At 41.6% G+C, this 133,450-nt stretch overlaps 9 protein-coding genes across 15 annotated transcripts; 5 read left to right on the plus strand and 4 right to left on the minus strand.

The window, feature by feature from the left end:
* Nucleotides 1-1,762: 1,762 nt before the first annotated feature.
* plekha8 (pleckstrin homology domain containing, family A (phosphoinositide binding specific) member 8) lies at nt 1,763-10,160 on the minus strand. 2 transcript variants are annotated; one of them, XM_083990076.1, is made up of 13 exons: nt 10,026-10,160; nt 9,090-9,206; nt 8,817-8,972; nt 8,576-8,697; nt 8,154-8,312; nt 7,998-8,038; nt 7,661-7,779; nt 6,357-6,723; nt 5,477-5,562; nt 4,486-4,544; nt 3,987-4,188; nt 3,844-3,905; nt 1,763-3,545 (listed from the first exon to the last, which is right to left on the minus strand). In XM_083990076.1, exons 1-13 carry the CDS (start codon nt 10,063-10,065, stop codon nt 3,348-3,350), a joined length of 1,728 nt encoding a protein of 575 aa, XP_083846202.1. In that variant the 5' UTR covers nt 10,066-10,160; the 3' UTR covers nt 1,763-3,347. The 2 variants fall into 2 exon arrangements, with proteins under 2 accessions (XP_083846202.1, XP_083846201.1); XM_083990075.1 differs by having other exon boundaries at nt 7,998-8,041.
* A 275-nt stretch (nt 10,161-10,435) lies between these two features.
* fkbp14 (FKBP prolyl isomerase 14) lies at nt 10,436-11,898 on the plus strand. The gene is made up of 4 exons (XM_083990574.1): nt 10,436-10,749; nt 11,020-11,171; nt 11,303-11,430; nt 11,533-11,898. Exons 1-4 carry the CDS (start codon nt 10,553-10,555, stop codon nt 11,689-11,691), a joined length of 636 nt encoding a protein of 211 aa, XP_083846700.1. The 5' UTR covers nt 10,436-10,552; the 3' UTR covers nt 11,692-11,898.
* A 2,502-nt stretch (nt 11,899-14,400) lies between these two features.
* chn2 (chimerin 2) lies at nt 14,401-38,789 on the minus strand. Of its 3 annotated transcripts, none has more exons than XM_083990543.1 (13): nt 38,695-38,789; nt 29,718-29,756; nt 27,893-27,948; nt 26,246-26,277; nt 25,924-26,037; nt 25,497-25,767; nt 20,115-20,198; nt 19,066-19,150; nt 17,651-17,824; nt 17,343-17,420; nt 16,995-17,132; nt 16,804-16,909; nt 14,401-15,139 (listed from the first exon to the last, which is right to left on the minus strand). In XM_083990543.1, the coding sequence occupies exons 4-13, from the start codon at nt 26,275-26,277 to the stop codon at nt 14,968-14,970; spliced, it is 1,254 nt and encodes a 417-aa protein (XP_083846669.1). In that variant the 5' UTR covers nt 27,893-27,948; nt 29,718-29,756; nt 38,695-38,789; the 3' UTR covers nt 14,401-14,967. The 3 variants fall into 3 exon arrangements, with proteins under 3 accessions (XP_083846669.1, XP_083846668.1, XP_083846670.1); XM_083990542.1 differs by lacking the exon at nt 38,695-38,789 and adding an exon at nt 35,780-36,291; XM_083990544.1 differs by lacking the exons at nt 27,893-27,948; nt 38,695-38,789 and adding an exon at nt 35,780-35,838.
* A 128-nt stretch (nt 38,790-38,917) lies between these two features.
* cpvl (carboxypeptidase vitellogenic like) lies at nt 38,918-43,840 on the plus strand. The gene is made up of 13 exons (XM_083988957.1): nt 38,918-39,010; nt 39,163-39,344; nt 39,425-39,546; nt 40,277-40,391; nt 40,491-40,549; nt 40,671-40,750; nt 40,853-40,919; nt 41,171-41,293; nt 41,427-41,558; nt 42,412-42,510; nt 42,602-42,775; nt 42,883-43,065; nt 43,171-43,840. The coding sequence occupies exons 1-13, from the start codon at nt 39,006-39,008 to the stop codon at nt 43,267-43,269; spliced, it is 1,440 nt and encodes a 479-aa protein (XP_083845083.1). The 5' UTR covers nt 38,918-39,005; the 3' UTR covers nt 43,270-43,840.
* A 3,453-nt stretch (nt 43,841-47,293) lies between these two features.
* On the minus strand, nt 47,294-77,636 carry creb5b (cAMP responsive element binding protein 5b; the record flags this gene model as incomplete). Its single annotated transcript, XM_083989146.1, has 10 exons — nt 77,568-77,636; nt 76,877-76,970; nt 74,985-75,106; nt 73,504-73,658; nt 63,281-63,407; nt 61,816-61,926; nt 50,664-50,990; nt 49,159-49,386; nt 48,445-48,553; nt 47,294-47,448 (listed from the first exon to the last, which is right to left on the minus strand). The coding sequence occupies exons 1-10, from the start codon at nt 77,619-77,621 to the stop codon at nt 47,294-47,296; spliced, it is 1,482 nt and encodes a 493-aa protein (XP_083845272.1). The 5' UTR covers nt 77,622-77,636.
* Nucleotides 77,637-89,203: 11,567 nt separating this feature from the next.
* jazf1b (JAZF zinc finger 1b) lies at nt 89,204-102,568 on the plus strand (the record flags this gene model as incomplete). Its single annotated transcript, XM_083989147.1, has 5 exons — nt 89,204-89,318; nt 97,629-97,701; nt 98,407-98,603; nt 99,796-99,965; nt 102,098-102,568. 5 exons carry the CDS (start codon nt 89,204-89,206, stop codon nt 102,272-102,274), a joined length of 732 nt encoding a protein of 243 aa, XP_083845273.1. The 3' UTR covers nt 102,275-102,568.
* A 1,442-nt stretch (nt 102,569-104,010) lies between these two features.
* Nucleotides 104,011-119,503, minus strand: tax1bp1b (Tax1 (human T-cell leukemia virus type I) binding protein 1b). 4 transcript variants are annotated; one of them, XM_083990428.1, is made up of 18 exons: nt 119,383-119,503; nt 116,812-117,005; nt 113,679-113,781; nt 113,054-113,244; nt 112,793-112,951; nt 111,711-111,859; nt 111,403-111,493; nt 110,515-110,700; nt 110,138-110,389; nt 108,089-108,259; nt 107,806-107,878; nt 107,420-107,538; nt 107,175-107,300; nt 106,589-106,675; nt 105,801-105,903; nt 105,542-105,696; nt 105,343-105,428; nt 104,011-105,080 (listed from the first exon to the last, which is right to left on the minus strand). In XM_083990428.1, the coding sequence occupies exons 2-18, from the start codon at nt 116,986-116,988 to the stop codon at nt 104,882-104,884; spliced, it is 2,427 nt and encodes an 808-aa protein (XP_083846554.1). In that variant the 5' UTR covers nt 116,989-117,005; nt 119,383-119,503; the 3' UTR covers nt 104,011-104,881. The 4 variants fall into 4 exon arrangements, with proteins under 4 accessions (XP_083846554.1, XP_083846552.1, XP_083846553.1 ...); XM_083990426.1 differs by having other exon boundaries at nt 105,801-106,005; nt 119,387-119,495; XM_083990427.1 differs by having other exon boundaries at nt 104,012-105,080; nt 105,801-106,005; nt 107,806-107,876; nt 108,138-108,259.
* A 741-nt stretch (nt 119,504-120,244) lies between these two features.
* On the plus strand, nt 120,245-127,463 carry hibadhb (3-hydroxyisobutyrate dehydrogenase b). Its single transcript, XM_083990193.1, has 8 exons — nt 120,245-120,349; nt 121,255-121,415; nt 121,506-121,615; nt 121,709-121,830; nt 125,598-125,731; nt 125,877-125,953; nt 126,037-126,193; nt 126,688-127,463. Exons 1-8 carry the CDS (start codon nt 120,280-120,282, stop codon nt 126,844-126,846), a joined length of 990 nt encoding a protein of 329 aa, XP_083846319.1. The 5' UTR covers nt 120,245-120,279; the 3' UTR covers nt 126,847-127,463.
* Nucleotides 127,464-131,259: 3,796 nt separating this feature from the next.
* Nucleotides 131,260-132,383, plus strand: hoxa13b (homeobox A13b; the record flags this gene model as incomplete). The annotated part of the gene is made up of 2 exons (XM_083989156.1): nt 131,260-131,893; nt 132,145-132,383. The coding sequence occupies 2 exons, from the start codon at nt 131,260-131,262 to the stop codon at nt 132,381-132,383; spliced, it is 873 nt and encodes a 290-aa protein (XP_083845282.1).
* Nucleotides 132,384-133,450: the final 1,067 nt, after the last annotated feature.

Raw genomic sequence — 133,450 nt, forward strand, 5'->3', positions numbered from 1 at the left:
TACCGTGCTATAGATTTGTGCAACACTTCCACTTTGTTAATCACAGAAAGAGTTTTGTTAACCATTGCATTCATCAGCATAGCAGGTGTCTTAAGAAATGTCAAGTCTTGCTCTGGCCAGAGTGTAGTTAAGTACTGTATGTGTGACACACCTTATATGATAGTGATGACCCGTGCCACGCACAAAGCTGAAATACTGTTTTGAAAACTGTGTTGAATGTTGTGGCTGTGGCCTGTGCTGCTGTGCTGTATCCTGTACTGTGTATATGCACAACAATGTTGAAACATAACAATGCATGTGGTAACGTACTGTAAGGCTTTATGAAATATATTATTCACTGTGACTGGGGTAGTTAAGGTTCATTTTGTGTCTTTATTCTGTTATTATTTCTACAGGAGTTGTGGACAGTTTTCAAAAGAACTGACAATAAAAAGGGAAATTGAAATCATCCGCTCCGTCCTCCTCCATGTGTATCTTCACATTCTGCTCAGACGGGTTTGTCAGCAGCTTTGCTTCCTCTCCGCTGTGAGCAAGCGGTGACAGTGATTGGGGAAAAGAAAAGAAAAAAGCCAACAGACAGTGATAGAGATGCTATTGACGTTCCCTCAGAGCAGCTCTCACTGTAAGAAAAAAAAAGCTGATATCCATCAAGTGGTAAAAAGATGCTGTCAGCAGCTCCTTGCAAAGTGCTGTGTTCGACCAAATAGAAAAACAGACCACAGTGAACTCTTGCCGTTCTCTCAGACATGACAATGGGGTTTTCAGCTTTTCATCCTGTCTCGATGAAGCCCCCTCTGTGCCCGGCCTGTGCCCTGGAGATGAGGCACAGCGATAGAGCTTTGGGGACGAACGGGCAGCCAGCCAGCGTTGCAGCAGAGATGTTTGAGGGCTCAATGCGACCGTATAACCCTATTAGCATGCCGTATTTCTTTTCTAAATTACATCAGGACAATTTGTCTTCTGAGATGTCTGAGTAAAAGCTTACCTTGGTGTATTTATCCCATCACATGCATTCCCCCTAACCAGACCAATCAGATTTGTACCACAGATGTCTCAGTACAGCATTAAATGTCACTGGAGATGCAGTGGGCAACCTGCTTTGTAATGAAAAGATCTGCTGTGCACACAAGAGGAAGAATCCCCCACTCCCCGAGTGAAGTTTCTCTGTCTGTGGAGTTAAAACCTTTAAAAAAAGGACAAATTAATTAACTTTATTCTTAGTGTATCATGATCTACTCTCCCACTCTCAAAGACACATGGTCCACATGGTTTAAGTTGTAGGACGCTGGCTCTATTTTGAGCCGCCACAGGCATCAAGTAGATGAAGTGAAATCAAACACTTTTTCCAACAAAGGGGTTATTTTAGTGCAGGTTGACTGGTGTAGCGTTACAGCTGTGGCACAAGAGGGTTGATGCAAAGGAGGCCACAGGGACAGGAGGCAGGCGGCGGGCCAGCTGTTGGCCCGAGCCAAGTGAAAATCCCTGACCTATGGGCAGGAATCACTGGCATGCAGGGTGCTGTGGTCCTGGCAGAGGACACACTACTGCTGCACATGCAAAACAATAATTTTACATACACAGCAAAGGTATGCAAATGTGTTTCATAGTGCACTTCTGCAGATTTACGATATGGCTTAGTCTTGGATTTATATGATGAACAAGATCAACAAGGGCTTAATAAAGAAACCTGGTTATTCTATTATATTTGACTGTAACAGACATGGACACACACTGAGACATCTTAATTATTTATTGAGTAAAAATCAAATAGCATCTTATGTACATCCTTAGAAAAAAAACACAAATGTTTATAATATTACAATAGCATATTCTCAGGATTAACATTGGAACAGGGAATTTGCCTATTACACCTCTGTGCAGGTTTTGCTGTAAGCATTCCTGAAAACACACAAAAAAAGACAATTTTGAATAAAAGTTAGAAAATACTATGTGGCATGTCTCAGTAAAAAAAAGCCCTATGAGGATGTTCCTGCTTTGTTCGAATGGCTCAGTGACTCTACGGCCACACTTGAAGCTGGCCAGGTGGTGTCTTACCACGCATTTATTTATATTTTATTATTATTGTTGTTGAACTGACATCATGAAATATCAAAAGACAGCTGGTAACAAGTAGATGTAGAACAGTGCATGAACGAGATGTTAAAAAAAAAAGCTGAAATCTTTAAGCAGAATTGCTAATTATCAGAAGCGATGTATTTGAACTCTCACAATCTATTCCCTTTACATGATTAATTTAATTCGAGGTCTTGACCTAGATTCAGTTTCCATTGGCACCTATGTTTCCTAATACATAAAACCATGCAATCAAATAAGCATGCTCTATGGATAGCAATGTCCATGCCTTCACACAGAAGCCAGACTGAAACGATCCCCATGACATTAATGTGAACTTTATAACTTAAGACATAATAAATAGTCATTGTGAAAATGCATAGGTTTGTGCAGAAGATGTCCACATAAATATTCAGCAGTTATCTGTATTTTAACAGATAGACTGTGTTATTTCATTCTTGTGTGCTGTGGTGTCATAGGCAGCGGAGGCTAAAGCCGTTCACATGACACTTCCTTCTTTTGGTCCCGTGGAAAGTCTCTTGATGTGTCAGCAATGTAAAACTAATTCATACACTGTTAAACCTCAGGATTTATATTAAAATCACAGGAAAATAAAATAAAAATGAATATTAAATCATAATGTCAACAGTTAGTGCAAAGACAAACTGCTTGCCTAATAGCAAAAACTTGTGACAGTCTGACATTGTTTTTGACAAATTAGTGCTTTGTCTTAATTGCAGAATCACTTTGATTCGTGAATACAAGGAAACCGGGAAATCTTGATTATAGATTTCTTCGCATCACTTCAAGGAGAATCACAAATGTCAAAAGCTGAAAACACCTTGTGGTTAATGTTGTACCTTCAAACACGTACAGTACATAAAAAAGCCACAATACAGTGACAAAATGCACCGGAAACAAATGTCACCATGGATAATTATGGTTTGGATTCTGCATAACGGGGTTCAATTCCCATACACTGCCGACAGTCTTTTGAACAAGACCTGGAATCTACATTTCTTCACACCATAATGTCTTATTGTTACTTCGTCCTTCTAGGCTCCTACAGACATCAACACCTTCTTCAAACCCAGACCACCTATGGTCGTAGAGTTTAAGAGCGTCTGGAAACACCTCACACTGGGCCGGGTCACGCCCACATTATGCTGTACACAAGATGCACGTGGCATCTGGCACCTTCCTTCAGTAGTCAGACACTACTCTGCCCCTGCGCTCAGGTTCTGTCCTTCCTTGAGCTCTAAGTTCGTTCAGTTTCACACCACCTCGTCGGACTCCAGGTTGTATTCTTCATACAGAGCATCCAGCATGGCCAGCTGCTTCTCCATGGCGGGCAGGTAAACGCCCAGGTCCCTGTGCATGCCGCTGGTGAAGCCGCTCTTCAGCTCGTCGCCCTCTCTGGACACTAAGGCAGCGCTGAAGCTTTGATAAGATGGAGCTGCTCTCAGGGCCAACTGTGGGGGGAGAAAAACAGGTCAAAAACAGACGCTATTGTCTCACTCCAAGGCAAGGCAAGGCATCTTTATTTATATAGCACATTTCATACCAAGGCAACTCAATGTGCTTTACATAAAGACAAAACATTAAAAAAAGAAGCATAAAACAGAATAAAAACAAACAAAAAACTATAAAAAGAGTTAAAAGCAAGAGCAAATAAAAGTAAAATAAAAGAAAATAGATAAAGTTTTAAGTTCTTAAAAGAGCTCAGCCAAGCAGGGATGGACATCAGTGAGTGAGTGAACAAAAACTTACAGCGAACACCCCTCGCACAACCCATCCGTGGTACTGCCGCAGAGTCTTCCCGTAGGCGTTATCTGGAAGGACAAAGAGTCAGACAATGAGGACGCCTGACGGTGTACCTTGCATTAAATGCCATGTGTTGATGTGTGGCCTACTTAGCGCTCCGTGGATGTCCTGTTGTCCTGCGTTGACCTCCGACAGAAACTCTTTGAGGAACTTGAGGCCTCGTCTGAGCCACAGCAGAGCTTCGGTGGCCGAGTTGCGCACGCGGGCGACATCTGTGTGGACTTCATGCAGCACGATGGACTGTAGTGTGGGGAACCTGTCAGGGTCTGAAATCATCTTCTGGTGGATTTTCTAGAGAGGAATACAAGACACACAGCCATGTAGTTACACTAATCTGAACTGAAATGATATAAATATTTATTAAACAAATATTACAATGTTTTATCTTTGTCATACATAGTTAAAAGGAAGAGTAAAGAGACTCAGAAGTCTGATGAAAGTCTGTTAAATCAGAGAGAGCCATAATGTTGTCTCACTGTTGTTACACCATAAATAACTAAAAAGTTTCACAAAATTACCTCATCATTTTTCACTGATAAGCTGTTGATCAGTTAATTGATTACTCATTAAACAAACATGTGCACTCACCTTGATATTTCCAACAAAATCCATTTTAACTGGTGCAAAGACTGTGGACCCCAGTTTGTCTGAGAAGAGAGAATCTATGATCATTTCTTTGTCGCTTCTGAAGTACAGATCCTCAAATGTGTGCCCTACTTTGAAAGAGTGTGTGATGTTCTGACCATTAACAGTCAAAAGTTTTTAGATAAATGATAAAAGAGGCAGCAAAATCCTGTTTAACGAGTTGAAGGAGAGAACCGTCTCTCTTTTACTGGAGATTTAAAGTAGCCACAGTGAGAAAGCAATAAGGGAAAGTAATTTGAACATCTGAGGATAAAAGATAAATAATTTGTGTCTTGCTTTGCAGCAATTTAAAAGCTCATAGTACATGAAGATGTAAGTACAGAAGATTAATCGTTATGTAACGTTATGATTAATTCAACCTCTACTACTATTTAGGACCTGTGCTGATGTTGATCTATATAAAGCACAAGGCTAATATCACCCTGGAGATCGAACATGAGTGAAAAGTGAACACTGTTGTTTCTTTATCTGAAAATTGCTTGTACCATTTTGTAAAATTAAATAATTATTGATGACAAACAACCCTGATAACACTCTGAAAAGTGAAGAGACACACAGAGGCAGGCACTGTGTGTGTGTCTCTTCACTTTTTCTGTCAATCACCATAAAATCCTGAGCACAACTGACATAAATACACGGGTTTTTCAATTAAATGACAGACTACAACATTCTGAAAGACATACAGGTGAAGAAGGAGATGACGAGGAAGGGACAGAAAAGTATGATGATGAATCAGAGACACAAAGTAACACTGTAATTACAGATATGTGAATGAACATGCACAAATAATAGGGAAAATAGAAGAGCAAGATTTAGTTTTCCTTAAGAAGATAATAAAAGGGTGAAATAAGCAGCACAGATGTAAAATGAGCATGATGAGGAAGAGGAAGCGTTGCAGATTGAGATGAGGAGAGGCTGAAAGTGACCGGCCTACCTAATACAGGCACTATTGCATAGCATGAGTCCAAAAACTCTTGTGTAGGGATACCATTGTCGTCGTCCAGTCTTATATCACTAAATCTAAAAAAAAAAGTAGAACAGATTCAAAACAGGAGAATATATTAGAGGGATGTATACCATTTCAATTTTTATTTGATCAAATCAAACAGAAAAAAGAAAAAGGGGTACAAACATCAAAACCAAGCCAGAGAGATGATTCACACAGTGTCATGCAGTCCTTTGCCTGACAATACCTGAGACTAGTCTGCTACCTTGTCTACAACTTCACAGAGTCCTTTGTTTTGTTTTTTTAGTGTTAATATCTTAAAACTGTCTCATTCATTTTAAATGCATATACTGTAGTTAGTAGTGGAATACTGGATGAATGAGACAATAATTTCCTTCACTATAATAATATAACAAGTTCACACTAGTCAGTTGTTCAGTAACACTCTTCAAGATATTAAAAAAAGAGAGTTAAATGTTTGAAATACACAGTGAAATGTTGACAACAACAAAAAAACCTTTACAAACCCAAACATCAGACGAGGGCCTCGCTGTGTCATGTGATCAAGAGAGAACACACTAATATAAAACACTTATTATGACATTTTAAAATATTTTTTAAATTAAAATTTTCCAAACCTGCTGTTATTAATTTATTCTGTGAAACACTGTAATACAGTTAATAATATACTTCCATAAATTTGCAGTTTAGTCAAAGGTGCAGTTGCCCCCCTGAGATAAAAAATACTACATATAGCTTAAACTGGTTTTTATCTTAATACTGTAACCGTGAAATATCACAGATGATGATACAGTAACTTTCATACAGTAACTATAGGATGTGACCTTCCTGAGTGGCATTTTCATACCTGTGACTCATTGTGCTGAAGAAAGTCTCCACCTGCTCTGTGTCTTCAGGCTCTGGTGAATCTCTGGAGGTGTGGCCTTCATGCTGAGCTTGGTCTTGGTCTGTGACAGTCTCCTGCTGCTGCTGCTGCTGAGGGCTCTGGGCAGAGCTCACTTCCTTGTTGTTGTTGTCCTGCTCTTCACTTTGGTCCACTTTGTGCTTCTGCTCTAGTGTCGTCTCCTCTTCGCCATCAGCGACTTCATCTTCCTCGTCCCCCTCTGGCGGCTGGTCGTAGTGTTCGGAGGTCTCGGAGGAATCCTGGGTAGTGTGTGGAGGGGGGTCAGCTTGCTCCTCGTGGACTGAGCTGTTGCCATCGCTTGCTTCGAAGTCTGTACGATACAGCAGAGAAACAAATACACATAAAATATGTTACTAGACCAAGTGTGGCAAAGTGTGAGAGCAGCACTTAGCTACCTACCTTACAAACCCATCACATATACTTTTATTCCCTTGGGGACAGTGACGCAAACATCACACTCACCCGCCTTCCTTCTGTTTTTGTAAATATTGTAATAAACTTCAACACTAGCTCCATCCCCAGATTTTCTATAGATTTTGCTGCACTGATCTCTGTCATGAAAAACAACAAACATTACAGGTGAGTGTCGTAAGATGTGACCAGTTTCAGTGGTGACATCAACCTGCGACACAGCATTAGCATTGTGAAATAAAGAGAAGGCAACGGCTGCAGGGTGTCGACAGATATTCAGCCTGGGTGTAGTTAAGAGTGCAATTGTTTTTTACAACCACTGTTTTGGTTACGGGGGTTTTTACCTCCACAAGTTTTGCATCACTGTAAGTCGCAGTGCTAAACCCAACTATGTTATGTAAATGTTACACAATTAAAACTTTCAAACGATCAAAAAGTGTTTTTATGTCTTGTATTAGCTGCTTTAAAGGTTACTGTACATTTGGTGGACTAACTACTTTCTATATAATATCATACTACCACTTAATTCTCAAATACAAGTGTTAAATGATGTATTGGTCTATTTAGAAACAAACCAGAAAACATGGTTCTTATTTGCCATCACCGGTAGTAACTTCCCATGTGTAAAGGCTTTAGTACTGCTGGGGGAAATGCAATAACGTGACTGGGCATCCATCACTGTCTGCTCGCTAAAAGGCAACAATCTATCCACATTAGTTCAGATGATGTACACACAACAATCAGTTGTTCCCTTTGGTGCTTTGTGGTCTTGACTTTATGAAATGCTCAGGGAACTCAGCAGCATGTGAAGTGAGTGGCTGGAGCTCCTGGTTTACCTGACGGGGAGGGGTGATGCTCTGGTCTGTCCGATTCGTCTGGTCCCTCTGCTCCAGAGTCGAGGCTCTGGTTGTCATGTGCAACTGCTTCACCTGTGCTTTCAGTCAAATCCCTCCACCTGGAATGAAATTGAGTGCAATGTGTTAACGCTGCGTTCGTCTTTTGAACTATTAATTGGACTACTGGATCTTTTCCTTAGCCATAGCGCTGCAGAACTACAACATAAATTAATAGCACAAACACAATATTATCCTGTCAATTGAAAAAAGCTGCAAAATTTCAGCATGTGAGGTGGTACATACATACATACATACATTATTACATATAACAACCTACTTTTCTCCGAGGTTCTGGTTTAAATGATTGACTGGTTTAACCTGCTGGGAGAAAACAGACTTTAGAGGATTACAATGACATGAATTATGGAACTTGATCCATGACTGGTTATACTGCATTGCTGGTATGACAGGTTTGGTAAGAAAAAAAAAGTACCTTCTGGGGTTTGATTGCTGCAACTGGGGGAGATCCCGGTGGACTCTGTGTTACCATATCCGCACTAAAGGTACGATTTGCTATCTGCATGCATTCCTCTAGAGTCTTAAGGAAAGTGGTGCATGTTGACTTCACCATGTTTCCAGTATCTATCCCCGCCTGAAAAGAATTATATAAACATGCACGTTAACAAACACTCCCATAAATGTCCTAACAGGTTAAGTATGTTAATTAGTGACACATCAAGATTTTATAAAAACAAATTTTACCGGTTTAGCAACATTTTCTTCCTCTCTGCTATATTAGTCAGCATTGGCAGATGGCAATCTGATATCTAGTTGGAAATGGGCTACCTTATACTGAGTTTTCACACAAACAACATCTTCTCTTATTTCATCGGCTCATCCAAATGTTAACCTCACCTCTGCTGAGTCTTCAACCTCGTCGTTCTCCTTGATCTTGTTTACTTGTTGTAGAAGAAGGTCACAGTACAATCTGAGCTCTGACATCTTTGTTTTCAGTGCCTCTGTGTTCTCCTGGAGCTCTTTAAAAGGAACAGCACACGAGCCAAACCAACCATTTACAACACTCTTACAGCAGCTCTTAAATGTATAAATGCAAACAGCGTTGTGTCCGATTTGAATGTTATGGCAATTCAAGTACCTTTTTCTCTCTTTGTTCGGTTGTCTGTGAGGCAAGCTTTGGCCGTCCCCAACGCCACCAGCCATTTCTGCCTTTCTGCTGCATTGATGGCTCTGAGGTAAAAGTACTGCTCTCCTGGTATGGTCAGGTCAACTCGTGTGGAGTCAGAGGAATGAACTGAAATGCAGCAGCAAAAAAAAAAAGAAGACAGGCTTGTTAGCAAAAACATTTAACAAGCAGTAGAAGTTTCTCAAACACACATACATTTAACTAAAGGGAGCAAGCAATACCAACCTTGGATTTCACAGACTGAAATTTTGATGCTGCCTTTGCATCCTTTCCAGGCATCTTCTTGGGAGTCGTAGTAAGACAAAGTTCCTCCATCGAGAACAAACCAGCGAGGCTGCCAACCTGAGAAAAACGCAGTTTATATGTTTAGGTCGTTGTTGTTGTTGTTGCTGTAAACATTGCTGCTGAGCTGCTGAGATCAGGAAAACGATTTAGGAGGATGATGGCCAAAGAGGAACTTCTTTCCTCAGGCCATTAGACTCAGCCTGACACCCCCACACTCCCCTGGACAGGATGAGTGTGAAAGAGTGTGTGTGAATGAGGATGAATGCTTGTTTTTATCTACCTCGTACTTTGATATATTTTGCACTTCTGGTTATATTACCTTGTTATTTCTCTTATTCATTGTACTTATATGGTCAGTCTAGGAGCAACCAGGAGACATTTCACTGCATGTTACTCTGTGACTGCGTATGAATGTGACAAATAAAGTGATCTGGTAATCTTGTTTAATGAGTAGGCCTATATGTATTTCAGTTTCCAATATTGGAAAGGGCTTGTTAAAAACGGCATCATCTAACGTTAGCTTCACAAACTTGTAACGTTACGCTGTGCTACCAGCAACAACTAATCAGTAGTTAAATGAGATTATAATGACAGATGGTGGAACTACCACATTTAGTCGGCGTTACCTGTTTAGACTTTAAAAATTAGGCTTACTTCTCCTTCGTTCACCAGCTATCTATCTTAGTTAAGCTCGGACATATATAACTAGTTGATTCAAAGTGTTGCATAAGCTCCGACAGTTGCAGACTGACCGTAGCTAACGCCAGCTTCCACTAAAACTCAATACAACTACGCTATGACGTTGTCATGCTAGCTAGCTGCCTTAAAACGAGCTCTACAGCCGAAAAAAACACAAAGATCGTGTAACAAACTCACCACTAATGTAATTGGTCCACTTATACAGCATTCCCTCCATTGTTTAATTATGTATTTCCGCCGTTCATTACTTGTTTATCATGAGGAGAGATGATGTACAGCTGATTGCATCGACTCCATCGGGGCCCACTGTGTTTTTGCGGAGGAACGTCCTCGGCTTTACATCTCAGCTGCGTAGAAAAAACTACGTAAACTTTTTCTTGAATGCGTCTCTCGAGGCGCTAACGACGTTCCTCCCAGCTACGTCAGAGGGATTTAAGTACTGTGGGCGTGGCTTGTGATGACTGACACATAAAAGAACCAATTAAATGGAAGAGTACATTCAGGGGGCGGGGCTTAGGAATGAATTCATTCAATCGTAGAAGGAGGAGGGTTCAAGCTAAGAAGTGGCTGCGTTTGTTGCTGAAGTTAGCTGCCACGTATTTGGCATTCCTACCATGCATTTATTTTAGTGCGGTATTTTATTTAAAGGGTTCAGTTAGACTTTTTCTTACTTTTGTCAGTAAGTCAGCTAATGTCTATCAAAAATGATTCTTTTTTCTGTTCTCTTGATACTCCCCTCGTTGTTGGTGGGTGTCACTGGGGGGAAACTACCCGAGCCAGAGGTGAAAATCGAAGTTATACATAAACCTTTTATGTGTTACCGCAAGTCAAAATATGGAGACATGCTTCTGGTTCATTACGAGGGATTCTTGGAGAGCAATGGCACCATGTTTCACTCCAGGTAGGCTAACACCTATCTATGAATAATAACAGTTATGCTGCATGCAACATCCAGTCCTTATGCAGGAAAAGTCACATTTGGATTGGAATGCTTGTCATAAATGTATAGATAGATAGATAGATAGATAGATAGATAGATAGATAGATAGATAGATAGATAGATAGATAGACTTTAAAAGTAGAATAAAGTGCATTAATATAACGCGTAATGTGTAGGCCAACATTTCTTTCTCAAAAACAACCTTGATGAATCTGTGTGTATTCTTGGCAGCTGGAAACAGGGGGATAACAATCCAGTATGGTTCACCCTTGGGATCCGAGAGGCGATTAAAGGTTGGGATAAAGGCCTGCAGGACATGTGCACAGGAGAGCGAAGGAAGCTGACAGTCCCTCCATCTCTGGCCTATGGCAAGGAAGGAAAAGGTACAGAAACAGAAACTGCTTCATTCTGTTATGTATAGGATATTGTATATGACATCACATTTCCTCATCCATTTGTAGTCCAACATAACCCCATCTGAGTTTTTATTTCTCTTTAATGTTTTTATTCACAGGCAAGATCCCTCCAAGCAGTACCCTTATTTTTGACATCGAGCTCGTTGATATTAGAAATGGTCCAAGGTCTCATGAGTCTTTCCGGGAGATGGATCTCAATGATGACTGGAAGCTCTCCAGACAGGAGGTGTGAAAGTCCTTTCAACCTTTTCTCTTGTATGAACATTGCTGGTGTATGTTATTGATATTAGTGAATGTATTGTGATTTTTTATTTTGTATGCACTTCAGGTGAAGGAGTACCTAAAGAAGGAATTTCAGAAACATGGATACTCGCCTAATGACACGCACCATGAAGTGATGGTGGAGGACATCTTCAAAAACGAGGATGAGGATAAAGATGGTTTTATATCTACGAGAGAATTCACCTATCAACACGATGAGCTCTAAAGGACTTATTTCAACAACATTTTTTTTTGTTTTTTTTTAAATACCACAGTGCCTTTTGTAGGAATTTCTTCCATGTCTGTTACATGAATTGAAATGATTGTGAACTGGTTACTGAACTGTTTTACCTGGACCTCTTCTTGTTATACACGTTGAACAGTATTGCTTTGTTATTTGAATTTAAGGTTGAACTTGAATGCATCTTCTCCATTTCTCTGTCATTTTATGTTCATTTACATCCATATTTGTTTTCAATGTACATGCACTGATAATGCCACCACAGATCTATTCAGGCTACAGTTTTGGATTGTTATAATATTGATTTCATGACTTAAAAAAAAAAAAAATAAACAGAAATTGTTAGTTATTTGAACTATTTATGAGCTGGAAAATTAATTTGTGTGTTTTTGTGCATGTTGGCCCCAGTCACTAGAGGGCACTATTGTTCTTTAGTTTTGTCTGGTGTTGCTGCTTCTTTTATCCCTTGAAAACAGCTTCACTACACTGCCAGTGGTCCCCTGTTCTCAGTTTATAGCCGTTCTGCTTATGGCAGACCAAATTAACAAAATGAGAGCACAGGCACATATACTGTTGCTTTTTATGGAGATTAAATCATGAGGAAGTTGCACAGTATGCTTATATAATGAAGGTTTGGTTAATTACAATGATGGATAGCTATATCAAAATATGATAGCCGTAAGAGTTATGAAGAAGCCCTATTAAAAAGCCCTGATCAAATCAGACTTAGAGAATAGAGATTTTGTTGATATTGAAGTTGTTTTGGTAAGATCTTCAAAAGAGTCTGGGAAAAACCCTGTTTTGACATCATCCAGTGACCTTTGACATGTTCATAATCGTGTCAAATCACGGTCATTATATATCAAACATCATGTGAGTCGACTCAACTGTAGAGGGGATCACTGGTTATTAAATTAGTTATAAGGATTGCAATGGCTGTTTAAAAAGTGCTAGGATTACAGCATTAGACATTAAACAAGTGCCTTTAATGTAGCTAATCACTAGTTATATATGTAAGTCACATCCTCTACAAGCTTTAGAGCAGGCAGAGCATTAGGAAGCTGTTGCTCAGTGGTGTATCAGCTACTCAGCAGCAGGAAGCTCAGTGTCTCAAAGATCAAGGAGGTCTTTGAGACGAGCTATAGCTGTCATGCTGTTCTCAGTCTTGTCTTCTCTTAAAACCAAATTGCAGATTTGTAAGACTTTGGCTGAGTGAATCTTCACAGTAAATGTAAACATCCCATGTTAAAGTGACACATAGTTGTGTTATGGTGTAGCTGGGATAAAAGTGCATGCAATGTCAATAAAAACTATTTATCAGCATCAAATGTACAAAATATTAGAGTATTGAGTATTAAAGTAACTGTGAGATAGTGGTTATATTGCACAGAGATGCATGAAACTCACACCATGAGTATAGAGCAATGCTGTAGTATATAGAGTGTACGGCTGGTGTGCATTTCAGTTTTGTTGCTATCTTAGCTTCTGCCTTACCATCTTTAATTCTCTAAGCGAATAAGAGAGAGGTGTGAGGAATGAAGCTGTCATGTTTTTTGCAGTCTTGTCCTGCTAAAAGTACATTCTGACCGCGGCTGCTGCACACTGGGGATATTCTCAGGAAGCAGCAGCAGATTTCAGAGAAAGCGACTAACATGTGGTGCAAACACTGTGGTGCAACTATTTCTCCTGAAGAGCACAGCTTGCTTTTCTAACTGCAGTTTGTTTGATATCTGGTAAAATTCCACCATCCTGACGCCTACAGGTAATACTGGACAAGTGATGAGGTGATTAACCAGGCAGAAGATGAATAAGAGATAAGATATTAGGGGTGAAACACCTGGCAAGGATATGGCAATAGCTGTCACAAGATACAAAAGAAAAAGAAAGTTAAACACATAACTGTGATTCAATGTTGTGCAGGTTTCAACTAGTCATCACTGGCAAGGGGTTGTATCACCTTTACTGCTGTTTCATTGTGGTGAGATCATGTTACATTTTTGGGAAAGGTGAAAACCAATGTTTAAGAAAATGTTGGACTGTGGTAACATTACTGTTTTTAAGTCACATTATTTTGAACCTAAGATTTACATCCTTTAATTAATAAATCCTTGTGTGATAAATTACATTTTTAACTGCAACTGTCACAAAAATACATTTAGATAAAATGGATTTGTAGAAAGGATTCGATTCATCACATGAAACAACCCGTGAAATAAATATGCTCGGTGCAGCTTTAGTACCACAGCGACCTTCTATAGCACAGTGAGTGAATGGAAACTACTCTGGCACCGAGCCATGTTACTGAAGAAGAAAATGGGTAATAATCTTATTTAAGTTGAAAATATTTCAAATTATAGTGTGTAAACATAAGAAAGAGTTTTGCTCATGTGGTGCAGTCTGTAAAATAAAGTGAATTAATGACCAATATTTAACCCCGTGTGTCTTCCTCGCGTAACACTGGAGACATCAAAAATGAAAACGGTTGATCAATAAACTGTCATTCTTCTGAATATTTTCTCTTGTGAACAGTACAGTTGTATTTAGACATCAATTCAACAAACATCATTCTCAACAGTATATATTATTGTGACAGAACATGATGCAGAGTAAAAGACAAAAATAAACATCTTTACAAAATAAATCTTTACACTTGTTGCAAAAAAGTGCTTCATGAGCGCTTAATTGTCTCATTTCTCATCTTTTTTAATACACACAGTTAAAATATTGATCATTACATGATCCGAATTTTATCTACAATGAAAGGGTCGACATTGTTTCATTTGATTTTTAACCAACGTTCCCACAAAAATCAAAATATGCACACATGTCATGTGGGAGCACAAACTTGGCTGCTGCTGTGAGGCTTGGTTCACAGCATCAGATCCACAATGATTGACAATCTGCCGGGAGCAGATTTCACACAGTGCTGTCATTACGACTGAGCCTACACCAGGTAGTGACAGTCTTCAACATAGAGAGGGGGAGGAACAGCGCTGTAGATAGTTACAAATACTGGATCATTACCTAATATAAAAAATGATGGTCTCTTGGCTGAGTATGGAAACCCAAAACTGACAGATACAAGACGATGTCGACACTAAACCAACTTCAGCTAAAACAGTCATGCGAGAAAGAAGCATCTCAAGTTCAATTTGATTACAAACTATTCTGAAACTTCATTAGAATCAAGGTGGCTTGAATTTCCTCTTTGACAGAATAAATAATAGTCCTTCATGTCTGTTGTTCAGTGTTTCTCTGTCCTTAGAATAAGACGTCTTCATGCTCTATCATCAGCTGCACCACTAGTTTCTGCTGTCGCATGTCATTCAGAGTTGTCAAGGCGTTCTGCTCCGGCGGCTGCATAAGCGTTGGACCAAAGACAATCCCCAGGTTCTCAGAATTCATTAAATTGTCCTTTTCGAATGTTGTCACCCTGTAAAATATAAAAATACATACCAGGGAAATGTGTTAAAATATTTTTTATTTTTAAAAATAGTTTTTCAAAACAAACCAAGCCCATTATATGTTTTGCCCCCACTAATAATACTGGAGAAAATTTTTACAAAAAATCCTTTTGGAAAGGGCATCATTTCTGAATTTTATGATTTACTGAAAGATTTCTCTCCTGATTCTTCTGAGTCTAAATTTAATGCATGGAAAACAGATCTACAGGAGGAACTATCATTGGAACATTGGCGTAACGCACAGGTAATACACGCCTTAGACTCCTACAATATAATCGGTTAATGAGGGTGTATAATACTCCAGCAAAATTAAACAAATTTAATGTGAATATCTCAGACACCTGCAATAGATGTGGGGTAAATAAGGGAACTTTATTTCACTGCCTCTGGCAGTGTCCAATAGTGAGGGAGTTTTGGGAGGAGGTTAGACTGTCTGTACAGGAGATTCTCTCAACTAGATTAGAACTGGAAACTAGGCTCTTTCTGCTAGGTCTTTACTCAGAGAGACATAGAATTAAGCATCATGAAAAAAATGTTTATAAACATGAGCTCTCTACAGGCAAAAAGGACCATAGCCATATCATGGAAAAACTTTGGTAAACCCGCAATCTCTGTGTGGTTTAGGGAACTAACTTCTTGTTTACCTCTAGAAAAAAATTATTACACTCAAACAGGAGGTAATTCAAAATATATGTGGTCGATTCATCAATTATATGAAGGACAATGATTTGTTGTGTCTGATGGACGGGCCTGGAACAGTATCGGTGCACCATCTGCATGACCCAGTCTCTTCTTCTCCTGTTTTCTGGACTATATGATAATGTATCTTCTGTGGACTCATGACTATGTGCCTTCATTGGGAGGCCCCCTGACCGCCATGTTTTTGTTTTGTTTTGTTTGTACAGTTGTATGGAAGTGTGTATAGTAGTATAGTATAGTACAGTGTATGTTTGTACACTTCTGTACCATTTTACACACTTCTCTGTTGTTATTTGTTCTTGTGTGTCCTTTTTTAAAATGAAAATCCAATAAAGATATTGTTTACATTTTTATTTTTTTTTATTTAAGTTTTTCAGGTCCCGTTGTGATTCACCTCAGAAATCTTAAAATCATGGATAAACTCTGGCATTGTTCTGTAATTCTCATGTGTTCAACAAATCCTATGAAAAGCCTAAAATAATAATGCATTAAATTGTCTCCTAATACTTTTTTCACAAATAAATTCTATGGCATTTAGTCCATATGACACAAATCTTTAAAAGCAGGTTTGAAACATATAAATTCAATTCTTAAGTAGAAAGATATAATTTATTCAAACAACCAGGCCATTTCTTGCATTTGCTGGCGACTATCTTCAGTCACAGATTATTACACAGTTGGTGCTCAAGCCAGTATTTCTGGCAGCAAAATGGTGCATGTAGGATTAACTCAAAATAAACGACTTCCAACGTTCACAGTAATGAAGGAACTTGTCACCCAGTGTATCAGCTTGACTCATTTATGCATTTTTAACAGTTGTTGGGCAACATTGCTCAGTGCTGCTCTACGGCACAGAAACATTAGTTGAATTCATTCAGTTTAATGGAAATGATGAACACAATGACAACCATAAATGGTCTGTGCGTGAACTGACCTCTTGAGGTGAGCCATCAGGTATCGCAGCGTCTCATAGTGGGCCGGGGGGAGCTGCAGCAGACCCTCGTGGATGGCCTCAAGTTTGGAGTCGGCGTTTGGAATTTCTACATCACATTAGTGAGACGATGATCAAAAACAGAGCAGAGCGGAGCAGTAATGGTGTGGAGTAGCAGAGAAAGGAGCTCTTACTTGCAGCTTGAATAAATTTGGAGTACAAGTCAAATGTGATGACTGGAATGGGAAGGTCTCTTAAGTAGAGTTTCAAAGCACCAGCAATGATGTTGATGTCTGCATAGGCACTGGCACTGATGTCTGCCTTTTCACCATCTGTTCACGAGGGATGAAAGAAAAAAGGTAGAAGTGTAAATACTGTAAAAGCTAGATGTGAGTGTGTACTGTAGTGTGTGTTACAAAATGACACAGAACTATTTTGTGACGCACTGCGGCTACAACAAGCTTCTTATTCAAAATATGAACCTGTGAACTAAAACCTCAAAAAACTGGATCCCAGGGCAAAGAACTGTGACGTCTACAAACCTCGGTCGAAGGAGAGCCTCACATCTTCTATGTGCTCTGAGAAACCAGACACTCTGTAGAGGCCTTCAGATTTCATACCTGCAGACAGACAATTAGGACATCTGTGAGGTTTTTTTTTTGTCTTTTACAATTACCACTCCACGCCAACCTCACATCTTGCTTCCCAGACATAAAATAAACTCAAAATGTAGCTGTAGAATGACTGAATGTTTGAGTTAACAATTGACACATCAATCCTCATGCTCTACTTTTCTCTTGGTGGAGTAATTGATGGGGTTTAGGGCGATGACTGATTAGTTGCACTCTACCTCTCAGCTCTATCTCTCGAATACACATGTCCACCACCATGGGTCGCGTCGTGTTGTGAGCTTTAACGAGTGTGGTGAGGTCACAGCTGAACACTTTCTTTATCCTGCGCAGGTCCGGCTGGCAGTCGCTTGGAACCAGTTTGGAGCACTGTTTGTGTACATTCAGCCCGCAATCTAGCAGAGCAAGAGGCAGATAAACAGAGAGAGAGAGAGAAGGAGAGATTAGTCTCAGACTGATGATGACACAACCATCACAGCAGGATAAAGACAGCAGTTTGAGAAGGTTTCCCAGAGTCACTGATAAACTGCACTGTCAGCCGGCACAGTCACTGCTAAGCTGTCTCGGTGCATTGCGCCAGAGGTAGATAACGACGAACATGGCAGGATGGGCAGGGGGTTCTTGTTGTAGTTTTAGTCATTCAGAGTGTGCTGGACAGCTGGCAAGAGTGTGTATTTGTGTGTGTGTGTGTGTGTGTGTGTGACAGAAGTACACTTCGTGTGTGTAGTGGCCATGGCTGGAATTTAAGGTTTTTAGAGGGAGCTGCACTTGAAGAGCGAGCTGTCCGACTGAAACCACAAAGGTGTTTTTTACTGCTGGTCTGCTGATTGGGGTCTTCACTCTCAGTGCTCGCAGAGTGAGTGTAGCAGGAGATAAGGAGAAAAATAGAGGCTAGAGAGGGAGTGAGAGAGGACAAAGAGGTCTTTCCTGTTTCCCATAGCACATGAGGTGTCTGATGATACCAGTGTTTGCCTCTGGCTTATCAGCATGGCAAATGCCTCAACAACAAACACTCTGTTTAGGGGGAAAGCAACCGAGTCCAGCTACATGCACATCGGTTTCAGGACTGTGTCTGTGCAATGAACACATCTTGTGACCATAGAAGCTTTGAAAACCCCACTGAGCTCTAATATGTCATCAGTGTTAGTTCTGCTGCTATATTTGGTCAACAATTACAGTATATTCGACCTGCGTTTGACCTGCGTTTGTCATTGTTAGATAACATTGGATGTTTGATTTTGCAACATCTATGCTGATGTAACTACTGTCATCACACTGCATTGCATTACATTTTCACAGACACCAGTGGGAATCAGAAAATGTAAAACCACTTAAAAAAAAGAAAGAAATTGCCCTTCATCGTTGTCAGACAAAGACTGATAGTTACAGCTGCGTGTCTGATCCGCTTTTTCTGAGGAACAGACTTCAATACTTCGAAAAGGAAAGATGCCATAAAATGGGATTAAATCAAATCACTGATCAGATGCAAAAACTTTTTCTGAAAGATTATGCAACTCAAACACACATGACAGCATGTGCAACTGTGCATAATACACTACTTGTGTAATACATGACGTGCATGGTAGTCTTTGTATAATCCATGACATGGAGTTCTGATGTTGGAGTGTATAGTCACCTGAGCAGCGGACACCCTGGGCAATCAGACCCCACATGAAGTTGGCACAGTACTCGCACCAGTGCGGCCCTCGAAAGGTATGTACCTGGAGTTAGAGAGAACATTGTTATCTCACATACAATGTGCTGCAAGTCACTGCTGTGTCCAGTGCAGACTGGAAAAACCTCCCTTTTGATGTACTGGACAGAGATTATGTCGTGATCCCATGCTACAGTGGATGGGACCCCTGGCCAAATGAGAGCATTTGTATATACAAGGCAGATTAAGGGATTTACTATAATGTGTCTGGCATCTGCTCCTGGGCAATCGGATCCATGCAGGCCAGCCTGCAAGTCAAAATAACAGATGCACACCCACTGTGTACCCTAAAACACAAAGATAAGGTGGAAAACCGGCACGCATGTGCACACACATACACGCACATGCACCTTCATTGGTACTTTGAATAGGTAGCAGTAGGCTGATGAGTGAAGAGGGCATATGGCAGGTGGAGAGTAGACGGTTTTTGTTCTTTCTCAAAGAGGAAGCATGGAAAAAGCTGGGGGTCATAATAGCCTGTCTGTTAACCGACACCAAAGATACAATTGCAAGAATGCTGAGGCGCCCAGAGACAAAGAATCCAAAAATTCTCTTTTGTGTATTTAAGGAACCATAACTCTATTGTACATCCCACAAAATACCATGTACCTCCAGTTTTTACTGAGTAGACTGTAGAATATTTTTCAACTCAATGCCTGTTTTTGCAAACTCGGTAGCTTCAAAAATTAATGGATGTAAAAGCTTCAAAGTCAATGCTAATCAATGTGCTCTTCCCTTAATGGGCTGCGGTGCAGTGTATTCATTATTTCCCCTCAGTGCATATGGGTGTCAGCTGCATGTGTTCTCATCAAAACATCAACACACACACTGTGGTCAATGATAGGACAGACAAACACATCTCCTAATGCATCTCTGTTTAACCAATGCAAATCACTGTGAGACCTAACGTGATGAAAATATATCAAGCTAAAGTTGTCATCAAACTTTTCTTAATAAAAAAAGCTGCTCACCTTGAAGTTGTGGATCTTTTCATAAGAGCACTGCTTCTCCGGTGTGTCTTTCAAGGCACTCCGTCGCACCAGAGGTGAGGAGATCTGTGGACAGGAGGCCAACAGTTTAATAGGCTTCCACAGAAGAGTCCCCTTACTCCCCAGTTTGACTCCCAGAGCCAAAGCCAGCAGCTCCTGACGTTTTCGCTCCTGTCTTTTAGACTTGTGGGTTATCAGATCCCCTCCTCTGTTTTCTTCGGCCTCCATGCTTGACTGGTCAGGGTCCCACAGACTCTCTGTCTCCTCTGAGGAAAGATGCGGAGATAAGTGGGTGCTGTGCAGCAGACGCTGCCGGCAACAGCCCAGCGCAGAGGCAGCAGCTACACTCCACTCTTCTCTGACCCAGGAGGGTGACTGATGACAGCCAGTGCGGGGTTGACTCTGCATCTGGTCTGATTCCAGTGGCAGCAGAGAGCAAGAACAGCCAGGGAACAGGACCGGTAGTGGGCGGCCTGAGGGCAGGAGTGTGCCTCACACAATGGCCCTCTTTCACACGCCCAGAAAGGAAAGAGAGAGAGAGAACAGGGTCCTGATGAGGAGGGGCCAGGAGGTTGAGAGCGAGGGCGGTCGGGTGCTGTCAGGACCACTTCACACAGCTCAACAGCTCTGTAAAGCAGAATCAATAGTGTGGACGCCCTCTTTATAGCACAGAACACACTCCCATTAGCAGGCTGCCTTCCGGATACACTCCACTTCACTTAACTGGAGATAACACTCTTCTGCCAGCAGCTCTCAGTCAGCGCTCGGTCTCCTAACCATCTGACTTGCCTGCTCAAAGACAGGCTCTGGATTCTCAGGCCTGACAGATCTGAGGGCTGCGCCTCCGTAATTCAAGCAGATCCTGACCTCCAGTTATGCCATTCGGCTGGTGGAATTCCCCACACTGCCGTCCAGACTGGATCTTCCAGACACTCTGACTGCAGACTACTCACGCCAATCACAATCATTTGTCTCAGAGGACCAGCAGAGCCAGACCATCAACTGGGATTGAGAGGGATTACTGCAATAATCCTTACACAGGGAATAATCCCACAGTGCCCAAATCCAAGTAAAATCCCATAGGAAGCTCATTTGTAGGTCTGCAGCCATATAGTATTTTGCCAGTGGGGGGCTGTTGCTACGTTCATGCTGAATTTGTCTCTATTAGCTCTGCTTGTAAACAACCAGTAAGCAGCACCACAAGGTTTCCTGCTCTTCTAATTAATCAAGAAGCTCAGAAACTAAGCACTGAAACTCTAACTGCACATCATACGACACATCAAGTAACAAATATCTGTGAGGTTTTATATCAAAGAGCTGCTCCACAGAACAACCACCACTGAATATAGGAGGGCAGGCATCACAAAAAAACAGGAGGTTGAACCAATTTGTTAAACAGGCAGGAAAGGTCAAAAAGCTGGTAAGCACTGGATTTGTGATGATAAAGAGCTGGAGCAAAAGCAGAGTGGTGAGTTGAAGAGCAAAAGACCCCAAAGGGCGACTGCAGAGCTGAGATAAAATAAAAGAACGGGCAGTTCACAAACATAGGAGCAAAGCAAAAAACTGCTGTGGGCCCTTTTGTGTAACCATCCTTTTTTTTTTGTCTCTGATGTCTGAAAGCAGCGGTTAACGGGCTGATAGCTGAAGAGTGACAGGACAGGTGAAGATATTTGTCATTGTGGTTGACATTCTTTGAAAAGACCTACACATACCATACCATAGAATTCAGCTCTAAGTCTGAAGGGACAGATGAGGAATAGACCGCTCTAAGATATTTTAGACTTGAGAGGTGGGAGGGAGGGAGACGAGGGCTCCACTCTTTGTCTGCAGGCAGATGGCTTCTTGTCTCTTAAAGAGGAGCTTGGTAGAAAAGACACAAAAGGTGGTCACACAACAAGCTCCGCTTTCTTTTCACTGGCTTTGCCTCTTTTATTCCTGCAAGGCTTTTGTGAGAGCACAGCTGAGTGGACTCTGTTGTGAGTGAGTACTTGGAATCACGGGGAAACAGCACAGCGGGCACTGACACAGTAAAACAGCAAGACACAACTGTCCACATCCCCGAACAAAACAACATCTCTGACACACAGAACTAGGACAGAGCTTATAGAACTAATAGAGTGACAGCACTGAATAATGGCCAGAAGTGTTTTTGTCGACCATTATGTGTCGCAGTGAAATCGAGCTTTGACCATTTAAATAAATGCTATCACTATATCAGTCGATCCCATCTGACATTGTGTAAAATTGTGTCATAGATTGTGCACAAATTTGTCGATTAGGGTTAAAAACGTGTTTTGTGAAGTCACAGTGACCTCGACTTTTGACAACCAAAATCTAATCAGTTCATCCTTGAGTCAATGTGAATGTTTGAAGAAATTCCCTCAAGGTGTTACTGAGACGTTGCCTTCACAGGACGTGGATGGATGGATGTATGGACAGATGGGGGGACAAAAACATAATGCCTCTGGCCCTGGCTGTCACCAGCATGGTGGCATAAAAATAGACGTAGTGTGAAGGATATAGAACTCAAAGATGTCGACAATTATTTAAAAACGGAGGGAATTGCTGCTTGCGTCTGCAATAGAAACACTAATAATAACTGGACTGACAATGCTGTGTGAGGAGCAGTTTTATATTTTACAATTAAAGAACTTAAATCATTTGTTGTTTTTTTCATTCCTTAGAGCATGAAACCCCAGAGAGAGAACTGATAATTATCCTAACAAATAACAGGACAGTTTCTTGGAAATCTTTCCAGGGCGTGCAGGCAGACCAGTCTGTCGAGAGCCCTGCTGAGATTAAACCAGAGTGGTGAGTATCGGGAAAAATGTGGCTGAGGTTTTGGCCACAGAGGAAATTCCTGCACATGCAAAGAGAAGGAAACTCAGGAGGCTGAGCTACAGGTCACGTCAAGGTACCGCCTCTCAGCTTCTGTGAGCATTTCAATTACAGAAGAATTTACATTCATGGGAAATATGGAGGTATCAACCTAACACCCAGTAAATACATGTAAATGCTGCCGATACAGTGAAGCCACTGTGCCTGTATTGCCTCAGGGCGTGGCTGTGCAATTGGTAAACATGAAGTTCAAGAAGCAACCACAGATTCGAGCCATCAAGGCCAGGTCTCTGCTTCCTGGACACGTAATAGTCGGGCAGACTGAAAACTGTTTTCCTTTCAGTCTTTTGGAAGTGACTGACAGGTGGTTTTCAGTCCCTGGCTGACAAAGCCTGCCATCATCGCAGCTGTCACCAATTCAGATCCTCATGTAGAAAAATTTGGCAGGAGGAAATTTCAAGTCAGTTTTCGCCTTGATAACTGACAATCTGACATTTAGGGAACAACATGCTCCAGATTCAGTTGGTAAATGCTAAAGGGGGGGGTTTCTGGATTTGCAGTCCACAAGGCTCGAAACATTATAGCTGCAAATCAAACAAAGAGCAAGACAGTGTTCAATAACGCACTGTGTCTTAAGCAAACATGTGCTAGCCTGTACGTCTCAGAAGGCAGTCCTCTGGCTTCCTACAGGTTGGTAGTGGCATCTGTGGTAGGATTTAAAACAACAATAAGTCATGTCAATGGAGTGACTGGCCGATGGCCATTAGGTCAAGAGTGCTGCATTAATGGCTTGTGTCTCAGGTTACAGAGCCCAAACTGAAGAGCCATGATATTAATACTGCAACTGATGTGCCTGCTGACAGATCTGTCAAGTGTCTGTCACTGACTGACCGTCAAACTGACAAACTCTGGGCTGACATTTTGAAGACAGAAAAAAATTCCTCTGACAATAAATCATATCCCTAAGCTGAAAGATACTTTAAAAGATACAGCTGCTGAAATCTCTAATGCGGAAGAAGAGACTATGAAAATATTAGTTTACGTTAATAAAAAGCGCCCAGTATCAACAGGCCAAACAGGAAAGGAGAGCAGGAAACAAGTTAAGATTGCCATCTAGTGGAGGGATACTTTGAATTTTTCTCCAGATAGAGACAGACTTTCCTCATTCCTAATTGATAAATCATTCACTGACTTCAGTCCAACAACAGCTCATGGGTGCAAATGAATACAATGCCTAATGTGTCTCACCCAAGATCCGTGTGTCTGATATGCACGACAGGCAGAGCAAAGTCCCAGTCCCCTTGGTCATCATTACCTTTAAGATGAGGCAGTGAAGCATGGCAGCAGTGAACACACCCAGGGGCCACAAGGATAATGTATGTCTCACTCACAGGACAAAGTGTCCTCTCTGAGGCATCCTTCTGGAAACCTAGTGGAGATGCTCAGTAGCTTGGAAGTAGATCAAAATCATGGTGCTCTAAATGTCTGTCAAGGGGCCTGAGGATGTGTGCAAGATCATTTGTATGTGTTGAAACAATGAGCTAGACTGTTTTTTTTGTTCCTAAACAAAACGTGTTGGCTAAAGCATAAAATAATTTGGGTGTCTTATTCTCAGCGTTTAAGGTTTCAGATAATAGAAATCTTCAGATAATTAAATTAAAGAACATTTCAATGACAAACTGTGAATGGTTTTTGGTGAACATCAAGTTCACTTTTAAGAGAGTGGCTTTATTAATACACACAACACGTAATTCCTTAGAATAAATCCATTCAAACGAGGATTGAAACTATTGATTATCATAATCTAATGATTTTTTTGTGCTAATTTTCCCTATGAGAACGATGCATAATGGCCTTCACAGTTACCCACAGGTCAAAGTCAAATCCTAAAATGTTTTGTTTTATCTGACCATCAGCCAAAAAACCAGAAACATTCCACTGATCACCAAAACAGATACTTTTGCTGATCAACTACTTGATTAATCAACGGCTGCACTGGAAACGTGATTGGGAGAGTTCTCCTTTTGAAGGTTTCTCTCTTCACCTGAGACATTTTGACTGTTGCCAAAAAAGGAGACTTAGCTTGATTAATCATTGTGTGATTCCTTACCAGAATTGCTTCCGATCAATTTTCTATCAATGCCAGAGCTGATTTATAGACTAACTGCAGCAGCTTTAAAAGAAAGGAGGTCTTTAAAAAACAGCATCTTACTGAACTTAAGCAGAAGTGAGCCTCCTACTCATTATGGCACCACTTAGTACAAAAACAGAAAATTTGAGGTGCCGTGTGGGGCAGTGGGTTCAGCAGACGCCCCATGTGCAGAGGCTATAGTCCTCGCTGCAGTCGGCCCTGGTTCGAATCCCGCATTGGGCGGCCCTTTACTGCATGTCATTTACCCTCTCTCTGCTACCCTGCTACCCTCTCTCTATGCTATCAAATAAAGGCAAAAAATACACTTAAAAAACTAAACAAAAGAGAAAACTCAGTAAAATGAAAACTTGATGTTCCTGGTGACATAAACTCACCCGTTCATCTTTCTGGAAGGTGACCCTGCGTGGTTCTGTGCGTCCACGGCTCAGCCTGTGCACCATCTTGTCCTTGAGTAGTGAGGTGTAACCAAGGTGCTCGTAGATGGGGTTAGTGGTCATTTTGGCGATGTACTCTGCTGCCTTGGTCTCGATGTAGAGTGTGATGAGGGCGTCCGTCACAAGGTCATGGACGGACTCAAACCTCTTCTCCCCAACAAAGTGTTTCCCGTCATAGAATAGTCTGTAGTTGAGGGTCTGGTGCCCAAACCTGGTTTGAGACACATGGATGTGCTTAAATAAAGAGGGACTAGAAATAAGCACGGGTTGAATTGGCGGAGTGGCTGAATAAAAGTGAGCTCTGGGCTGCTGAAGGGGACGACCTTTCAGGGACTCTGTGCTGCATACTGATGTGGTGGTACAGTACCTTAAGGCCAAGGTGTGACTCCCTGGCTGTCTTTGGCTCTCCCTGATGAGGTAAGCACCTTCAACCCCCACCAGAAGCTCATCTGCATATTCTCGGGAGATGACGCCATGAAATCTGAAAAAGAATAAATAGTGGGTATGACTCTTCCTAATGTAATTTCATCCTAAAAGACACACACGCACAAAATACACATCCATCACCACCCACTTAAACCATAACCACTTCTGATGTTAGGCAATAATGATAAATAAAACCAGTCACTGCTCAACAATATTTGGGGGGAAAAAAGGAATAAAAATGAGAGCAATTAAGAAACACTCACTCTCTGCCATAGTATTTGGGTCTGCTCTCCATCTGGAAACCAGAAGAAGAAATATTGGCTGGAGGAATATGATGTGAAAGCTCAATTAAATGGCCTTGCAAATTGTTATTACAGCCTGTGTGAAAGATAGTGGACTCTACACCACAGGACAGATTAGCTCCATCTATGCCCCCTCATCTATTCACAGCTACCAAGCCGTAAAGCCAAATCACAGAGTGTGGAGATGAATAAGAGGCAGTGGTTGAAAACAGCTGGGAATAGATGGCCAGCTGCAAGAATTAATATTTAGTGCGTTGCTGTGTCACACCAAGAGTGTGTAGTGTGTCTGCAGCTTGTGTGGCGAAAAGACATTTTTTCCTTTTGAACATGATTCATAAGAACATTAAACATCAGCTTTAAGATTTGACAGAGAATAATAATTTACAAACAATTTAATTACTGTAACGTCCTTTCTGTACAAAGACAGTGGGTACTGTATGCCCACTGCAGATGTCAGTGTGAAATCTCTTAAAATTCACAGTTATGAAGATAATGGTTTTATGGGAACACTTTGGGAATATGTCAAACGTCATTTTGTACTTTTAATTAATGGGCAGCCACTATCTCACTTAGCCAGCCCATCACTTACACTTTTCCCATCATAGTGTGGCAAGACTCAATATGGGATGAGACATGCATCATTTTTGGTGAGCTATACAATAGAAGACTGACAGTTCTCTCAATGAGGGCAAGTATAGCAACTCGTTCCATTAGCTTTATATTCACAAAGCTGAGGCAATAAAAGTCTGTGCTGCCTGTCCAAAGTGTTCCTCACACTGAGGTACTTTACCTTTTAGTGTTCTTGGTGTGAGTTGTTAATTTGAGTCTGTCTGTTTAAGTCTCAGGTGCCCATATGAATGCCGGAACAGGATTTATGACAGAAAAACTAAATGTTGTCCTATTCCCATATTCAAATCACTCTCCTTAATAAATGTAAGGCACAGACTGAACCATACTGTTGGAGGATTATGTTTACATTTTTTTCTCATTCAAGCGTCCTGATGCGTTAAAATAATTGCTCTTGAGGTGTGGGAGATTTGGGAGGCAGCAAGTCACTCCCCATAGCTGCCAGGCTCATATCATTTCATATCAGAGTGAGCACTGAGTTTGCAAAACGCAGTTTAGCAACTGTGTTTTAAGGCAACTGGGGGGAAAGAAATTAATGAAGCCAATAGGTGGAATAGTTATAGTTATAGTTATAGCTATACTGTCTTTAAGGCTGTTTAAACAGATCCATGATCACAGAGCGTCACTGACTCATAACAGTTTTGTTGTTAGGCTTCAAGTCCAAACAGAACCATTCTTCTTTGTCATTGTTGACATTAGTATCAATGTAATTTCCGGTGTTTAAGCAGTTACTTTTAATCACAGTGCTAACATGAGGTGATCCTTCATAGCTAGTTGACAATAATAACCAGTGGCGAGTGCTGCTTCAAGCTCCTCAGATATGAAGCCTACCAGATTTCCTCTTTTTATATTTTGGACAATGCAAATACACAATTTTTTTCTCATATTTAATAACTATACAGTTAAATCAGATGTAGACTCAATAACTCAGTTTAGCCTAGTACAGTAGCCTATTGTATACAGATTTATGAATGTACTGACCTCTTGAGGACATGTGATCCTCTTTGGTCTTGGGGCTTCCTGCTGTAGCTGGTACACTGTTAGAGAAATATATGTATGTTATTTAAGGCCGTCTGCCCCTCTGAGTTATGCACACAGCTCAGTGTAAGTTGTAATTACATATGTACTGAAGATTTGTTACCAAAATAATCAACCTCAACACTCTTAAAGATGAAGGAAACTAAATGACGCAATGCAGCTTTCATATCATGGGAATATACATAAAACAATATCTCCACTTACACAACTTTGGCTCAGTGCAAAGGTACAGTAATAACAAAAGGAACTATTTGCTTGTGTATGCAAGGCTCAGTGGTTTACATGACAGGAGCCATATATCTGCAATCCTGGTAAGTGAAATCAGAGATGTTGAGGATTTATAACTGTGCACTAGCTCTTTTAGCTCCAAAACAAAACTATGTACACTTACAAACACAAATGTACTTCAAATCAATGGCTTGGTGTATTAGGTCTACTTAAAGTATTGGGGAGAAGTGGGAGTAAATCAGTGAAGCAAAGTGAAAATGGGACTTAGGGGTTTGCGGCAGGCGCGGAGTAATCACCACAAACACCTCAGCAGCTGAGCAAGAACTGGTACATTACAATTAGTGATTAAAAAGTGAGGGAAGCCAAAATGCTGCTGCTGTTTTGCTGTTTCCCAGAACTGGTTGTCTGTCATGGCAGAAAATATTACCACCACAGAGGATTCAGTAGCTGAGTGTGGTTTCTTTCTTCATGTCCAATTTTTAATCCTCTGTGTCTAGAACTGGGCTTTCTCTTGTGCTTGACAGACTGCCACATTTCCACAGCAGAGTCTGTATGAAAACCCCGCATCAATAACAGAAAAGCAGGTTTAACTGTTTTATTCTGTTAGATGCAGTTTGGCAGTCTATGTCTACGCCTTGTGAGACGCAGCTGAGAACTCAAGACTTGCAGCAGTGGCCTCTTTCCTCACAACAGCAAAGAAATCACTGCATGAGGTTGATCTAAGTCCTCACTGCAGCAGATTCTTCAGGCAGGGGAAGGAAGACTCCTGACTGTGAAAATGTCCTGACTCCTGACATTTTCATGTTTTGTCAGGCTGATTCAAGCCGAGCAGAGCAAGATCTGGACATCATCCATTCCAGGGACACAGTCACGTCTAAAAATACCTCAGCAGAGGACCAGACGAGTCAGGAGAAGATGGGCGACTTTGGAAATGAGGCGTTATTATTATGGGAAAATTATACATAAGAGACGTTCACAGTAATTGCAGGAAAAGTGCACGTAAAGGCTATGAACTGCAACTGGTTAAACAAAATGTAATCACACCAAGGATGGACAGAGTTTCCAGCTGAAATGATTTGTGTCTCGGCTTCAACAAATGCATCACATATATTCTGAGGAGTCAACCCATTTCCTCCCACTTGGCAAAAACACTGTATAATGAGGTGGGTGTTCTGAGGACCCCATTTCAGCTGAGACGCTCTGCAGGTAGAAAATCTTGTTTTCCTGGGTGATGGTAACCTATTTTACTCAGGGATCAGGGATGTGCTGCTTTGCATTTGTGCATGTGTGAATGTGTTGTGTGGGCGAACGTGCAGGAGTGTGGGCCTTTTGTGCATGTGTGTGCGTGGCGTTTTGGAAACCCGCAATGTAATCTAATTTAGCACTGTGTACAACGAAACCCAGTTCCTCCATGTATGGAAAAATGTGTTTGTTATTTATATATGACAAATAAATGTGTTGGTATTTAAAGAAACACAGTAAAGGCCAATGTCGGGGTAAAACATTGCTAATCAGCATGCAAAGGTAATTCATTACTCACAGTAGGACTTCCATATGGGCGGTTGGTAATCCTCAGGGTCTGTAAAACACAAAAATAAAGCAGGTTTCTGTTAGAGACTTGCAGGAGTGGTGTTAATAGACTGTGCCCTGTTTTCTCTCATTAAAATCTCCATTTCAATCCCTTTCCCAGTGGATTGAGTGTGAGCCCTTCACCGTGATTATGTCACTGTTGTTTATCTCTCTGTTGTGATTATGCATATGGCTTCACACTGTGCCGCGGCCTTTTGAGACGCACCACTGAATACACTTCTAATCAGTGTCTGTGCTTCAAGGACAATCGATACAGGTGTCGGCTCGTTGCGCTAAACACCGTGTAGGCATACAACTGATCTATACTAGCAGCCGCAGGCACGGTCCTGAAAACAAAACATCTCTATCTGAGACAAGAGGTCAAATTCACCAGAGTTAAAAAAAAAAAAAAAAAAAAAAGGTAAACACAATTTACATCTAAGCACCCACCACTATGGGAAATATGATTTATGATGGTGTGAACATATTCCTGGAATATATGATGGAGTGTGCTGTAACAGTATATTAGCTTAGAAACATTAGGAGAGGTGATGAAGAAAATACCCTGTAGCAAGTGATAATTTACTCTAGTGCCTTCTCTGTGAAGTTATGACTTGTAATAAAACGTGCTACCAAACGAATCAAAAAATATGGTAAAATTTGCTGCTGCACTAAACTGTCAGTGATGCAATAAAATGTGTGGCCCTGATGACACAAATGGTGCGACATATTTTTATTCATAATATTATAATGATGCTGATACTGAACATTTCTCAGCACTAGTTCCAAGTTATTTATCCACATCTCACACCACTGTAACTCTGCTGGCCAAGGCCACGAGAAGGAGTGAAAAGCTTTGGAAAGGACAAATCAATTGGACATTTGTTGAGATTTTTTTTGTTGTGGTTTGTTTTTTTTGGTCAAGTTCCTGTTTCCAAAGTCATGATTGAACCCTGAGAAGATAATGAGCATTTTACAAAGCAATTCAGCAATTTCACAGCAGGATTTACTTTTGACCCAGTTATTTTAAAGTTACTGTACAAGCAGCAGGATAATGTTGCTCCGCGGCTACCACACAAAGATGATACACTGTGCCACTGCCAAATGCACAAAATAGCTGGTATACTAAATGATTCATCGGCCTCTGATTATTAAATGTAATATCTCTCATTAAAATCCCTGGGCCGCTGCTCAAAGATTCCACTGATGGTGTAAATGATGGATCTGGTTGATCCGAAAGACACATTCAGGTTTTAAGCATTCCTTTGCACTCATGAGCGCATTAGCATCACACCCCTCCGGCCAGAGGCATGGCAAGAGATGAAACACACCTGAGAGGGAACCATTTAATGAAAACTAGTGAGCACTTGTTGGATGCGGGCACTGAGGTACAGCAGGCGGAGAAATTGCGAAACATTAATTGCACAAGTATTAAAGCTTCATCACAAAGGTCTCTGTAAATTCATGTTCTGTTTTCTTCTCTTCAGCTGACGGCACTTTAAGTGGAGGCAATCCTTCTTTTCGTTTCTTCTTTCCCTTCATGCCTTTTTCTCTGCTCACTGCAGGAGAGTTCGAGCCGAGGCTGGTTGCAACATTATAAAAACATACAAAACGCTCATCATTGCTCCTCATAATGGCAAGGTTACTTTGCAATGAGCAGAATTTATTTCAGAGGAAGGACAGGATAGGTGCATAGAGTTAAAAGCTGAATAATTATGCAAATGATGAAAAAGTGGATCATCTGAGAAGTGGATTTTTTAAGGGTAAATGTTTTCACTAACGCCCTCCATAGAAAGTAGACCTTCAAATACTTCTCAGTAGCCTTCAGGCTCTGTTTGCTGATGTGTGGCCAAGCTGTCTTGGAAAATGTATTGTCCTAATGATGAAGCTTTGTCACTGTGTATTGCACTGGCAACAATCTGAAAGATTTATTCCACTGCGGCTTGTTTAAAGAATGTGATTTCATCTGGTTGGCTGCCAAATATTCCCTTTCCAATCTGATTCCTTTTAATGACGAATGGCATTTCTGTCTGGAATTCTGCTGCAGCTCGGGCTCAGAAAATGAAGCTCTTCAGGGTCGATTCTGATACAAACACTGGCACACAAACACATGTGCAAATGCATTGAGCTACACTGTGCATAACCCACTCTTGAGTGCACACACTCAAGCATAAACACACACAGAAATCCAAAGAACATCAAAAAGAATTTCTAAGTAGCTCAGAGTTTGCATGGCGCCTGATGATCAGGGAGAATTTAAAATTCTGGAGCAGCCAGAAGGCTCTCCCCCCAAAGAAACAGCTATTAATTGTGTTGCCCTCCATTACTCACCAGTCAGAGACATTCAATAAAATAATTACCGGCGGGTGTTTGCTTTGGTGACAAAGAGAATACCTGATGAATAAAGATCAAGACTTTTATCCCTTGAGATTAAGTCTGCATCTGTGCACATGAAGAAGAAAAACTCAACTTCAACACATAAAACAATTTAAAACATGGAGGTGCAATGAGTCCAAGGCTCACAACAGTTCAACAAGTTTAATGCCTTATTACCTGTTATGATAAAAAAAGAAGAGCTTCTTTAGAGGACACGGAAGTTTAAAAACCTGACTGTTTATGTTTTCACTATCACCTAATGAAACGTTAGGGTTTAAAATGGTTACCACCATTAAAAACCAATAAGACCAGGTGGTTTGACAGTATACCTCATGTTTACATTATCCATGTGCACCTGTTTGTCTGGTATGTTTGGGTTGGGATCAGTGAGTTTGTTGTGGTGCTGCATCTCCAATCTTTTCCTTTTGATCCCTGATTCTTTCAGAAAGTTATCTAATCTTATTGTGACCTTGCAGCAATGATGATCATCATGACATATTGCTGATATTAATCTGCTGCTGCGCCACAAATTTCACCTCGGGCAATTATGCCATGTTTTTTTAAGTGTATTTTGTTTGCTGTTAAAGGTAATACGCAGGGGTGGAAACATTTTAATTTCACAGTTCACTGAATTGCTTTCAATTTAACCTGCCATCACACTACGTGATTCTACACAGATTTGTCCATAATGTGATAAGTACTTAACTCCTCCAATCTCTGCCACAATCTACAATTTATATTCAAATGTTAATGTGATTTTTAAAAATGTTTTGGAGTCTTGTGCGACTGCAAATGTGTGACTTGGTATGATTTGGCTATTTGATGAAAGATGATAGCCTAAAGATGCATGTACATTAAGTATATAAAGAAATAACACATTCTCAAGTTGAACCTCTCACTGCCATAGACACACACAGACACCTCCACAACACACACAGAGAATCAGTGGGATGCAGCAGGGCTGGAGCAGGGAGACCATCTGTGTAATACACTGGTCCAAAACAAGCATTTCAACAGTCTTAGCGCTGACCAGATAACATGTGACAAGTATGAGGGTGCCTCTGGAGTGTGTTATTTGTGGTGCGCTGCTGGGCTGTACACCCTCCCTGAAATTGTGTGTTTTGCCGTTAACAAGAACAGTAGGTGAGTTTAAACAAGCGAAAGTATCATTGCCATGCGTCACTAAAAGAGCCTGCATGTTGTAATTAATGTGCTGGGCGACTTGGGGGACTAACTTGCTCCCTTGCTGATGCTGTAAAACATGCAGCTAATTTGACTAAGTCATTATACATGACACAAATCTAGTCCTTCGTGCTGTACACTGGAAAGGACAAGAAACAGAGACAATGGAAAGATTTGGAGGTGAAACGCAGCACTTGCCAGAAACATGTGCAGGATGGTGTGGAGCAGACAGCCTCTCTGTAATACATGGCTGTAATTCTGCCTCCCTGACCAATTTTGTCATTTAAGGCCTGGAGGAGAAGGCATACTTTCATGCTCCTTCCCTCAATTTATTTTCAAAGCTTTATTTCCTGGAGCCGTGTAGCGAGTGGCACGCTACTGGTACAGTACATGCTTCCATGCCCACCCGTGCCAAGAATGCAAGAATCTCCCTGATCAAAACCTGGGCCAGAAAATATCTTTCCAGGAAAGGGAGGAGATTGCAACATACATGCTGCAATCATGTTGCAGTCCTTACAAAAATACTGCCTTCCAATATACTCAAGATTGCTGTTATTGTGTATGATACAGTTAACACTATGAGGTGGTTTGGATTAATAATACCATTGTTCCTTCCTTACAGGAACTACAGAAATAACTCAGTGTTTGCTTCCATAATGTAATTACCACTGTCATAGATCAGCGCTCCGCACAAAACGTTGCCATCAGTGACACTTTGACGGTTCACACAGAGAAGTTGGATGAACTTTATTTACACCCTCTCCTCCAAACAACATCCTCAAAACAAGAGTAGCAGATAGACATATCATTAGCAGCAGCTGAAATAACTACACCAAGAGCACTTTGCTTGCAGCCAGAACGACTTAATACAGAGCAGAAATTGAGCAGATATTCATTTTTGAGTCATATGCCTCATAGACAAGATTATTCAAATGTTGTGTCTGACTGCCAAAGAGCTCTGCATGAAAATAATAATACCCTTGTGACAACCACTCTATCCCTGGCAGCAGCGCAGCTTGTAACCTCTGATAATTATATTGAGAGCCCAACAGTAATGACAACCCTCCAATGCCACAGAAAGAAAAGACTTTCCTCTTAAAGCAGCAGTGGTCAAACAGTAAATCCACTGCTTTCTGAAACGCACACATGAGATAATGCTTTGTGAAGCATGTGGTCACCACAGGCTATATCAGCTTGGAAACGACCGTCTGTCCCTCCCATTGGGCAGTACCTTGGGAAATGTGACTCTGCTGTGCGGTGTGGCTGGGATGTAGAAAGAGTAGGAAAGTAAAACAAATACTGCATACTAAAAAATGTCCTCACCCTGTAATAAAGCTATAGCTTTGCCTATAGAGGTGACCGATTTTCATTTTCATTCATTCATAAGTGGAAAACACATCACCATGCACATTTAGTGAATGCAATTTTCTGGTGGTAAGTAAAATATTGGTGGTGACAGTGAACATACACCTAACTGCTGAGCCTGTATTATAAACAGCCTCTCCCTCTCCATGTCTCACACACGCCTCTGGTTGTTGGTGTGGCTTCCGCATCAAAAGCGACTGTGATAGTAGAGTTTGTACTTCATACCCTGGCAAACACGAGCAACACATTTTATCAACACTGAATGGGATCTACAGACAGACAAGCATGGAGCTGCTGCCTCATCGTGGGTTTTGTTTGAACAGCTGCTAACCCACTTACTGTTCTCATTCTGCGAAAATTGAATTTTTAACAAACGTATAATAGGTACTAATCACTGAACTATAGCTCATTATATGCAAAAGGGATTTAATTGGAGCCTTGTGCATGCTGTAACAGCATGAACTGTATTATGTCACTGGACCATAGTGTATTAGGATTTTCACTGTGTCAGAAAACATCCCAGCCTGCTGCTGCGTTTTGGAAAATGGTAGACTACGCAGGCCAAACACAATCCTTAAAGCCTGCCAAGTGGAAAGTCAATGAGGGAATTATGGAGATGATTGGCAATCTAATGATAACATCCAAACCCAACGTCAGAGTTTACTGACTGCATCTCACAACCTTATAATCCTTCTGCACACCAAAGTCATCCTTTGCCACTAATGTTTCCACCACTGTAGTTAGAACAGATGGGGATGTTTTTCATTCATCTTTAATCCTAATTCACAGCAGTCACTGGAGGCTATGAGCTTAATGTTTACACGGAGGGTGTGAGATGCAGATGAGGAAATAAAAAATAGTCAATGGTGAGCATGTAAGAGATGGCTTAATGAAAAAAGTTCGATTTAAGACAAAGACATCCATTTCAAAGCACACAGATATAAACTTCTGTAAAATAATGTATATATTACTATTATTAATGATGATAGTAATAATAATAATAATAATAATGATAATAATAATAATAATAATAATAATAATAATGGTATTATTTTTCTTAAGTGCAATATCTCCGAGTCTGGACCGAGTCTGGGTCAAGTGAACTCTTACCAGAGGACACAGATGAACCTGAGAGGCTGGAGTTACTGGATGCTGCCATCCCACCCCGTTTCACGGCTCAGTTACTCCCGTTTGGACAAGGTGCGCTCCCGGCTGCTGCTCGTCCCCGGCGGTGCCTCCATTTCATTCAAGTCCCAATGTGCCTCACCTTTCACGGCTGCACCGGGCACAATTTCACGTCGCGCCTCGCCCCCCGAGCCCACCACCTCCACCTCCAGCACCAGCAGCAGTCTGCCTTAATCCGCGGATCCTTCCCCCCCTGCTCGCCGTGCGCCTCGGTGGGGAGCTCACGCTGCCGCATACACCGTGGGTGCTACCGCCACAGATAAAAATAGTCTGACAAGCTACGGGATCGTGTACGTGGATCAGTTTTCCTTAAGCAGTTTCTTCATACTGGACAGCGGGAATGTGTAGATCGAGATTCCTGTGCCATGTAGAAATCAAATGCGGTTTCCATGTGCCACTTAGAGGATTGTAATAAACACACTACACTGCAGCGTAGACGCGCCTTCTTAAAGTGGAAGTTTGGAGCAGGGTTGCCAGATGAAAGCAAGTCTCACAAAAGAAGCCCTAAAAACAACCCACTTTAGTTAGTGTTTGCATGATCCGAAACAGACGTTACTTGCTTCTCGGGTCTCACAGTTCAGTGAGATTTATGCAGACAAAAGCCAATTGGCCAGAGCACATTACTCTGGCGTTGGCACTGCATTTTTTCATCAGATGTCATGTTATGTCATGTTAAGTTGAAAGGGCCAGAGTGAATCCCTGTGTTTTCTGCGCCATCTGCTGGGCAGTAGCTACTGAGGAAAGAGATGAATGTTTGTGGCTACAGGTTTTGAGGAAGGCGTTGAAGCCAAGAGTTTCTCACAACTCCATATGGTATAGGATATACTGTATCTTGCTTTCTTCACTGTCTGCCTTCCTCATGGTCCTCAAGGGGAAAAGATGCAAGGAGAGATTGTGAGGAGTGGACAGAAGTTTTGCTATTTCGGTTGGCCGGGTCATTTTGGCTTTTCATTTTCTCACTTAAAAATGTATAAAATTGATGATGATGATGATTTTAGTTGCGTCTTGGTGCTCATAATGCACAACATATTGGCAGATATTGCATTGACTCATGATTTCAGTTTGAATGGTAATTTTTTGCATTTATTTAATAAAATATAAATCATGATCTCTCTAGCTAGAGAGGTATATTGTGACATATTTGAAATTTATGGACGTATTAAATAGGTCTTGCAATCTGGATATTGCACTAGACCAAATTGTGATTTCGATGTCCATTCATTGTTTGGCCCTACTGGAGTGGCAGGATAACTGCACAGTACTCCCTTGTCTGTCATTGCCACTGCTGAGATGCCCTTGAATTTACTCCAGTTCAGATGTTCACTGGCCACCAGACAAGACTGTGGTTGCATTGGGCAGCTTCCAGAGCAGAGTATGTGGAGTAGTTGTAAATGGTAAATGGCAAGTGGGCTGCATTTATATCACACTTTTCTAGTCTGCCAACCGCTCAAAGTGCTGTGCAGTGTCATTCACACATACTACATACAATCTCACACTGATGGCACAGCATCAGGAACACTTACTGTAGGGATTCAGATTTTAGCTCAAGGACATTTCGGTGCATACAACCAAGCAGTGAGGCTGAGTTTGGTAGTCTGAGACACACCGTCAATCTGCAAAACCGCCTCAAAATATACCAATCTTCATACTGGCTTCTTTAAATACCACCAGGTATCAAAACTGCTGAAATCTCCTATTAATATCCAGCTCTGTCAGCAGAAGACAACAGTGCTGCAGTTCCCACCACTGCACCTGTTCACCTGAGCTGTCACATTACAATGCAAAGTTTCCCTCCCATCTATGAATAGAATACCCTCTTCATTTTTATTGTGCGCTGCATTGTAAGGAAAACGCGTGTGTCAATGCCACCTCCAAAATGAAGAAACCTCAGATAGGCAAAGGCGATAGATTAGTGTTGTGTGTGCGCCATATCATTTTGGACCATTACCAATTGTGACAAGGTTTTAATAACGCAGCTTTACAAATCCCAGTAAAAATCACTATTTGAACTAGGAGTATTTTGGCATGTCTTAGCATGATGACAGGTGTAAATAATCATAAATAATTAACATGATATGGAGCAGTCTCACAGTTACAGGCCGCTTGCTATGAATTGTTTTTGACACCTGGCTGACAGTAGGAAAAGCACATGAACAAATTCAGATTCAGATCAATAAGCTGAGTTGCATTCAGCTGCTTTGGTTGCAGGGTCCTGTCATGGCTTAGGTGGCCTACTGGGACACTTGAGTAGAACAAAGCCATAGCTAGCTGCATTGCCACCAGCTCTTTTCTGGTCTGATGCAAAAAGGGGCCTATAATCTAAATAAAGCTCAATTCAATGGAGTCATTATCAGTGTGATAAGGGACACCTGTGGTTTTCCTGCTATGACAAGTGCAAACACATGGCATGGGAGAGACCTACAATTACATTAATATATCGAATTTGTTGGCAATAAAAACATCAGCTTCTCCAGCAACAGAGCTTTCACTGCAATTTTTATGTCATTTACATTTTTGGGGGAATATTGTGTTTCATCACACTTATTAAAAATGATTTTTCTTTCTTTTAATATGCCTGTTTGCTTCTGTATGCTTCATTTTGTCATGTTGTTGTGAAAAAGACAGTATGTGTTGGGTAAACATCAAGGGCCTTCCAGAAAGTTACAGTATAATTAAATGGTAATAAATATGACGATAATATGTTATGTTACCAGCACCAACTGCTAACCTTCACAGTTTTGCGACCCATTTGCTTGTCTTCTCAACATGCTCGACGACAACTAGCTACAAACAGTCTCTTGACTACGACTTTTTACTTTGTATGAGAGCAGTTTACTCACCAAGTCAGACTTAAAATACTCTGGGACGAGGTTGTTTTCGTCGGAGGGGCTAGCAAAAACAGTCACGGTCATCTCTAGTACGCAGTAGCAGCAGCAGCGGTCGTAGCTTTCTATCCTAAACACCGGGAACTCCCTGTGAGACCGCGCCGAGGGTTAAACTCCATTTCACCGTTGCCTAACAACGGTCACGTGATCCAAGTTCCACACCACATGATCGACTCAGAGCGGGTCACGTGATCGCTTTACAGCAGCACATAGTCAGTCCACAGTTGACCAGCAGCAAGTTTACACATCTCCACACTGAACTGAACATGAGGTGAGTTTTAACAAATTAAATGTCTTTTTGTGTGTCTACTTCAAACCGTTACGCGGCGTCTGTTTTGAAATGTGAGCGACCGCAGTGTTTTAAGATGCACGCACCGCTGATCAGGCCTTGTATCATGATATGCATTTTGTAAACAATGACAGGCTGCTGAAGGAGACTCTGTGTCTCCTGTTACTGTGGGCCTGTGTGGACGCTGCTGCTCACTCGAGGGGCTGCTCGTCGTTTTTCTGCCGGAAATCTCACCGGGTCAGCGGCCTGAACGGAGTGGACCCTGGGTCTCCTCTCTTCCTCACTCCCTACCTGGAGAAGGGTGCCATAGATGAAGGTAGAGGAGCACTCACGTTACAAAGCCTAGCACAATTATCGATCACAACAATTATTACATTTGTGTCTTTGCTCTTTCAGCCAGGAAACTGAGTCTGGTGGGAGATCTTCCGGGTGCCAATGTCAAAAGCTATGCTGGGTACTTCACTGTCAACAAGAAATACAACAGCAACCTCTTCTTTTGGTTCTTCCCAGCCCTTAAGGTAGGCCCACACTTCTTCTTTGCAACAACAATAAGGGACTTTCCATATCACAGATTGCCGAAAGTGTTGCACTTGTTTCCTGTGGAATGCAGCTTTATTGTACTTGGTGTGTTTTGACTGTGCTGCCTCAGTCAACATGTGATAAGATACCGGCGGCACCGTGTGTGTTTGGTCAGCTGCAGCACAGAAATGCATCTATCATGGAGGGATTTGTTTTGTGGGGAATATTTCACAATCACAACCAAAGTCTAAAACAAAGTATGAATATCCATCTTTTTTTTTTTTAGGACCTTAAGGAACATAACCTGTGTTTCATATTTCAGTGTAGTATAGTCAAATGCTATTAGCATAAATTAACTTTGTATCATGCAATTCAACTGAGACCGACATATTACTGGATTCAGTACTTGTGTTATACCTTCCACAGACATTTTTGCATTATATTACAGCTAGTAAAATTTCAGCCTGAAATGTTAATGATTGACTGCAAAGTGATAAAAGGCGCTGTTGATGTTTGACATATTTGAACATTTGATAAATCTACAGTCTGATAAACCCAAAACTGATTTAATCCTAAACCTGATGCCATTTAAATCACCAATAGGAACAGTGATGTCTATAAAAGTGCAAAGTGTTGTTAAATTCAGTTTTACCTTTGTTAATGAACTTAAGTCTCCACAAGGTGGAGCTGAGATCTCAGACTTTCTCTTTGCACTGATATGTCCAACAGCCGAGCCAGAAGAACGCACCGGTCCTGCTCTGGCTGCAGGGTGGACCCGGTGGCACCTCCATGTTCGGTCTCTTTGTGGAACATGGACCATATGTGGTTTATCAGAACTTGACTGGTAAGAACAGCAGATGTTAACATTGTAATCCAGATTGAATAAAACCTGTGATGGAGCAATATTTGGATTTTCTGACCCATGCCTTTTCTGTCTCTGCAGTTGGTTTCAGGGACTACGCTTGGACAACCAGATATTCAGTTTTGTACATTGACAATCCAGTATGTATTCTACTCTCACATCAAAACCAATTACATGAAAATGTAATTTATCCTTTTTTTTATGTGCACAAACATGCTGAATGATATTGAGGAAAGGCTTGTTTCATTTATATTTCTACAGGTTGGAACTGGTTTCAGCTTCACAGACGATGACAGAGGTTTTGCCCAGAATCAGGATGATGTTGGCAGAGATCTGTACAGGTAAAACACCGCCATCCAACTCTAGCATGGTAATTTTTGCAGTTGAGCCTTTTAAATGTAGTGTTTCATTGTTTACTGACTCTCTCTATTTCCTCCTTAAAGTGCTCTAACACAGTTCTTCCAGATGTTTCCTGAGTATCAGGCCAATGAGTTTTATGCAACTGGAGAGGTGAAGTGTTTCTTTTCTTCAAAGTATTAGAATGATACAAATGACATTTTAACTTGTACAGACTCTAAATATACCTAATGACCATATCTTATTCTTAGTTACCAGTTTCATATAGACCAAGAATAACATTTCACACTTTTTGTCTAAATAGGAAGTAACAAGGCCATAATATCATCTGCCAATAATTAAGACGACCTCCCTGAGTTACTGTAAATGTGTCACCATGTAAACTTTTCTCTACCTCCACACAGTCTTACGCAGGGAAGTATGTTCCTGCCGTTTCTTATTACATCCATAAAAACAACCCCACTGCCAAGGTGAAAATCAACTTCAAGGGGATGGCGATCGGTGATGGGCTCTGTGACCCAGAACTGGTGCGTGACTGAAGTGGTGTCATTTGCTTCAAACCACATCATCTTGATTTATGAATTCCTCCAGATTTTTTACTTCATCCTCATTTTCTCATGCTTGATCTAAAGTATAACACTGACTTCCTTTCCGTTGCAGATGCTTGGTGGCTATGGTGAGTTCTTGTACCAGACAGGCATGATAGACGAACACCAGAAGGAGTATGTTGTAAAACAGACGGACTACGGGGTCGAGCTCATCCAGCAGCAGAAGTGGGTGGAGGCTTTTAAGGTAAGAGCTGCTGTCTGGTCCTTTATGCATGTCAGTGTCCGTATCATAACTTTCTGAAACAGTTAAAGGGATAGTTCAACATTTTTGAAAATTGGCCCATCGCCATGATCCCCCTAGTAATAGCAGTAGGTTCGTTACCTTTAATTGTTGGTCCAAGCTGCTTTTAGATCGGGGGAGAAGAATACCGAGCGGCGCAGCTACACTACGGAGGCTAATGGAATTTCTTGGTTTTGCTCATCAAACTCAGCAAATACACAACCAAAAAACTCAAAAACGCTGTGGTGGACAAGTTGTGACCTGCACATTTACCACGCTATGAGATAATAGCGGAAAGTTAAGAGAAGTGAAGCAAATACTCGGAACTACTTTCTTCAGTGAACCACTGGTCGGAGGGACACAGTGTGCGCACCTCAGCCAGTGCCGTAGTATACGGACGTATCTGCAGTAAACAGGCGCTTTTGAAATCACTCCGCCGAGCAGCCGTCTAGAGTGTAAAGTCCGACTTTGCCTCTAAAACAACTCCATCTCGCAACTTTCCGCTATTATCTCATAGCGTGGTGAATGTGCAGGTCACAACTTGTCCACCACAGCGTTTTTGAGTTTTTTGGTTGTGTATTTGCTGAGTTTGATGAGCAAAACCAAGAAATTCCATTAGCCTCCGTAGTGTAGCTGCGCCGCTCGGTATTCTTCTCCCCCGATCTAAAAGCAGCTTGGACCAACAATTAAAGGTAACGAACCTACTGCTATTACTAGGGGGATCATGGCGATGGGCCAATTTTCAAAAATGTTGAACTATCCCTTTAAAGTTGTGTATTAAATCTTATTGTGACTGGGATGACATTTCTATCTCCAGGTTTTTGACAGCTTGCTTAATGGAGATATAGATCCATATCCCTCCTTCTTCCAAAATGCCACAGGCTGCACCAACTATTTCAACTACATGACATGCCAGGTACTTGGAAACACTAACAAAGCTCAAGGCTGCATATGTGACTTTCTCAGAACAAGAACTTCTCTAAACTATACATTTGTGTTCACCACAGGAGCCTGAAGACCAGGAGTACTTCTCCCAGTTTGTGACTCTACCAGCAGTGAGACGCGCCATCCACGTGGGGAACCTGACGTTCCACGATGGCTCGGAGGTGGAGAAACACCTCGTGCAGGATGTTATGAAGAGCATCAAACCTTGGTTGGGGGTTCTTATGGACAACTACAGGGTGAGCAATGGAGAATAATTGTCCACTCCAGTTTGTCTGTATTTCACAATAGATTCAGAGTTGTTTGGATTTATTTATTCTCAACTCCCTTGTTTCCTTATGTCCAGGTCTTGATCTACAGTGGACAGCTGGATGTTATTGTAGCTGCTCCTCTGACTGAGAGGTTTCTGCCTACTGTCAACTGGACTGGCGCCACTGAGTACAAAACAGCTCCACGCTTTCACTGGAAACTCCAGCCCTATGATACAGAGGTGGCAGGTTATGTCAGACAGGTCAAAGAATTTTTCCAGGTGAGCAGAGATCCACGACTTTCAACAACAGTATGAGAAATCCTCCACGCAAGTTTGTTTTCAAGTCTTTTTTTTCTTTTCTAAATCTCCTCTCTTGCTCTTTAGGTTGTCATCCGGGGAGGGGGACACATTCTGCCTTACGACCAACCCGCGAGGTCCTTTGACATGATCGACAGATTCCTTTCAACAAAAGGCTTCGTATGAGATGTTCTAGTGTTAAAATGCCGCTGATCAAAGCACCTCATACCTTAAAGAGCATACTCTTCATCAGAGATTGTTGATTTGAAAGACTGATTGTCACATCCTATGTAAATCAGCACATTCACAGGTTTGGTCGACATCTTTTGCAGCTGATTTTTTTTTTTTTGGCATTTTATCTGAGGTGATATCTGGTTCAGGACTTTGGACCGCAAATGAAATAACTTTGCCTTGATTCAGACTTCTGCATTGCTGCCAATGTTAAGGAATTCAACCAACAATAGTAAAAAATCAAATAAAAGCCAAGTGGCAGCGCTGTCTGATTATCAGGCTCAAGTTCAATGAAAAACATTCATGTTTATCTTTGTTGGGATTCTGTCAAGGGGAAATGCACTGTAAGCTTGTGTTGCAATCAGTCACTGCAGGCTTCAAGATCAAATGTAAAGGAAAAAACATGAGAATGACTTGAAATAAAATAGTTTTCTTTACTAAAGGTGAATATTTTGATATTCTGAGAAGACTGAAATTAATTTTTGCAGCCATTCCCTCTTTTCTAACTGAATTCTGTGCAGCAATTCATACCTGCTTTTTGTCTGGTCAGTCAGCAAAATGTACACTAGGGGTCACTGTGCTACAAAGAAACTCCCTTTCATAACTCAAACTCAATAATACTGCATAATTACTCCAGGCATTTAATGTTCTTTCATAAATACATGTTGAAATGTCAGATTTTCTGAACTAGGGTCCTTAAAACATTGTAAAATGACTCAACACCCTAGGAAAGCATAGGGACCCTTTGCTTTTTGCAAAAGCACTATGCCCATAACTTACAGCAATACCAAGCAAGGTGTGTTATTTCATTGTCATAAAGCTGAAGTGACATGCTGCAGTGTGTCTGTTGCAATTGGCATTTTGACCCAGTGCCACAAAGATGTTTGTGTACTGAAGTTAACCGCCATGTTATTTCATCAGGCAACTATCAAGCTGTCTAGACGGTTCAATAATTAATGAGTATTCTAAACCTTTAAAGCATCTAACTATTTAATGAGCAGTTATGTCTTGAGGACAAGCATCGGAAAATGCTGACGATCATTTGATTTGAACATTAGTTTAATATTTCATGTCTCTTGGATCATTGTTTTTGCTTCGCTCATCAACACAGGACCTGACTGCTGTAAAATCATATCAGGTAGTTGTACGTTACAGAACAAGTGCTTTATTTTTCATACCGTAATGTAACTGCAGTGATAACTTTAACATCTGTACAAATGCAAAATAAAACAAAACGGAGACAATGTTGTTACAGACACACAAAAATGTACAAAGTTATGCAGGTAAGAATGGATTTCATCAGTTCATTACATATAAACAATTTATTTAAGCGCTGGAATGAGCCTGGACATACAACAAAAGGCAACAAGTGCTATGCAAACATTATTTACACACATGTACCACACATCTACTCCCTTCAAAAAGAAAGGTGGTTGCATTACATGTACAGGATTACAGAAATCAATGACATTATGTACAATATTTATAGTTTTAGATTTAAAATAATAGTTATAATTAATGTGTGGTCATTGTTCTCCACCTCACACACAAACCCACACAGACACACTTACACTGCACTTCCATCTGTCCTTTTTGTCTGCCTCTACAGTAACAAATGTCTTTTACTAAACCTGGATTCACTGTCAAAAATGGAAGTAGAGACGCTACAACAGCAACATTATCTGAATGATTCCAGTTGAAAACGTTGTGAGGTTGTTAACCATATTTTCACATGCAAGAGGTTAATTTGGAATGGTCTAATAATCGATATATGGTTTACAAAACAACCAAAATAAGGCAAGCTTCAATTCAAAGGGTTGGTACGACAAAGCCCTTTCCAAGAGAATCGGTGTCTTCGTCTCAACAACACACATACATTACTGCACACACAGACTCCACGGTGAAGACGTGGCATAAACAGTCCGAATGCCTCAATAAAAACTTGGATTAACCCATTATGAGAATAAAAAGCATTTTTCAATTCACATCCTTCATCTTTGACAAAATTAGGGCTGGAGTTGAGTTTTTTCCTCCAGAATAAAAAGGGCACAAAGTAAATATTAAAGGGTCCTTAGCTGAGCCTCATCTGACAATACAAGCTCTAAGTTCCCTTTTTCAATAGACATGTGTTGCATGCCAGGCACAGTCTCTCTGTAAAGCCAAACACAGTTAAGTTTCTCGCTGGTGTGTGAAAAAGGTTGGGGTGGGGATCACTGAGAATTACTCGGACCTTAATATGGCTATTCTACCCTCTGGCATGACAGAGGACAAAGTGCATAGACAGCTCTGCGATCACTCCACCTGTCAGTGGAATGTATTTCATCCATCCTACTGTAAAACACAGTGCATTATGGTCATCATGCTAATGAATCGACATTCCCGGTCATAGAGGAAAGAGGGAAAGAAAAGAGGAGTCATGGTTGACTTGAAAAGGCATTAAGTTTCAAGGCTGGCAGTGAGATAGAAAAGGTAAAGCCTGTATTGTTATCACTACATACATCGCCAATGTGAAATTCAGAGGAGCCTGAGAAAGAGAGAGGAAGAGAATGATGGAGAGGTTGGAGGTCAAACAGATTTTGGGTTAGTTTTCTCCTTGGTGAGCTGGTTTTGCCCTGCAGTAACGCGCAGCAAACATCTACGATAAAACAAAAAGAAGTGAAGAACTATGATCAATGCCTTGATTGTATTGAAGAAAAAGTGACGACATTTACGGTGATCAAAAAAGGTTTTGTTGCCTACAGTAAGCCAACAAAAGATTTTAGGAAATCTTCAGGCACATTGTGACATTTTGGAAAGCACAGGCATTAACTATTCCCCTTTAGAAACTGCAAAACACTTGTCAGTTGTGTGATGAAAAAAAAAAAAAATCATGCTCAGTCACTTTCTTGCTCTCTTTTTGTTTTTTGTTTCTTTACATACCCACTGAACTTTGTTCTGCAGAGAAAGAAGGCAAAATACAAGCACATAATATACATAATTCACATGCACACTCTAAACTATGCAGACGTACGCAATCAAAAATGTTATATTCATATGGAATTGGAATCCAAAAATGCGGATCCAGACGCGCAAACAACACACAAAAAGAGGCCTCAATAATTAAAGCTTCAGTTGGTCCTGGTGAGCGGAGGAGTGTGTTTCAACTCCCGAGCTGCCTCACTGGTATCACAGTGCACAGTTCTGTAGCTGTAACAGCACCGTATGTCCTCGGGACCAGAGTGGCTTGGCCATGCTGATCATAATGTGGACACACAGTAGAGAAGATGATCAATACTCTGATGTATTGCTTCTATTTGATCGTACGGTACTTTCGCTGTCATGCTGTATATCATAACACTCTTTGAGAATACCTCTGACAGGGAAAAGGTTAACAGTCATATACATTTCTAGAAAAAGAAAAAGGGTCATTACACCTGCTTGCATATTCCTGTCCTCGGGACATCATGGCAAAAGGTTGACTTTGTTTCAGAAGACAACTTAAAGGCAGCAACAACCCACTCACTTATTAGTCTTCTGTATGATTACACATGCTACACATACACTCAACATACTGTCCACATGTGACACAGAGAATGATTTGACTCATTATTCAGTCCATTAGGCATACAGAGATGTAAGATCTGCTTATAGAGATGACGGTCTGTGGCTTATGTCTCTTTCCACTGGTTCCATGACCACCATGGTCCATTTTGTACCATTACATGAGATTAGCAAACCTCGCTTTCTGCTACGCACAAAAAAAAAGCAGATTAAAAAAGAGGCGACAAACCATAGAACATTTATGTGTTAATAGGGTTGGTCTATAAAAATACATACTGTAGCTACTGTATAAAGAACAGCCTCAGAGGCCTTTTGAGGTTTTTCTTGATGGAGGGAGAGGGGGCAGCATGTGCAGCCGATGACCCTCAGAAAGCAGGGGGAGCAAGGGGGGGGGGGCAGTTCGGGGGGCCACAGCCGGGGGTTATAGTCTCTCTTGTCCCTAGTGGATGGGGTTAATGTCTGTGCGGTGGTTGGCTTGCCCGTGCACATTGCTGCCCCCTACAGTCGTGGTGGAGGTGGTGATGGTGTTGTGCTGAATGACTTGCTGCTGTGAACACGCTGGCACTGGACTTCCTGCCGGACTGCTCTCTGGACCTGAGGACACAACAGAGACATCACTGAGGATGGACAGCATGTCAAGAGAGTGTGAGTGTGTTGAAGTGCAAATGCTAGGAATTTCAAAAGTGCACAGAGAGGCTTCAATTTATGATGTGAAAGTAAAAATGAACACAAACCAAACCATGTTATTGTAAATAGACAGCTTTATTAGCAGAAAATAAATTTCAAACAAATGATACACTAATTTCACACCTAACTTCTCACCTGTTATCCTCTGCAATAGGCCATGAATGGATAACACAAACATGGAAAAGTGAATCACTCAACTCCGTAAACAAGGCCTGATGGATTTTGGACACACTAAAAGTGGCATCTGTACACAAGCTAGACTCATCGATGAAAGTCTCCCAGCCCAGTCTGGGAGTTGGCTCTCTCCTGTATAAAAGAACCATTCAGCCAAAGGGGATGTGAGACTTATTTTCCTGTGCTAAAGCCACACAGGGAGGTGCCTTATCCTAATTGCATGGAAATGTCACTTGTATCCGTATCAAAGGGTGGGACTCTGATGTCATGCACGGCTGAGGCACAGTCCAATAATCATTTAGATCCTGGGGCATCCATGAGAAGCTGGATGCCAACCTGCAGTCTGTGACGTCTTTCTCACGTTGTGTCTCGACTGCCTCTGTGCACTGAGGTGCTGTCAGATGGAAAAATAGGTCTCATATGGGATTCAGACTAACTCCCGGCCCAGGCGGGCTACCAGAGTGTGCAACACCCATATGTCAAAGGAAGAGTCCTGCGGCAAGCGTGGGAGCTGGATACCAGCACATAGGAGCGAAGAGTTTTGGCAGTTACTGAGTGTCCATCACAGTTTGGTCTGCAGAGTTCATAGCTTTCCTCTGGCAGGACAATCACAGAGCATTTCCACTGCAGTGCTATCTGCGCCCTAGAGCTAAGGCACACAGATGAAGGTGCGTTTGTGGTCAAATTCTCGAATGTGTGTGTGTCTGTGTTTATGTTTGAGCTACTCACTGAGGTAACCTTGGGACTCTTTCTGCATAGTGGTGATGGGACAGTCCTTGTGTGTGAGGAGAAGCTGCTTGAGTTGGGTCACCTCGTTCTTTAGCATGGTCACTTCATTCTGAAAAACAAACAGGCATTTATTAAAAACATCCCAGGAATCCACATTCAAAACAGGCTTAAAGTATCAGTGTATCAATGACTATTACTATTGTTTTTTTTCTATTTTGGATTAGCATTGAGAATTCATGAAAAAGTTGAACATTCAGTTGCATTATGGGAATTGTAGGATCCAGTGCTTTTGGAGCTTGAGTGGTACTGGGTACAGGATATCTCTCATCTCCTGCTCATGTGAAGTTTACCATTTGTTTTTAAATCTATTTCTTGTAGGTCCCTCAACTTAATGTTGCAGTGCTGAATGCTGGGATGTTCCCTTTAAGGTAATTTATAAGTTTAACATAATATTTAAATAATTACACATTTATTGAACAAAATTCCAGATGTTATTTTTTATATAACATACAATTAATCTTGTCACGCTCTGCTATTCATGCTTTAACTCCATACCAGTCATCGTACCAGTTCACCTTTCATCAATCTTGGTAGTAAAACAGGATATTCTATAAAGGTCTTAGTAAGGAACTGATTTAGAAACACATGTTGAGTGTGGAGAGTGGGAGCAGGTGCTGTGTGCAGATTTACGACCAGAGGTTTATGAGTTTGTACCTGAAGCTGCATGTTGGTCTGAGTGAGCTCTTCTGCTTTCTTCTCTAACGACATCACCCACACTTTTCTCTTCTGTCTGCATCTTGTTGCTGCCGCCCTGTTTCGCTCCAGAAACTTCCGTCGACGTTCGTCCGGATCCTCGTCCACCACTCGCCTGCGCCGTCCGCCGCTGGGGGGCGGAGACTGCAGGGTCTGCGTGGGCTGCATCTGCTGGGTTGCAGGTGACATCTGAAGCATGCAGGAAAAAAAGCATCACTGAGCATCACTGAGCTCTTTGATGAGACACCTGCTGCCACCGGACCAGACATGTAGCTGTGCTGACACTGGCCTGGAAAAAAGCCAGTCACCTGTCTGCTAGTGTTGCCACTAAACAAGCATCCATACATTACCTCCTACAGCTATTCCATGTCTGGCAACTTCCCCAAAAACAACATCTGGCCATGCCACGTGCCTTGTGAGCCAGGCTGTGGGTGTCAGGAGTGACTGAGTGAGTGAGTGACTGGGCTGATTCACCAGCCTGCCCACCTTGTTAAGGAGGTGTCGGGAGGCAGTTTTCCAACGCCCACTTCCACTCAGACTAACGCCACCAGACACAGTCAAAAGGCTTGTTTCTAAAACCTGAACATGCACTGACAGATCTTGACATATCCTTGGCAAGGTCAAGTGTTTTCAGTCTTCAGATCATTACCATTTTTATGAGAACCATGGAAAATACAAGCGGCTTTAATGGCCGCTGTGCATACAGAGTGTTGTTTTAATGCCTTAATGGTGCCTTTAGAACATACAGTGACTTGCATATCCTGATCTCGGACTGTCCTTCACCCAAAATGATTGGCACTGCAGAGAGCATTAGACAAAGCCGGGACAGACTGTCTCAAATCATTTTATTTTTTAATGCTGTGACTTTAAAACTTTCAATTAAAATTAAACCAAACATATTCACAGCTAAAATGTTCCAGGCCTATATTAGCCAAGGCTGTCTCACCATCAGGACCAGCATGTATAAAACATCTTCTGCACCTGGAGCATGCGGTGGCCACATAATGGCAGCCTGGCGGTGCAGCAGGGTGTGGAGCATAGTTTCCAAAGGACAGTCCTTAGATTTTTATTTTATGACACCCATTTTATGGCCTCTTCATGACCCTCTCCCTCCATGGCGGGCATCTGACACTGACCTGTAGCTGACCAACCTCAAAGGAAAAATTACCTTTAAGATGGTTGCCAGGAAACTACTTGGCTTTGTGGCTGCTGTAAGAGAAAATGTGTTTGTCCACTGACTTACTGTGTATTTGAAGCATCATTACAGCAATACGTCTTTACTAAACCACTAATAGCTGACTTTTAAGCTGCTCAAATGCTACTAAAGCATCGCGTTGCTTTAGTCATGGTACATATACAGTATGAGAGGTTTTATTGTGCAGTATAGTTAATGTGTTACTGAACTTGTGGCTTTGCCTTCAGACCATCTAAGAGCTTCTGTTGTCCTGGCGATGGACGTTGCTTACCTGTGAAGCAGAGTGCATTGGAGCGTGCGGCGAGGTCTGGTGCGGGTGACCGGGATGGAGATGGGGGTTGTGGGAGTTGTGATGGGGGTTGTGTCCCTGCGGGTGGTGGTGTCCAGCCTGGCCGTGTCCCTGGTTGTGGTGGTGGTGGCTGTGGTGCTGCTGGTACGCGTGGGGAGGCGCTTGAAGGTGCTGGTGCGGGTGTGAGTGCATATGATGGTGGGCGCTTTGCTCCTGCCGCGATGACATCATCTCCATCATGTGGCCCATGGAGTTCATGTTTCCATTCGCGATGGCACCAGGGTGGTGTGAAAGTGCAGCCTTCAGCCTCTGAGTGAGCAAATTGGACACGAAAATGTGACATTTGACAATATTCTCTTGGAGTGTTTTTTTTGCTCTTTTAAGTTTGTGCTCTCATCTATGAATGTACTGATGATCAGCAGTTACAGAGCAGGTTCATGTGCTGACTCTCAGGTGATTAATAGCTTCATAAATCCATATGTCAGGAGAACAAATCAAAGCCACTTAGACTGTCCTCTGTCTCTCCTTCAGTCCTGTCATTTTCCCTCTTTACCTTCCATGATTGCCATCGCTCCAGTCCCTCCTCTTCATATTCCTAATAGCCTCTGTGTGTGTGCGTGTACATGTGTGTGTGTAGGGAAGTCTGCCTGTGTGATGAGCTCCCTGGCGAGCTGCAAGGTGTGTGACTGCTCTCTCACTGTTGACCCAGCAGGAGGCTTGTTGCCTTAACCGTGTGGTCTACTTAGCTCAGACTGCCCTGATGTGAGTGAGACCAGTGAGAGAGAGGCTCAGTGAAGGTGCACTTGTGTTCTCCGTGTTTACTGAATGCACCTCTTCTCAAGAGACTGTTTTTCTGGGCATCACATAAAGACGAACTTGGGACCAGAGAAAAAATCATAACCCAAACATACAAGTGCCAAAATATGCATTCAGGCTTCATGTGTTGTCCACAAACCTAGACAAAATAAAATATGTCTGCACCCTTACATGAATTATTTACATTTCAACCGCTGTAGAAATGACGGGTTGAGAGAGTGTTGAGACTATTCGACTTTGATTAATGCACATCTTTTCACCAGTGGCACACTGCTGATGTGAATTAATACATATTCTTACATCCTGCCTAAAGTCATGTATACTAGTTACTTTTAACGAAAAGTTAACAGCAAAACTGAAAACAAAGGCATTCGTTTCAAGGCTACTGTTGTGAATTCCACAAAGTTTTCTATTCTCTTTCCCAGTGCTCTCTTTCCTCTCTCTGCTCCCTTCCCCCTTCTCCCAGCTGCTGTCAGTAAGTCCACGCTGTGTCCAGGGCTCCATATCTTTTAACAACCTTCACATTCATGATTCCCACAGGGAATGGCATCCAGCTGGTCTGGATCACAATGCTAGGACTCAACCAGAGCACAACATCAGCTCTCCTCTCCTCTCTCACACTGTCCATGAGCAGAAAGCTTTTTACCAAGAGAGAGGAGACACAGGAGTCAAATAAATCATTTGTAAAATGGGACAATTAAAAAAGGAGCCTACTCTGCTGCTTTGTGTTTTATTTTCAAATGAGTATTTCTGTAAGGATTTGCTGGTAGTGTGTCTCCTTTATATTCTCTCAGAGAACTGCACATGAAACCGGCAGAGAAAAATTACGACCTTGTCGAGCCTGTTTTGGCTGAATTTAGTTTCTGTTTGTCATACCAATGGATGCCTGACATAGTGACACAGCACTTGGTTTCTCAAGCTTAATCAATTTGTTTCTATCTGTTGGTCCTATATTATAAAATGCTATTTTAAAGGCTGATCCCCATCTGTTCAACCCCAACCCCAGCAAACACTTTATTCACTGCAGCCTCAGCAGCACAACTCTCAGGGGCCACAGCCCTTCCTCTTTGTGACCAGTGAGACAGGAGTTAAAATACCACACTCTCTACACTAACACACAGCAGGCAGCCTCAGGCCTGCAGCTGTCCGCAGCATCACAGCTATGCTGAGACTTCCTGAGTGTAACAAGTGGCAGTGAGAAATTGTCATAGTGTTAGACGCTACAGGATACATGCTACATGTTACCTGCTATAGGTTTTAGAGTTGGATACGTGCCAGCACACAGTCTCAAATGTAGAAATAAACAAAAAGCTTACATTCAACACACAAACTTAAGAAAAGAAATGGATTTAAATGAGCTTACAGGTATCCATCACAAGTACTGACAAGGACATATTCGGTCTATCACAGGATGCATTCTGAGTCTGACAGCTCTCACTGAAGCTCTTCCCTTAAGCCTTCAGCCTGTCAGTCACCACCACCGCAGAGGTGAGGCCCACCCCTCTTGTGAAGGAGAAAACCAATCAGGGGTTGACAATCTCCTGCCACTCAGTCACAGAACAGGCAATCACCTGAATGAACATAAGTCCAGGACGCCTGTCTATCCCCCGTGCTTTGTTTTTGTGACCCTTGTAAACCTTGCACTGGTGGTCTGTGTGTGGCTAAGATGCTCATCTGGGGCTGGAGCTGAATTCCTGACAGCCAGGCACCAGGCAAGAAGGACAGAGAGGGTAAAGGAAGGTGAAGGGGGGCAGTAAGAGAGAGAGAGAGGGAGGGAGGGACAGAGAGAGACAGAGAGAACAGGGGTGAGGGGAGATTAGATGGCTTCTAGTGTCTCCTCCCCACACACACCATCAGCCCAAGACAGCAAGTGCTCATTTATCAGTGTCTCTGAGAGCCATCCAGCTGGCAGCACAGGGCTATCTGTTTATTAATTGAATTAGCCTGCATCCAAAGAGGCCCGAGAGTGTCAGAGTACACAGGCAGGTCAAAGAGCTGAGAGGCCTCTGCACAAGCCTTAGTGGAGATCATTTTAAACAGGATAGAGAAAAGAAAAAGAAACGAAAGGAAACAAAAGAAAAGCACTATGCATGATCAGAGAACTGACACAAAACACATATTTAAGATCATGCAGGTCTTTTTAAACTAGGCTAAATGTGATGCAGCACAAGTTGACATTCAAATTGAGTTGTTTAACCCAAGACAATATTCATCTGTAGCAAAACCCATTTAACAAACAGACCCACGAGATAAAAATTGATCCAGTAAGAAAAGACAGCAGACTGCTTGAATAAAGTGGCAGCGATAATCTCAACACACGCAAGGAAAACAACAGAAAATAATGAATGAGCTGCAGTACATTACCGTGATGGAAGTTTATTCCTGAAGCTATCTGCACAAGTGCCTGCTACTGCTCCATCTGGAGTTGAGACACAGCTCAGTTAAACCCAGCTCGGGCCAAAACTTAAGTCTTTGTATCCAGAACCACAGTGACGCAACTATGGGACGTTAGCAAAGCGATGATGAGCAGGCTGTGATTCTCAAACACCTTCATCAGCTCCCTAATGGCTCTTTAACACATGGTTGTATTTCCCCAGACTGTGCTAAGCACAAGAACTTAATCACCATGTGCATTTTGCTCTAATAACACACACATACGTATACATTTCTCCTGCAGCAACATGGCCACCACAGAAAACAGTCATTAAATCAGTGCAGGTGTTAGCCTGTGGCACTGCAGGACGCTCACAGATGGGTTGGCATAGTCTGTCCCACCGCTGTCTACTCTGGTGTTGCTGAAAACTGCAACAACACAGCAAATACACAACAAGAGGATGAGCGGTCAATGACACCACAGAGACGTGGGCAGCTTCTCCCAGGATGAGTCTATAAACACTCAGACTATATATCTGTAGTCACATGCATTTCACACCACATTTCATGCATTCTGTCAGTGTACTGAAAGTAGTAGAGCTATTGATTTTCCATTGTTAAAACACCCTGCCTGATTCAGCCATATTTTGCCCAGAGGGGAACTATCTCGTCTCAGACCTTTGCCCTGTGACCTATCCACTCCCACTCCTTTTTTAGGCTTCTCTCATTTATGTGGTTTCAAGGATACCAGGTAATCACCCATTAATGATATTTATTAATGGCTGCTTCCTCTCTGACACGGGGCGCTTTGAGTGATGTCCCAGTGAGTGCTCTGGGCACATCCTGAGATCACACTCAGGTTTCTCCTCGCCAGATGACTTCATATCTATTAACCCTGGGAGGAGAAAGCAAGAGCACGGAGCAGGTACAAAGGGAGGAGACCACGCCTGCCTCAGGATGGGTAAATCAAACCCTGTGAGGTCAGGGTGAGCACTTTTATGCCCCTTAAAAGTGGAGCAGTGTACTACCAGGGGACCTGTGTCCCTCTGGCGCCTTACGGCAAGTTAGAAAGATTTAACCAGTCTGTGGAGTCATAGTTTAAGTGCAAAAAATGGAGATCTTCTACTTCACATTAAGGAGCCCATGAAACATTAGGGCTTCCGTTTGTCTCTGTCAGCCTTTTGTTAACACTATCCTAGCGCAGCAGCATGATCAGCGATCATGTGCATATGCACACTATTTCTAATTACATAATATATCATAGCTGTAACTTTCCTGGCAATGTATTTTGTGGGCTTAGGCCCCCAAACACACGCTTTAAACCCAACATGGGTTCACCATCTGCAGTTGAAAGCATGAGTTTGGCTCCACTGCTTTGCCAAGAAGATCTAATTCCATCCTCCTCATCTCCACAACCACCACTACCCACCAGTGCCTGCCTGCAAAACCCACTCTCTGTCCCCTAAAACTCCACACCCCCATTAGTTCAATTTTATTAGATTTCCCTCTCGCCCAGAGAGGCAGTAACACCCCCCGCCCCTTCTCTCTCTCACACACACACCTCTTCCCTGTTCCTCCACCCCCTCTCCCTCTGCTTGCCAAGAGCCAGTGACTGTTAAACTGATTTCCTCGGGGAATGGCGAGGCAGACAGTCTGATGGGAGCGCTGGGCTGTACTGTCGCCCCCTCTCTCCTCTCTCGAGTTCGGGGCCAAGTTGATCAGAGCCGGTCCGAACAGAGCCTCCCTGTGGTTCCAGACACAGACGGGGGGAGATGGACATAGACTGGCTGTTCTGCCAGGGCCAGACGCTCCGGTGGTGCTCGGAGGAACCGTGGCGGTACGGGCGCAGTGAGACACACGCCCACTGAGGAGCATGCTCCAAAGCATGCGCTCATACTCTTGGCAGCTTCTCCACCCTGTCAAGTTAATGGATGGGCCTCCGACTCCAGTCTGTATATCCCACTGTTCCCTCTCTTGTAAAGCCCTGCTCTAGTGCAGCCTACATGGTTATCACTACACCCGCTGCTACAGTGTTGAAGACAGAGAATGTCTCAGAGTGGGAAAGACAAACGAAGCATGAATGCAACAATAAATACTGACATGTGCTTTAATTTGTGGCATCAAAAGCAACAGGAAAATGATACACCATCAAATTAAGCAACTTGAAGTGTGAAGACTTGAATCAATGAATTTGAATAAGCTTAATATATCTCTGATTGTGTATTCTGGCTGGAAACCTTCTGCTGTATTAACATTGTCACTTGGATTGGATTAGAATCACACCTTGTTAAGCCTCCAACTCAACATGTCAAAATGACTGAGAGGCAATGCACTCACTGCCTCAGACCTGTCCGTGTGAACAGGTGAGACCGGTGCAACAGCAACAGCACCTGGACCAGACTCACTGCTTCTGCCCCTACACTCTTTTTCCAGCCACCCCTCCAGCATCTGACTGGTCATTTTGGAGTCCAGCGAGTATCTCGTTCACTGCTCAGGCTCCAGCGGAGGGGGGGGGGGGGGTTGTGGGCTGGGGAGGGCTCATAGTGGCTGCACCAGTCCAGTCTGGCCCGTGTAGTGATGGCAGCTGGTTTACCCAAGCTTGGCTCTGCCGGAGCCCCGTCCCATTCACGGGCCCTGAACCATGACCAAATGGTCTTCACATACACCTCCCATCAGCACAGCTAAAACAACATGCAGTCATCCAAAGACAAACAGATGCGACACTCTGTGCCACGACTGCCACCCTCGTCCTATAACCCCGCCCGTATACAGTCACACAAAGTTACGAATACACGCGCAGACACACACGTGTAGACACATGGAACTGCTTACTATATACACAGGGCTTCAAAAACTCACCATGACAACTTTTAATTTAAGCCGTAAAAGTTGGATCCTTTCTACCAACAATAGAGAAACTGGTAACATATTCCCATCATTATGTTCCTAAGTTATCAAATTTAGGGATCAGACACTCATTGATTACATTTTTAATATGAATCAAATGTAACTGTCAAATGCATTCTGGCCTCTCACTAAAATGCTTTTTGATTGATGCAGTGACATGACTACTGAACAGAGTAACTGCTCTAGATGTTGAAGTGAATGGGTCAACATGTACTAAGTAGCTTCTCAACAAATTAAAAAAGAAAAGAAATCTCATCAATCATGCTGCATTTCTTACCTTCTGCCAGTTTGACATTCAAATGTGAATGTATAGCAATCTCACTGATTGTGTTAGCAATACACTCACTTGCCAGTTAGGTACACCTACAGTAGCTACAATGAGTGCAGTCCACTACAACAGCTGCGTAATAAATCCTCCCTCATGAAGGATATAATGTTCAGTTTTTTTGTTGACAATGTTTTAGAGAGGTGCTGATTCAATCCATGATCATTTTGGAGACTACAATTTGCAATGCTGTTTAACTACATTGCATTGTAGCGACAGGTGTTTCTAATATTTTGTCAACCCCATTTAAATGATTGAAGGTAGGCTAAATAACACTTCACCTTTGGTTAAGCAGTGAAATGTATGGAACTAAAGCTACAGACCACAGCGTTGTGTGAATGACAAAAGATTAAGCTGTAAAAGTAGCATATGAAAATGGAACAATTGCGGTTGAACACATTGTTCATTATTGCAAATCAATCCTTAGTGAGTAGGATTAATGAAGCCTGACAAATGAGAGGCTGAACATCTTGAAAACCATACAGCCTGTTCATTTATGTTTGACTTGGTATAACTATAGAGTATACAGAGTGACTCTCTCAGACAAACCAAACACTTTGGCAACACAGTAGATGCAGTGAGAGAGGGCCTCTCTCTGGTCCTGGTCCAACACTGATAAACTGGCAGACACACACATTGATCCTGCTGCTCCTCGATCCTGCACTTCACTCTGCTGAAACCACTTTCCTCCATGGCAAGAGAGAGGAAGTTCCTGATGTTCATCATCTACAAAACTGTCTTACGCTGATGCAGACATTTACTGTAAACTCTCTCTTTATGCAACAATGTATTTCCGCAATCTAAACTATGTGCAAACTCTGACTTCATGGTGTGTTTTGACTCTAAGGACTAAGAAGTCAAAGACACAATCATGCATGCGCACAAACATATACAATATGCATGCACGTATTCTAGAGCGCAGTAAAGTAGCGCCGGCTTCAGCTGTGCTCTTAGCTCACCGTCCCTCTCCGATGACATCATACCCTGACAATGCCACCATTCATACAGATGTTGCTTACAAAACCTGGAGTTAGACTCCTATTGTGTGTGCTGCTCCTCCTCACAAAGGGAGGTCTAGCCAGAGGTGCTCTCCTACTACAGTGGAAGAAAATGAATGGAACACGTAACAGGGTTACCACGTACGCTAATGGCTTAACTGCTTACAAATGACTTCATACTGAGCTAATCGCTCAATCAATCTCTGTAAAGCAGAGCTGAAAATGGACACATCTGTGGCTGCTTCACAGCTTTTCTTGACTTGCTGTTTCTTAACAGAAAATGTATTTAACTCTCATTTTTCACTTGTTCTCTCTTTAGGGAAAAACTTGGTCTTTATGCCTATTAACCCAAAAGCCCAGTTCTATAACTAGACTGAAACGTAAGAACAGTCAGGGTTGTGTAAATAAAATGTAAAAAGCTACGTTAGTGCGCTTGAAACACTTTGATTATTGGTCCTCCTGTGTCCTATGAAATGTTTCTTTAAGAGACGTGCTGTTTTTTTCCCTCCTCAAGTAAAAAAGGAGTACATTTAGAGCATGCCAGGAATTATGTCATCCACCCATCTAGTGCCAGCTCCACAGCCAAGAGAGCTGCAATGAAGGAACATATAGTATTGTTTACCTCATAAAAAACTCAGCACCTAGCCTGATGCTTAGTGACAAATTTATTGTCCTTAGTAACAATGTAAACAATAGATATTGGGAGATAATAAATAACACATTTTCATACACCAACACCAAACTGTTTCAAGGCCCCTCTGTCTGAAATTAGCAGGCAAGGAGGATGTGTGGAAAGCATGGAACTCATTTAAAGGAGACACAAAAACAATGCCGAAGTGCAATACTTTGAAAAGAGCTCCACTGACAGCAGCTGAGTCATATCCCATAGTTGGCACTTGCAGATGTTATTTGGAACCAGCCTGATAAGAGCTTGTTTGGGCTTTCCTTGCTACAGATGAGAAATGATAGCGAATGTCTTTCATCATGCAAACAAACATATCAAACCATCTGAGCAGGAGAGGAAGGTTTTCAGGAGGATGCAGTGCACTTACAGTATGCGCACGTGCACTTTTACAGTGTGCATGTGCTCTGTGCACATGTGTACGTGGAATTTTAGAACTTGTTTTCAAGTATCTGACTAAAAAAGCGTGTGTTTGTGTGTTGTGGCTGTGTTACTATCTGACAACGTGCTAGGAGGATGACACAGAGCTGGAAGAGGCAGTGTATTCGTGCATGTGTGTGTGTGTCTGTGTGTGTGTGTGCAACTGTTTGCGAGGCCCTGTGGAGAACTGGCTCTGAGCGCTGACGTAATGCTTTGGCCAGCGTGCTGTGGAACTTGGCCTCCTCTCTGCAGCGTTTCCTCCACGCTGCGAGGGTCAACTATCCCACAACCTCCAGCACACAACACGCACCGTTCTATTCCCTTGACCACAACAGAGCAGAACACAACCACACCCGGCACCATGAGCACCCAGCGCTTCGCAAGAAGAAAGAAACACTTGAACCAAAACTAATAAAGCACTCCAAGGCTAAAAGCAACAAGGGAGAAAATGCAAGTCGGTTACTACACCATCAGGCTTTTCTGCACCACTTAAACGATGGCACTTAAGGAGAAAATCAGAGATAGAGGAGAACAAAGATGAGCACTGATGCAGATACAGTCTTTGGCCGAGAGAGCACAAACAGAGGGCTTAGAGCGAGATATGAGTCCCCAAGGGGCCACAGCAGTCCTTCGGCTCATTAACTATTTACACCAGAGACAGGCCTCTGTGCTGCTCTGGCCCACCACAAAATCAATTAGCCTTCATTAGCCAAAGCTCTGGGCATGCTTTCTCTGGAAGGGGAGGGTTAATCCTGCTACAGAGGCCTCCAGTTACCACAAAATATCAAACAATCACAAGCATACATGTATGGGCATACATGCATGCACACATGGAGAGGAGCGCGGGAGACTAGGCCGAGCAGAAGTCCTTTCATGTCACTCACAAAGAATTCCTCCAATTTCTCACTCGCTCACTGTTTGGTGTCTCAGAATATCAATACCGTCTCTCGCCTTTCAACTCCCCCTGCTCCCTCGGCCTGTCTATCAGTTTCCTTCATGTCTATCAAAGTCCCACTCAATCCCCTTCTCCGCTCTCACAATGTAAACGTTGAGCAGAAAGAGTGTATCCAGGTCCATGCCTCGGGGGTGTGGGGTTACAGTGCGGAGATTTCCCATTGGCGGAAAGTCAACATGGTTGGGGTAATGCGATTAGAGCCGGATTGAGAACGTCGCAGGGGACACATGGGCCTGATCATGGCCCAGTTATCCGATAGCGAGGCCGTATTTATCGACCCGGCCCGGGCGCGGATATTACAGACATTAGAAACCCCGTCTATGCTTATGAAACTCACGCTGGAGATCGCACCCTGATAACACAATTAGTCTCTCACTTTCGGTCCACAATCGTGGAATTCCATCAGTTGCGTTCAGACATCAGGGAGCAGAATCTCAATTGATCCACATTTGGTTGCCGTGCCTCGTGTCTGAATGGCCAACTAACCAGAAAGTTGCATGATCCAGGGGCCTGTAGCCATTTAGTGACTGCATATGTTTATGGGAGGCCTAACAGAGCATTTACAATTCAATTACATAGATAGGAGGAGAAAAAAAGGGGGTAAGATGTGTCTGGATGACGGCCAGAGGAGAGATAAGCCTAATACACTAATATTGTGTTACCCCAGCGTGTTACCATAGGAACAGTTGAAGAAATTCAAAAGACTACAAAGACGATCAATCTTGAGAGAGCAGGAGGAAGAGGGAGAATTAAATGCCCTGGGAATGCTCCCGCTCTCCTCTATCAGAGCAATAACTCTTCTAATGACCTCTGCTACCTCCTCTCTCTCTCCCTCTCCCTCTCCCTCTCCCTCTCCCTCTCGCTCACTCTCCCCTCCACATGATGTTTCTCTGCAGCAAACTCAGCTATCAGCAAACCTTTCCAAACACAAGACCGGCCAATGCTTTTCAATATGGTTTGTGATTTTTTTGATATCCATATCATGACACTTGCTCTTATTTATATGGAACCTTTTCCCCCTATTTTCAGAGTTGTTTATTTTGAAAACAAAGGTTGGCTGATATTCATGTTGCTACAGTATTAATCAGTTCATATCACCAGAGTGTAACCATTTAACCATTTGACATTAATCAGAGACAGCCTTTGGCATTTGTATTGCAGCAGTAGTGGCATGTATAACTGGACTGGTTGGAAGGTCTCTTTCTCCTTCTCCTCTGCTTTCCCCTCTTTCAGTCTTTCCCTACACTTCTTAATGCTAAAAACCTGTCCACATTCTGTCTTTCCCTTCTCTCAGGTACGTCTCATTCCCACCGCTCTAACTGCCTGCTTTGTGAAGGATGAGGTCATTTGATTTTTCCCCCGCTGTTAAACTAGTGCTAACAAGTTGCAGGACCTACAGAACATGTTCTGTACATTAAGATATACATCAGGCAGTCAGTGGGCAGCCCAACCACAACCACATAAAGGGCCCTTTATTCCAGCCAGAGTCTCCAGTGCAGCACTGGCAGGTTCAGACACAGCTTTGATTACACACCAAATGATGAAATCCACACAGACCTAAGAGCACAGCTTTGCTGGCACAGCCCAGTGGAAAAGAGAGTTGCAACACTCTGTGTGTGTGTGTAAATGTGTATAAGTGAATACATGTATATACTCACCAGTTTGGCTTCTGAGTGCATGGAGGGAATGTGAGTGGAAGAGCAGGAGCTGCTGTGGGCGGGTCCTTGCATACCCATCATATTGGAGCCCATGGACATTTGCCTCTCCATCTGAAGTTTACAACAGCATGATACAAGTGTAAACATATTGTTCTCCAAGAACCAAACGTTTTGATACAAGTTGTAGCTTTGATTTTTCGTACTTATTATTGTTGTTAAATTGTTGTCAGGCCTTAACAAGATGCTATCACTGCTTTCACAGAAAAAGGTTTCAGCATTAAAGGGGTGAGACTATGTGGGATGAGATGAGAGCACATGAGAGACTGATTTCACATGACAGGCTGCCCTGTGCACGGCTCTGTGTGATGATAACTGGAACTGACCCAAAACAGGAAGCCAGCACTGAGGGACTTAACACAGGAAGCCCGTGCAACAGGGGTGTGTGTGTTTCTGATAATAGTGTGGTGAGTCTGACTAACACATCAAACCCCGGGCTCTCATGGCGCAGTATGTGTTAATACGGCGAATCTGTCTTGTGCACTGGTCTCAGGTTTTTGGACCCCACTGTATGTGTGTGGTTCCCAGCTGCCCTATAACTCTTCCAGGCCACCGTGGCCGTGTGTCACAGATGAAACCTGAATGTGAGGAAATCAGCTGGGTAAGTTGACAGGGGTGAGAGGTCATCTGCAAGGGGTTATGATGTGAGCTGCGTTCACTGAGCAGCATATGCAGGAAAGAAGAAATATGTGTGTGTGTGTGTGTGTGTGTGTGTGTGTGTCTGCATGCATATGTGTGCACACTGCTGAGGCCTCCCCAGCTGCTGAACTCTGGGTGGTGTGTTCGTTTCTGTTAGGAACGGCCCCTTCTTCACCCCCCTTTGCCTGACCCCCACTCCCCCACTCCCCCCCCTCGTCCACAGAGACTCAGGCCTAGAACGTGACACACAGCCTTAATTGCACTAAGTGTGTTTTGTGTAAAAATATCACCCAAACCTGCACCCCTTTCCTGAACCGTCAATCTTCCCCAAAATCGCTTAGCTCTTAATTTAATAAACATGGGAGGTTTTTTTTCCATACCATAAACACGGGCTGTCTTATGTTACAATGAGAACATATGTTGTATCATTAGAATCCTGATACGAGGAGCCTTCACTGGGTTGTTATCATTCCTCACCTTCCCAATGTGGGTCCTCGAAATCGTTTTTGGTTAAATTGCAAATGAAAGAAAGTCTACATTTAGAACCTCCACTGAATTCTTCTTATACACAACATTCGACTTCCTTGACTCCAGGCTGTGAGTCATTTTAATAGTGACAGAGAACATCCGAAAGTGCAAGCCTACAAAGTTTATCTGCAGTCTTAATGTACACTGTCGTCACCTACTACATGAGTGAGTGGGTTTTTGCTTCTGCATGTGTGAGTGCACCCGTGAGTGAATGTGCTCTGTGCTCCATTGTTGTACTCACGGGCATCAGCACAGCGGAGGAGCCAGGCATGGTCGGGTCTGGCAGTGTGCCAGGCATAGAGGCTGGCAGAGGCTGTCTCTGTCTGTTTCGTAGGTGCAGCAGTGAGGACAGAGACCCGGGGACAGGCCTGAGAGGACACACACACAGAAAGACACAGACAAAGAACGTTATGGATAAGCTGAGAGCATTATTCCTTGTTTTGACATATAGACTCAACAACCAACACTATTATGTTAATTAATAAAAGGGATATAAACATATACAGTAATGACTGATCATTATGCAGTACAACACAGCTGTATTTATATTTATATCATATATTTATATACATTTACTTATATTTACTTGTTGAACAGTGTTTGCATACTGCTTACATATGCTAATTTGCGTGGTATCATGTAAACTGAGGTCAACACAAGACTAAATGCTTTAGGAATATATACAGATAAATGTGGTAATTATAAATGCATCAAGACAACACTAGACAAAAAGTAAGAAGTAGCCTATAGGAAACATTGGGGGGAAACATGGGAATAATTAAGTACTGCTTCATGTCTAAAGTCACCTTGAAACCTCTAACAACTACACATTTAAAAACTGAGGTTGAGAGAGTTATTGATTATCTATATAAAATAAAGAATTAACTCCAGCACAGACATCATCTTTGTGGCTTTTGATGGAACAGAGTAAATGTTGCTGATCACAGTGGAAGTAGTTTGTGATGAGCAAAGGGTTTCAAAACCTATATGCATTAAATAGATGTACTTCTTAGCATAGACAGTACATGTTCCAGAGAGGAGAAGGTAATAAGGCCAGCGTTTTATACTGAAAAAAAATCTTTTGAGTCTCTTTTCTGACTTTGGCTCCATGGTTGGAGGCCTGGCTATCTACAAAGTGCATTGCACTGAAAACAACCCTTACACTATGGTTACTCCACTCGACAAGACACTGCTACAGGAAAACACTCTAAAAGTCATTTCACGCACTTATTCATTTCACATCTGTGCTATTTTAGAACAAATGGTTTTTCCCAGTGTGTTTTTGGTTTATTGTTTCTACTTGTCTCTGCAGTATGTGAGCGTGTATTCATGCTGCAGTTGAAAGTTGAAGCATCTTGGGAGTTTTTGGATGCACTTTAAACATATGTAATACAATGGATGAATAATGATGATAGTGATGATGAATGAATAATATTTGTCATAACAACCACATGAAATGTGCATGACGAGAATCGCATTTAGAAACGGCTACAGCGGTGGAAGCCCTGTGGGGAAAATCTCCCTCGGTGACCACAAAAGCGTTTGCGGACCAACGGGCCTATCCACACTCACGGCCACATCAATAAATCACATGTACGGATGAGGCCCAGGCTAAGCTTAAACTACTGACAGCAGTCCTGTCTCAGTCACTGGTTCAAGGCTGCAGCTACCCCCCCCCCAAAAAAAAAAAAAACCCAGACCACTCCATCTGCACATGGTGACATCATTTATACAACTGCCACCAAATCCCGGCTTGTAAGAACACCGATTCCCAGCTGCAGGGTGCTGCTAAACCCCCATGGATACAGTCCCTGCAAAAACAGTGCCCAGAAAACACCAGCGTTCGAAACATTTGATTCTTTAACAAACCTGAATTAGGAGAATCAATAATTCTCCAGTTATCAGTATCATCAGGATGAATGCTGCCACCAACCAGTCAATAAAGCTCCATTTCCTTGAGCATTTAGAAATTAGTGCTAACGAGAAGCATTTAGGTTAGCTGTGTTCAATGGGTTAATGTAATCAATTGACCACACCATAGGCTGGATTACCGTAATGGTGAGTAGTGAGCGAGTGATGGCCAAATGGGGGGCTTTACCAGAGCAAACGCTCCCCCACCTGAATAAATACCTGTATTTTTCCAGACCTAAATATGTGCATTTACGCTCCAGACATTTTAGATTGCTCCACACACACAGGACCATTACTGTGTGTCATTCCTGTCTAACATCCCAATTTATCACAATCACACTCATTTAACAGCACATATGACATCTGAGCAACACCGCGAATCCAAACATTTCCACATGGGAAAAGTCATGAAAGTACAATGAGGTATGCAGTGTAGCAGTGCACTACATCAACACAGTTTCCCTCTGCCTGCATTTAAGGTGATGAAACAACAGTCACAAGGCAGTGGCAGTGAAACGATGTTGATTTTGTAGATAAAAACTGTTTTGCTAAATTTTATTCGGTATGACTGCTGCCTGCTGTTTTTATGGACTGTAGAACTAGATATGTTATCTTAAAACTAATGTTAAACAAACATATCTACAAATAACTGTGTCTATAAAATCTACACTCACAATTTGGATTTAGCTCACTCAGAGTACTTTGTTTAATTTGTAGTGATTTAAGTCATAAAAATAATATACAATCCTATTGTCACATAAAGAAGGACTCTTCTTCTGATTTAGACAAAACACTCAGAGTGGACAATAACCAATCAGTTAAGTGCTGGTGTTCACATTAGGAAAGTTCAATCAGGCTGCAGCCTAACAACCAACAGCTTTGGGTGAAAAGAAAAGTCTCAGTTTGTCTTCATTTATGTCTTCATTCGAGAAAAGAAAAAGAAATTTATTGACACAGAGCTACTTGTGAGAGTCCGTAACTGGCAGAGGTCAGGACACAGCACAGACACGTCAGGTTCTAGCTCTCGAGAGAAGAAAGGCTCTTTTGAAGCTTTTACAGGTTGTACTTTAAAGCCTGTCTGTTAGCAGAGCTCACCTGCTGCAGAGTGGTGGGAGCTCGTCACCACCTCACACACACACATACACATACACACACCAAAACACAACCTGCTTGTCCAGTGGGGGGAAAAACAACACTGACATCTGACAGCACTTCCTCTTGAGATTAACTGGGCTTTGTGCTGACTCTGCTGATAAATAAAGACATTTTAGACTAACTGCCGGCAAAAAGCCACAATTAGTGAAAAAAGAGACTTTTTTAGAATCCTTAACTCTCTGGCAACAATTGTGATAATCACATAATCGTTCAAGTTGTTTTTCAAGCAAAAATCCCCCAAATTTGCTGGTTCCAGCCTCTTAAATGTGAATATTTTCTGCTTTAGTTTGCATTGTATGATGTTTAATTGCCTCTTTCCCGGTTTTTAACTGTTAAGCAGCCAAACAAGCAATTTTAAGTTGTCATATATTGGGCTCTGGAAATGTATGATGGGTATTTCCACTATTGTTTTTCACTTTTTCTGCTCTCGTAAAGTCTCTGTGAGTCCGATGACAGTCAGTGTGTTTCGACACATACTGTATGCCTGAATAAATAAAGGCTTTTATATTACTTTTTTCATTGCTCTGACTTAGAGAGCCTGGAGAACAGTTTCTTTTCTATGACAATTCTTAATCTTCAAGAGCGTCTAATGGATCTGAGGATTTACTGCAGGTGAAATTGCCTGAGTGGTTGGCCTTCTCATTTTTTAATGAATTGGTTGGTGGATAAAGTATTCGGGTAAACAATAAAATAATAAAAATAAAATGTTACGTAAATGAACAGTATTTAAGCAGTACTACTCTTCTAGTCTCAATGACCATTAAAAGTGCTCTTTACCATTGGTCACATTCAAACAGCACTTTACACTTCCAGATAACACACATTCATACTTTGACTTCAAGACATGGACTATAGGATCTGGGGATGGAACCAGGACCCAGGGGCTTTCTGATTAGCGGACGACCCACTTCACCTCTTGAGCTAGAGCTGCATGTTTCTATTCTTCTTCTTCTTTTTAGTTCTCTTCTGCTTTCTGTTGCCACTTCTGTTTGCTTAGAAAAATATCATCAATCCGACATGTGCCATAGATTTGCGCATCTGTGTTCAGACATGTGTATGCGTGAATAAGTGCATGAGCCAGAGTGTGAATGTTTATGAAGCTGTGTGTGTGTGTGTGTGTGTGTGTGTGTGTGTGTGTGTGTGTGTGTGTGTGTGTGTGTGCGTGTGTGTGTGTGTGTGTGTGTGTGTGAATAATGACAGGCTGTGGCTCCACTGAGGGGATTGATAATAGCCTGGGCTGTGGGCCCCTGGGGAGAGCAGGTAGACACTCTGCAGTCCTGACCCTGCACTCTCACATTACTGAGTGCCTTGCGCTCTCTTCCACAATCCCCGCCCAAGAACCACCACTGCACCACCCCCCCACCCACATTCACTCCACCATGACATCACTGCTAGACCTTCTTCCCTCCCTGAGTCCCTCTTTTTGCTTTTTTATCACCTCTTCCATAGTTTATTTCTCTAAGTTATCCTACTCTTTTTCTCCCCCCCCCCCCCCGATGGAGCACAACTGACAGCCCTTCATTGTCCCGTTAATCCACGATAACTCTCTTCTGGACCCCTCAGGGTGCCCACACCTCAACTCAAGCCCCTCCGGACTTGCTTGCTCTAACCTACAAATCCAGCAGCCTGCGTGCACACGCACACAAACACACATCATCATTACACATCTTTACTGTCCCAATCCCCACAATCCCAACTCCAGCTCAAGTACTGGGGACTTGAACACAAGGGGCTTGGCTGCCGTCCAAGAGGAGCTAGCGAGGGAGAGAGAGGTGCAGTCAGTCCACTGACTCATATCCTTCCCTTTCTGACTCTGCTCCAGCAATGATGTAATGCTCTTGGCTTTTCGCCCTCCCCCCACCCTGTGCCTGCCTACCCCCAGATTTTGTCCCTCCCTCCTCTCCTCCTCTCACTTTTCCCTCTCTTTTCCTCCTTGACTCGTCCAACATCACTGCTCTCACTCCTCGTTGGGTGAAGTCACTGCGAGCTCTGGGTAGACACAGCAGCTAAAAACTTTCGAACGTAACCAAAACAGCCCGGGGCCAAGTTCCAGACGTTCGGGAGACGGTGGTGCAGTCGCCATGGGAACGGAGGTAAACAGAGGGAGAAACAAGGGCCTCAAACAGCTTGCAGCTGCCTGGCTCTCTGAGTAAACACTACACAGGACCTGCCCCTGATTTACTGCCTTTAATCACTGGTGGGAGGAGAGTGCCATGGGGTTTGGACTGAGGAAATAATACGAATCTGATCAAATAAATCAGCCCTAATGGGTTACGACACAGGCTGACTTTTATTAGCGGGCCAGAGGAGGGATTGATGCTGGGAGGGTGCAGCACTGGGATGGATCTGGGATGGGGTGTCCTCACATTAGGGAGCCTCTAGCTGAGAAAAGCCATGCCAAAGCACAGTTGAGGAATGGAGGTGAATGATACTCTGGAGCAAATTAGCATCGGTACTGCAGTATTTATTCACCATCTATAATATTGTTTTGATTCAATAGATGCCATTGGCAGGAGGACCGTGAAGATGAGCTGCCTTTCATTTTCAGCAAGAGTAAAAAGCATGTCAGGACATTCCTATAACCAGTGAATCAGAAACTCTCTTCAGCAACAACTGTGTCATCTTGTTACAAGCTAACCTGGCATCTGTCAGCAGCACCTGACTGGTGTCGTAACGTTTGGCATACACAGCCCCTTTCGCTTTCAGTGATACTTTATCCTTCTACCTCTTGATCTCTCAAAACTTTGTCCTTCTCCCCCTCAACCAGCTCCTCTCTCTCTTATCCTGCCACCTGAATTCTGTCTTCCACCAACAGTCTCATCCCACTGCCTCTCATTTAGTTTTCCATCCTTACTTTCCTTTCATAATCCCAGTGCATTTTTTCCCACACCTACATTGTCCTCATTCCTTTTGGTTCATGCCTCCATCCAAACATGATGTACCTTTTCCTTTTGTTGCACAGACATGTCTTTCATCCTCCCCTTAACGCTGCTACCTACCATCCTGGTATAAACCCTATGCCCTCCACATCTTACACCTCTCTCTCTCTCCACCCACCTGATCCTTCATTTCCTCTCCGCCATCTACCTCCTATCCCCCTCTTCCTCTCCTCCATCCACCTCTGATCCCTTTCTTCCTCTCCTCTGTCCACCTCTGATCCCCCTTTTCCACACTTCCCCACGTTGTGATCCCTGTGCTCCCCAGAGCTGTGAGGCATGTCCCTGTGTGTGAGTTGCTTGTGCTTGAGCCTGCATGTGTGGTGGCCCCGGGGCAGGGATGACACAGCCCCGCTGGAATGAGAGGGAACAGAGTCTGGGCGTTCCTCTACAAACGCACTATTAAACCCACTGCAGTACACAATGAGCTCATCTTAATTCAGGTCAGATGTACATCCTGCGCTCTCTCTCTTTCTTTTTCTCTCTTTCCTTTTTTTGTAATTGTTTACACCTTTGTTTTACCTATGTGTATTTGTTCTTATGTTTTCTCCACCTGCTACTACTCTGTGTACATTAGCACTGCAATGCCTACATGGTTGTGATTATTTCCTGTACTTGCCAGTGGAAAGGGCATTTGTCAAGTCAGACCATGAGGGCACCTCAGGCATTTTGTAGAGGTCCCCCTGCTCCTGCAGTCAGGAGGGACCTCCCTCCTTATCACTGCTTTCTCAATGCAATCTAATCATAAACAATAACAAAGGAAGTTTTGGTTAAATTGTGAAGTTCACAAGGTCGTAAGCCCATAACTTTGTGCATAGGTGTGGAGGGACAATGGGTGCAGAAATCGACACAGTTGTTTCGTTATACAGTACGCATGGAAAAAGGTGTTAAGCGCTCTATTAAGTTGTAATCTGCAATGCATGCTAGGATCAAAATAATCAAAACAATTAATACTACATGATGGGATTAATTATTTGCCCTGTGGGAGCAGTAATATCTGTCAACAGCTGAAAGCTTCTGAATTGTGATATATCCAGTATGTGACATTTGCACATGAAATTACATTTGCGGTGCCAATTGACTTTTGTTTTTTAGAAAGTGCAAGAAACAATCAAGAAATCTTTGAAAAAGAAAGAATGGCAGACACAGCAGCCCACATGAGATATTTTACCCTGCAGTCCTATGTGATTAATCAGCTTATCACTCAGTCTTCTTGACAAAACACTTGAAGTTCACAGCAAACATCACTCTACATTTTGTCTTTGCATAAAAAACTTTTGAAGGCATGCAGACCCACATCTATTTCTGCTACTTCCCTCAAAGGCAAAAACAAGGACCACAAGTATATGGTGGCCCTGAGGTGTGAAATATATCGTGCATTTAAAGCAGCATGGGAAATGAAACCACAAATTGACTTCCTTAGAGCCTTGCACTGACTGTGACTGAAACTTACAAACTTAGAGTTGCACATGGTTGGGCAAGTTTAAAGATAAATCTTCCACATTCGAAGAGACAAAAGAAGTCACAGTATACAAACCACAAATAAGAAACTGTTCAGGTTACATTTGCACAAGAACAACTTTGAAAAAGTTAAATATTGTTTTGTTTAGATCGTGACAAACCAAAACCGCCTGACATCAACAATCACAGGTGGTTTGCAGTTTTACACCTTGTAGATTCAGGCAGTTTGCCACAATTGTAATTTTAACTATTCAAGACAGAGTCCTCATTTGACAAAAGCACCTGTTTCAACACGCAGCCAAAATCGAAGGAGAAAATCAAACACCATGTCATCACAAATCGATGATCAGATATTTGACCACATCTGTACTGTAATCACTGCCCAATTAACTCAGCTGCATTCAGGTTGATTGTGCTATGTGATGGAAACAATTGGAGTTCTAGTCTTGAGCCAGAAAAGAGGAGTTTCGTTTCTAATTCCTTATGCCCACACCCATCGACCCACTCATCCACAGATACAAGTCAAAAGGTTGAGGTTTCTACAGAATGTCCTATGTCACATGGTTGACTCGTAATGTCCAATGCATTTAACTCTGACATAACTCAGTACCAGATGTTTATAAATGAAAAGCAGAGCACATTCAAATCTGTTGGACGCCGCTTCCCTTTGTATGATAATGATAGCCGTGACATTAAGATCTGCTGGCTCTTTGTTTTGCCTGGTTTTAACACTGGTTTGTGTCAGTGCAGCTCCCCAAAGACCTTGTTTAGGGACTCAGAGCAGAGGGAGGGAGAGAGAAAAAGAGAGCGAGAGAGAGGTCCTCAGGTTTCACAGCTGCAGGCCTAGCTCAACCCTAAAGTAAATGGACTTGAGGAAAGCCAATCCTAATTGATTCCAAGCCTCAAAGCTCTTTAGTAAACATTGTGGAGCAATGAAAATGACTTGTTATCCTAATTCATTGGATGCTCACGCTGTGCGTTCAGCAGAGCAGAGGAACAAACCGAGGAAGCAGATGGAAGTGAGATTAAACTGATTTTGTTTGGTGATTTTGTCTCATTCAGAGATAAATTCACCACAGAGCTCCATAAAGTGTGTCAAGATTAAAAGCTTTATAAGCCTGCAGTGATCACATACACAAACGTTACCATTCTTGACAAGGATTACTGTTTCTTAATGGTCTCTAAAGTCATTTGGAGTAAATCTAAGTATAAACATTTGCACTGTAAATAACTTATGCACAATGGATTTAAGTTCAGTTTTAAATGAGTCTCTTCTCTTCTCATGTCTTCACAAAGAAATAAAAACATATTGGAGACTATAATTACAGTAAGATGGCTTCTCAGGACAAAAGGGTAATTATGAAAGGCGTCACATGGAACCAGTGATTGGACCGTCAGTCCGCCCCTAACTCTCCGTCTGGACAGAGGACAGCTAGCCAATGAAGTGTCCAGCTTATTGTAGGAAGTTCCTGTGGAGAAACTCTGTGCATGGAGCCTTTGGTTGGCCCTAATGGCTTCCTGTGGAAGCATTGCTTCTAAGTAGAGGGGTTTCCTCAACTCATTTTCCTGCTGATGTGAACATTTCCAGATCAGTCTTTTCTGGTGTGAATCTGCTCATCCTATTCATGTGTTCGGACACAACCATCCTTTTAAACAAGTGATGTCACTGTAGTTGCTGCACATACAACTGCAGCTGGGCTGCTCTGTGGCTAAAAACCAACTGTAATATAAAGCAGCACCTCTTATTTTTAAGTGATGCATTTTAATGTGTGCAAGCAGTAAAACCACCAGTCTGCCAACAATTCAATGAAAGATCTGTGGTCTGTCATCAAAAAAGCTTTAGCAAGGACAGGAGTTTTAATGACAGGTAAACTCAGGTGAAACAGGCCCAGCAAAGTCTCTGTTACTGGCAGTGATTGCTGCTCCTCCAAGGGGATGAAATTCCACCCCTGTCCACGACAAAGAGCCTGACGGGGTGTCAGTCAGGCTTAGTGATGGGCCTCCCATCCAATATTCACTAGCTCCTCAAGCTGTAAATCTACACAGGACAACCTCGACACAACGCAGGTCTATAACACTGAGCCATCTCAATGTCTAACCAGCTTGCCACAGGCCTGGTTTACAGTAACAAAGCCCTGGCACAGGTTTGAAGGTGGATGGGGTAAGAGGGTAAGGGATATCAGTGGAGTGCCCTCATGAGGTAAAAAAAAAAAAAAAAAAAAAGTGTGTGTAAAAGTTTGTGTTTATGGTGTTATTTAAACACAAAAGCTGTAAAATATCAAGCTCATGATGCTTTTTTTGACAACTCAAGACTGCAGGTCAATGACAAGCAGCACCCTATGCTACCCTAAGATTGTCATTAATAGCCTATATTTTCTATATTGGCTGTTATTACACACCTGTACGCAAAGGTATCAGAGAAAGAGAGTGCTAATGTTGTGGCTGACATTCCCATACATTGAAAAGAACTATATTAGAGCATGAAATGCTAAACCGTCGTAAGAGCAGTCACAACTGAGGCTTCAACAATGACCTCATCGTGTCCTCTGGGACCCTCTTTGGCATGTTCTGCTGTGGGACAATACTGAATGAACAGCAAAACATGAATCGCCAGTCCCACACACACACACTGTGCTCAAAATGTAACAAAATACTGACATTACCTCAGAGACTACGGCGCGATGACAATCGGCACCAACACAAAGGGACCAGGCTGAGCCTACGGCTGCAGCTATAACAGGGGCACTCTTGAGGTGAGAGGATACACTCCGATCGCTGCACTTCACAGATAATGTTCAGTCTGTCAGCAGTTATTTACACTGCTTCTTTCCAATGGTAACAAAAGAAACTCCAAATACCCACCCACACGAAATTAATAATACAAAAACTATTCTTTCTGTGTTTTCTATTGCGAGTCTAATTAAATCTGCATTTTTTCCACTGTTACTCAATTTCATCTTGCTGATGTTTTGCAAGATTTTCTGATGTGTTGCTTACTCACCCGATCTGTCTATTCGTGGATGGAGCCTGAGTGATGACGGAGCTGGACTGAGAGGGCAAGGCCTGCTGGATCACTATGCTGGTATCATGGTTGCCCATCCGTGAGTGGGACTGCTGGTGCTGGCCTTGGCCTCCCTGGCCGTGCAGTGAGATGTTCTGCAGAGAAGGGGGAGAGGAGAAAAGAAAGAAGGTATACATCTGTCAGGGGTGTCAAACTTTTCCCAGCAAGTTGTATTTTACGCAAAACCCGCACATTACAACTGTTTGGCCTTGGGCTCTATACACCCAGCTTGAATTGGTAATGAGGAACTTTGTAAACTATCATCTACAGGCTTTTTCTGAGTCGAGTTAGGGAAACAATGAGTTTAATGAAAACCAGGCTTTGTTATCGTTATTTACCCTGCAGGACACTTTGTGTTTTACCTCTGTTACATATAATGGCATATACATTCCAAAGCTCACACATCTTGGAGTAAAACAAACAGAAGGTGAAGCAGCCATTGGCAACAATGAAACAAAAAAACAAAACAACAAAACCCCTCTCACGGGAGTGTCTGCACATGCATCTGTAACTATTTTATATTTATATTGGCTGATCTGTATTTTCCTTAAGTTTTCAGTGTTTTTGCTCCTTATCTCTGCCTATTGTGTTTTGCGCTCCCACAGTCTTGCTTGGACTCGCCTCCTGCTGACTTAGCAGAGCCTCCCATCGTAAACCACACAGGCTCGGGAGGCTAGACATGGCATGACCTGAGCACATGTGAGCTTCAGAGACAAACCACCCAATGACAGTTTAGCTTCAGTGCGCACTGCACATCTTCCCAGACATTAGATAAGCAGTCTTGTGGTGATTTGACGAGTACCCGTGTTTCAGGTAGACGTGCCTCAGGGGATATGTATAGTGCATAAATGAGCACGTCTTTTATCAAATGTCAAAGCTCTGCGACTCTGCTCACATGTGCGAATGTCTGGCCAGGTCTTTTATTGCTTCCACAAAAGTTGTCTCAAGGGTCCGTCTTTATGTCTGGAAAGAAACAGGACTCCCTCCCTGAGAGATGGCTGGAGAGCTGTTTGAAGTTACAGGTGTAGAAGCTGATCTCTTTTCTCTTCACCTGTGGTGGGTGACAAATCTCCACCTGCTTGCCCTGTCTGTCACTGTCAACAAGACTGATGGGGTTCAGAGAGCGCGGCATCTGCACAACAGGGGCTGGATGTGACTACATTTTGGATGATAAGTAAAAGGTATAGCAGAAATATTAAAGGTATCTTCATATCTGTGGTCATCAGTTCCTTATTGAGTGCGCATAGTGCGGTTGCATGACGTCTTATTGTTCTCCATCTATTAAAAGCATGTCTAACTGCTAACATGTTGTGGGCTGTTGTTTGTGACATGACTGATAGAAGCAGATAAAAGTTCACAAGGTACTGATGTAACCGCTGTGGTCAGGTTCTGGCTTTAGGTTCACCTCATTTTTTTTTTACCTGTTTACTATCTTCTTCTTCCTGGGCCTTGCAAAACTCCTGCTCAATGGAGCAGTCCAGTTCACTGAACAATCCCACCTCCTCACAGTTCTTCAAGAAACGTGTTGGTGTGGGTGTTTGATCTGAAAATCAAATAAAAGTGTTACAATTTTTTGCATTTGAATAATCTATTCTTAATACTTTAGTAGCAACAGGCTATAGCTAAAACAAAATTGTTTTAGCTATAGACACTATGTATTTTTCTTAATTAAAAAAAAAATCATTTTTATTTATTTCTTAAGGGTTGTACATGTTAATATTTTGACGTATATTACCACAGTTTCAGCCCTGTGGTGGGTCACAAATGAAGCATACAATAATAACACTAAACAACCAAACAGTACACTCAGTACAACATTACATCACACAGACTATGTCAGCAAGAAGTGCAGTACATGTTGGATAAATTAAGCCCTGATCTATTTGTATTAGTATCATAGATATGGCAGTTGTTTTGTTTCATGCATGATTGTTGTTATTAACGCTTCAATTTGAAAAATCAGTTACCCTTGTCTTCCATGCATATGTTAATGTTTTTGTCCAACTCTTACTAATACTGCTTCACATTAAAACACAGTGTCTTTTTCTGACTTGCTTTTGTAAACACCAGTTAGAATAACAAATTCTTTAAGGAAAGTATTGACGACCCATTCACAGAAAAAATGGATACTGTTGTTCTATATCTGCAGCGATGTTAGGAAAACATCACTTCAGCACTGTTAGGGAGAGAGAGATACTAGATTTGACAGCCCCATTCCAGCTGATGAAGTACAGATCCCACCTACCGAGTGGGGGTCTCATTTGTTGAACTCAGTGAGCTTGACGTTGTGGGGGGTGCACACAGATCAGGTTTCAGACAGTTGAAGGTGATTTTAGGATCAGGCTTGTTTCAAAGGCTAAAAGCATACTTCATGGTCTGTTTATCCATTCTGGCTAGACTGGGGATTGACTCAAACTCAGTACCCAAAATACAGTTTTACTCTAAATATACACCTTTTTCCACTGGAGAGAGTGAGAATGTAACTCAAGTTCTATTAATAAAAGAAATACCAATGAGTCAATGAAAGTATTAACAAATGGAACAGGAGGTTAACTTTCGGGCAGCAGCTGTCGTACTAAAGGCTAAAGAGTAGACAATTATTGTGATCAGTTTTGGGCATGTTACCATGTGTGGCTGAGTTGTAACTTACAATATAACCACTGACTATTTTATCCTGAGGTCAAGGTCTCAGTAAGAAAAACGGCCGGAGCTGTAACTCAGACAACAGGCAATAAGGACACCTGGCCTAGAAAATCCGATCCTGCTGTCCACTGAGTGTAAATAATAAAGAAGACACAATCTCTGCAGCGCGGCTGAGGCAGGACACTCTGTCGTCCGGTGCAGCAGGAACATTTCTAGGAATGAAGATCTATACTTATGGATTGGCCTTGGCTTGACACTTACAGTACACAATCTATGAATTTGATGTTTCTTTGAACAGATTAGCATGTCACCTGGGGCTTGTACAGCCCTCCATCCATAAAACAGTTGTAAACCATCTCCCCAGTCGTCCTATAGTGAGATGCATGCCTCTGATGATGAGAAAATGCAACTCGCACTAATAAACAGGGACATTTAACTTAACGTGCTTCGATAATACGTCAGCGTCTCCTCGCGCTGTTGTGCTTAAGTGGTATGCGCTGAGTGGGATGCTAGGATGTGTCACATGATCTACATCACTGTAAACAACTGGAATAGACATGCCATAAAGTTTTCTGATGACAGACGAGCGTGTCTGAGGATGAGTCACAGAGGCACACACCTGCTGGGTGCTGAGGTAGTGTGTGTCTGTATCGATGTGGCTGGAACTCACCTGATAACATGTTGTCATTCTTTATGGAGGGGAACTTCAGGGTCATCTCATGCTTGTGTCGATGTATCATCAAATGGTCCTCCGTGGGGAATCGCTGTTGAGGTTTTAAGAAGTAGAATTATGTTAAAAAAGCATGTACAGTGACAAATAATTGTTCTACTTCTGAAGCTGAACCACACGTTTACTGTTCTCTGAAGAGTATATCCTAAAAGAGCTTTGGTGTCGACTTCAAACAGCATTTCTATAGGTATTTTTACACCTGCAGTGTTATTTACAGTTTGTGTTTCACTCAGTTCCATGCTATTCTGTTTCTACTCTTCAGGCCTCCTCATTGTACACCTCTTCATATTACAAGCCAGCATACACACACACACACGCACACACACACACACACACACACACACACACACACACACACACACACACACACACACACACACACACACACACACACACACACACACACACACACACACACACACACACCCTTGTGGGGATCCATCTCTGACATAAAATATTCCCTTGACTTAACTTGAACCTAATTCTACCCCTAACGCTAAAACCAGGTCTTAACCCTCAAACGGCTCTTTAAACATGTGGGGTCCAGCAGTTTGGACCCTACAAGTATAGTAAAAGAAGCCCCCTTGCACACACACACAAACGTTGCTTTGTTTTATTTCAACATACTCACCTGAGAACAGCCAGGAGCGTTGCACACGAATGGCCTTTCCTGGTCTGAGTTCATCACTCTGGCCAACTTCTCATAAAACTACAAAAGAGGACAAAAGAAGAAGGCAAGCAGAGGAAGTGAATGACTTGTTTCCCTGCGAGCATTCAAGAGGAAAAATGCACTCATGTGTCACACACCTTAAAACAGATTTGTGTTTATTTTTAGTGCTCTATCTATCTATCTATCTATCTATCTATCTATCTATCTATCTATCTATCTATCTATCTATCTATCTATCTATCTATCTATCTATCTATCTATCGATCTATCTATCGATCTATCTATCGATCTATCTATCGATCTATCGATCTATCTATCTATCTATAAATATAATGAGAAAGAGGGAGGGGGTGTGTATGTGGGTGAAAACAGTGGTGACATAATTAACCACGTTTGACATTTCCAACCAAATGCCGACACCCAGTTGAAGCCACAGCCTCAACGATGTGTCTTCAAATGTTTATTCTCACCACAAAGTGACAGAATCTGGTCTGTCACACAGGGTGCTGGATTAGCAACAATAACCACTCCCTAATGAAAAAATGAAAAAAAAAATCTTTTTACCGATGCAATGGGGCAAAATTAACCTGAAATGGACAACATCAAGATGTCGATCGCTGACGCTATAAATTATTTTCAAGTTATCGTTGTAGTTATGGTCAGCATGTTTATTTTCTTCCATGCAGGTGAGAACAAGAGACGGAAGTGGTGACACAGGAGCAATGTGTGATGGGTGGGCAAAGGGTGTAGTTAATTTGCTCTAAAAATATAAATTTTAAAACATGAGCAAGTTTTAAGGCTTACAAATAAGAGAACAAAATGTGTTCTTTGGGAGTGGTCGATCAGTACACAAACATTGTGTGTTTGTGATCGTACTGATTATCACATTTGATCATACTGATCACTCCATATTCCATGCATCATGTAAAATTTTTGCAGTTACTGTTCAAATGCATCATAATTCAAAGTAAATAAGAGGACACACTTTCCTACTACACATCAAACCTGTCCTCTGCTTAAAAAATATATAAAACTGAAGCACATGACACATAAAAATGAAGGGCCTACAAATTAAGTAAATATTTTCTTGTCCCTCCACTTATTCATGAAAAGGAAACAGGCACAATGACACAGAAATACATTTTGTATTCATTGATTTTTTTTTTTATATAACAAAGTCATAGAGACAAAAACAGCAGGTGCATTTTATACTTTGTCAAAATCAAACTAAGAGTAATGACCCAACGTTTATACTCTGTTATGGCTTATTCACATTTCAATACTTTAACCATTAAGATATAAAACAGCTAAAAAAAAAGAGGTCTCTACCTAGAGTAAGTCAAACAAAAGCTTTTCTAACCTTTAGGCAGAAAGAGTCTAAATATATTGACACCAATTTTACCAGAAAAAGTCAGTGGCAGTCTTTATGTGCTTTGTTTTTGTGCCAGCATGTTTAACTGGTATCAACAAACTACATTTGAAAGCTTGCACTTCACTGACGGCTTGGTCAGAGTCGGTTTAAGATTTCCGGCATTAATTGCTTAATTTCAATACTTCTTTACTGCTTTTTACTCAAGTAATTCTTGTTAGGCTGCTTGTGTCTAGACAACATCAAACACACTTACACACTTTATTTGATTAAATGAGAAAAGGTTTTTTGTAGAAAAACTGATTACGGCCTACTCTGAAAACTAAGCTATAGAAAAAAAAAAAGTATTATTTGAGTATTCTCTGGACCTGAGCCCTTGGCCTTACATCTAACATCCCAGTTGATGACTGCTTTTGCTCCACTGAGCGTCTCGTATTTGGACGTCTAATCATTGTCCGGTACAATTCAGTGTAAACTATCCTAGAAACTGACAAACGCGAACAAACAACCTCTGACCAGTCACCGCATGCCAGCACTACAGATGCTCAGCACCTTGTGCCAGATGTTTAATTTAGTAGTTGTTAAGGGAATATAGCAAGTGTTAGCATGCATGACACAGGGACCATCTCCGGCTTGGAGTCAGTGCTGTGATCAGGGTGAGCAGGAGGACTGTTAACACTTCACATGCAGGTCTCTGGGTACAGAACATGCAAACCGGTGATGAAGGTTTAAGCTCCACACAGGAGGCTCTGAGCTCTGGCCCTGATGAGGTCTGAGCATGATCTAAAGTTATGGACGCTGTGGCTCATTTTGTTCTTCAAGAAGTGAATCAAGCCTTTATCGTGTATTTGAATAGAGTCTAGAAGGTGCACAGAAACCCGGTCTCTTTATTCTGACACCATAAAGGTAAAGGCAAATGAAAACACATGGAGATTAAATATACAGTAAACTTTTTTCCTGTTGTAGTGTTGCTTTAAAAAAAAAAGTTCCAAGCTGGCCCTCTCTGTTGACAGACAGCGAAGATGATCATCAGAATTAGTTATCGTGTCTACTCTTGGTGATGACTGGACCAGCTACAGTTTTCAGCACCGATGCTTTGTTCATTACAAACAAACAGCACAAACTTCATTAACTCCTTTACCTGCAATGCATATGAAACTCAACCCAGTGCCACATGTCACATGTTGAGCATGAATACCTTCACACACACATGTACATACAGACTATTTCCTCAAGCACAGTCAAAACAGTCAAATGTTGTGTTATGCTAAGCAGTGCTGTTTTCCTAACAAGCTGTACTTCATGACCAAGCCTGCAGAACAGGGTCTGGACAGGGTCTCTCTGTCAGAGAGCAATGAGCCCTGCTCTCTCTTTCTGTCACCAGTTCAGTCCGACTCTTCGACTGGGCCCCAAACACTCACCTGGTCTCTTTTGACACAACAAACACAACTAACACTGCTGATCCCAATCTTCAACCTGAACAAGACTCAGGATGATGGCAACTACTTGGAGCAATGCTTCAAGCCCTGTGGACATGCTGCTGGTTATAGATGACTCTATCAAAATTTTGAGGGCATATTTGTATCCCAAATGCAGTTACATTGAACTTTCGGCGGTTTATACAATGATCGCTGCCACATTTGTTTTCCAGCTTTCTTCCTGAACACCTGTGTGACTATGGAATTACTCCGAAACTCTACAATAGATCCGAAAAACTGATACCGCAAAAAAAGCACTAATGAAAAAATACGAGAAAAAGATTTTTAAAACAGATGCAGAAATTAAACTTTTACCTTCCCGTTCCTGTTTCTAAAATGGGGCTTAATAATTTCATCATATTTAGCAGGAAATTCAAACCACATGACACATAAAACTTTTTAATCATTAATTCTGCGAATGCCTCTGTGAATTATCCAACAGTTTTCACACTTTAGATTATCAGCGCTCAACGTCTTTTCCTTGGAAGGGGGGGGTTGGCTTTCATTTGATATAGATGTTTTAGTTTAGCAGAGGAAATTTGGTTGCACTTTATATTAACTATATCCGGATGTGAGCAAGGGGAAGGATTAGGGCCTGGCGTTCAATTTCAAGAGGAGCTGGGGAGGAATTCTCCAGGTAGGATGCATATTAGAATTTAAACAATATGGTGAGGAAAAGAGGGGTTGGGGTGCAAAGGCAGATTGGGTTAAAGCAAGCACAAACACGCGCAGAAATTCTAATCTCCAGCTCCCCACAGCCTGGGCCTTTGACAGCACAAGTTCAAGGCAGGATCATGGCGATCCCTGAGGCAGGGAACATGGCCCTCTTAGACAATGTCTGCCCTGAACTTCTGCTCTTGAACTGAATGCATGACAAAAAAGACTGCTGTGATGTAAACCTCAATAACTATCAATTACTATTCTCTTCCACCACATGTAAACTCATAACAAATACAAAGGCGTCCCCCCATGGGGCTAACACCACTGACATTCTTACACACAAAAAGTCTCAGACCATTGTTGGAAAAGAGAAAGAGAGAAAAGATCCATGTAGAAATAAAAAACAATATATATATATATTTTTTTTAAGTTGAAATGAGTCATCTATGGCCAAACTGTTGATTGGACTCCTGCGTGATTGGTGTTATGATTTGTGTCATTTGACTCTTTCCTACATTAGTGCAATCATTACTAGAGGAAAGCTTCACCTTGAGCACATGCACCAGCCAACAACAAATAAACTCATTGTAGGTCACATTTCATTGCAGCAATGAGCCGCTGGACTGCAAATCAAGCTTAACTTTGAGCAAAATATGAGAAGAATTACATCTGCGTTGAGGTTACTAAATAACACAAGTTAGAGTCTTGTAGAGTCATGATGATATGATGTCTTTTCTATATCATTCCTATTTTGATTTTCAGGATTATTTCCATTGATCAATTGGCAAGTTCATTTTAGCAGATTTTTTTTTTTTTTTAAAGCTTGATTTTAGTTCATTATTGTTAGTTTTTTTTCTGAGAGAATACAACTTGTTATCAGTCTCCAAGGATAATTGCAAACATTTTTGTGAGGCTTCTTGCAACAAAAGAGTGGAAAAAAAACATTAAAGTATAATTTCCTTTTTTTTTTTTTTTAAAGCTACTTTATTCCACTGAAGTGTATCAAGATGCTGGGTGTTAAATTAAACGAGTCTGTATTAAATTATCAAATCTACTGATATCGTCATCAAAGTTAAATACGTTATTAGGTGTTATTAACAACACAGCCAATTAAAGGGAGACAATAAAGCTGTAAGCCCACACAGTAATTTAAAGCAGCGTGCACGAGGAGCGAGCGGTTATTGATAGTGTTGTCACATAAACATAATGACAGCGGAGAGTAATCAAATGATTAAAACATCTTTCTTCTTTTCGAGCCCGCACAGCCACAAAGCGCGCCTCGTCAGCACAACCTTCCTGAAAGTAACCCTCAACATCTCAGCGGTTAATCAAATATCGACTGGCCTGCAGAATGACGTAATGTTAGTCACTGTGTGCTCTTCAAGAGAAAAGGGAACATAAATTTCATAGGAGCGGGAGCATCAGTCTCTTTATTATTAACTGGCATGGGCCAGCGAAAACCACCATATCATTTTTCCAAGAGGATCACTGGTGAACCGCAGCACGCACACGGTCTGGGACAAACGCCGGTGTCGCTCTATGCGTATGCGTATGTATCCCGAGATGGGACAGGCATGACAATGATGCAGGGATCCAGGCGTTCAGTGCTGTAGAGAGCTAATACGAAAACACGGATGATGGTGTAAAGTGCAATAAAAAGCAAACGTGTGGAGTAACGCTGTCTGTGGTTTTCAGCGGGACTTGAGGTGAATTCCTGCAGACTTGATGCTGATACCTGACAGACCGAGCGGCAGCAGCGGCACTTGACTCCGCGTTCAACTTCAACAACAGTCAACAGACCGGCCGAAGAGACATGACAATGCACTCACTCCATCAGAACTAACATGATACTTTATCTCCCTCAGTTGCAGCCACAGACAAACTGAGGACAGAGAAGAAAACACACACACATACACGCATCTCTGACCGGGACTGCTGAGGAGGAGGCGAACAACAAAACAAGCTGTTGCACGAAAAAAAAAAAACGGAGGAGCAAAAGTAACAAGGAGCGCTTTAAACACACAGCAACAAACCTGCAGAGGCGCATGCATGGCGCACTGCACGACGGTCCAAAGGTTTTCAACTTACCGAACAAGTGTAGAAAATGTGAAGCAGTCTCTGAGAAGAAACCACGTTGGACTGAGAAAAGATTACAATACGATCTATTTAGAGAAGCATAACGTCACCCCTGGGTGACGTCACGTGGGATTCCTGAACTTCTATATCATTGCGGTCCGCTTGGAGGCGGCGCGAGCAGGGCGGAGTTTTAGCACACATGCACACCCAGAGAGAGGGGCAGGCGTGGACAGACAGTGCTGGACCAGGAGTGGGTGTGGTGGTGTGGTGCGAGCACACTAGGCTGCATCCCCCGGTGCTGCTGCTGCTGCTGACCCATTAGACATGCAAATATAAAGCGCACGTACGGTTCAGTTGTGTTTCCCCACTCTGAGGCGTCTCACAAGTGACATCAGTTAACTGAGTGCGAAGTGAAGGGATTCAATCACACACTTCATCACCTCACACTTACGACTTAATATACTGTAGCGAGCGCCAGGCAGCTCGACACAAAAGCCAGCTTGACTGCTGCTACTGATAAAAGTCACATTTTCTCTTATTTTCCAATAAAGTAATTTTTATCTTATGTTATTATTCTTATCAATAAATGGACCCACCTTCGCACAAACAAAGAAAAGGACTTGAAATAGTAGGTTTTACAGTAGACCTTGATTTGTTATTGTAGGAAAAGCACAGCTGTTACTAATAAGACTAATCATGGGTCTCTTGTATTAAAGTGTCCAAAGTAGTGTGACAACAGGCCAGCATGTGCAACACCAAGACCCTGAATGGAATGCAGCCATCGCTGATCTTATTACTTACACCTGCTTTTCTGACTGTGCCTGCCGTGTCAAAATATCCAATAAAAAAGTAGACAATATTTGATGTAAGTAAAGTAAGTAAGCCTTGAAGATGCACTGCGAATTGCCCATGCATGGTGGAGGGGGATTTTATGCAGTATTAAGGCAAGGCAAGTTTATTTGTATAGCCCATTTTTACAAACAGTTCGTCTCAAAGGGCTCTGCATAGCATCATTACAACATCCTCTGCCCTTAGACCCCTCACATAGACTGAGGAAAAACTCTCAAGAAAACCTTTAACAGGGAAAAAACAGGCAAAGCTTTAGGATGAGCAACAGAGGTGGGATCCCTCACCTAGGAGGGGTAGACATGCAATAGATGTTGTATACAGACAAGAAAACAGTTTGCAACATGGAATATTGGAAAGCATGCAAATTAAGGTTGAGACATGATGATATCATGCAGTGACAGTTAACAGCAGAATAAGCTGCTGGGCCTCCTCGTTCCTCCTAACCTGTGTCCGATTTGTTGTGCGTTGACTTGATCAAACCCAAATTAATTTTGAATTACACATCCATGTGAGCAAAATGATGGAATAATAAAGGTCTAACAAACAGATTTTAACACAGGGGCCCTCTTCAGAAAAGGCCTCAAGATTGAAGCACATACTACCGACCACCTGCTTTAACTAATTGTTGATTATAGCAAAAACAGTGAACCTGGAGCTCTTGTGAGCCTTTTATATTCTGTTGTTTCAAGCTTTTTTTTTTCCCCCTTTCCTTTCTTTTTTTTTTTTTTTTTTACCTTTCCCAGTTGTTAATCTGGCCTTCATGACAGTTTATATCTTTATACGCATCAAAGTTATGCATGTATTAGTTTTAGATTTCACAGTCAGAGCCAAAACAGCTCATTCATCACATCTGCTAATTAAATCCCATGTTGGCCATTTATACTTTTTTTTCTTAAATGTATCATCTTTTCACAAATGGGACACAACCCAGCACAGCTTATACATCATCATTTTGCAAACGAACTGGATGTGCAAAAACACATAGTTGTTCCATACTGCATTTATGAAAGAAGTGTCTTAGCTACAGCACATTAGAAGAGATTTAAACAGCCTTTGAGTACAAAGCATTTATGTTGGAGCTCTCGGTGACCTGCTGGTGCCAACTGGCTGTGATTTCTTGGGCCACAGACACTCGTAGTGAAGCCATCCTCAGCTCCAGGGATTAATGACTCTTCACACATTAAGAAATGTTTACCACTCGCCTGCGACCACTCCACTAGACTCACTAAGAGCTCTGTCACTGAAACAATAACGCAGTCTCAAAAGCCCTCATAACTCAGAGCTTCTCCGCCTCTGTCTTTTAACCAGAGCTTTAATCAACGTTTATGACATCCTTTTGTCTCTTTATTGCCAATATATTTCCCAACCAATCCAAACATTATGCTCCCAGAGGAGCAGACTATTAAGGTTGGAAAGAGCCGATACAGTTTGGGTCAGTGACCCACACTAAAGCAGATTTGATCTATATTATACTAAACCTTTTATTATTATGCCTTTGTGCAATGCTTTTGAGTAAGATCACCTTGGGAACATTAGCACCTCTGAGGATGCTTTGTTGCAGCAGGTGCAAAAGGCAAAGGATGCTAAATATTAAATATCATCCCGCTTTTCAATCCGTAAATATCATCATGAATATTTCACTTTGCACAACAATCAAAGATGGAGCACTGATGCTGTAAAACACTATTTCCTGCTCTACCTTGGGCCTGCAGGGATGGAAATGTTGGCCTCTCAGTATCACTGCAAGGCATTTCACAGTACTACTCCTTTAAAACTCAAATAAGGTGGCAATTTACATGAGTTTACATTTAGCCTTTTGCCATAAGCTCTTCTTAAAAGCTTTCTTACATCTAAAGTGCAAAGTTGCACACAGAGTTAGACACCACCAAGGTGCATACAGGGTTATTTAGATTAAATGCAATAAGAATTGTGTCAGTTATCTGTGGTTTTTTGGCAAATGGAGCATGCAGTGGTTAAAAATAATCTCCTTAGCCCATGCAAACTGTAGATATATCTCAAAATTGTTGATTTCATTCAGGATTTTTTTTTTTTGTTAAAGCAGGGTCAAAATACAAGATCACTCGTAGTGTCTGTTCATCAAATTTGTTTTACCTAAGAATATTGCCCAAGTGTCATCTTAATGGTCTACTTTTTTTCTGTGTTCAGTTCCTTTTGATTTCCAGCTAAACATGGAAATCATCTTCATCATGAAATATTTGTAGCATAAAAACTGAAATAGTGTTGATTGTGTCTGAATTCATATTTTGTGTCGTAAAGCTTCCTGAAAATCAAGGTCTAAACATCACTGGTGCAAACAGGGGAGACTTGGCTTTAATGCTGTGTGACATGGTGGAACTGAGAGCCTAATTCAACAAAACATATGTGTTGGGAGGTTCCCAGTGTAGATAACCCCAGTGACATTCCAGCGCCCAAACCTTCAACCCTGTAACATTTACATTAGGTGGCTGGTGAGAGGTGCTGCCTGTGTGATGGCTCTTTAGATTTATAACAGTGTGGGATGTAGCATGATACCTCTGTGCTCAACATTCGCAGCTAAGTACATAACTCTTTTGATGTCTGGACCAAGCTTCTGTATGTGGTCCAAGTGGATTATTAAGCACTTTTGTGAAACTTCACATTTATTAACAACAAATAATATGGCTGTGTGTCATATACATGGATGGTAATAACAATACAACTATACCTCTATTTTTGTGTTGTGCACTGTGTTATTTCTTATTGAGTAATTGCTTAGATGTAATGAGTCTGTGCTGGTGGTAAACTGTAGAAGTCTGAAGTGGTCAGGTGCCTCTCTGTATTACAGTATGTGGGAATGCATGTAACTATTTAACAATGAGCAAATGATTGTGTTGGTTAGTTGATACTCGTTGGATGGTTCACTGGGGGAAAGAGGTTTTGAACACTCGGCCAGCTGTGAAATGTGACTTTCCCGGCGTGTTTCCACATTGAGGTTAAATAAAGTAAATCTCTATTGCAGGAATTCAAAAATATATCTATTACCTCATCTACACATTTATGGGCTGTGACAAATTGAACAGTAATGATTAGTTGCGGCTATCAATAAATAACTAAAGGAAGGAAAAGCCAGTATTTTAAATGGAAGTCATCAGCTTCCTCATTCAAGCAATTGCGTGTGATGTAATGCTTTCAAAGTAATATCCCACTGTGTTTTCGAGCCTGACGGGAAAAATAGTTTTACCATCACTGCATTGCCTGATCTGGAAATGGGCTGGGCCCAGTAAAGACCCATTACACCATCACCAGGCACAGACTGGTTACTGCTGCGCCAGTAGATGCAAAAAGGAGAGCAACTAAATAAAAAGTAATAAATCATATAACTGTAATTCTGTCAGGATTAATGCTTACTTCCTATACATAGTGGTGATATGTATTCTTACTTGTACATTGTGCAAATGTTCATTTTTGTCGGGCAAGGGACGGCATCCACTCCACACTCCACACGCTCCATGTCTACCACTAAAAACAGGGGGAAAAACAAAACCAGATATTGTGAAATCTATCACATATTTTGCTCTGACAAGTACTTCGAGTAAAGGTTCACTCACACCCTGTATTTGTTTATTCTCTGTCACCTTGAAAATTGAAATTGTACTCTACACATTATTGAAACTATAGGAAATTGTCCACTGTTTATGGGAGCACCTAACGCACCAGAGAGTCAACCCCGGCCCAGTTCTTTTCTAGATCTCCTTGTTCCAAACAACACAATGACTTAGATGAGTACATGATGGATGAACTGATCATGATACTTAACCCATGTACAAATAACCACAGAAAGAAGTTTGACACATTGTGTATTTCAAATATATTATCAAATGCACTCTCTACAAGTACTCCTGGGTATTTTATACGCAATAGCTCATGGTCTAAGTCTTCGTAAAGTTTGGGATAGTCATCAAATCCTGTAATTACTGAACACAAAGAACATGACTTATACTTATCTGCTGACCAACACTGCCACACTGTGGTCACAAGATGCTTTTGATCCAGTGAGGAATCCAAACCACTAAACATATTTCACCAACATAATTATTGATGTATATGTATAGACTACAAACTTTGTATTCATGTAGCCTATACGTATTCATTAAATAACTATCAAGTATTTTTGATGTGGGTACACTGTAAGTGGGCACATGGCCAGAGCTAGATGGGATTCAAATGAGCACAAACACTTGTTTGATAAAGCAGAATGTATGACATGGGAAACAAATTAAACAGTGAAGGTCAGAGGAATAAGTTAATCATAGTCCTTCTCTGTGTCCCATCCTGCCAACTGTACACAAATTACATGTGTCAAGTTAGACAAAAACTGAAAACTCAACTTCCCTTAAAATATTTTACAAATAAAACCGAATAACTACTTCAAAATATTGTATATTACAAATCACAATGAAACAAAGTATTTCTGTTTATTTATTTTTATAAACCCACCATTCTAGATTAGGGTTATGTCATGAAAGATCACTTGCAATCTTAAAACTGATGGCTACATTATCATAAAATTAGCAATAATCAACAGTCTATAGCAGTCTTGAGCATTGATATTTAGGCTACTTGATGATGAAAAAGGAAGTTGATTATTCATGTGCTCCCTGTAGGCCAACTTCACTTGTTCTCATATTATTATAAAGAGCCTATAAAAACACTAGACTAAAAAGAAGAATTTTAATTTAGCAGTGTCTGTAGGCTATTTATCTGTAATGTTTGTTGATATAAATTGTATTTATATAGCCTATTGACATAAGTACTTTTGCCTTTATTTTATTCTGAAATTATTTAAATATTAAATATTAATACATGAAATAAATATAATACAACTACATCTACATATAAATATAAAATATGCCTTTAAAAAAAAAAGGAATAAGTTGACTCGCTAACTAACTGGTGAAGCTTTTCTAATGAAAGCCAATCCTTACCTAACCTGACTTCCGGTGTGGCCGTCTCTCCGCTGAGTTGACGCAGCTCACAGGAGTCAGCGCACCGCCCCTGCTGCCGCCGCTCCAGCTGTTCGCACCGCTGTCCGCCTGCTGTTCCCCCCGCTGCTCGCCGCCTGCTCTCCGCCGCCGCCAGCCGCCCGTCGCCGCCCGCCTGCCCTCATTTCCAATGCAGCAGCGACCATGACAGGCATCGCCGCTGCTTCTTTCTTTTCCAACGCTTGCAGGTTCGGGGGCTGCGGACAACACTTCGACTCTCTGACCGAGCTCATCGTGCACATCGAGGACAGCCACATCGGTAAGAAGAGCCGCCGCCGGGAAGTACCGAGCGCCGCAGCCTGCAATGGCCGTGGGGGGGTTCGTGGTTAGCAGCAGCAGCACAAGTGGCTAAGTTAGCGAGCTAGCAAGTTACTTCCTGCGTCCTGACAACCCTGTTGCTAGGTGTGGTGTTGGCTGTTGATGTTTCCATGTAGGCTGCTAGTTGATACAGTTTCTGTTCACCGACTGCGCTTCCACTATCACCGCTGCTGTATCCCAGTTTAGTAGGTAGGTAGCCCACCGACAGAGACCGAGCCGAAGCATCGACAGGTAAACCGGGACAGAGCTGCGCTGGTAGCGGCGTCGTGAGCTGAGGTCGTGAGTTAAAGTTGCATTCTGCACAAGCCAATGAAGATACACTGATTAGAGATCAGGTTATTTCATCAGGAAGACAGTTAATGTACAGGCTGCTACTGACTTCTCCATCCAAGTTACTGTTTATTATTATTATTATTATTATTATTTTTTTTTTACATGTTTGTTTACCACGTGAAGGAGTCAAGATTTCACCTGGATAGATCAAACATTCAGGCGATTCCCTTATAATGATTAAGTTGAGGACAGGCTGTTTGATCTTGTACCTAGTTGGTCCATTTGTTGTATTTATTAGTTATTAGATGTCTTTTTTGTCACTGAAGTTGCAGGAAATTCACAGTCTATCCACATACCTACAGCACATTTTTAGAATAAGTTATTAATCTTATATTAGTTTGCTACCGTTTTTAAAAAGATTTGAAAAAAAAAGAAAAGAAAACAGCACACATTAGATATGCCCCTCCCTTTTTACTGATGTATATCATGGAAAACTTTATTAAAATGACATACTGGTATGTCACAATTGACTTCTAACTGCCTCATGTTTACAATATACAATATTATAATGAGTAATACTAATATTAGTTGAATTAGAATTTGGTGGTGTTTGTTTTGTGGCAGTAATGGGTTTCCATACAACACAAAATTGACCACATAATTAGAGTTAGATTATAGTTGCCATTCTTTACACATAATCAATAGATAGCCTATAGAGCCAACATTATTCCCCAATTGGTGTTCGGGAAAAACCTCACAGAAAAGAAAATAGTAGCTTGACGTTGTTTTGTCTGTCCAGTCAATGAGAGCAGCCCAGTAATGAGTTCAGTGCAGGGATGTTCACTTGATTAATTCTTATTAATGGATGGAATTAATTATGGCAGACACTGTTGGAGCACTCCATTAGAGACTCTGTTGCTTACCCGAGTGATGTCTACATTTGGACTCTGACTTTTACTTTATGACTAAGACTATAACAAGTCTGACATGGCCAAAAAAGTAATAACATTTTATTATAGTTATATTTTATTATATTTAAGCCATTCCCAGTCCCACATGAATGTTGGTCCGACAACACAGCTTGTCACATGCTAAACACCGCCCTCAGTGCTCACTAAGTACTAGCAGCTCAGAAGATGCTGGCTGGATCCTTTACTGCACTTCCACCACAATCAACAGCGCCACCCCTAGTTGATGTGGGGCAAAACAATAACAATCACTTTCTGTATACATATTGACAAGTCACAATGGATGAAGCTATTAAAACATTTATTGATTAAACATTTTTCTGGCAAAATGTCAGACTAATGTCTAAGTAATATGTGTGACATATGATAGTCAATTCCAGATGTTGCCCATTTAATCAGAGCACCCCTAAAATATGTTTGAATGAAATTTAGAGGAGCATCTTCCAAGTGTTAAGAAGAGACATGTAACTAGATTTATGTTCACACAAGGTGGTCTATAATATGTCACCTTGGTGCAGAGTTGAAAAGTTATTTTTACTTGCACTGATATTATGTAAAAGTCATGATGAAATTGTCGAAAGGGTTTTAATGTTGTTTCCAAGTTGTTGTCTGTTATTCATTGCAAATATTCACCTTTATCTCTATATAAATGATCAGAACACAGATCGGTATATATGTTTTCGTCATTGTTTTGGTCCTTTTTGGTTTGGTTAAATTACTGCAGTGTATTTAATCAAGTCACTCATCAACTATAATTAATTAAGTTTAATCATAAACATTGCATAATCTCTTATAAATGTTTTCTGTTAAGTTCTAAAGCTTTTGTGTCTTTGAACTGATTCTGGTCTAGAAAAAGCAGACCCCTCCTCACAGTGTGACTGTCTTTTAGCTCGTACATCTGTTTCCTAATCTAATATTTCAGACTGTTATGATTGAAGCTGACAAGGCCCAGCTGCCTCAGTTGTTCTTGTTTGTTGCTTGACTGGCTTTAATATCCTCTGCCCTCTGATTGTGTGCTGAGCATGTGTCCGAGGTGTGAGCCTTAGAAAAAAATGCTTCCAAATGACTTATTGGGGAATAATGAAGCAATTAGTTGGCCCAGGGTGGAAAAACTTTGTTGCCCCCCTCCTTTGTCCACTGGCCTGTGCCCACTTCGAGGAGTGCGAAATCTTGCGCGTTGTGCCAAGTGCCTGTGAAGCATAATTACAGAGAGAGTGCTTGATTTGGCCTGTCTTCCTCCTCATCTGGTGGCCTGCTGCTTAAAGCACATTCTCCTTTGTAATTAGGCGCCTGGAAAACAAGCACACATTCTTGTCCCTGTTTTTTCCCCCCCAGTCCTCCTGCTGGTCACGGCTCTGAACATGGGGTGGCGCTGCTCTGCTGTGGGTTGACGGAGCTGGTCTGCACAATAAGAGATAACAGTCACACACTAAAGTCTTAATATTAACACAGCTTATAAGTAAGTAAGCAGCCAAAGGACATTGTGTTAATAAATAAACACAATGAAATAGAGAATTTTTCAGGTCTGAAGCAAAATGACTGATCCTGTCAAGAGTGCTTCTCATACACAGGTGTATTGTACTCTATTGTCACACTCTACATTAGCAAGATAATATGGTGACTCACAGTCAGGTAAATTGTCCCAATTGTTCAATTTAAAATGCACATTTACAGAGACAGCATGGCGCTGAAAGAGGGACCATTTTCCCCAAGAGTTAGTTGGCATCTTAAAAAAAAAAGAAAAAGAAAGTAAAATAAAATTCAATGAGTCATACAGAGTTGTAGCTCTTGTTTCTCTCACCATCACGACAGCAGATTGAAGTAATATGAGTGTTGGGTGGTCCAAATTCAGCTAACTTCAGCTAAAGAGAACAGAAGCTAATGAGGCAAAGAAGACACCGGCTAGAGCAGAGGAAAGCTTTAACACGTAGTCAGAGTCATGTTGTTAAACCTGTAGGATCTCCTCAATGGTCTGGTGTTCTTGTGTGGCATATAAAACTACAGTGAGTACTGCACACTGAGCTACTGAAATGTTTACTTTGTCACCAAGTGACCAGGCCACTGTAGACCTGAAGCAAATAGCAGCCATGTTATTTAGACCTGTGAGTATAAGTATGTGTATACCGCTGAGTCCAGGCTCAGCAACAATGGGTCTGTTTGTTGCCAATCCTCACTGGAGGCTCATTTAGAAGATTTTAGTATGCACCCCCAAATCTGGAAGTAATAAATTTGGGAAGCAGTAACTAGTTTCCTGATCTGTGCACCTGGTGGACCTAATTACATTTCCCCATTCCTGACACCAGTGCTCCTGTTCCTGTGCGACGATTGCAACACGAGGAGCTGGTGTTCCAGATGAAGCATTTCATACAGGAGATAATGTGCAGCCCCGTGTCAACATTACATAACATAGACGTGGAATCTGATACAGAACAAATGGGATATTTTCTGCTGAAATGTGTTTTTACTGTTCTGGTTCAGTGCTGATGGTATTGTCCAATGTCAAATCAAACGCTGCTAATTGGAGGGGATTCTCCTTTACTACAGCTACTTAAATCAGTCTGTAAACGATAAATCGAACCTAAAGTTTTTCAATGAACGATCATGTTTCATGTTGTCTGCATTTAAAGGCTTTTCGTGTCCCACAAATTCTAATACTTTTGTAAATTAGTGATGTTTTATGCAAATATTAATAATCAAGCAATGTTGGTGTTGCTATAGGCTTCCCCAAGAGTCATATTCAAAGATGGTAAAAACTGGATATCAGAAAAACAAACACCGGTAATTATGTTGAAAATGCATATTTATTCTTTCCTTCTCTTTTTCTTTATGTGTAGAAGTATTTTGAGATCTGTGACAAGTACAAATTAATAATGTAAATAAGTCAGCAACTATTTTAATACTCATTCAATTATGTCAGTCCTTATTTAGCAAAACTGCCAAACATTCATAAAGTCCACAGTTTCCATTGTGAGACATAGTAACCTTTGGGTTTTTGGACTCTTGTTGAAACCAAAGAAATAATTTGAAGTGATCTTAAGATCAGAGGAATTCACATCTTTGGACATTTCGTACCGACAATGATCACCTGATTAATCAAAACTGAATTTGATTATTAGTTGCGACCCCAATTCCAGTGCAATAGACGGCAATGAATGAGTGTATTGTGTTTATATCTGCGTTTGTATGAATGTGTCTTTGTCGTTCTGTGTATAGTGCGTGTGTATATTTTTAAGTCGTACGTATTTACAATAGATCATTTTAACCAGCCCGTGTTTTTTCAGTAACCTGCAAAGGCAGCTTACACATGGAGCTTGACTCTGTTTCATTTCCTCCTTAGAGGTCACATCGTAATGAATTACCTGTGCCACCACTCCTGGTAATGTCCCCTGCTGCTCAGTGCTGCCATAAACATGTCACCATAATGCTCACCACTCCGCTCTACCCCACAGTGCATTTGGCCATGAGGGTGGATGGGTGAGCCAGACGCTGGTGGAAATGAGAGAGGGAGCTGTGTGTCTGGTCTGTGTGCACGTGTGTGTGTGTGTGTGTGTGTGTGTGTGTGTGTATGTGTGAGACAGAGAGAGGGTCGTGGAGGGCGTTATGAGGGGGCAGCAGGCGTCACTTCCCCTGTTGCCTTAGGAAGGTTTGTTGTGTGATCGTCTTTTGGTTTCCTGTTGAAGGCCGTCACAGGGACCCTAATGAGAACATGCTATTGCATCATGTTTTCTGCTCTGAGATACTGCAGCCACTAACTCATTCAGTATAAGCTCCCTTTCACATGCTTTACACATAGTAGATACTAACTTAACTAGAGTACTAATCAGAACATCACATTAAAGCTAATCAGCTTTGTCGAAACATGTTTAAAATTGCACTGCATTTCAAAAATCTAGTGGAAAATTCTTGGTGGAAACTTGACCTATTTCTAAAACTGGGTGTAGTTTCACTATCTGTTTTTAATTACTGCAACTGTTTGTTTTTTGCAAGATGTGCAAAAAAAAAAGAAAAGTAGCAGCCGTTTACTTTTTTTCTGACTTTTTCATCTCTTTTGCCAAGAGAGAACTTGTTATAAGCTGCAATTTATAGAAAATTTAATTTTCTGAAAATGGAAATCTTGTGAGATTGAAAAAGCTGAGTATATGAATGAAAGACAAATACGAAGAGTCTTAATAGACATTAAATGTTCTAAACCAGGTGTCTATTTTTTTTTCTGTTCCCAAACCATGTATGTCAATAATCTGTGAGGTTCATAGGAGCTCATTGTTTGCCACTGGAAATGGAAATGGTGAACAAAAAGCCTTTTTTGTTTCTCTGAAGGCTTCAAATAGTCGGCCACCAAGGTGGACCACCTGTGTAGTTTGATTAGAGCGGTTCCCATCTCTACTTAAGGCGCCTTCGTCCTGGTCCTTGACTGCTGGTGGCCCCAGAAGAATAGCAGAGGTTACGGGGGACCGGCCCCTGCAGGCCTCCTGCTCCCCAGTCCCCACCTGAGGTGTGTGTGATTTACAGTGTGTGGGAACAGACTGATCCACTGCCGTTTGAGCGGTCTGCGAGCAGGCCGCCATTCCACTCCTGGAGGCTCATTAGGGATCTTAGGAAGGATTTCTGGTGCACTCACGCACACACATACCAACACACAGAGCTCAGAATAGTCTCTGCACTGCCTGCTGGGCTGGCAGGGGAATAGTGCCATTATGAATGTGTCTTTCCTACTTGGTATTTCCATGACTTTTGCTGGAGAGTGGAGAGAGGTGTGCTGTCCCTCTCACCGGGGATAAATCCACCGTTAATGAAACACTTGCTTACGACTGAGGCCTTGAGAGGAACCTCTTGAGCCTTAAGGCGCTGAGGTTTGAGCCGCTCTACCTGCCAATACCATAAAACTCTGCCACTATTTTATCGTCAACTGAGTGGCTTGGCTTCAAGCGCAGAGTTGATGCCCTGTGTCTTTTGACACCCTAAGTGAGGCCGACATCGGTTTGTTGACTTAGATTTCTGTTGGACCTCTAAAATGTGCACTGTCTCGCTGTACACTCAAATGTGGTTTCTGTTTGAGTTTATCTGGTCAACATCACCGTTCACCTTTTTCATGACAGAATTAGGCTGGTAGCTGACACTTCAAATACAGCGCGCAGTCTGTGCTGCGTGTTTTCCTTCATGCCTGGCTATGTGTGCACACGTGTGTCTGCATTTTGAAATTATACACCAAATTGGTGTCTTTCAAACAGTTCAACAAACAAATATCCAACTTGTATTTACTTGACTCAGCATTTGAAGTTATAGAACAAGTTCAGTGCCTTATGTATCAGACAGACTTCTCAACGCAACAGCTAGAAAACAGTCTCTCAATACTAAACAACAATTGCTGATAGTCTGTGGTATGAACAGCTGGCACTCAAAAGGGACTGAGGTCTAACAATCTGATCTATTCTTGTCCACGCACCAGAGTGTTTGACATCAAGTTTCTATTTAAAACAGCCGTCTCAACCGTCTCAGAGGGTAAAACCAAAAATCTAATCAGTTCCTGTTTGGCACAAGGTCTCTCTGTCCAGCATGAAAATTAATGGAAATCTGCTTTTAGTTTTTATGTTCCAAGCAAACAAACAAACAGGAGTGAAAGCCCAAAGCTGTGGAAGTAATAATAGAGTATGACTCAGAGTTTTATTACAGCCTGACAAAGGTGTTGCTTGCCCCTTTAACCAAGAAAACTTTAATTACACTATTTCCATATGTTTTATATAATTGCCAGTCATTTTTAAATTAAATAAAGTAGAGCTGGGCTGTTTCTTGACTGACTTAATATACCAAGTTTGTTAAAGCTGTCCTGTAGCCATTGTGCTATGAAGAAAAAAAGCATAATTTAAAATTTAATGTCACAAATAGCTTCGGGCATTAGTGTTTATGTGTGTAAATGGGAGTGGGGATGGAAAAAAACCCCGATTTTCTTTTACCACTTGGGGGTAGCAGTCTTTCACAGCTCTGTCAGAGGCAGACAGGGAGGCTCAGCTGGGAAGTGGTAGACACTGTTGTTTTATGGGGCATCTCTCTTCTCCCACATGGACGGCAGCGGGAGAAGGGTGTTTGAAGTCAGGCCCGCTTCACCTCAGGGTGTGGGGATTGGCTATTGTTGTACATTTGGCACCGCTGAGCAAGATGAATGTCTGGAGCACAGCATGGGAAAACGCAGTATGTGTCAAGTGTGGTCATGTATGAGCAATGTGGTGTCTGCAGAGCGAGCACCTTTTCAAAAAGAGCAATGGGAATTTAATGTTTAAAAAAAAAAGAGAGAGAGAGAGAGAGGGCACTTGGGATGTTCTGCCTTGATGTGTGATTAAACATGATTTAAATAAAGGTAACATTGCAGGGCTGCCAGGCGTTTAGATGGATGCACCTCTGTGCAGGAAATAAGTCAAGAAACAAGTATCAGCCTGAAACTCATGGATCTTCTCCAGCATCACTTTACTCAGCAGTGACTGTAGTCTAGACAGTGGCGCATGACATCATGTTGAAACAAATTGTACACCACGCAATATCCTGCCTTTTAATTACTTTCACTAGATAGTTTTTATTAGTCTTTATTCTTGTAGTCAGCTGAGTGTGCAATATTCCTCACATTCGAGGAGATGAAAAAAGGCTTTGCTTAATAAATAATGTAGGAGGTCTTGTGAAGCAGGGTTTGCTATGTTTCATCTTCCAGGCGGCAAAGTGACAAGTGTAGTAGAGACACATTGAAATTTCCATCATTTTATATGAGCCGGTGCATATTCTCATTTGCCCAGGTCATAGTATTTCAAAGGAGGTTAAATCGAAAGCAACTGGACTTAGTTATTTGTCTAGGAAGACGTTTTACCTCTCATCCAAGAGGCTTCATCAGTTCATGTACGCAACTGACCAGGCTGGGACTTTATATGCTACATTTAGTTTTGTAAAGCTACAGAGGTATGATGACATTATCTAGTGGTACATTATTTGTCTAATTCCTCTCCTCTCTGTGTCTCTTGCCTGTTCAGATACAGACCCTCGACTTTTGGAGAAGCAGGAGCAGCAGCAGCCGACATATGTTGCCCTCAGCTACATCAACAGGTAAAGATAACAACAGCTGGATTTTCACTCATAGTAGTAGTTATTAAATTTTGACTAAATCGACTTCATAAATGGCCTAAAATCGAACATAATTGTGACATTATTGTTATAAGTACTTGGCCCTGTAAAGATTTATCTACAAAAGTCCTCTACATCAGTGAGTATTACTACTGTGTCCCATGTAGAGCTCCTATGAGGTTTTACCAGCAGATTCAGATGTCATCTGGTGGATTGCTCAGATGAATTGCCTCAGTATTTGGTGGCTGGGTTTTTTTTTTATTGCACTGGGTTCATCCCAGTCGTCTTTGATATGGTGCTTGAATAGTGGTGTTTAAAAGCCTTATGCAACAAACCAATGAAGTAGAAGTTCTGCCACTGTCTCCATGCCTTCACAAACACATCTTGATGTGGTTATTGCTTAATTTGTTAATTCCACTTTAGCAGTAACAATGTCTATGTTAACATTTCATTTTTATGATACACATTTACCAAAGACTTTACTATCCATCATAAACCCTGGTGGATGTGTTTTTTTCAATGGGAATGGAGCCAGTGATACTTTTTTCCGAGCACGTGTTCTGCAGTAGCAAACTTTTAATGCTGGAGCTTTCTAAACATCATGGCAGGCCACTGAAGGAGGTGAGCCTCTTTTCATGGAAAGGATCGCACAAACCCTGACCAGACTTATATCCCACAATGCTCTAGGTTCATGACAGATGCTGCACGGCGAGAACACGATGCCCTGAAGAAGAAGGTGCAGCCCAAGCTGTCTCTTTCTCTGACAGGCAGTCTGTCTCGCAGCAGTGTTTCCACGCCACCCCGCCATACCAGTGGAAACCTCACCCCCCCAGTCACCCCACCCATCACTCCTTCCTCTTCCTTCCGCAGCAGCACGCCTACAGGTAACTATCCCGATTCCTGAGCACAGCCGCACTCCAGTCAGACATCAGGGATTTCATTTGTAGTGGAACACAGACCGAACAAGTGGCAGCAGGAAGGAGATTGACTTTCCATCCCTGACGTCCTTTTTCAAGGCACCGTGACAGTAAAATGTCCACTCAGTGGGTAGAGCAGGCGCCCCATATGCAGAGGCCACAGTCAGCTCGGTTCGAATCCTGCATCGGGCGGCCCTTTACTGCATGTCATTCCCCCTCTCTCTGCCTCCCCATTTCCTCTCTCTCAACTGTCAAATAAAGACCAAAAAAGCCCCAAAAATATAAAAAAAACAAAACAAAAAAACAAGGTCCACTCTGCTGAGGATAGTCTAAATCTCTGCCAGCTTGCAAAGTGCTCTGACCGTCTTATAGAATAGATCCGGGTACAGGAAGAGTGACATCCGCTTCAGAGATCAAATCGAACAGTCGAAAAGCAAGCAAGGTTGCTCAGCAGAAAGCACATCATGTCTTTTTGTCCCTTTACTCATCTCTAGAATAATAATATAGGCAGTATATTTCCAGATGTAATGGTTTAACAACCTGAACTGAAACTGAAATCATTCTGCTGATCCCTTGCATGGCTTTGTGTGACATTTTACTCTTAAATTGTTGTGCAACATTTAACAGTAAAATGTTGAATATTATCATTAACTACAGATGAATGCTGGGCTTGAGAAAATATCTTTGTTACACAGCTACAGAGAATCAGGGACAGCTCTCACAGTCCAACTAGCTTGTCTAATTCACTCCAGTGTAGATTACATAACATGTTTTTTCCCATGTGCTCATGTCCCTGTTTTGTAAAGTATGCCGTTTTTTGGCATAACATTGTGGATTAATTGATAAAAAACAATTGCAGTTCATTGACCCCGAGACCTCAATGCAATGAGTAAATTCTTTCCCACGATTGGCATGTTTCAGTCTTGACAAAAGCATGGGCACTGTAACACATGAATTAGAGATTGTGGGAACGTTGCCCAAATACACGCTGAGAAAGGTCCGAGCTTCTCAGCCTGAAGGCTCAAAGGCCACAGATGAGTCACGAAGAGTGAATAAATCAGAGCTTCTCGGGGACCAGCGTCTGTGATCCCATGTCTGGGTATTGACGCCCCAAGTGACATTTACAATTAGATTTTTTCTGTCTTTGACCCTCCCGCAGGTAGTGAGTGTGATGAAGAGGAGGTAGACTTTGAAGAGTCTGACAGCGACGAATCGTGGACCACAGAGAGCGCCATCAGCTCCGAGTCCATCCTCAGCTCCATGTGTATGAACGGAGGAGATGAGAAGCCTTTTGCCTGCCCTGTCCCAGGCTGTAAAAAGAGATACAAGGTAGGTTCAATGTCCTCATGGAATACACCCTATAGCTTCAACGCAAATTAACAGTGTGAAATATTTTTACTATACAAGAGGAGGACCTGGGAATTTTGTGGTTTCGAGGTGTGAGGTACGCAAAAAATGGATTCCCTGCTGTGAACAATGGAAAACGGGCTCTTGGCTGAGCAGTTCAACATACATACATACATCTAGTCCACGTCAGTGTTGTGGGGTTTTACAGGATTTTCCATTTACATCTGGTGTGGCGGTTGGAATAAATTATGTGCAGACTGAGAAAATTGCATCGCTGACGTGAATGACAGGGTTATGGGCGATGACTTAGTCTGAGGGACCAACAGGCAGCGTTGGGAATCTGTTGAGGAGCAGAACAAGAACCAGAACATTTTATTTCAGCTCTCCACACTCTCATGTAGACTGGTGAACACTTTTTGTCCAAATATATATATATATATATATAATGATATTGCAGACAATAATATTGTTCCAAGTTTGGCAGCATTTTGGGAAGGCCCTATCCATCTCGTCATATCAATGCACCAAGCCAGGTGTATAAATAAAGGTTTAGTAGAGGTTTTCTAAAGTGCGATGTGGAGGAACCTCACTTAATATAACCCTCAACTTTTTTCTTCGTCTTTAAATCATTTTTGGCCATTTCATGACTTTATGTGATAGAACCAGGGAATACAGACAGGAGTAGGGGGAAGACATGCTGCAAAAGAGCTGGGAGTCAAATCGGCAACGTGCTGCTTAGGACATATGAGCACATGTCCAAAGAATTTCGTCCCTCTACAGTTGTAGAGTGTAATTCCCTATACTGGAATACTATACTGTTGTAAATATAGGCTGCAAATTGATCCCTACTCATTTCAGGATTTCAAGATAGTATACTTTATTGTCATTGTACTGGTGAAACAACACAACGTAATTGAGTTTTGGCAACAAAAATCCATCCACATACTGTAGCAGCATTTGCAGAAATAAATTATGTGATGTCTTAGTTGCTAAGTGTATTAAAATAACCTTAAGATTCAGTGTATTAAAATAACCTTAAAATAGTCCATAAATAATCCTTGTCAAAAAAAAGAAGTAAAAAAAATAGTATAGAGAGAATATATTATTGCACGGCCTATTGCATATTCCTGGAAGCTAAAGCTTAAGAAGTCAGTCCACCGCCTGCAGGGAAAAAAACTGTTTCTGGTCCTGAGTCTGCTGGAGGGGAGAATGGAGAAGAGTGACTGTCCTGGGTGGGTTGGGTCTCTGAGGATGGCTTTTGCACGTCTCTGTAGGCGAGTTGAGTGGATGTTTGGGTAGAGGAGACCTGATGATCCCTTGTGCTGTTTTGATTGCTCAGTCTGTAGCAGTGCAGCTGGAAATACCACACTGTACAGCAGCAGTAGACAGGATGGACTCAGTGGTAAAAGTTCATCATCAGCTGTTCAGCTGCATGCTGTGTGGTGACAGTGCACATGCATTTATTGATAAACTAAAGCCTACAAATATAACAAGATGGCGAGTTGGGTGTTGGTGTTGCATCTTTGTTTTTTTCTCTGAGCTCTTGGATTCACCCTTGTCTGCTCCCTCACTGGGCCACTGTCTCAATAACGTCTTCTTAGCTCTCTTCAACATCTGTGTGACGTTGCTGCAAAGTCATGCATGTTCTCATGAGATGATGCTGTGCAAGCAACCAAAGTTAGACAGTTCAATACCAGGCCAGCAGGGCGCACTTTGTCAATAGCACTGGTGCCAGTCTCCCTTGTACAAATCAATGAAAGGTCATACTATAATTTTAGGTAAAATAAAAAATGTAGTGTTGCTTTAACACAACCCCATTTAACACCTTTGGCAGGATCAAAAGCAGGTTGAGACCCCTGCCTTCCCACCTAACACCTGTACCTGATCTCTACAGATTTCAAGGTCTTGTGGAAATCCTTTACAGAAACATGGAGGCTAAAAGAGCAGCATGTTAACACTCTGCAGTAACATGTGGATGTCATTTTTGAGTGTCCACATACTTTTGTAGTCCAGTTGTGCCGAGCTCAACCATCGCTACATCTGCCACTCAACACGCTCCGCTCTGTGATGATTTTTTACATTGATCCGCTGACTTTCTATTGTTTTCATTACAGAATGTGAATGGGATCAAGTATCACGCCAAGAACGGCCACCGAACCCAGATAAGGGTGCGCAAACCCTTCAAGTGCCGGTGTGGGAAGAGCTACAAAACATCTCAGGGTCTCCGCCACCACACCATTAACTTCCACCCTCCCGTCTCCACTGACATGATCCGCAAGATGCAGCAGTGAAGACGGAGCGAGTGACCAGCGCTCACCTCCCGACCATCTGAACACCATCATCATCACCAGCAACGGCTGTTTCTCTCCACCTCAGACCCCCGCGCCCCTACCTTCTCCTTCACTCTCTTTGCGATGACACTATTTTTGATTGCATGGTATAAGTGTATTATTATTCATCTTTAATTTTTATTCAGAATATTGAGTCTTTATGTAGTTCACAGTTTTGTATTTTGCACATTTGAGTTATCATCATTCGAGTTTTTTTTTTTTTTTGATATAATATGATGCTTGTTGACGATGAGGGCTGCCCACACCAAGTCACGAGTAGCCTTGCATGTACAGTAGGTCATCCTGCTTCAAAGGCAGTGTGAAGCCAGTCGATACTAAGGAAATATATTTAAATGTGTTTGTTGAAGGCGGGCGGCACCATTTCCTTACCTCTACTTCACATGAGCCACAAAATGTGACAGGGGCTGATAATGACAACAATCAGAATGTTTGGTGTTAACAGGAGAAATCCAACCTGAAAACTTTTGTACATGTTTCGTTCTCTTATCAGGTTCAATGTTGTTGATAATCAGCTGTTGGATTTAGTTACTGTCCTTTCATATCACAAGTATTACACACCCTTTTCTTCATCTGTTTTCCTGCAAACAGTGTGTTGAACACCAAAGGACCATCTCAGGTGACGTTTGAAAGCATTTCAGCACCACAATCCTGCCCAAGTGTTCTGATCGTATTTACCGTGTTCACTTGGATCATGGGAAGTCTTTGTTCCTAGTGGTCATAATCACTTTCCAAAAAGACGTAAGCAGTTGTCCCTGCTATTTAACAGTGGGGGATTAAAGCACTTTTTCTAACAAGTTGCCAACAAATTAGCTTTTTTTTTGCCAATATCTTGTTTCTGGTGTACGTACAGTAGCAACCGAAACGAGGCTAAAGGCCTTCAGAGCAGATGTGCAAGTTCTACATTGCTCCGAGGGAAGACATACACCAAACCTCCAGTGTTTTCCAGTATTGAGATTTCTTTATGTACAGTAGTTGCCTTGAATTGTGAACCATTCCAATCAGTACAAATCTTTTATATGGCTTAATTTCGACAGTCCAGACTATTTACGCTGAATTCACGCAGCTCCAGTTCAGACTGTCTGCTGTTCAACCACTCTTATGAAACCACGTTGATTGTCCTTGTCATGGAATGGGAGGAAAAAAAAAAAGAGGGCCAGCATTAGTTCTGTATTTCAGCACATTTACAGAAGAAACATGTGGCTTCTACTTTGTGCCATAATAATGTCGGTCATCCCCGAAATGAAATAATGAACTGCAGATGAGAAGATGCCACAGAAATTTCTCAACAATGAGCCGTTAGGTAACATCTCCACTGCATGGATGTTAGTGTAAAGGAACTATTGTGACAGTATTGTACTGCCAGTATGGAGGAAAAGTCTTTGATATAGTGTACAGTGAATGTATTGTCATGTGTTTAAGTGCATTAAATTATATTTTCATATGTTTCTGGAGTTAGAAAAAAACCCCAATCATATAACATGTATGAAAAGGCAAAACCAGAGGTTGTTTGGAGAAACTAATGGTGATGTACTGTATTTCTTCAAAAAAAAGCTGCTTCATGTAAACTTTTGTTACGTTTAGAATAAAAGTTCCTCTAATGTGTGCCTAAAAAAAAAAAATCACGTGATTCATTGTGTTTTGACACCACACATACATTTGAACTGCCATTCAGTTTTCAAACAGACTTTATTAGTTCTTATGAGATACATGACACTCACTTAACAAATGAAACAGGTCTATGAATGAAATAACTTAATGTTGAAAAAGAGAAGAACAAAAGAAGGGAAGTTTAACAGAAGCTCAGCATGCATCAATCAGCTGATGATATGAAGGTTCTTAAAGATTGAGACACAAAAATCCAACAATTAAATAATCTAAATCAAAACGAAAGGAAACCTAACATAAAACAAATCTATATCATACACAAAGTATCAAGGCTGTCACAATATCATTGGCTTTGATTATTCTAAAATAGATGATCTGACTCATATACTGTATAATCATGTTGGGATGTAATCACTGAAGGTTTCTCCCTGACTGCATATAGTGCACCAAGGCTGCTTTCTAAAAAGACTGAGCGAATGACTTTTACAGTGACGTTTAAGAGGAGGGGAGGGGAGCATTTGGTTTGATGTTTTGTACATGTACGTTTGGTAAACACTTCTCTCTTTCCCTGATTCGTGACGTCCTGTAATCTAACTGATCTGTGAGAGCCAAGTCAATTTGAACTCATAATATATACGTACAACAGTCTTATTCCCCTATATTATTCTCCTAATCCAAACAAAGGCAAATATCCCACCTATAAAAAACACTCTAATTTGCGAACAGATTTAGTAGCCCTGCGGTATACGCTGAATCAGAATGTCGTTTTAAAATCTCACATCACTTCAAAGTGTTTCTAAGTTGAAGTAACAAAGCGAAAGTCAGTATAGTCCTAAAGAGTGGATCTTCACACCATTACATGCAGAAAAGAGTGCAGAGTGATTTGTTTCAGTGGTTGACAGGAAGTAGGCAGAGCGGATGTGCTGATTTTTTCTTGTTTCTCTAGTCGAAGTTGAGCGGGTGGCCGTCGAAGTGAGTGAGCACGTGGTTCTCGAACACCTTCTGGTCGCAGTCCAGCGGGAACTGCTCGCTGCACATCGGGCAGATTTTCCAGTGGCTCTCCACGTGCTCCTCGAACTTGCTCTGGTCGTAGTTGGGTGGGAAGATGACCTCGCACAGCGGACATCGTTTCATGTCCATGCTGCACGCGAGAAAAAAAAGCTCACGTTAATAAGCAGTAGAGTGATGATGTGGGCAAACCAGGAGCGCAGGCTAATAAAGGGCATCTGTCTGATGCGATGTGGGTGGCCCCGCTGCTGCTCGACTAATACCAACAAAAGCGGGGGTTGTGCAGCAGAACAAACTCTTTACACATGTTACAATGCACAGGTTTGGGAAAACTGTAGGGTGTGGCAAACTTGGGACGGCATTTATGAGAGTTTGGGCATGTGAGGGTGCGTTACCTGGGATCAAAGCAGAAGGCTGTTTGTCCATCGTTCACAAATGGGCTGTGAGTTTCGGTCGCTGCGGGCTGTTCGACGGTATTACCCTGAAAAGGAAATGTAAAACAGCGTTTACAAAAAACAAATAAATCAGTCAGTCAGAAAAAGAAGCCAATTCAACCACATTTAACTGTGTACTGCGCATGGGAGAGAGGCTTACATTGTTATTTTGCTTTTCCTCAGACTCCTCGTGGCCCTCTGGTCGGCTGTGGTTGCGGGTGGGTTGGATGCACACCACATTGCTGTCCCAGGAGGGCGGACCCACGGGGGGAAGCCGAAGGAGCTGGTCATCTGAGAACTCCTCATCTGCCTCATCTGCAGGGGGAGAGTCCAGAGACAGAGCTACTGTAAAGATATAAGTAATATCCAGGCTTATCGGCGTAGAGCTATATGTGTTACTTTCTGAAAAGAAAACCAACCTTTTGAGTCTGAGATAGAGTAAGGGTTCCCAAACTGCAGCTTGCTGGGGCTCTGAGACACCAGAAGGGGGGTGGGGGCGTCCTGGGCGTATGGGACTGGGTACTGCAGGAATAAAGGCACACTGGACTGGATGCTCTCCAAGCTGGTTTTCTCACTGCCCCCCTGATCTCCCTTCCTGCTACTGCTGCCGCCCTTCTGCAGCTCCTGGGAGACGCCACAGCAGAATTTAAGTCAAGCTTCGCTACGGCACAGGCCGCTGGTAAAATTAAATGCCACCATGGGCAACATATATTCTGAGGGAACACAGATCTGGTTTCATTTCTCTCTGCCTCCCAGTCTGTCAAGCTGAGCAATACATCAGTGCTAGAGTCACACAGCAGCGCCTGAGCTGGGAGCTCGTGCTTTTAGTCTTGCTCACACAGTTTAATTAGCACCTTCATTAAAAAAGAAACTCTTCTCGTTTTCAAAGGGAATAGGACGCTGTGTTTTATTGATGTTAGTTGCAGACGCCAATTTAATTTACAGTCTAAACCTCAAATTGGGTCATTCTGCCTCTCTTAGCTGTAACAGCGTTACCTCTAAGCAATATTTTAGGTCAATGAGGGCCTTGCTGTGGTCCAAAGTAATGGAATGGAAAATAAGAACTCATTTACTTTGCTTCTACAATTAGAGGCATATTAAACACAAGCCAGATTGGTAGAGCGAAAATGCCAGGCGAATGGCACTTTTCAGGGAATTTTTAGCGTGGAATAAGTCTATAAAAGCAAAAATGAAAGCTGTCACAAACCCCTTCCAGTTTTTCCTTCTCCTTCACAACAAGTGCGAAAGTGTCCTTCAGTTCCTTCAGTTCCCGTCCCTTCTCGGCTACCTGGCTCTGAAAAGACAGAAGATACAAAATCAGAGAGATTTTCTCAACCTTGTCTTGACATGTGCTACTGACTAAAAATGCCTAATTTAAATACAGTCAGGACACAGTGCGTGGCATTAATGGATCACTCCCATAAAAAGCTTCCCTTTGCTGGGGACTGATTTATGTGCAATACTGCTCAAAGCAAAACAACCTGTTTGAATTCCCCTGAGACACTAAGCAAATATCCGCCTGACCCGAGCCAAGCACAGCATTAGCCAGCAACTGGAGATTACTCCTCAGAGCCAAGCTTCGCTTGTCACCAGATCCTGACATAAACAGCAGTAAAATGTCGTCTCACAGATAGGCCTACTCATAAACAACACTGTCAGAGCGAGGGGAGAGATAGCATCAAAGGTTCGATGCCTGAGCTAGACCAGCCAGACCCAGCGGTAAAAACACAGAGGAGTCTGAAGACGGAGCTGCTTCAAAGGCAGCTAAAAGCCTGTCCTCCGGCCATACTGACCTTGTAGCGATCTTCCTCTGCTGCCAGCTGCAGCTTCAGGTTCTCATTCATCTTCACTTGCTCCTTAAACTTCACCTCCATTTTGGCCAGTTCATCGGCAAACATGCAGCTACGTTCCTTCTCCTCCTAGAGAGTATTAACACCATATTGTACGTTTGTATCACAGAAGTCCTTCGTAACAGGGTTTCAACATCTAATTTAGGGATAAACGACCAGTAACTTCACACAAACAATAGTTTTCTCACCATCAGCAACTGCTTGCATTTTCTGTACTTGTCATTTCTGTCAGACGCCTCTCTGCTGATGCCTTTGAGCTTCTCCTGGATGATGGCTTCAAGCATGGGATCAGCAGAGCCTGGACTTCCTGTGAAGACAGAGTCAGAGTGTGAGCTGAAGGAAAGCAACCAGACACAGTTATTTTGTTGTTAGTTCATCTGTTGATAATTAAAACGACAAACTGATAACCCATTATACTTTAATGTTTTTATATTTGACTAACAATGTGTCGAATACCAAGGACCAAAATAGAAATAACACTGTTTATAAACTAATAGAGTATTATCTTTATCAGCACTTTTAATAATTGATTGCAGTTTTAACTTAGTGTTTGGCACAGTTAGTGTCAACATACCTGGCACTGATGTGTCTGGACTCACTGATGCAGGGACTGTTGTGGTCTCTTGTGCTGAGCTCCTCTTTAGCTCCTATGGTTAGGAAAACAGTGGTCGTCAAAAATTAGCTTTAGACGCAACATTAAGACAGAAAACAACAGAAAAGATAATAAAAACGAACTGTGAATGGAACAAAGGAGAATATTTAGCGGGTAGGCATAGTGTTACAGAAACAAGTTCTGTTCTTTCACTTGTCTGGGGGCCATGTATACAGCGTGTCAGCCGGTATCTGGTGGGACGCACCCCTTGCTGCTCAGAGAGCTTAAGCACTTGTTTTTGCAGTCGCTGACATTCCTTGTATTTCTCCTTGTAGTGTTCTGCAGCCATATGCAGCCGCATCTTCAGGTCCTCCACTTCTCTCTGCAGCTCTGCTACAACAGCTGGGTCTGCAGCAGCCTCCTCCTCGGCTTTGGCCTTGTGATGAACAGAACAGACATATTAACCAAAGTTATGGGCCAACTGCTAAGAGCCACATTAAGATGTAGAGATGTAGAGATAGAAGATAGTGCCTTCGAGAAATCATCCACAATGTCTAATAGTCTTTTCAAAATGAAGGTGTGCTGTAAAATTATGCTGAAGTGATAAAGTACGACGATCAATAAGAAACTGAACTGATCAGAGGAGAATATCTGACTACAGCCTACAGCTCCAGCCTCCTTTAATAACAGGGATGGGCTACCATAAAAAACTGTATGGGAGAGAGTCAACCTTTTCTCTGTGTGTCTATTATTTTGATCCTCATGTCTAACTTTCTCTGCACCAGAATTTAACGCATATGGAATATGAATATGTATGTAACGTACATATGCAGTGCCTCTGTGAATTATAATATCAAAGTGTAGTTGTTTTTTTATTATTATTATCATTATAACCTTCAGAAATATATTGAGGAGCAACCTCATTTACAATAAAGCCGAGACAAAACACAAAACATTTGAGGACAATGGGCCTCATTCACGAACCGTTCTTAAGAACAAATTTGTTCTTAAGTCCTACTTACGAAGTTTTTACGAAGATTGTGGCATTCATGAATGTTTTCTTATCTGGAATTTGTTCATAACTAAGAACAAAATCTACGAACAGTCAGGAGTATACTTACGCACTTTTAAGTGCTGAGACTTCTGCAAAAATAACCGATTACAGCGTTTTCTTTTGTTCTGCAGTTGTATGATATTATATGATTTGAATAAGAATTATTTTCTTATCTTTTATGATGTTTTTAATAATCATATATATTAATAATAATAATAATTGACAAATCATTGCAGTCTCTTAAAAAACATTATAGACACTTAATTCATATCAGGGTTTTTTTCTCTTTTTTTTGGGGGGGGGGGGGGGGGGGGGGGGGGATATGCTTTTTTTCCCCCTAATTGCGGCCTGCAATACTGCACTTACTGTAAGTGTTCATACTACACACAACTGTTTTTTTCACATGTGATAATATGATGATATTTATGATGGCACACGTGAGAGTGTGGTCTCTCTGATAACAACCCGAAGAGCTGCATCCACTGCTGACGCTACTAAATATAGCCTAAATATAAATATAAAAATATAAACTAAATATAAGCCTTTTGTTTGTTTCTTTGTTTCATTCCTGCTGCAGTAGCGCCACTTCACTACTTAAGTTCTTTTTACGTTTGGAGTCTGGTGCTCCCTCCCAGATTTTCATTTGACCATTTCAACTTTGTTTCTCACTTCACCTTCTCTGCTCAGTGCCTGTGGGTGCTGTTTGCACACGGCCCTGCAGTCTCATGCCCTTTTACGGGCGTTAATGGGGCAGTTACCTATGCTAATCCTATGTTAATTAGACTCACCTGGCACACGCCCTCAACTTACGAGGAGATGGCATAAGAACACAGCTGCGAACAATTCTGAGGCTTACGAACGCGTTGATGAATCTGACGTAGGGTTTTCTTAAGGAACTTCTTAAGAACAACTTAAGAAAGAATCTAAGAAGATTCTTAAGAAGATATTGGTGAATGAGGCCCATTGTTTGAAACATATAAGCATATCCGAAATATCAAAAAGTAAAAGACACAAAGATAAAGTGAAAACAGAGAAGTCTAGTTAAAAACAGGAGCAGTTGGAGGTAAAATAAGATGCAGTTATGGATTTAAATTGTCTTAATGATAAAAGTGTGGTACGTTTTGTTGTGAGGATAAATATAACTAGATCTACACACCAAACAAAAGGATACAAATTAGTTTTATATTTGTGCTCACAACCACTCTTGTGTATGTAATTCAATCTAAAACAGTCTGATGTGTAAATTGATCATCATCTTACTGCTTCCTCTTTGGCCTCTGTCTTCATCTGCTCTACCAGGCGCTCCAGCTGGATATACTGGGCCTGAGCTTCGGTCTTGGCCTGGCGGAGGCTATCGGCCTCCACCTTCATGTGGTACAGTTCAGACATGGTGCGGTCACGGGTCCTGGAGGCGTCCCGCAACTCTGCGGCTAACAGGGCGGACTGCTGCTGGTTGGCTTGGAGCTGTTCCTCCTTCTGCCTCAGCTGCTCCTTCAGGGCCTTCATATCTCCCTGCCAGAGACAAACACATTTTCACATCAATGTGTTGTTACATTAAATCATTTATATTCCTGATAGTATTATTTATGACCTTCAAATTCTCTTCTTTAAGCTTTAAAAATAAACATCTTTTTTACCAGAGGGGAAACTTTAGCCAGGATCTCTCTGTACTGTTTCTCCTTCTCAGTGAGGCATGCCTGGAGGCGTCCCACCTCCTCTTTAAACTGGGCAATGGTGTTTTCCTTGTTGACGTCCACAGACTTCAGCATCTGCAGCTCGGCACTCAGCTTAGTGTTCTCCAGCTCCCGGTTTTTCAGGTGAATCTGGTGCACACATATGCCCACACACACACGAGGTTATAAAACACGTGAGAAAGTGGAAAACATGAAGTTGTTGGCTTTTGCCTCAATCATGATCATGTACCAAAGAACATATGACTGTAAAAATAAATGTTGCATGACCTCAATTACAAAACAGAGATTGAAAATGGGCCCATAAAGTTTCCCTTGTAGGACGACCCCAGTGTGACGGCGCAAGTTAAATTAGGAATAGGTTTTTGGCTCAATTTCTACAGCGTATGACACTCCCACCAGTTCCTGTGCTGTGCCCACCACAACAAAGACACAGAAACACCAGACAGACCAGAGGGAGACAGAAAAAGGCAAACCTTGTTTAGAAGTACATGTTTGGGCAACAATACGTAAAATAATCCCGGTTGTAAAAAGTGGGGGGGGAAAAAAGAAAGAAACCAAAAAAGTTGATGAACTGAACCTTTAATTTCCTGAGCTCTAATATAACAAAAATGTTGTAAATTATATAGCCTGCAAAGCTGTCACTAATTTAGCAGTCAACCAACCCACTGCTGAGCCAACCCCACTGACGCTGTCATGTGATGTAGTTCTCTCATGTAACCGTGTTTTGTTATTAATCTTGTTTCAGAACAAGTACAGGAGGAAATTTATCAGACCGTGACCCTTTTGAGGAAATAAATACAAAAAAACAATTAATTCAAACCAAGGCATTACCTTGTAAAGTTCCTTCTCATCTTTCTCATTCTTGAGATGAGATTCAAGCGTCTCCTTCTCTGTTGTAAGTTTCTTCACTCTGTCTTTGAGACTAAAGAAAAGGCCATGACAAGGTTAGTCACACATTGTATCACCCCTCTCAATGTCTATCTTTACATTCAGTGTTGGCATAACTGACTACAGAACAGATCATAGATTATCGCCTTAAAATGTGTACATAGCTAACTAATTACTAAGAGGTGTGCGATGATCACAGGAGTAAGGTACTACTCCACAGCTCTTTCTGACTGATGCACTGTTGAACTCACCCATCCAGCTCAGTTTCCTTTTGCAGGCCCTTCTGAGTGACTCCGATCAGATCCTCTTCCAACTGTATCACCCTGGCTGTGGCTTCCTCCAGTCTCCTTTTCACCTCTTCTTTCTCTTCTTGCAGGGCGTGGGATGAATTCTGCACCTCCTGGGAGACAATAAAATATAATGTTGGCCACAAATGGAATAAAAACTCAAACAATACTGAAGACCAAACAGAATCGAAAGGAATACTTCAGTTTGATAGCTGGCATGATCTAAAGAAAGTCCTTCTGAGTCGTAAAACTTTACTTGAATCTGTGCCAAGACTGACATAAATCTGGAAAGGGTGAAAAAATGAAAATAGCAAAAAATAACGCCATCTTCCAACTGTATCACTTTCCATCTCTGTCACTGACTCTTATGGAAAACGTGTGCAATACATAAAAAGTTTATTGTCTTTGAAACAAAAGTCTACATCAAAATGAACACTATGGCTTGAAGCACAGTTTTCAATCTTAAAAGATGACATCAAAAAAAAGCAAAAGGAAATGATTTTTTTTTACAGTTTGTTTATAGGCAGAATTTTGGAATCTTTATATTCACACCACATAAAAAAATCATATAAAAAGTATAGCCATAAAATTAACAGCCACAAAATCTGTAATCATGTTTTCATCTGAAAGCCATTTTAAAACCAGCAGAGTTATGGCAGAGGACAGCAATATGAATTATTACTGACACTTCTTTTAAGACTTAATGTTATGCTATAAAAAGGTGAATTACAACTTTGATAATACAGACATTCATATCTGTCAGACTGTGATTTATACTTTGGTGGATCACGAGTTTGGATAGCTATTCATATTTGCAGTCTTTCACTAGGGGGTGCTAAGAGACTGTTTGGCCACATGTAAAACCAAGAAAGAAAGATTACCATCAATCATATGAATGATATTCTTTCAACATGTGTTGCTAAATTGAAATACAAAGACATGATGATATAAAAAGGAACAATGTCTTTTTATTCACTTCATCTGCAAGTTTGAGAAAAGCATCAGACATGACTTTCCCATCCTTACTGCTAGCTCTCTCTGCTTACTTGGTTCTCTCTCCTCAGCTGGGCGCACGCCTCCTTCTCCTGCTCATACTGCTTCTGCAGGGTCTCCTTCTCGACCTCCAGCTGCTCCTTCTCCTGCTGTAGGAGAGCCATGTTTTTGACCAGCTCTTCTTTTTCTCTCTCGGCTTCTACCACTTTTTGCTGCAAAAGAAATCAATTGTTCAAGTTGTTCAGGGACATTTCACATGATAAATTCGCCGTGAGCAGTGATGTATTGAGTAGGACTGCCGAGAGGCGCTATACCTCAAGGAAGCCAGCCTTGGTGGTGACCACCAGGATGTCGGAGTTGCATTCATCCTCCACGGTCAGGAGCTCGTCCTCCGAGGGGCTGCTGGCACGAAACAGGAACGGCGTGCTGGCTCCACGGATCTCACCTTTGTGGGTCACGTAACAGAACTGGTAGAACTCGCCATCGTCGTTGGGCACATAATATCCTGTGGAGGAATGACACACAGTGAACACAGAGCAACCAAGTAAAAGATGTTTATGAATAATTTAACTTTGGAAATCATAGCTTTGACATAAGTGTGGAGATAATGCGGATAAAAGTGGAGAAAGTGTTGTGCTGTAGTTGTTTGGATTTTTGGAACAAACACTACAAGTGTTTTTCAATCGAAAAAAACAAATCAGATATGTCTTCCTCCCTTTTGTGTCAGTTTCTATCACGTTATAAAAAGCAGCATAAAAGTAGGGGGGGGGGGGGGAGAAAAACACCTAACTAAAATGTGTTTCACACCAGTACAGAGATCTGTGGGCAAAGTTTCTCATTTAGCTCTAGCCAGTGACTTGGTATTAAAATTTTAACAATCCTCTGATATGTGGTTATTAAGAGGTGTCAAACGTATATAAAACTATGGTATGATCTTACCCTGAAACACCACTGTTCTGTTGACTGCAGTGCCTTCCACGTAGTTCTCAGGCAGAGGCGACCACAAGAATGTATAATAGTCCCTCGCTGTGCTCCAACCGACCTGTGAGACATAGTGGGGAATCCATTCAACCAGGCGCTCTCACCACATCAGTGTAAGATAATAACAATGGAGGATTAACGGGGAGACTTCCTAGCATTCACACAGTGCCACCTCCAAAATATCGCAAACTGCTTTATTACCCTAATCATGGGGTTTCCAATCTACGCTGAAATGATAGTGCAAGACAATGCTTACTGGGACGTTTTTTTTTCCCTGAGAGAAACCCCTGTAAACCACTGCAGCTCCTAGTCACCATGTGCGTGCGCGAGGGCCAGGCCCTTGTCATGAACAAGCCAAACCGTGGAAATGTAGCTACAACTCACTTCTAACAGGAAGAGGGAAATAGGTGAAAATTTTATACATAGGCGACTTGAAAATGAAAACCAAAATGTAATTATATGTATTTTATGTGTTGTTAACTGATGGCTGATGAGGGGGGAGTACAGAAAATACATCCATAACTTCAGCCCGGTGCCATAAAACTGTCAGACAAAATCAGAGTCACATCAAGTGGGCTGGCTTTCGGTGCGCACACACGCATCCACAACAAGCCCAGTCAAACCAGCCTATTACACCAGCCTCTGCTACAAATTACAAATTATAAGTTGTGTGATATCACTATTAAAGTTTTTTTTTTACCCCAAATTATATTTTAGGCTGATCATGTTTAAACATAATGCTTCTGCAACAGATTTTGTTTTTAAAGGTCGTCAGGTTTCTCTTCCCAAAAAAATCGGAGCAGTTTACTCTCTCACCTGTGTACAAACAGCCTACAGCTACAATACTGCAAGTGTTCATCAGAGCCAGAGATAGAAGGCCCTGCTGCTCCAAAACCCCCAATTGTTACAAGCAGCATTTCCAGCCCCCAGCAGTAAAGAACAGGAAGTAATTAAAACATGCACCTAGTTAGTGAAAGTCATTACTGAAGGCTAGCGTTCACCAGTCCACTCATTAGAGCCGCAGAGGTGGTGGTGGTGGGTGAAAACTCTGAGAGGAACTCTTTCACTTCCAACGCGGGTCTGCAACGTGTATAAATAGGAGTAGAGGAGGAAGAGGTGGGGTAGAGCATCCAGTAAAAACTAGAAATGGTGACTCAAGCGACAACACAAGCAACAATGTGATCTCCAAAAACATGTGAGAAATTCCAAAATGACCAAAAGGGCCAAACCGAAGGAATATGTTTGTTTAACTTAAAAACATTTCCCCGGCATTCCAGCAAAGTTCGTACTTCTGAGAGAGAGAGAGAGAGCTGACAGGAGCTGGTGGCGATGTTGCTGCAGGGGGTAATGGATTGTCAGTCAGACTGTGTAAATTCAGGAGCAAGTTGGTCATGAATCACACAAAGAGTCCTGCCTCAAAGACAGGTTAATTATAAAGCTGTTCTTGGTTTGTCCTGGGCCACTCTGACAACCTGTCCCAACAACATTCCTGCATGGAGCTGAGAACAGCTCACATCAGGAAGGATGGTGAATGTTCCAACATCAAAGGGCCAAAGGCTGCTTTTGTTCAAGAGCAAATAAGAACCTGTCTCCTATCTATTCATCATCAACAGCATATTTACTTTTTGTTTGACCTGCCAAGTAAAAGTGTGTAATTTAAACATTTGTAAATTATTGTGGGCTGACATGTGACAGCATAAATTACGAATCTGAAAATAATTCATTTTCAAAGTCGTCATAATTCTTCAAACGTATAATTTCTTGAACCAACTTACTGACAGTTGTGCTGACAAGTCGCATTACAACTGACTGAACCAGGGGATATTTTCTAGTTTTACCTCCATCTCATAATTAGACATATTAGAAAATGCAATATACGTATTCCCATTCCCAAACAGACATCCTGGAAAACCCCCAGAAGGCACCAGTAGCACTGCCAGCGATCCTGAGCAGAAGCTGCTCGGCTTGTGTGGGAACCAAGAGCAACGCAATGTGTATAAGGAGCTAATCCTCATGCACAGCGTATCTAGGTATCTCTATGCATGCAAACACAAGAACTTGGCAAGTTTTCATCTGTCAGCGCTGCCAAGAACATTTAAACGATTTACGATCCTGCACTCAGCCTTTTCCAGCTCGGCTCTTAGGTTCAGAGCCTCAAGAAATTTGTAATTTCAAGATCTGTTCTGCGTACTGGTGCCTATCTTCAGGCTAAGAGCACAATGTGATATGGCATCCAGCTACAACAGAGGCTTTAATTCAGTATTAAAACAGCCTGCAGACATTGGCTTGATATGATGTCATTTCTCAGCATGCTTGGCACAAATCTTACCATCCATCAATTTCTCAAACCACCAAAGTTGCAAATCACTGACATTAATTTTTAGACAAAATGAGTATAATTTATTTCTTAAAAAAAAAAAAAAAAATCAATTTCACAAAGAGACCAACCATTTAAATCACCCTGCAGCATACTGAACAAAAGCTGCAACAATTACCTGTGGCTATTTAAAAAGCATTACTGTGTGGTCCCAGAATAAGAGCATGATGACAGTACATCCCTGAATTCAAACCTATGAGCAAAAAGCAACCGCTGCAACCACACTGTCGTCAACAGAGAAATACTTTTATTCTCTCTGTTCCGTCTTTATCTCAGCTTCCATCTCGTGTCTGTTAGATAAAAAGCATGTGGTTCATGCCTCTGTCTCCATCCACGACTCACTACAGATAAAGCTAAAATAAATTCTTGCCACTGTATTTGATTTAATGTGCTCCTGTAACGAGATCCATGTGGGACATTCAAGTGTGTGGTGGAGGTCAAAATGCTCCATTAACTCTGCCAAACTCATTTTTCAAGTCAGGCTGACTTGCACTCACTTGTGTTTTTTTCTGACCAGCAAATCAGTAAGTCACTGTATTATATCCCCTGCAAAATAATATGGTATGACTACTAAATCTTTAGCCATCAGAATCTATAATGTGCTACCGTACACTGTATTACTACTTCCACTACTACTGCTAATAGACATTTATATGGTGTTCTTGTCAAATGATACACTGATAAATTGAAAAGGGGTTGAAAAGGGGTATTCACCTTGAATATGCCGACCCAGTCCTTTGGATGTGGTTTGATGAACTGTGTCAGGGTATAGTGACACTCCAGTGCAGCATGTGGCAGGTAACTTTTACCCACATTTTGGAAGATGACGTGGGCAAAGTTTGATGTGTCCATATTGTTGCCTAATAAAGTCCCGTCCAGGAACAGTGCCATAAATCACTCAGTGGTGGCTACACAAGAAAAGACAAGCAACAACATATATGATTAAAAGCAATAATAACCACAGAAACAACTGGAATAATACTCCTTACAAAAACTGAGAATAAGACAAGAAGCAAACCAGCTCAAGACTAGGAAATAAAATTAAGTACAAGATTCTAATGATTACTGTGTATCGGTACTGAATAATGTTGATAAATGTCATTTATTGCCCAAAATTATCTGGTTTACAGTAAAAGCTATTTAAACCCTATCTTTAAAACATAGCTCAGAACTACATTTTAATGCAGGAACATATTAGGCTATCTTTTGGCTTAGGTTGACTATCATCATATTCAAGGAGAGTCAGCAGAGTTAGTCATTACTTAAGAATACGGGCTTATTGCTTTGCATTTAGACCTGTGAATGAATATGTTTGCTCTTGTGAGCCCAGCCTGCTGTTGTTTCTTTTTAGACTCAAACACAAGCCTGTAAGTCAACCATTAAGCCTTTGGGGAATGTGCCTGCACATTACTATCTTTTGAGTCACATATTGTTTATGTTTGGGTGGTGCTATGCCTTGTTACCCCGCACTACATAAAAACAAGTAGTATTTGTTTTAAATATAGAGCATTAGTCGGCGCTGGCTGTTGACTGACAACTGAGGCTCACAGAGACTGTCTATGATTCCTTGTCAGCAGGAAGTGGTTCTCAAACAAAATGCTCATTAGGAATTCAAACACTCAGGCAAAGTCTATCACATAAACTTTTACAGTACAAGTCACCTGTCATCATAAAAGCATAATGGACAGAAAGTTAATGATACTACTTACCTTCAACACACTTCAATAACACTGTCCATTTAAAGCCAGTTGTGCCTTTTTGTTGCCTTAAATTTGGTTCAGTTCATGTTATGTATTTACCAATGACTGAAAACAAGTTCCTGATGAATACGACATGGTCACATAATACATATACAATACATCAATACCCAGAGGATTGTGTGACAATGGACCTCTGCAACAGTTTCCTTCCTCAAATGCAAAATTGAATCAGCTTTTGCAAATGAGAAAACAGATCTATCCCTGTGGTAATCCAAGAAGAGTTGAATCTAGGGCAACTGGACCCGAGTAGATACTTGAAGACGTCTCCCCTCAAGGTGAAACGTCTAACTTTCTACAACCATGTCCAGTTGCATTCGATTCAACTCTTCTTGAATATCCATGACCTGGGTGAGGCTGGGGATCTTAACTGATAATATCAGTAGATAAAACTATAATTTATGATAATAAAACTCAGATGCTTTAATTTTACTGCTTGTGTATTGGACTTCGTAATTGGCTCAAGGATCGTCCTTATTACTTTCATTCTACTATAATATGAAAGCAAAACCGATAGTCAAACTCTATTTCTATTTATAAACATTAATATTTAAAGGCTGCATTTCAATACATGCTGAGAAACAGATAATCTACTAAAAGTTACACATCACTTGATTTTCCTATATTATTTTATTTTATTGGTATGTCACAGGAACAGCCTTCAATATTTTTATTTCACGACATTATTGTGTTGTAAGTCTACCTTTTAAGAAATCCTTAGGAAACAGTATTCGTCAGTGATGGATAAGCCCAATTTAGCTTCAGTTTTGACGCTTTCATGGTAGAAATTGCTTTATATTTCAGTCACTGTTTGGAGAGATAGTTGCATTTTTTGCTACCCTAAGTAGTTAGCTTTATAATCAGGTAGATTAAATGCTTTTAGTACCACCTAGTTTAGATGGCAGCAGAGAAAGACTCTTTTTTTTTGTTTGTTTGTTTCTCCAGCTGGCCACATTGACTCATTTGGGCCTCAGCTGATATAATTGTGGCCCCGGCGTAATTAGGCCTGAGTCAGTCAAAACATTTCCTCGAATGATGATCACAAACACTGAATAATATTGTCGCCTACAGCGATTAACGAAGTCCTCAGCTTCGTGTTTAAGTTGTCAAAAGTTCAACCTAGTCGTTGAAATCGCCATTTGTCAAATAAAAACTACGCGACGAGGCCTAATGTGGAAAAAATAGATCATATCAGGCTAAGTTAGCTACACGGCTAACTAGCTATCGTTTAGCCACATACTTTACAAGACAAGGCAACGTGTTAAAATCAGGACGGACATTTATGTCATTTGGTAAAAACTACTTTGTAAAATATTCACTTGAATTCCTTGATTATATTACGTTAAGTTGGTAAAGTTATAACGCCCTCAACGTAAAAAAACAGAGCAGCTAACTGAGGAGCAATGCTATCAACTGGAGGACAAGGTTAGCTAACGTAAACACTTGGCAACGATGTGGCGAGGTAGCTCCTAAAACTCGCGTCGAACTGTTTTATCGGTCATATTTATAAAATAAACTTTATACATACCCACTTGTCATGATGAACCCACGCTGAAATATGAGTGTAATCATGAAAACAATTGTTGACGCAGTTCAGTGCTTTCCCCTGCCTTCTTCCTGGAATAATAACAACATTACGTCATTTCCGGAAAGGAACATGCCTGGGAATCCCACCCGACTGAAACAGAGAATAAAGTGTCTTCTCACGTGTCTCAAATAATTGAAGAATAGCTATGACAACGTTTGTATTGTAATACAAATATAAACATATATATATAATATAGATGTATATAATTAAATTATGTATTCAGAGACAAAATCTCTTTCTTTTACATGCTTTCCCCTAAACCTAGCATTTGTGGAAATAAATGGACAAACAACTTTTGAATAGGTCTCTTCACTCACTTTATATTTCTGTTCCAACCATTTTAATGCGGCTTTCTATGTACATTAAACATTTTACACATAATAATGTCTTCAGTCTCGCTTCAGTCAAATATAATGTATTTGTTCCTCAGGCAGACAAATTAACCACACTATTTCTACAGCTAATGGTAATGTACATACCTGATATAGTTGTGTAAACAGAGAACTTTGACTTTTGGTTGAATGCTGCTTTTACAATAAGCTCTCTGAATTTGGTTTCATAGGTTTCGCCATACAACATATTTGTGCTTTACCTTTATACTAGACATCAATGTACCGTATGTCTTTGTACATTAGGAAAACTTTGTAAATATAACACTGTGGTATGCTTTAAAATAAAAATGCTAAATGTAATGCACATATCCCTCGGATCCGCCCCTTAACCTGATTGGCTGAATTCAGGGGGCGGTGCTGCGCAGCTCTGTGATCTGATTGGACAATGGAGCCGTCATTAACTTACGTACTGCAACGTCACATGTAAGGTCAAGAGGAAAGAAGCATGGCCGCTGTGTTGAGAGCGTCTCGGTGCCTAGTTGGAAGGAGTTGCAGACATGTCGACTTTGCACTTGGTAAGGAGAACAAACCGAGCCCGTGAACGCAGCGTGCACGTCTCGGTGCTTATGTTAGAAGCTCAAACTGTTACTCGTGTTCTCGGTGTCACATAAATAACACGAGTTTTGCTCGAAATGTTTGAAGAGAAGTTTGAACAAGTGGGTCTGGTTGTTGGCTGCTGCTGCTGCTGCTTCTGCTGCTTCTGCTGCTGCAGGTTCAGCTGTTCTGTTTAAGTTTGGCACCGGGTTGTTTGCCAGAGCTGGGATATTTCAAAATGCTGTAGGGTGAATATTGTGTAGACACATGATCTCATGTCCTACTGTACCCCGCCTGCCTGCTTTATTTAAGGCGCATTATGTAATCTCAGTCACCCTGCACCCTCAAACACAAGTTTAAACCGCGTTTGCGAGTTCAATAGTACAAAACCATACTATATAACCCCCCATAAGTGTAAAGTCCTACAATATCTTTTCATGTTATTGATATTTTAAAGACAAACCTAAGGATTATGCTATTTCACTGACTCGTGCCCATTAACAATAAGTTTGCTTGCTTTGACCTCTTATCAAGGCCTACTACCTAAGTAAACGCTGCTTAATTAACACAGTCTGACTGACAAAACCTGCTTAGCATTAACTCAGATGACTTTGGCTGTGAAGGGTGATAACATTGGGTTAAAATGTATAGCCTACTGTTAGATATAAACTGCACAGCCACAGTCATAGGTCACAGCTGAACAATGGTAACGTTATTCATGAACTACAATCTAAATAGATTTTTAAATTAGCAGTTAGCACTCGGCAGAAACACATCAACATCAAATGAAAGGCATTTTGAAAATAATAAGCATTTTATTTTGTTTCTGTATGTGCAAAGAGGATGGTGTGTCTTGTCACTGATACATTTGACCATTATGTTGTAGTCTCCACAAGGTCTATGGCCTCAAAAACACAGGTGGGGTTTATTGGTCTGGGCAATATGGGAAACCCAATGGCAAAGAACTTGCTGAAGCATGGATACCCAGTCATCGCCACAGATGTGTTCCCAGAGTCCTGCAAAGAAGTGCAAGAGCTGGGTGCTCAGGTGAGACAATAATATGCTTTTATTCTTTCTTTTTTTATGCTCTCCTGTTTGCTTGCTTCTAGCCCCATGCTTAATGTGTGTTTTTCTCAGATTGTGGATAATCCCGCTGAGGTAGCAGACAAGGCAGATCGCATTATCACCATGCTCCCCTCTAGTCCCAATGTCGTAGATGTGTACACTGGACCCAATGGCATTCTCAAGTATGCTTTGTTTCTCATTTTTGGATATGTGCGAGCTAACCACATTCAGTTATCCTCACATGCTCCTAACCTGTAATATGTAATCGTCAACAGAAAGGTAAAGAAAGGCTCCCTCCTCATTGACTCCAGCACCATCGACCCAGCTGTTTCAAAGGAGATGGCTGCTGCTGCAGAGAAGATGGGAGCAGTTTTTATGGATGCACCTGTATCAGGAGGTACATTTTACACATTTACACACATGATTTACGTGATACGATTTATATTTAAATTCTGATCTTGAAGTACATGTGAGTTTTTCAAGTTGACCTCTATTTATCTAAAGTAATGGAGCGTACAACAACTGAGCGTAACAACAGGGCGTAACAATGTTACAAAAGGTGTTCAAAAAATGCTGCCATTGTGAAGGTTATGTTCTTGTTTAAACTTCTTATGCTCAGTTCAGCAGCCCTTGTGGTGCTGTGACCTCTAAAGCATTAAACTGAGAGGTGCTTCTAATACTTTGCTTCACATGGTAATGCACAATGAGTGCATAGTATGTAAATACTGTCATGTGTAAAATGCAGTGACGAAGCTTTGATCTGCATACAGCTGGGCAATGTTAGCTGTACTCAGCAGCTGCTGTAATGTTATGTAAACTTATACGAATATAGATGAGTGCATACCATTTTTGGGGGAGGTGAGTTCAGTTTAAAGGTGTACAGAAATGGCCGTTTGTCCTGTTTGTCGCGGCGAGTTGTCACGAGCTGCAACACGAGTTTACCCGAGTAAGGAAAACGAATTTGATTGGTTGTTATCGAGCCGGCGGGATATTCAAAGCTTCGGGCGAGACTGTGTGACTGTGTGTGTGTGTCTCAGACGTTTGAATGACGGATTACGGATCCAATATCAGTGGCTAATGAATCGTGTACAGGCTGACGTATAATCCGTGCGCCTGCATTATCCAATGCGAAAAAAAAAATACACACTTTCATCCCAGATTTACTCAAAAATAGAATTTTGCACAAAGTTTGGCCTACATCGTCTAATAGATGAGTTATTACACTAATTTTATGACCCAGAGTGGGCTCAAATTCAATTTTCTTTTCTGTACACCTTTAAATGCCGCGCTGGTCAGTAAAGTGCACCATCAATAGCACCTAACTGAGGAGGAGGAGCTGCTTTCTCCTGCACAACAGTTTCATACTGTACAGTGTGTGTGCTCTCTGACTTTCTTGGGGGTCCACACAGAAACACAGTTTGTTTGAACTCGGCCTCGTCAACGTCATGACAGCCACTTTACTTTGAATTGAAGTTGGTCCATTTTATAGTTTGGCGGCCCTAAAGATTAGTAATGATTTATATGCTTCCGTCCTGTGGTAGTGCACATGGATTTAAGTTGTTCTGCTTTCTGCCTTGAACTTCTGTGTGTGTGTGTGGCAGCGGCAGTTTAACTAGTCCAAATTGAGATGCATGTCATACTTTTGATATGTCACGTCTGTCACCTTTTGCTCCTTAAAGAGATGTTTTGAACATCTCCAGCAGTCAGGCAGAAATCAAATGAAGCACAGTGGCAGGGTAGTGACTGTTTAACTCGGTGTGGTTACTGCTTAAACATAAAAGCACACATGGTGGTAGGGACGTAATTGAGTCAGCATGTGTCTGATAGTTAGTTTTCTGTGTGTGAAAACACGTCAAGACCAGGCAAGGTAACTGCCATCTTTTTTTTTTTTTTTGCTCTGAAATAAAAATTTGAAACGGCTGAGTTGGTGGCTTCGAAGAGAAAAATGTTATAAAAACCTGTGATAGTGTTATAAAGAAATTTGCAAACAGTAATTTCTTTGGAAGATTCAAATTGGGACACTGAGCAACCACACAGTTTTCCACTGAATATTCCTAAATAATGAAATTATACTATTCAGTCCAAATGTCTGTTTTGTTTTTTATTAAATGTTTTGTTTTTTGTTAACTCTGAACTACTCTAAACAATTTGCACTTCTTTAGATGTTCAACAACAGTACATCAGTAGTTTAAGGTTCTCGTTAAATGTGTCGGGGACATTTTGGCACACTTGAAGGAATGCTTCAACGGGAGAAAATCCACAAACCTGTTCTCCAATGCTTAATTATTGTAATCAAAGGGTGTGTAACGTTTGCAGTAGATTCATCGTGAGTGTCAATACCTATATAAGAAATGAGACTTTGGAAACAGAGTGGATGTCAAGTACAGAAAGTTGCATAATTATGTGCTTTTGCATTTTCCTTTTTTGTTTAAAAGAAAGTTTAGAAAAAGGGTAGATGACACTTAATTTTTTTGAATATTGAAATGATTGCCCCTGTATGCAGTCAGTTACCTAAATGACTGAGAACGAATGAATCTCAAACTTAAACAGTGTGGCACCTATGGGACAAGTCAGGTTTATGTTGGTGTTATTTGGTTAACGAGGATATGTCTTATCTTATCAACTTTCCTTAAATGTATTAACACTGGATCTATGTGAGCATCGGAAAGCAAATCTGAAGTGTCAGTCCGTTCTCACTGATCATATTTTAAAATGTTGCAGGGTTCTTCTTAACCCATTTGTACTGTGAAGTGCAGAAATCTGTCTCAACTTTGTCGCATTAATGAAGCTGCATATTACCGCTTTTCTCAGTTTAATTGTTTTTTTTAAAATTACTACTATTCTGAGTTTTGATTTTCTGGCTTGGTTGTGGCTGCAACTCCCACTCGTCTCCACCAGTTCACTCTCTAAATTCCAAAATACTTTTGGCAGACTTGTTCACAAAGATGAGGGAGGGGGAAATATATTAGACTCATTTTTGGCCTCCCTCCATTAGCTTCCTGTAAACTTTAAGATTAATCATATATTAACCACGTTGATGAAACCATGTGGCTTACATCTGGTTGTTGTGTCATTACCACACTTTTAACCCCATGTGAACCTGTGTGCACCATCGATAATACCAATAGATGCAGAAACAGCTGTTCTTAAATGTAGGAGGTGGCTGACTGAACTTTTTCCAATTAAATCCCGTGGGCTGAGACCAACATGCTGAATGAGAACAGGCTAAATGGCTTATTGTCCTCATCCAATCTTTTTTTTGTTAAAGACAGACTTGGTTTTAAGACGTAAATGACTGTTTCCCATTTATTGTAACTTTGCATGCAAAGTTGCATTCTCATTTGTGAGACACATTGCAACTCTGTTTTTGAATCATAACAAATAAGGTCCCCGATATTTACACCGAGTTTGTCCCCATAGCTCCAAAGTACAGAGGAATAAAAGGCCAGTTCTTCTGTCGCCTTTAAAGCATTGTCTTATTTTACCTGTCTGGAATCTGGAGTCATTGAGTTTTATAAATATGTCTGGTGTGTTACTATTTTTATACCATTTTATGATTTTACTTAATAAAAGAGTTGATAGTACCAAGCTGCAGAGCTGGACAGGTAATGAGAAAAGGAGGAAGAAATGAGGGCTGATGTGCTGCAAAGACATTGAGACTTACATTTATTTCATTATCTGCCTTTTCAGTCTGAGTGGAAAATGTCTGGCTACTGCTCGTCTGTGTTCCAGAGAAAAGCTTTGTCCATCGGGACAATGAAGGGTAGTGAGGTAGACTGTGGAGACGCGCAGTGTGTCTGTTGTCAGGCAACAAAACACTTGGTGTCTTGGAGAGGTTTGATGGCCCTTTCATGCGGTTTTCTGGAGCTCTAAAAACAAAGGGCAAACTTCTTCAGTGTGAAGTGTCTAAAGAATTAAGTTTTTCCGAGTTGCTGTATGTAAACAATAGCTGCATTTTTCACACTGTGAAAGCTCAGCTGCTGTTAATTTTGCATCAGAAAAATGCTGCTTATATCGCCATGATGACTTCATATGGCTTCCTTCTGTACGCTTTAATTTAAAATGCTACTATTTAAACTTTCAGAAAACGCTGCGCCATAGACCAACCATCACTGCATGCTTGCACATGATTCATTGTATGTAAGCATGATATCCCATTCCCAGGTGTGGGTGCCGCTAGTTCAGGCAAACTGACTTTTATGGTCGGAGGGGCAGAGGAGGAATTTACTGCAGCTAAAGAACTGCTCAGCTGCATGGGAGCCAATGTGGTGTACTGTGGTCAAGTTGGAACTGGACAGGTATGAGCAGATATTTCATATTAATTCAAATGTTTTGTTTTGATCTGTGTATGCATTTGTTTGAGTAAAAATTGTAACCGTCTGCAAATATGACGCACATGTTGCAAGTTGTGGAATACTAATACTAGCCCGTCATCTGTTACAGGCCGCTAAAATCTGTAACAACATGCTCTTAGCCATTGGAATGATTGGCACGTCGGAGACAATGAACTTGGGAATCAGGTGAACACCGTCTTTGGACATAAATAACAGGAAACTGGCTATAAATCATGTCTCTTTAACATGAAATCTGTCTTCACTCGCAGACTCGGTCTCGATCCTAAACTGTTGGCCAAAATCTTGAACATGAGTTCAGGCCGGTGCTGGTCTAGCGACACCTACAACCCCGTGCCTGGAGTCATGGAGGGAGTCCCCTCTGGGAATAACTACCAGGGAGGCTTCGGCACTCAGCTGATGGCTAAGGTCAGTTTGAAGTCATGTTTCACTTTACAGGAGGACTCCACTTCCTGGGCCGGTATCTCAGTCGGAGCATTGATATTTCCACAAAAATGTCATCTTTAGTCTCAAACATGTTGGCCTTGTCATCACAAATATGAGGTAATAAAGCTTGTCCTGATTATCGCAGACAAATTATTTTATTGCATAAGGCCCATTATGTTTGCAACTAAAACAATATAAAGGTATTCAAGTTTTTTTTCCAATTCATACACATTATCATGTAACAAGGATTAAAATGATGAAGGGAAAAATAATTTCATTCCTTTAGTCAAACAACTTAAAATGATGCATTGAATTAAGCAGCTGTAGTTTACATCCTGCTTTAAAGGGAATCAAGCTCATGTTATTACAACATAAAGAAAAAATTCTCTGTGGTGTGTTGACTGGTGGTTGTGGTTTGAGAGTTTAATTTTCAGCTCCACTAGTTTTTCTTTTCTGTATTTTTTATTTTTTTGTAGGACCTGGGCCTCGCACAGAACACAGCCACCAACACAAAGACTCCTGTCCCCCTCGGATCCTTAGCCCATCAGATGTACCGTATGATGTGTGCGCGCGGCTATGCCAATAAAGATTTCTCCTCAGTGTTCCAGTTCCTGCGTGAGGAGGAGGGCCAGTAATGTCAGCCTCCAACCACCCCACCCCCCTTTCCCCGTCCACAGCCTTCGCCTTGCCAGGCCTGGCCCTGCACAGGACTGACACAGTGTAGTTAGGGTGCTTTTTGCCCTGAGGACTCTTTCTTCCTTTTTTTTTTTTTCTTTTTTTTCAAAGTTGTGAAAGACATGAAGCCCAGACAGCTCCAACACAGCAGCTTGAAAGATCATGTGAGCACTTCTCTCCTATTGGAAATCATGTTTCCTGTGTGATTTAGCTTTTTTTTTTTTTAATAACACACTCCTTTTTAGATTTTAGAAGCAAGTGAATGGTCAGATTTGCAGATTTGGATCCAGAAGATGAGTAAACTTGTGGAGCAGTGGCAGCTCTGCAGATCACATTACTGACAATGCAAACAGTGTGGTGGGAATAGTGGTGTTAAGAGGACACCTCATAATCTCTCGGTTTCAAGGCTAAACATCTGCAAACACAGTTTAGTCTCTTCATATTTATCAATTGTTTGTGATCATTTCTTTGTGTTGCCTTTTTTTCTGTTGATAGGGGTTGTTTCTCTTGACAGTAGAAATGTTACTTTGGGATAAGAGTGTCATATCCTGTTAGGAAATAAAAAGAAATTGTGATGTCTTAAACTTTTGTCAAAATTGAATTTACCACCTTCTTTTACAGTTGAGCTCCATTTCTGGATTTTCGATGGCAACTCCAGTTTAATTTGAAAACGACTGCAGGCATCATGTTCAACCCGTCATGGAGCTGTTTTGTTGTAGTGCTGTCAAATAATATTGTTGGGATTAATTCTCCCAGATTCCATGGGAAGATCTTTGCGTGGCTTCTGCCTAAGTGACTGAACTTATGCAGTCCACAAACTTGCATTTAAATGCAGCCAAACCTCAAACACCAGAGGAGGACAGATGTTGATTCTCGCTGAAATGGCAATTTAATTTCTGGATGCCATATTGCGCAATTTTTCCTCCATGACTCTCGTCCCCCAGTAGGTTAAAATAGCTCCCAAATGTTCTAGTTGATAATCGTGTGTCCCGCTGGTGCAATACTTGAGATAAAATGTGGGGCAAACTCGCCTTTAGGAGCCTGGCTGCAGTGGCGATGGTGCGAGGCGCCGGACAGAAAAGCAGTGGACCGAAACTGCGCGCATTGTTCCGCAGACAAGAACACGCCAACTATTTTTCCATCATCAGGCTACAATAAAATTATCCAAAACATATTATCCCGATGATATAAATTCTGAATTAAAGATGTTTTATAATATTTTCCTGTTTCCTATACTGCACAAATATGAGAAAAGGCTACGATCGACTCTGCCGTCCGCCTCTGTAACTTCAGGTTTTTTGGGGAGGAAGGAGGATCTTCTCTATCCCCACTTAGGCCAGATCAGGATGGCGGCATGTTTCTGATGTGCTCTGCCAAGAGCACACTGAGGGGCCAAGGTGCCATAGGTCATGCGATCACAAGACAAACCCATAAAAAGTCCATTAAGCAAAGTAGACGAAGAGCTGTGTTGTCATCTACTTGATAGGTGCTGCAAACAGAGCAGCTCTTTGGTGTCAGGCCTCCAGCAGACTGTGACACACACTCACTCACACACACTGACATCATCCGATGTAGCGCGCGCGTCACTACTCCTGATCAACACTTTATAAAAAGATGTGCACCCTGCTGTCTGTTGGGCTTTCTATTTCTCAACACACAGTGATGACACACACATGGAGCCAACTTTGTGTAAGCTATAGGCGTCTATAGTTTGGCAACAACTTCATTTGCATCTGTCCACATGTATCAAGTCAAAATGCGCATGCAACCCACTACTTTGTGGTTGTGTCCAAACACTGACCTCCGAGATGTTATCTTAACAAACGTTTCCCTCCGTTGTTTTCTTATCCTGGATAGTTTTTGATCAGATTTGTGGTCAAGCGCGTTAATCCGACGTAGGCCTATTATTTCTTATTTTATTTAGTATTCAGTCAGACAGGACTAGGACAATCTATATGTGTTTATAATGATGCATTACTTTTCCAGTAGTGTGTACTCGGGATAATGCTATAAAACAAACAAAACTCTACTTTTTTACGAACTTTAAAACGTTCATTAGATCCAAAGTGCGCATTTAAATCCAGTCAAAATACAGACCGTAGCATCGCATTTCCATTAGACCGTGTCCGTGAAGCCGTCTCCCGTAATTCAGCTCATTACAATAGCACTATTTTAATTAATGTCCCATGATACTGGGGCCTATAATTCAGACTAATGGGCCTATTTCATGTATTTCGGATTGGATATTGGTTAGAAAATACTGTATTTCAGGTATAAATTGACTTAAATTTGGTTTTGACTTCCAGTGCAGAGGAGGCTTTTTTCCTCGTCTCATAATTAAGTTTTGTGTTAAGCATAACAGTTAGAGTAACGCATGAGTTGCATTCGGCCTTTTTGCCTCGACCACTGTCATTGACCTAATAAAAAATCGATTATGAAAGTGAAAAAAAAAACTTTAAAAAATAAAATAACATCTTACTATTTACCACATTTGTATTCTTAAAAGCCCCGTTGGTGTAGGCCGATGTATGCAAATGGCCCATCGAAATAACAATTTAATGAATTAATGTAATGTTTTTATCAACAAACTTGACTATTTATCTCTTCCTGTGACAGATCATCTTCTCTATAGTTCATCCGCCCACTGATGTGCGAGATGATTCCTGTCCATTTCCCCGAGCTTTAACAAAGTGGATTAATTCTATTTAAATGCACCTATATTAGCCTATTACAGAAAGCTAAATAAAATATTATTCGATATTAGGTCGATTATCACGACATTGACCATAACAAAAAACAAAACAAAAATCTGATTTGAATTTATTCACTAACGTAAAACATTGTGCTATTTTTTTCCCCCCTGAAACGTAGACCAATGCTCACTCTTGCCTACAAGCTATGAACCTGGGCCATAAAGATTTACAGCCTCAAAAGGTGGGAAAACTCTATTAAAAATAAAAATGGTGCTCAAATTTAGATGGGTATACATTCCTCTGCTTCTGTGGTCTCTCCTATAGGAATGTAAAACAAACAAAAAAGCCCAAAGACGCACGATCTGAAAGTTTCAAACTATTTACTTTGATACTAATCTTAACCTCGTCTGTCACCGGACACCTACACACGACTGAGGCTTTTAGTGTCACGAAGGCGTAAAGCTAAACAATGTGTACCGTAAACTGTTTTTAGCTCTGCTTTCTGCGTAGGAGTCAAAACACGAGCCCACCTGTGGAGGTGTTTTGCACGGAGTGTAGAAACAGACATAGTGAAGACTGGTTTATTTTCCTATTTATTTTCACTCTTGGGCAAACAAAATGATCTACTTCGAGCTGTGAGTGTTTAACCCTATAGATTTTATTTTTTTTATGTCTAAAGTCAGATGTGAACAAAAATAGGAGAAAAAAAACCAATAAAGGTTATTTATTCCAACCTATCTGCCGATGTAAACTCCTCTCCGGCACCGAGCTGTGTTTTCTCCTCGGGCTTCCTGGCCTGTGGTGCCTATTTGGCCAGACTGCAACTTTCAACTTGACCTTGGCCTCCAGCCGCGCCCAACCGGTATGAGGAAGAGTGCAGCCAAATGTGGCATGCTTTTGATATTTTCTGGATGGCTTGTGTTTACATTGACACGCCACAGCGCCAAATGTGAGGAGAATAAAACATATTGACAGTGTTATGATACGAATTTTGAATATTTCTACAAGAAATGTGTATTTATTGTTATCTAAATCCGCCTACATGCGTAACCATTGTGTGGAGAAACATTTAACAACACTGTGGCACATTTTTAGTGAAAACGCATAAAAATTGAAATATTAAGCTATAAATTGAAATAATTTTGAATATAAATATCTTGATCCTGTTTTCTGCCTCACTCCTGCAAGATGTGCCTAAATTTAATGGCACGCGTAATTACGCATCGATGTCAAAAAAACAAATACATCTCTCACTTAGTTTATTTTTCTCACGCCATCTTATTTATCATACAACTCGTCATGTGCTCTGCGCTGGTTGCACTGTGATAGAGAGGGTTGTCTTCACTTCACAGCCTCACTGCTCAAGATTCAGATTATCACTTTAGAGGGGAGAAAAAAATCCCTGTGGGGCGTGTTTGTATTTTTTTTCTTTTTTTTTTTTTAAAGCCGTGGATATGCTGATGTTCTGCTACATCTTCACAAACGCACAGTTTGATCTGCATTATCTGATGTCTAGACGTTTATCATCTCCTTTGCATATCACGTGTTTGGCCCTGGCCAATAACCTCGCGATCTTTATGTACTCAGGCGTGTGGGTATCGTTACTCTGCCCGAGTCCCTGTCTCTGCTCAGTCGAGGGGATTTTGAAAAAGAGTTGGTCGTCTCGATGTAGGGCATGCTATGACCGCTTCATTACTCCTCCACTCGCACTGGATTGACCCGGTGATGTTTCTCTACGACAACGGCTTGGATGAAAGAAGCAAGAACATGGAAGGGTTCACTGGAGGTAATTTTGCTGCAAACCAGTGCAGGAATTTGTTAGCGCATCCAACCTCGCTGGCTCCCAGCACCACCTACACTGCGAGTGAGGTGCCAGTCTCTGGCATGGGGGAGCCTGGCAAACAATGTAGCCCCTGTTCTGCCACTCAGAGCTCGCCCAATGCGTCTTTGCCCTATGGATATTTTGGCAGCAGTTATTACCCATGTCGGATGTCCCACGGCAGCGTGAAGGCTTGCGCTCAGCCCTCTGGCTATGGCGATAAATACATGGACTCGTCGGTGTCCGGTGAAGAGTTCTCGACCAGGGCGAAAGAATTTGCTTTTTATCAGGGCTATTCATCGGCTCCCTACCAACCCAGCTACTTGGATGTCCCTGTCGTACCTGCGCTCAGCGCTCCATCTGAGCCAAGACACGAGCCTCTGTTGCCCATGGAGCCCTACCAGCCATGGGCCATCACCAATGGTTGGAGTGGTCAAGTTTACTGCAGCAAGGAGCAGCCCCAGTCAAATCCTCTGTGGAAATCCTCGTTACAAGGTATTTTTGATTCTTTTATTAACACACAAATATACATTGTTTATGTAAACGTCTATTTAAACTTGGAAAAAATGTCTGCATTGAAGGTAAAATAGATATTTTCCACTGCGCAATTCACCAAAAAGTGTAAAAATGCAAATAAGAAAATTAGTTTTTGCAACAACAAAAAAAACAATATTTTTTTTCCTGATGCAATCAAGCAGATTGAATTGTGACACTGCATTTTTTTTTTTTGTGTCCCTCCTCCACAGACTCTATATCTGGTGGAGACAGCTCTATCCGCCGTGGGCGAAAGAAGCGTGTGCCATACACCAAGGTGCAGCTCAAAGAACTAGAGAGGGAGTACGCCACCAATAAATTCATCACCAAGGACAAAAGGAGAAGGATATCGGCTCAGACGAACCTGACAGAGAGACAAGTGACAATCTGGTTTCAGAACAGGCGCGTAAAGGAGAAGAAAGTCGTGAATAAATTCAAGAGCTCCAGTTAGCTCTGCGTGGAGACACTGAAAAAACACGGAGGGTGAAAGGCGTGGATATGGATGCGCTTTCATCCCAAAAAACTGTGCTATAATTTATTACATTATGAACGGGTTCTTTGTCGCCAGAGCGGCTGTGTTTTTGACCTGCACATTTCCTTCCTCACGTTTTAATTGGAACCAGTCGATGCGGCCTGTTGACAGACGATCGGAAATGGCTTGCAACATGTTGACCAAGGCGAGTCTGCGAGGGATGTATGATCCTCCTTAAAAAAAAAAAAAGAAAGAAAAGAAAAGAAAAAAGAAAATCCACCAGACGATAAGACTTGGTGCTTTGAGGGCCTGAAGTCACGCGCTTTTTATTTCCACTTAATCAATACAGAAGTTCAAGCTTCAGTTCCAGCTTCTCTCCTCTGACAGTGAAGCAGCTGGGAAACAAAAACGAGGTGGAATAAACGGTCACCTTCAGTCTGTGGTCAGGACCGTGCAAACCGACAGAGCCGAGCAAATGGGCTAATAATGAAATAACCAATAATGAATATGGAAAATCATATTTTCCGCGTTCATCCAGCACTTTTTGGTGTTTACATATTATTTTTTCTATATAAACGGTTTAGAAAGAAAAAAAACGCACTATAAGGCCACAAGTTTGCCTTTAGTAATTCAGTCACTTCATCTCACCTGTTCAGTTGATCTATTGATCCGCCAGTAGCTGATGAAACGTGATCAAACGTGACGCAGTCTGGGCGTTTCAGTAGTTGGCCCACACTTTGTCCACATCACGTCTTTATTTCTAAACACACGTTTTTATTTTATTTTATTTGTTTGTTTTTAACTCAGAACAACTCCTATGCAACTTCTGCCTGTCAGTCAGGACAAGTACTGAACCAGTGGGCATATTTAAACTGTAAATACTATCTGACTGCAACTATCTATTCTCCCTTTTTTGACTGCAATAGCCGAAGTTTTTGACAATAAATGTTTGAGAGACGCATTGTGATGTTGTCATTTTCATTCATCTGTCTCGGTCCAAAAGTAAACGCGGGGGTTTTGATCGGCGAATAGCAGGCGTTACCGGT

Source organism: Trachurus trachurus (assembly GCF_905171665.1).
Source record: "Trachurus trachurus genome assembly, chromosome: 16".
Lineage (NCBI taxonomy): Eukaryota > Metazoa > Chordata > Actinopteri > Carangiformes > Carangidae > Trachurus > Trachurus trachurus.

Bases quoted from the DNA above. Each gene is read 5' to 3' on its own strand.
- plekha8 (XM_083990075.1), bottom strand. From the start codon at position 10,065: ATGGAGGGAATGCTGTATAAGTGGACCAATTACATTAGTG. The intron at 8,313-8,575 runs GTGAGGTTAACA...AATTCTTTTCAG, and splicing joins AGGTTGAAGACTCAGCAGAG to GCGGGGATAGATACTGGAAA. The intron at 8,042-8,153 runs GTACTTTTTTTT...GTTTTCTCCCAG, and splicing joins CAGCAATCAAACCCCAGAAG to CAGGTTAAACCAGTCAATCA.
- fkbp14 (XM_083990574.1), top strand. From the start codon at position 10,553: ATGATTCTTTTTTCTGTTCTCTTGATACTCCCCTCGTTGTTGGTGGGT. The intron at 10,750-11,019 runs GTAGGCTAACAC...TATTCTTGGCAG, and splicing joins GGCACCATGTTTCACTCCAG to CTGGAAACAGGGGGATAACA. The intron at 11,431-11,532 runs GTGTGAAAGTCC...TATGCACTTCAG, and splicing joins GGAAGCTCTCCAGACAGGAG to GTGAAGGAGTACCTAAAGAA.
- chn2 (XM_083990542.1), bottom strand. From the start codon at position 35,828: ATGGCAGCATCCAGTAACTCCAGCCTCTCAGGTTCATCTGTGTCCTCT. The intron at 27,949-29,717 runs GTGAGTAATGAA...TTTCTCTAACAG, and splicing joins GCCCATATGGAAGTCCTACT to TGTACCAGCTACAGCAGGAA. The intron at 20,199-25,496 runs GTGAGTTTATGT...TCCTGTCCACAG, and splicing joins CCTTCCAGAAAGATGAACGG to ATCTCCTCACCTCTGGTGCG.
- cpvl (XM_083988957.1), top strand. The intron at 40,550-40,670 runs GTATGTATTCTA...ATATTTCTACAG, and splicing joins TTTTGTACATTGACAATCCA to GTTGGAACTGGTTTCAGCTT. The intron at 42,511-42,601 runs GTACTTGGAAAC...TGTTCACCACAG, and splicing joins TCAACTACATGACATGCCAG to GAGCCTGAAGACCAGGAGTA.
- tax1bp1b (XM_083990426.1), bottom strand. From the start codon at position 116,988: ATGGCACTGTTCCTGGACGGGACTTTATTAGGCAACAATATGGACACA. The intron at 108,260-110,137 runs GTAAGATGATGA...GTTCATCACAAG, and splicing joins CAGAGGCCAAAGAGGAAGCA to GCCAAAGCCGAGGAGGAGGC. The intron at 107,539-107,805 runs GTATGTTGACAC...CTGTCTTCACAG, and splicing joins TCCAGACACATCAGTGCCAG to GAAGTCCAGGCTCTGCTGAT.
- hibadhb (XM_083990193.1), top strand. From the start codon at position 120,280: ATGGCCGCTGTGTTGAGAGCGTCTCGGTGCCTAGTTGGAAGGAGTTGC. The intron at 121,416-121,505 runs GTGAGACAATAA...TGTTTTTCTCAG, and splicing joins TGCAAGAGCTGGGTGCTCAG to ATTGTGGATAATCCCGCTGA. The intron at 121,616-121,708 runs GTATGCTTTGTT...AATCGTCAACAG, and splicing joins GGACCCAATGGCATTCTCAA to AAAGGTAAAGAAAGGCTCCC.